The 101,803-nt window shown below is 42.3% G+C and overlaps 3 protein-coding genes across 4 annotated transcripts; 1 reads left to right on the forward strand and 2 right to left on the reverse strand.

Annotated features, from left to right (window-relative positions):
* Positions 1-763: 763 nt before the first annotated feature.
* On the reverse strand, positions 764-31,749 carry tspan33b (tetraspanin 33b). Its single transcript, XM_055639274.1, has 8 exons — positions 31,366-31,749; positions 17,342-17,399; positions 13,271-13,398; positions 10,717-10,791; positions 8,049-8,144; positions 7,584-7,712; positions 5,778-5,939; positions 764-2,860 (listed from the first exon to the last, which is right to left on the reverse strand). The coding sequence occupies exons 1-8, from the start codon at positions 31,459-31,461 to the stop codon at positions 2,795-2,797; spliced, it is 810 nt and encodes a 269-aa protein (XP_055495249.1). The 5' UTR covers positions 31,462-31,749; the 3' UTR covers positions 764-2,794.
* A 16,304-nt stretch (positions 31,750-48,053) lies between these two features.
* LOC129699461 (cytochrome c oxidase assembly protein COX20, mitochondrial) lies at positions 48,054-53,962 on the forward strand. Of its 2 annotated transcripts, none has more exons than XM_055639275.1 (4): positions 48,054-48,265; positions 51,220-51,334; positions 52,128-52,191; positions 53,295-53,962. In XM_055639275.1, exons 1-4 carry the CDS (start codon positions 48,233-48,235, stop codon positions 53,467-53,469), a joined length of 387 nt encoding a protein of 128 aa, XP_055495250.1. In that variant the 5' UTR covers positions 48,054-48,232; the 3' UTR covers positions 53,470-53,962. The 2 variants fall into 2 exon arrangements, with proteins under 2 accessions (XP_055495250.1, XP_055495251.1); XM_055639276.1 differs by lacking the exon at positions 48,054-48,265 and adding an exon at positions 48,603-48,622.
* Positions 53,963-74,971: 21,009 nt separating this feature from the next.
* hnrnpua (heterogeneous nuclear ribonucleoprotein Ua) lies at positions 74,972-100,292 on the reverse strand. The gene is given in 14 exon segments (XM_055639277.1): positions 74,972-75,318; positions 76,634-76,738; positions 77,753-77,958; positions 79,508-79,777; positions 80,652-80,933; positions 83,986-84,127; positions 85,355-85,618; positions 85,970-86,082; positions 90,408-90,507; positions 90,809-90,948; positions 93,809-93,882; positions 93,972-94,098; positions 99,454-99,958; positions 99,960-100,292. Coding segments are annotated over 14 exon segments (2,622 nt in total). The 5' UTR covers positions 100,197-100,292; the 3' UTR covers positions 74,972-75,261.
* Between the last annotated feature and the right edge of the window lie 1,511 nt (positions 100,293-101,803).

The following is a 101,803-nucleotide window of genomic DNA, read 5'->3' on the forward strand; positions in this document are numbered from 1 at the left end:
TGCTTCTGATCATCCCTGGAATATTTCCACCATCAATCTTCAAGAAAAAGTTCTTAGAGGATAACCAATTATTTTGAAAGCTACAATGCAGCTTTTGTAATTCAAAAGTTTAAAAAAAAATATTGCAATAAGATATTTGAAGGTTAGAGTTTATTCAGGTGTCCAATCTACTGTCATCAGCTCAGTAACAGATAACGTGTTCTGATTAAGTGATTTCCAAAAGAGATTGGCACTGATATCAGCCTGAACTCTCTAGGTTTCACTAGAACAGTGGAGATGGTAAGTGTGGGTCAGCCCCGGTTGTTTATGAAGAGCCATGTTCTATCATTGAGGGAAGATGGAGCTGTGGTACAGCAAGAGAGATGAGTCGGGTTGACTATGACTCTGGATCACTGATGGAATGGGTGACCTTGCGGTGTTGCAGAAGACCTCAGCTTCCTTGCCTAGGGTGACACAGTGGTGGCGCAGCTGCATGGCTCCACGGCCCGGGTTCAATCTTGAACTACACTGGTGTCTGTGTGGCATTTACATGCTCCCCCTGGGACTGTGTGGGTCTCCCCCTGGCGCTCAGACCCCTGGTTGATAGGTTAAATGGGTACTGTAAATCATTCCTAATGTGGTGGGTGGCAGAAGAGTTTAGGAGTAGGTGGGCCTATGAGAGAATGAGTTACAGGGGGAATGGGACTAATGGCGATGCTCTGAGAGCTGGCTTATGTGCAAGAGGGTGATTGGTCTCCTGTGTTGGCCTACTCCTGCAGTTTCTATGAAACATGAGAACCCATTATTTTAAAAGCCCTGCCAATCAACACTGCTTCTGGATCTGGGGACCTACGTGAGGTTATGATGCTTTCCTGCCCTGGAGATTGCTGAATGTCATATACAGACCATCCCCTAGTTATGAATGCCTGACATAAACACTCCTACATATGAGCGAGCTCCCATAATAATAAATACAGGTCAGATATACATACTTACATTTACTCCTAGTTTTCTCTCTCTCTCTCTCTACTTTTAGCAATTGTTCTTTCTACCAGTTTAATATGCTTGTTTTACCAGCCATTAGGGTAATGTGGTGGCATGGTTATCATATCGGTGATTTTTTTTTTTTTGCCTTTTCCGACTTATGGACAAAATCAACCTATGGACGTCTGTAATGATGGATCCCGTTTGTTTCTGGGGATGGCCTGTGTATGGTTACTAGTATCATTTCATTCTGCTGAGCCCTCTTGGGTCAGATATGTGTGCAAACAGCTTAATGGTTGATCTCTCTCTCCCACTTCCCTGCCCCACAACACTAGCCAACCTCTCTTCTTCAGATCTGACCTACATGATACGTTTGCAGGATTTTCTGCGGATAATGAGATGCTGACTTCCCTGCTGGGTATCTGCACACCTCACTGACTGGAGTGGAAGGACTGGCATTTCAATGGAACCTTCCCCTTTCCTTTCATAGATGCTGAACTCTTCTTGGAGGGTGCTTGCTGTTAAATAACATGGGAGATGTGAGTGGCAACTTGTTCACTGCAAGCTCCCATGCACGGCCATGGCATTATTACAGTGCGGAAACAAAGTGCTGGAGGAATGCAGTGTGTCAGTCAGCATCTGTGGAGGGAAGTCGACAGATGATGTTTAAGGTCGGGATCCTTCTTCAGACTGATGGAGTGGACAGGAGAAAAAAAGGGATGTGAGAGGAAGGGTTGGGGGGAAAAACTGGTAAATGATAGGTAGATTTGGGTGAGGATGGGGTTGATTTGTAGATGGGTGGAGATAGTAATGAAGGCTGGAGGTGGAATGGAGACAAAAGAGTAGAGGTGTGAAATCATGTAAAAAAGAGGAAGAGCGAAATGTTAAAGTAAAGGGAGGGATGGGTGGAAGGGAATGGGTGGAATGAATGGGACTGTGCAAGGGAGAAGGAGAGGTGATAAAGAGAAAGGAGTGGACAAATCAGACATAATTAAAGGAAAGGGGTGGATATTTTCCTCCTCTGGCCCCTCATCACTCCCTGATCCTAATGGCTCCAGCTGCCACAGCCTAATGGTCCCTAACCTTCTCCCAGTCTCTATTTTCCTCCTTTGAACCCTCCCTCTTTGACCAACCTGTGGATGATTTGTCCTGATATTTCATTGGATGACTGCAACAAACTCTATTTGGAAATGTTTTAGCGTATCATTGTGGCACATTCTTCTACAGTAAAGGCGCTATGGAAAGACAGGTTCTGTCAGGCTGCCTCCCACCAAGTGTTGCAGAGGTGCTAACATCGTTGCTGAATACTAACACCGTGCACCCAAGGTCAATTTTGTCTTCTCTGTTCTTTCTGATCTGCAGCAGATGAGTTGCCCTGTAAGTTGTACAGAAATACCGCAGCAAATCTATTTGCTGTCTCCCAGTCTTGCGTAGTGCAATCATATCAGGAATATTGAAAGAGTTCTCGTATTTCTGTGGCTCAATGTAGATGCATGGAATTTTGTGAGGGTCGATTTTGGCCAATTGTGTGATTCTAGGCAATTTAATGAATCAAGGGAAGGGAATGGGGCACTGAGTATGAGATGCAACCCTCATGATTCCTGGCCTCTCTGAGAATGATGGGTGAGGAGAGAGACTAGGATTTTCAATCTTGGATTCCACCACCTCAGTCAATTGCAACACTTAAAAACGGAACTGTATTTGGAATTTTGGCAAAGTGGTTTTCTTCACACAAAAGATACTTTCGCCTGGTTATGCTTCTTTGCTTCTTACCCAAGGTGCGATGAATCCGCTGCCTTCGGCTTGTTCCCTGTTGCCAAGGCTCTCCTTGTTATATTGACTTAATTTCCTCTCTGATCTGTCCAATCAGCATGCGAGAGAGAACAATTCCTCCAATCTGCAAAGATGATAAAAGATAATTATTTCATTATCTGTCAAAGCAGCATAAAGAGTTGTGTAGGAAGAAACTACAGATGCTGGTGTCTATCTTCAGCATTAACAGTTGTTCAGCTCCATCCATTAACTTCATTATGCTTCTATAATTTCTTAAGTGCTCAGAGAGCCTTAGGCTTGTGAATGAAATTCTCCTCACTGAAATGCACAAAACATCCATTTGCAGCAGCTTGCAGCCATCGCTTTTATTTTTGCTAACCTTGTTCCGTCATTAAACCCTGTCCAAGACTTGGAGTGGCATCCTGGGGAGTATCCTGTTTTAAGTGCACAGTCAACCCAGTATCAACACTGCCTCTTAGACAGCCAGGGGAGTCAGCGAGGGAGATGCCTTTGTGTTAAATATAAAAATAGCCCAAGGTTTAGACAGGAGGATTGAATGAGCAAGGACATCCAGCAACATACTGAAGCTCAATTCTGTAAGCAGACAAATGTTATGGATGAGTGGCTTTATCAAGTTCTCTGCACGGAACATTTAGAACACAGGATACCATTCAGTTTATTGTCCACCTGCAGGCCAAGAAAGAGTAAATTAGACTGTTGATATTAGTATTGGATTATTATTGTCACGTATCAGGATGGCACCAGGTGCAGCGGTAGAGCTACTGCATTACAATGCCAGAGACCCGGGTTCAATCCTTACTACAGGTGATGTCTGTACGTAGTTTTACGTTCTCCCTTTGTCGATGTGCGTTTTCTCTGGGTGCTACAGTTTCCTCCCGCACTCCAAAGATGTTTGGAGGTTAATTGATAAAATGTGTAATTGGCCCTAGCATGTATGATAGTGTTAGTGTACAGAGTGATCGCTGGTCGGCACGGACCCGGTGGGGCCTGTTTCGCACTATTTCTCTAAAGTCTAAACTCAAAAGTAAAGTCTAAATTATACCAAGATATAGTAAAAAGTCTGAAGAAGGGTCCTGACCCAAAATGTCACTTACCTATGTTCACCAGAGATGCTGCCTGACCCACTGAATTACTCCAGCACTTTGTCTATTTTGCAAACTAGCGTTTACAGTTCCTTATGTTTACAATGAAAAACTTTATTTTACGTGCACTCCAGGCAAATCTTATTATACACGAGTGCATTAGGTAGTGCATAAATAAATTAAACAGAGAGTGTAGAATATTGTGTTACAGAGAAAGTCCAGGTGAACAAATGCCACTATCTTACTTCCCAACTCTGGGCCTGCAGGCGATGGCTCAAAACGTGCACATCCAAGTACCTTTTAAATATACCTATACTCCCATTGTTCCCATCAATTCACCTGAACTTCTACCCATTATGCCCATTAGTGGCAATTAACAGCAGCCAATTAGCTTATCGACTGCAGATGTATGGGATGTGGGAGAAAATTGGAGCACATTGTCAAAGGAAAACATGCAAATTCCACACGGACAGTACTGGAGGTCAGGATTAAATCCGGGTTGCTGCAGCTGTGAGGCAGGGGCTCTACTAACTGCGCCACTCATTCATCAGTTTTGAAAGAGAAATTCCACAACGTTCCCCTAATTATTACCAAGTTATTGTACCCTCTGCTAAGATAAGTATATCCTTACTGATCACCCTGTCTGGACCTCATGACATTTTATACACCAATTAAATCTCCTTCCAGCCTCATTCTTTTCAAAGAAGCCAACTCCAGCCTAGACAATCTCTCCTTGTAAAAAACTTCTTCAAAAACCTCCCCCGACTCTAGAACATGAAACATAGAAAATACACGACATGAACATGCCCTTTGACACACAGTGCCTGTGCTCAACACGATGCCTAGACAATCTCTTATTAACCTGCACATAATCCATATCCTTACATATCCATGTGCCTATCCAAAAGTCTCTTAAATGCCACTATCGTATCTTCCTCCACTAGCACTTCCAGCAGCATGTTCCAGGCACTCACCACCCTATGTATATAAAACCTTCCCTGCACATCTGCTTTGAACTTTGTCCCTCTCATCTGATATTTGATTTTTCCAATCTGCAGGAAAGGAGTCTGACTGTCTACCTGATCTATGTTTCTCATAATTTCATTTGCTTCTATCAGATTTCCTCTCAACCTCCAGCTTTCCAGTGAAAAATCTGTCTGTCCATCCTCTCCCTATAACTAATACCCCAAATTCAGCCTGATCTGCTGAGTTACTCCAGCTTTTTGTGTCCCTCTAATAGTATACCCCAGAGCCCTAATATTCATTGTGTATGTTCTATCTTTATTAATCCTCCAAATCACCTCACACTTATGAGGATTAAGTTCCATCGGCCATTGATTTACCCATTTTAGCTGCACTCTTCAGGAAGCTTGTTGCAGGTGAGGTGCAAAATTGCAGCAAGAACAGTTGAACAAAGTACTGGGGCAATGTTGCAGCCTTGTTGACCACCATCTTCACTAAGGTTGTCTCCGCTCATTAGGTTTACAGCTGAAGGCCAATATGAATGTATCAGATTAGGATTGTGTGAGTGGAAAATTTGTAAGTGATGAATCTTTCAAAGTATCTGTTGACCTTGTCTTAGAGTCATTCAGATAGGCCTTGCAATCCAACTCATCTATGCCAACCAAGTGGAGTTAGCAAATTTGGCAAATATATATAATACGGAGAGTTGCATACAGTCTGACAGAGATAGATAGGCAGGTACAGACAGATTGGTAAATAAAACCTGAGACGGACAGATAGTATGGACAAGGGCAACCAGAAATCTGAAAACACCTGTGGAAAACATGTTCAGATTTCAACTGACACATACATCTTGGTGCAGGCATATAGACACAGGCAGCCAAAGGAAGACATATATATACTGGTGCAAGAAATGGACACACAGAGACAGAGACATGCACTGGCATATCTATATGAAGGTGGATGATTCCATACCTGAGGCAGAGCCATTCCGAGCACAGCACTCCCCACCAGCAGCAGATGACTCTCTATCCAGATTGCTGCTTTGTCAGCACAGCCCACTGGGTGGAGGAATTTTGAGGCTTCCAGTTGGTTTAGTGATTGCTTTCCAAAACCACACATTGTGTTGATCACGGACTAGAGTAGAGGGAGAAGAAGGAATGGATAAAACTGCAGGTAATTACTGAGGAAGCTGCATCTGAGCTGGAAAATGTTTAATTTAGTTTAAGAGAGATGTAAAATGCTGGAGTATTTCAGTGGGTCAGGCAGCATCACTGGAAAACATAGTTAGGTGACGTTTCGGGTCGGGACCCTTCTTCAAACTGAGTGTAGGAGGCGGGGACAGTTATAGGAAGCAAGAAAAAAACAGGACAAATTAGGGGCGGGAACAGATGACATCAGGCAAGGAGGTTCACTGTTAGGCCGACTGTTGGCTTGCGACGGGTGTGGACCTGAGTGGGAAACATAGTTGTGAACTGTGAAACTGCTTCATGGACTTTGAGTGTTTTAGTAGAGGGAGGGTGGGGGTGTTTGTAGAAGATGGCTCTCTATCCAGTTTAGTTTAGATTATTATTATTGTCACATGTACTGAGGTACAGTGAAAAGCTTTTGTCACGTGCTATCCAGTCAAAGATAAGACTATACATGATTACAATCATAATGTCCTCAGTGTACAGATAAAGGATAAAGAGTACAACATTTAGTGCAAGATAGAGTCCTATGAACGATAGTCGAAGGTCTGTATGGTACACGCCTAAATAGATTATCTTTTCTTTATTCAGTTACAGGATCTGGGTGTCACTGGCAAGTCCAGCATTTATGGCCAAAGGTGTCCAAAGATGAGGTGTCCAGAGATTACTAATTGCCTTTGATGGGATGAATAACTGTCTTATTACATCTCAGTCTGTGTGGAGAGTGTACTCCCTCTGACCCATGTTGCAGAGTGGTTTAGTGCAAGTGAATGCCCCGTTACACCACCAAGAAGACAGTTGAGGGTTCTGCCCCTCTACATCGGGGACCTAGGGTGGAGGGTACTGCACCGAGGAGTCCCTTGCAACCTGTTTCTCTTGCAGTTCAGACTCACCAGCCGCCTGCCACTTTTACCGGCTGGAAGAGTCTGTGTTCCACGTGTATATGGAGTGTGTGAGGTTCCATCCCTGTTCCAATAGCTAAAGGGGCTGCTCCTTGCCTTCTGGCTGAACTTCATACCCACCATCCTCATCTTTGGACACCCTGTGCATAGAGGTGATGGTAGGGCTGAAGATGTCCTGGTTGGGTTGCTCCTAGGCCTGGCCAAGCTGGTCATCCGCAAGTCACAGCGCCAGGCGGAAGAGGGCCCTGCCCGAGCTGGCTGCCTGCCCCTTTTGCGTGCCCGGGTGGAACTTGAGAGGGACTACGCGCTGTCCACGGGCACCCTGGGGGATTTCCAGAACTGTTGGGGTCCATGTGGGGTGGATGTCATCCTCAATAGGGATTGTAATATAATAGTATAATAGTTTATTTAATATGTTTGTCTTGTATTGTGGTGGTGGGTTATGTTTTGTTTAATTTTGTACTGTATTGTAAATAATTGATTACATATTTTTTGGTTAAAAAAAAAAGAGGGCAGTTGCGAGTCAACACATTGCAGTGTCGCTGGAGTTACATCAGCGCCAGACTGGGTAGGAGCGGCAGATTATCAGTTAAATTGTTGTAATCATGTGGTTATCATTGCTAATACTAGCTCTAAGTTCCAGTTCCAGTGAATAAAACTGAACCCTGAGGTCTTTTCAAGGAGCTTACTTCACCAGGTACAGGTGTACAGCAGGAGTAAGGCACACCACACCGTTCTGGGCTGCGATTGTGTGGTGTACAATTGAAATACATATTCTTCGACCAGTCCTTGTAGTTAGTCCAGCCACAGCAATGAAACTAAATGAAGAAGAAATAAGAAGGGCTTTATTACAATGCAGGAGCATCAATAAAACGATTAGAACTATTATTCTATGACTATAGTTAGTCTTATTTTTGTTCTCTCTGAATATAATTAGTGATACTACTGCTCTCTACTCTCTCTTTTTCATCCTGAATATGGCTAATCCCACTCTTTCTCTCCGAATATTAATCCTCTCTCCCTCTGAATATAGTTAGTACCATTATCTTTTCCTGAATATAGTTTATGTGATCGTCTCTATCTGAATGTGCATTCTTTCCCTCTGAATAAAGTAGTTCCAACTACCTTCCTCGCAGAATAGTTTGTGCCCTTACCTCTCTCTGAATATAATCAATCAGGTTCTGCAGGTCAATATCATCCCTATAATGTACAATGGCTTTCTTGATGAATTTACTCACTGTATCTTCTGCCTAAGGGAAGAAAAAATAAGTGATTTAATTTAGAAAATATAATTTAAGTAACATACCCAGCATTTCTGTAAATATTTTTGTATTAAAAATGAAATTAGTGAAGGAAAGTTGGTTTTGGATATTATACCACTGAATGCAACAGATACTATGACAATGTTTGAAAAAAGAATATTTAATGCTTCACAATGCAGCAGCTAATAGAACAGCCACATTGATGTGGGTTCGATCCTGACTTCTGCCGGTGTCCGTGTTGAGTTTGCACAATCTTCCTGTGACTCTGTGAGTTTCTTCAGGGTGCTCTGGTTTCTCTCCACATCACAAAAATATTCTGGTTGGTCAGTTAATTGGTAACTTGTCTCTGGTGTAGGTAGGTGATGGGAATGCAGGGAGAATAGGTGCAGGGAAAGTTTGTGGGGGATGTGATTGCTCTGTGAGGTGGCATAGAATCGATCGATTGAAATGGCTTCCATCTGTATTGCATGGAAATATGAAATTCGCCTGTTTACAGTTCAATACTTTTGATCAACATACATTTTTATAAGTTGATAAATTCATGTCATAGGAGCAGAATTAGACAATTCGGCCCATGAGTTTACTCTGCCATTCAATCATGGCTGATTGCTCTCTCCTTCTCAACCCCATTCTCATACCTTCTCCCTATAACCTTTGACACCCGTACTAATCAAGAATCTGTCAATCTCCACTTTAAAAATACCCAATGAAGGCCTGCATAGCCATCTGTGGCAATTAATTCCACAGATCCACTATTTTCTGTGGACAATCGGGAAGACACAATAATCTTCTTTGAATATTGGAATTTGAACTGTACCCATTTCATCCACAGATACTGCCTGACCCACTGAGTTACTCCAGCACTTTGTGTTCTACTAAAAAATTCCATCATCTACAGTTCCTCACAAGATTAAAAAATGATTAAATATTTCATATGAAAAGTGGCATATCCAGCTACTGTACATAGCACCACTTTATTATTGTACTGTGATTATTTGCCTATGTGTCTATTGAATGGCCAGTCTCAATGTGCTCAGCCTTGGTGAATAATAGATCTCATTAAAATCTAAGCTTTCTTTCCCTGCTCCTTGGACTAAACCCCGGCAGTTTTAATCTTTATACACACTGAATTAGACAGTGTAGTACAGAAAACATGCCCTTTGTCCAATTTTTTCCAGTGTTTACACTCCATTCTGATCTTCCTCACAGACTTATTTTTCTTTCTCTTTGTGCTGGGATCGATTTTCCCCTTAAATGAATCCACATAATTTGCCTTATATTCCTCGTGTTGTAAAAACGTTCCAGTACTGTCACATGATGAATGAAAGTCCAATGTGGCAGTCCTATCTCATGTGTTCGTAAGTTCCCTCCCTAACCCTATCTAACCCCATCAGATCCTTTCAATATATTTAATTAGGTCACTTCCTCAGCTTTCTCTTTTCTCGTGGAATGTGTCTCACTTTGTTTTCAACACCCAACAAGGATATAAAAGCAGAAAATGTTGGTATTACTCAGGTCAGGAAACATCTGTGGAAGAGAAACAGGGTTAAAGTTTCAGGTTTGAAAACTGATAAAGGGTTTTGGATCCAAAAACCTGTTTTCCTCTCCACTGAAGCTGCCTGGCCTGCTGAGAGTTTCAAATATGTTCTCAAATATATTTCAGATTTACAGAATTTACATATTTTTTTGATTTCCACCTAACAGGTCCTTCCCGGGTTACACAAGCTCAACCTATGAACACTCTGAACATACAAGTGTGTGTTTCTGATACCGGCTGGATCATTGCAGCTGTAAGACAGCAGTTCAACTACCTGCACCTCAGTGAAGGATAAATATGCTATTTCCCAAGCCACCTTTTCTCAGGATAATAATTATATTATTTTAAAAGATTTTATTGCAGATTGCATTTTAAATATCGGTAGTTTTATAAAAGATAATGCTATTGGCGCAGATGCTGCGTCTGTAGATAGGAATTGCAAAATGGATATCAATGTGTTAGCTTGTATATATTCTTGTTGTGGCAAAATTCCAACCAATGTCAAGAAGAGTTGTCTGATCCTTACAGCTCCCAGTATATTCACTCAGCCAGTCTCCCAAATGCTAGTTTGTATGCACAGGCTGTACATAAGTTGAGAGTTGGTAAAATGGGGACAAGCTGCAATCTTTTTTAAAGTACAATGGGGTATGTACCTGCCAGAGGTTGGACTCCAGGACCAAGAGCACCATAATGATTTTGCACTCTGCAAGGTAGAGCTAAGTGGGTCCAATTGTAGAGCCATAAGGGGGCCCGCACACAATTCTTGTTAAAGACTCAGTGTAGGATGGAAACAAGAATACTCTCTACTGCATGAGGGCACAGACCAAATTATTATTTTGATTACTCGCAGGATTCTTTGGAAATCTGACTGGTAAAAGGAGGCTGTATGATACAACACACGCTGTGCCAGTTTTGTGGAGATTTAATGCTTTCCTGTGTGGCTATCCAGTACTGGGTTTGGGTAGGGATGAGCACTTTCAGAATCAGCCAGGGCATTGTCATCCCACAGTGCGTCCAGTTTACCTTATCAGAGTAAACGAATCCCAGGACTCCTATTGCCAGCTGCACCAGGAAGAGAGCCGTCAGGCTTATCGAAAACTGTGGAGAGAAATTCACAAAGCCATCTCGTAACAACTGTGACAGAGCTGTGCTGAATATTATTACAGCAAATAAATTATTATTGCTCTTCTATGCTCCTACACTAGTATTTTCATAGCTACTGTAAATTCTTACGCAGAGTAATAAACTGGACCAGGGAGTCACAGCATGTGAAATAAATGAACCGGCTGGTGAGATAGGGGAGGACAGTGTTCATCATATACAATAAGACTGTTCTAAAATCCCATTTCTGTGCTTAGTAAGGAGTGGCTAGCACTGTAAGGAAGGAGAGGGACAAGGTCGGTCACTGGTCTATAAAGTATGCTTGATGTGTGTAATTACAAAATTAAAGTTTCACTATTTTAAGCAAAAATAACGTGTGTGTCATAAAGTGTAATGGTTCATTGTCCTGGCAAAAATATAATCTCTACACTCCCACTGCAGTCCATTTTGTAAAAGAAAATTACTTATCAGCCGTGGGTCATTGGTCTTGAGTAGGTGATCAGTCATCTTCTTGAACTACTGCAGTGATGGGATTTATCTCACTGTTAGGACTAGCTGTAGGACTTTGACCCAGTGGTGAAGTCAAAGTGGGAATATATTTCTGTGTGTCTCAGGGAGGGAAAACACTACCTTCCACTTCCCACTCTTGTCCTTCTGCACGATAGAAGTCAAGGGAGGTATGTCAAAAAAAACAAATCTAAGAAATACTGGACTCTGTGAAGAAGTCCAACTAAAATGATATTTCACCTGAATGTTTGAGGCCCCTAATGATGAGGATAGGGGAGATAAGAGAGTAGCTGTTGTTTTTCATTCTGTTATTTATGAATGTGTATTGTTAAAGAGAGGGTTATTTGGTGTAGATTCAATAGTCAAGAATCATAGATCCATACAGCATGGAAACAGATCACTTGGCCCAGCTTGCCTATGCTAAGCAAGGTGCCCCATCTACGTTAGTCCCACCTGCCCACATTTGGCCCATATCCATTTCAACCTTTCCTAACATGTACCTGTCCATATGTCTTTTAAATGTTGCTTTGGTTTCTGCCTTAACCACCTCCTCCGGCAGTTCATTCCATGTACCCACCACCATCATCCTCTGTGTGAAAATGTTGTCCCTCAGGTTACTATTTAATCTTTCCCCACTCACCTTATACCTATGTCTTCTGGTTCTTGATTCCCTTACTCTGGGTAAAAAACTTTGTGCATCTACCCTATCTAATCCACTCATAATCTTATACAGCTCTATAAAATACCCTCTCATCCTCCTAAGCTGCAAGAAATACAGTCCTCGCCTGCCCAACCTCTCCCGATAGCCCAAGCTCGTAAGTCCTGGCAACTGGCAACATCTTCATACATCTTCTCAGCCCTCTTTCTAGTTTAACAACTTCTTTCCTATAGCAGGGTGACCAAAACTAAGCACAGCACTCCAACTGTGGTCTCACCAGCACCTTGCACAGTTGTAATATAACATCCTTAATTCTATACTTGATACTCTGACTGATAAAGGCCAGTGTGTCGAAAGCCTCTTGACCACCTTACCTACCGTTAACTCCACTTTCATGGAACTATGCATCTGTAGTCCTAGCTCCCTCTGCTCTACAACACTCCCTGGACCCGGCCATTTACTGTGACGGTCCTGCTCTGTTAGACTTCCAAGAATGCAACACCTCACATTTATCTACATTAAACTCCATTAACCATTCCACTGCCCATTTGTCCAACTGATCAAGACCCTGCTGTAACCTTTGATAACCAACTTTGCTATTTGCAATACCACCCACTTTAATGTCCTCTGCAAAATTACTAAACATGCCTTGTACACTATCAGGAATGGGCTATGGCGCAATATACAGTAAAGTTGGGTCTTTTAAGAATGCTGAATGGGGAGAGGTAACAGGGCCACCAAAAAAAACATAGTATGTAAATATTAATATTTAATAACCTTATTCATATTTAATAACCTTGGCCAAAATATAGTCACTGTTAAATACAGGAATATCAGAGCAGGATCACCATAGAAAATGAATTTGAAGAGCTTGGAATATGACTTTGAAAACAAATTAGCCAGAAGGATTCTGCTTTGATTAGCGGTGATTTCCAGAAAAAAAAAGTAAACAGATTATTAGCAGAGTGGGCTGCTGCTCCGGATTTGTAAATTCATAGGTAAAATAAAAGCAGAAAGTACAAAAAGGGATAGAGAGATTTAGGATGACTAAAGTTGCTGATACTGAGTTTACTTAGATTTGCTAACCTTGCTACAGCTAATTCTGTGATTCTGTACTTTAAACGGGTCTCTCCAAGATGGCGATCATAAATGTAACGTTGCCCTGCTAATGAAGTGTGCAACTCAGTGCAATAAGGATGATCCCGTGAATGAAAAGAAGAATAACACATTCTGTGAAAAGACTACACTCCCCCATCATTACGTGCGGATGTTTTGTTCAGAGCCAAATGTCAAACATGAGTGTTTACTTACCACTTGCAGTAGCATAATATTTTCACGCAAGGCCCCAATGCAGCCACAGAAGGTGATTAAAAACATAATGGCTCCAACCACGATCATTATTATTGCAGGGTCGATGATGAAAGTGTCACGCACAGCATCTGAAAGAAAACCAGACATAGAAAAATAGGTGCAGGAATCGGCCAATTGGCCCTTTGAGCAGATCATCTAAAATCAGTACCCTGTTCCTGCTTTTTCCCCATATCCCTTGATATGGGGAAACCATACAATCCTGTACAGGCTCAATCATATAAAATGGACTGTGATAAAAGGGTGGAACATCTTACATCCGTCCTGATTTCAATTTCCATTGGCTAGTATCAACACTGGGCTGGAGAAAGAAAATAGCAGACATGGTTCAATCCAGAGGTAGGAGGTGCTACATTTTGGAAGTCAAATGCAAGAGGAACGTTTACTGTGTATTAGGTCTTTTTAATGTCAGTCATTTAATAGTCAATAGTAATAGTCTTACCATAGCAAACATACTCCTCTTATCTTGTTTAAGAAAGAACTGCAGATGCTGGAAAATCGAAGGTAGACATAAATGCTGGAGAAACTCAGCGGGTGAGGTAGCATCTATGGAGCGAAGGAAATAGGCTAGGGAGATATGGAGCAAAGGCCTATTTCCTTCGCTCCATCGATGCTGCCTCACCCGCTGAGTTTCTCCAGCATTTTTATCTACTTCTTATCTTGTGGTTTGTTTGTTTACATTTAAGACTCGGATTTTGAATTGAACTAAATCGCTTTGTATCTTTATCAAATATTTGGTCATATTATAATTCCTCTCTCTATATTTCCCTTAACTATCAGATTATCAATTAATATTATTCACGAACATTTTCTCACTGCACAATCCTAGATCTAAAATAACCTGTTATGCATTGGTTCCACAGTATAGTGGTCCAAAACCTATGTCTTTATATTTAACATTATTACTACTAATTTGGTATGTCCAGACTATGTGTAGCTTAATGTCCACTGTGATTGTGTAACTATTATATTTTCCTCTAATTTCCTAATTTATGCTCTGTCCTATATTATCTTCTGAACCTTCTGAATTTTGTAGTCGTCAGGGCAGTACTCCGCATATCGCCAACTTGGACAATTTTACATTTTTATCAAGCCAATTAATTAAGCCAATTTACCTACAAACCTGTACGTCTGTGGAGTTTGGGAGGAAACGAAGATCTCGGAGAAAACCCACGCAGCTCACGGGGAGAACGTACAAACTCCATACAGACAGCACCCGTAGTCGGGATCGAACCCGGTTCTCTGGCACTGCATTTTGCTGTAAGGCAGCAACTCTACCACTGTGCCACCGTGACTGCCCATTACCCATTATCATTACCAATGGAACTTCCAGGGATACCTGCACCTAATGCCTTGCTGTTTATTTGCTCTACCTAATCAGGTTCTACATCATTTTCTGGGCTAAAACAGGTTTCCTTTATTGCCTTTATTCCATTCTTTATTAACAGAATCGCCCTTCCTCCTTTGGACAAAGGCCATCTCCTGCCTCACCTCGCTTCCAGCTTTCTCCCTCCCACGACAATCAGTTTAAAGAAGGGTCCAAATTAAACGTCAGCTATCCATGTTCTCCGGAGATGCTGTCTGACCCACTTAGTTACCCCAGCACTTTATGTCCTTTTTTGTAAACCAGTATCTACAGTACATTTTCCCTACCCACGTTGTTGTTTGCTTATTTTAGCCCTGGTATCTTGATTCATTAAGACAATGAATTCCCTCTTTTCCTAGCACTAGTATCTGAGCATAAGATATTTAAACTTATTTCTTCACCTCCAGTCTTCCAGATTACAGTACTACCAAGGGCAACATCAGGGGAAAACATCTGTACATGGTTCTGCAGTTGTCAAACAAAGTATCACATGGGATGGATATCCTTATCACACTGAGGATATACAAGCTTCTTCACGATGCCACTCAACCCGTGAGGCAGAATGGACTGAAGAAGCTGTTGACATCCTTGTCGGGCACCCACAATCCATTACCCATAGGTGGCAGGAACGTCTCAGTGAAGAAGCTGGTGGACCAGTCTCCAGTGACCTACACCTAGCCCCTGGCATGTTAGTGAGAGGTAGATCTGGGGAGGAGTTGATTGGAATGTAGGTGGAATAAAATGGGTTAGGGTAGCAATAGTGGGCCGAGGGGCTTGTTTCTCTTCTGTATGACTCCGTGCTCTCCAAAAGTCCCCTGCTCAGCCCCATTGACCCATTCCAAGGCAGATTTGCATGTGTTCCTAAAGAATACTGAGAATCTCCAAGCCAACGCAAGTAAAAAATGGTAGGAAGGCTGAGCAATGCCAACAGTTCTGCTCCCACTCCTGGGCCAGGTGCCGATGATCACTGGTGCTTAGCGGGAGTGCCCGAATTCATCCAGATATATGTAGTGGTTCTGAGGCAGAGCAGGATGCAGGTGGACGGTGCTAGACACTGAGGTATAGCTCACAATCACCATGAAGAGGCTGTTGCTACGGTTTCTCAGTTCTCTGTTAACTATAATTAAGCATTTTCCATGGAAACTCTCCCCTCATCACCTAGGATAATTGAAAGTCAAATGTGCCGTGATTGTAAATCCCTGACCTCCCTTTCCATTTTATCTCTCTGACCTTTCTAAAGGTCTTTCATACTGGAACATGAAACTCCCAGTGATGCTCAAGCTGTAACCAGCCGTCTGTAATTGCTGTTACTTAATACCCTTGTAGCTGAAAACTGCTTTATTTCTTTGTGCATCTGGATGCAGTTCTCTTTTACGTGGCTCTCCCCACATTGCCTTAAAGTCCATCTGATCTTTTAATTACAATTTTAGTAGTAGGAGCATTAAAACATTTGGAATTACATGAAAAATCATGAAATAGCATGACAATGGCATTTCAATTAGAAACAGTAGTGGTAGATTTAAGTCAATTGGTAGAAAGATTAGAGAGTAATGAAGAAATATGTCTATGCAAAGGATAGAGGGCGTCTGGAACTCACTAGGTAAAATAATGGTGGAGGCAGAAAACATAATAACATTTCTAAAGCACATGAATAAACACATTCAGATAAATACAGTATTTATTACAGAATTACAGAAACCCATATGGTCGAAGGGCCGAATGGCCTACTCCTGCACCTATTTTCTATGTTTCTATTGAAACAGATGATTCAGCCCACCGAGTCTGCACTGATCATCAGTCAACCATTTAACTAATCCTATGTTAATCCTCTGTTTTAATGCTCACCACATTCTCATCAATTTTCCTTTTCTACCACTCACCTACACACTTGGGCAATTTATTGTGGCCCATTAATCTACCACATCTTGCACATCTTTGTCCCATATGGTCCATATGGTCATAGGGAGTATGTACAAACTCTAGAGAAACAGCAGTGGAGATCAAGATAGAACCTGGGTCTCTCGCACTGTGAGACTGAGCTTCTACTAACTATGTCACTGTACTGTATTTGAAGAAACCTATCTTAAAGTGCTGGGAAATAGGAGCAAGCTAAATAACTCAATGTTTAGCCGACATGTTCACAATTCGTTAAATAGCCTCCTTCTGTAATGCAAATACGAGGAAGTCCCAATTCAAACTTCAGATGCCAAATCTATCCCCTAAATTTGCATCCAATATACAAATATATTGTAAAATACCTGGGCTTTTCTCTCCAATTAGAATTAAATGGTAGGATGAGGGTGGCTTCTTAAATTTAGGGCCCTTGAAGTGTGGATCTTTTGACTTCAATTTCTTGGAGGACAAGAATTCCAGAAACGTAGGAGAAACGTATAATCTGAAGTTCATAGGGAGACAAACTGCTAAATAAGGAACTGCTACACCTCATCACTAAGAGTATTGCGCAGGTCCAGGGACATCTGACATTGATCAAAGAAATGTTCCATATTTATTTAGTGTGTCACAGATGTTGGGTGTGTAATAAACTGGAATTACTGCAAAGATTGGGAGTTACAGTTTGAAAATCTCAAGTGGAGTTACGCAGTGTAGATCTTTGAAAATTCTCGGGGCCTGTTGCCAACACCACCTACCTGTAGCTTTCTGAATCTTTGCATAGACTCCTATAGCAACAATCACCAGTGAAATGATCTGCAAGGGATAAAAACAAAGCACACTAAGGTTACATATTAATGACCATTGCTACCTCAATCAGACACATAACAGATACTTATAAAAGTATTTTACACCAATATTCAAAACATATTAATGAAAGACAGGAGTAAAAAATCTATATTATGATTATAACACGAAGTACATATGCTACACAAAATGCCATTTTACACAAATAACATTGGACAGAGAGATCCACTTGTGTAGAAATACCTTCTATATCCACAGAAATTTAACTAAGTTTTCCAGCTCGCTGTCAAAATACTTCTTTGAAATTTCTCAAATTCCAATACCTCTTTTTTGCCCCACCACATCCCTCCCCTTCAGGTGATAATACAATTGCATTCTTAAAGTTACTATTCTTCTTATCGAGTCCACATCACAAGATTATAAATTGTTCAGCCAGAGCTGAACAAACTTCTGGGCATCTGCATAGAATGGCATCTTGCGCTTCTTGCGTAGTGGTGGAAACAGGGCCATGGTGTGAAAGCTCTTTCCTTGAACCCAAGTTACTATTGTCACTGCTTCTATGTTTCTTCAGTGAGTAGTCTGAAGTTCATAATATTTTTTTAAAAATCTTCTCTGGTTTTGCCAATTTCTATCTTGTGCTCTCTGGCTATTGGCAGTTCTGCCATTGGAAACAGTTTCTCCCTGTTTATTTTATCAATGCGCTTTAAGATTTTGAACATCTTTTAAATGGTCCTCTGCTGCTCCAATAAGAACAGCTGCTTTATATGTGTTGATAACTCAGTGCCCTTTGAAGAAATCTCCTCCAAATCTTTTTGTAAGCCTTGGCTTCCTTCCTAAAGTATGGCGACTGGAATCACACATAATCCAGGTAGTTTAGCTATAATCCGTATTTCCATATCTCAAATTGGATGTAACATAAGTGATGAGTTAGGGAAAACATTATTTGCATTATACAGGTCTAATTAGTTATAACCCAATTTTGAGTGGAAACTGGAGAACCGCTTAAAAGTTACTTTGGAAATTGACAGAAAGGCAGAAATATAATTATCTTGGATTCAATGTAATCTCCCCACAGTAATCAAACATAATTCTCTCTTAAGAACATAATTGTTACTTTACTTGCACACTTGTGCAACAATACTCCATTAAACAATGCAATAAATAGTCTTTAGTATCTTCAGCTTACTGTAAAAAGGATAAACCTTTTGTATTGATAATACCATTACTATTGAAAATTCTGCTGGAAATATAATGTTGTTATTTCGAGTCTGAGAACCTCAAGCCCCTAACCCCCTTTGGTCCATTGACATAGTTGTCTTGATACCATGCTTTTCCACACAACGAGGTTTATATGGAACACAACTATCTTGTAATAGTAGAACTACAGTATCTGTCATCCATATGTATCTTAATCAGAGATTTACAAAGGGGTCATAACTTCTTCACTTGCATTCCATGCTTCTGGTTAACAAGCTAAGGATCCTATATGCATTGTAAACAATTTATCTTTCAAGTATTTCGTAAAAGCTCATCCTTTCAAATTTGGGATCAATCTTGTATTTGGTTTGGATTGAAGGGATTCAAAGTAACATTAGCAAATTTGCAGATGACACAAAGCTGGGTGGCAGTGTGAACTGTGAGGAGGATGCTGTGAGAATGCAGGGTGACTTGGACAGGTTGGGGGAGTGGGCAGATGCATGGCAGATAAAGTTTAATGCGGATAAATGTGAGGTTATCCACTTTGGTATCAAAAACACGAAGGCAGATTACTATCTAAATGGCGTCAAGTTGGGAAAAGGGGAAGTACAACGGGATCTGGGGGTCCTTGTACATCAGTCTATGAAAGTAAGCATGCAGGTACAGCAGGCAGTGAAGAAAGTGAATGGCATGTTGGCCTTTATAACAAGAGGAATCGAATATAGAAGCAAAGAGGTCATTCTGCGGCTGTACGGCGCCCTTGTGAGACCACACCTGGAGTATTGTGTGCAGTTTTGTTCCCCTAATTTGAGGAAGTACATTCTTGCTATTGAGGGAGTGCAGCATAGGTTTACAAGGTTAATTCCCGGGATGGCGGGACTGTCATATGCGGAGAGAATGGAGCAGCTGGGCTTGTACACTCTGGAGTTTAGAAGGATGAGAGGAGATCTCATTGAAACATATAAGATTGTAAAGGGTTTGGACACGCTAGAGGCAGGAAACATGTTCCCGATGTTGAGGGAGTCCAGAACCAGGGGCCACAGTTTAAGAATAAGGAGTAAGCCATTTAGAACGGAGACGAGGAAACACTTTTTCTCACAGAGAGTGGTAAGTCTGTGGAATTCTCTGCCTCATAGGGCGGTGGAGGCAGTTTCTCTGGATGCTTTAAAGAGAGAGCTATATAGGGCTCTTAAAAATAGCAGTCAGGGGATATGGGGAGAAGGCAGGAACGGGGTACTGATTGGGGATGATCAGCCGTGATCACATTGAATGGCGGTGCTGGCACGAATGGCGAATGGCCCACTCCTGCACTTATTGTCTATTGAATGGGGTACTGATTGTGAATGATCAGCCATGATCACAGTGAATGGCAGTGCTGGCTCGAAGGGCTAAATGACTTACTCCTGCACCTATTGTCTAATGGAATGAAGTGTCAGTCTAATGGATACACACAAAATGCTGGAGTAACTCAGCGGGACAGGCAGTATCTCTGGAGAGAAGGAATGGGTGACATCCTTCATTCGAGACCTTTCTTCAGACAGTCTAGTGGGCTGCTTTGTCCCAAATGGTATCGCTCTTCTTGAGCATGGTTGGAGAAATTCCATCATATTCCTTACTCATGCCTTGTAAATGGCAGAAAGGCTTTGGGGTGTCCTAGCTACTGAACTGCTCTTATCATCATGATAGTTATGTGGCCGGTCCAACTGAATTCCTCATCAATGCTGACTCACAGGATGTTGTGGAGAATATGCTGATGCAATGTCACTGAATGACAAGGGAGGGGGTAGAGAGGGAGGGGGGTAGAGAGGGAGGGTGAGGGGGATAGAGAGGGAGGGGTGGTAGAGAGGGAGGGTGAGAGGGTAGAGTGGGAGGTTGAGGGGAGTAGAGAGGGAGGGAGAGGTTAGAGTGGAGGGTGAGGGGGAGGGAGAGGTAGGGGTGAGGGGAGTAGAGAGGGAGGGTGGTGAGGGGTGTTGAGAGAGGGGGGTGAGGGGAGAGGGTGAGGTAGAGAGGGAGGGGGTGGTAGAGAGGGAGGGTGAGGGGGTAGAGTGGGAGGGTGAGGGGGGAGAGAGGGAGTAGAGAGGGAGGGTGATGGGGGTAGAGAGGGGGAGGGAGGGGGTGAGGGGGGAGTCGAGGGAGGGGGAGGTGGGGGGGGAGAGAGAGGTAGAGGGAGGGGAATAGAGAGGGGAGGGGAGGGGAGGGAGGGAGGGGGGTGGGGAGACAGGGAGGGGTGGTAGGGTGGTAGAGTGGTAGATGAAAAGGGTGCAGAGGGGCAGAGAGGGGGAGGGTAGAAAGGGAGGGAGGTAGAGAGGGGGGAGGGGACGGGTGTAGAGAGGGAGAGGGCTAGAGAGGAGGGGGGGTTCAGAGGAAGGGGCGTAGAGAGGGGGGGTAGAGTGGGATGGGGTTAGATAGGGAGCTGGGGTAGAGTGGGAGGGGGAGGACAACTTGTTCTATTTTATCTTATTTGATTGTGCACACCAGGTTGATTGCATTTGTGGAAACACGTGAATGTTGCAATCTCCCACCACTGTCCCATTGTGATGTCATTTGTAAATGAGATCCATTGTGATTGGATGTCTGTGAGATGGCACTGTGACATCATCAATGGAAGGTGCTGCAAGATTCCCACTGCAAAGCTGTTAATTTTTTGAAATAATAATAAATGTATTTGTATCGCACATTTAAAAATAACTCACATTGACCAAAGTGCTTCACATCAGTGCAGGTACTAATTTGGTACATACAACGGTAGGCAGACCCAACAATAGATACATACATAAACTGTTTACAGCGCCCCCTCAGAGGGGCTCAAAAGCACTAGGGAGTAGAAATGGGTTTTGAGTCGTGACTTAAGACAAGGCAAGGCAAGGCAAGGCAAGGCAAGGCAAGGCAAGGCAAGGCAAGGCAAGGCAAGGCAAGGCAAGTTTATTTGTATAGCACCTTTCAACAACAAAGTAATTCAAAGTGCTTTACATAAAACATTAAAAGCATTGGAAAGAAACACATATAAAATGACATTTAGATGTAAAACGGTTATTTGATTATTCAGATAAAATAATTACAAAATTAAAAGCAATCAAATAAAATATTTAAAATAGAATAAAACCAGGAATAGAAGTGCAGTATACAGTGCAGTATAGGTAATTAATGAATTGTATTGTTTACTGAACGGCAGCGGCAAACAGAAAAGTCTTCAGTCTAGATTTAAAAGAGCTGAGAGTTGCAGCAGACCTGCAATTTTCTGGGAGTTTGTTCCAGATATGTGGTGCATAAAAACTAAATGCTGCCTCTCCATGTTTAGTTCTGACTCTGGGGACACAGAGCAGACCTGTCCCAGACGATCTGAGAGGTCTGGGTGGTTCGTAGCTAAGCAGAAGATCAGAAATGTATTTTGTCGCTAAACTATTCAGTGCTTTGTAAACCAACAGTAGTATTTTGAAATCAAAGGAGTCGATGGTGGGGGCAGTTCTGATGAGGAGCGGGATGCTATTCCACAGTCTAGGTGCTGCAACCGCAAAAGTGCAGTCACCCCTGAGCTTAAACCTCGACCGTGGGATAGTCAGTAACCCCAAGTCGGCCGACCTGAGGGACCTGGAGGTAGAATGGTGGGTTAGAAGGTTTTTGATATATGGGGGGGGGGGGGGGGGGGGGGGGCAAGCCCATTAAGGGCTTTGTATACGTATAAGAGGAGCTTGAAGTTGATTCTGTTCCGTACTGGGAGTCAGTGGAGAGAGGCCAGGATTGGTGTGATGTGGTCCCTTTTACGGGTACCCGTCAGGTCTTGCTGCGGCGTTTTGGACCAATTGCAGGCGGGACATGGCTGATGCCAGTGTATAGGGAGTTGCAGTAGTCAAGGCGGGAGAAAATGAATGCTTGGATGATTTTTTCAAGGTCATCAAATTTGAGGAATGATTTAACTTTAGCTATTGTACGAAGCTGGAAGAAACCAGCTTTTACCACAGAGTTGACTTGCTTGTCAAATTTAATGCGGAGTCAAATATCACGCAAGGTTTTTGACGTGCGGTTTGACTAAGGAGGTTAGGCGTCCAAGGCTGCCTGTTATCGTTTTGATGGAGTCGGAGGGGCTGAGTAGGACGACCTCAGACTTGCTCTCTTTAAGTTGGAGGAAGTTCTGAGCCATCCAACATTTTAAGTCATCGAGGCAGTGCATGAGGCTGTTTAAATTAGACCGGTTGTTGGATTTCAGGGAGAGATAGAGCTGTGTATCATCTGCATAGCAGTGGAAAGAAATGCCATGCCTTTGAATGACTTGGCCGAGGGGGAGCATATACAGAGAGAAAAGAGAATGGGGCCTTCTTCTTCTTGCATATGGCGTGCACAGCCTAAAGTTGTAGGACAACATGTTCTATTTGATCTTATTTGATTGTGCACACCAGGTTGATTGCATTCGTCGAAACAGGGCAGACCACGTGAAGGTTGCAATCTCCCATCCCAGAATGGGGCCTAGGATGGAGCCTTGTGGAACCGTGCAGAAAAGGCTAGCTGGGGAAGAGAAAAAATTGCCTATGTTAGTAGAGAAACTCCTATTTTTTAGGTTGGAAATGAACCAGCTCAGGGCAGTGCCATCTACACCAACCCCGTACTGGAGACGGTGAATTAGGCTGGTACTGTATCAAACGCTGTGCTGAGGTCAAGAAGGAGCAGGATTGCACAGTCGCCGGAGTCGATGGCAAGAAGGAGATCGTTGTGTCCCTTCAACTAGGCAGACTCTGTGCTGTGGTCAGCCCTGATTAACGATTAAATGTTTAAAACTTTAAAAACCTCCGAAATAAAGGTTGGAATGCGATGGGAAGATGTTTAACCTGTCGAGGGAAAAATGTGGTCAGGATGTGTGAAAATGGGAAGGCTGTGGCCTAGCGTTTGGAAAAAAATATGAATTAATCAGATTGTGGCCAGATGACACACATATACACATACATACGAGAAGAGTTTTAGTAATATACTAGACTAAGTGGGACCCCGTGGGTCCCAGTCACACGGGAGGCCTGGTCCCCCAACGCAACCCATTCCCCAAAGCAATATTCCACCCCTCATGCATTCCCCCAATGTAACCTGTTCCCCCAACGCAATATTCCACCACTCACCCATAGCTGCGCAGGCACGGCTCATTTCCCCCTCATCCCCAAGCACTCCCTCCCCCTCCTCTTCATGTGTGGGAGGGTAGGAGGGAAGTGGGGTGTGTGTGGGGGGGGGGGGGGGGGGGGGGGGGGGGGGGTGGGAGGGGAGGGGAGGTGTGTGTTGACGGGGAGATGTAGGAAGGGGGAGAGAGGGTGGTGTGGGGGGAGGGGGGATGTGCATAGTTTTAAGATGAGAGGGGAAAGATTTAATAGGAACCTGACGGGCAACTTTTTTCATATAGAGGTTAGTGGGTATATGGAATGAGCTTGAGGCAGTAGTAGAGGCAGGTACAGTAGCACATTTAAAATACATTTGGACAGGTACTTGGACAGGGAAGGTTTAAAGGGATGTGGGCCAAATGCAGGCAAATGGTTGGACCATCTTCTTCTGTGTGAGGTATGATTCAAAGTACTAAAGTATTTTTCCCTTGATCTGAACCACAGATTTCAGATTGTCTCAGGGCTCCTTGATGCCTTACTTGAACGAATATGCTTTGATATCATGGAAAGTCACTGTCTCATTTAACTCCACATCTGAATTTCACAGTTCACGTTTGGACCTAGACTGTGATGAAGCCTGAAACCTTGGTAAAACCAACTGGGCATCACTGCGTATCTTATTGGTGTGTGTTGGTGAAGGAACAGTGAATCAGATAGCCAATTAACTGTCACTGACAGTTAAAAATTAAAGTCAGAATATTTTAATTTATGGGCTGCTTAATTAAATTACTTGTGGTTATTTCAAAATAGAAGTGAAGAGGAAAAACTGCATGTTTGTCATTACAGAACCTGCCTGCTGTCTTTACTAGTGGCTTGGAGGTTATATAAATGATGTATGAACTGCAGCGTAAACAGTAATGAGCACTGTAAGGGCAGTGTTTGCAAAATCAGCAGTCAGTCTTAGTCATTCAGCGCAGAATGCTAAGTAGCAGCCATTGGGATAAAAAGAATGAGATTAACTCAGATGAAGCATTTTTACAGTCCAACTGACACGACAAAAAAGCAAAAACAACACACAGGAACAATAGTAAGCAGTTGAACATTATTTCCAGTGTCCAGCCAGTTTCTCTTCCAGAGCTTCTGCCCCACTCAATCTGACATTCTACAGTACAATACAATACAATACAATTTATTTGTCACTTGAACCTCATAGAGGATCAAGTGAAATGTTGTTTCTGCAGTCATACATACAAGAAAAAAAAGACCCAAGACACAACACAATTTACACAGACATCCATCACAGCGCATCTCCACCTCGCTGTGATGGAAGGCAAAAAAAACGTATCTCTCCCCTGCACTTCCCTCTCCCCCCGATGTCAGAGTCAAAGTCAGAGCCCCCGGCGGGCGATAACAATTGTCCCTCGGCCATCAACGCTGCGCCGGGTGATGCAAGGCCGCGCTCCGGGTCCCGTTGTTGGAGCCCCGGCGGGCGCCAACAAAGTCCCGCAGCCGTTGAAGCCACGCCGGGCGATGATGTAAGGCCCCGCTCCAGGTCATCCTCGACCCCGCTACTCGGGCGGGAGAAGTCGCCGTTGCGGAAGCCCAGAAAAGCGGTCTCCCAGCAGGGACCCGCGGGCTCCCGATATCACTGTCCACCAGACCTGCGGTAAGCCTCCGAATCTCCGAGGGTCGGGTCGCAGCAGCGCGCCACCACCGCTCCTCCCGCTCCAGACTCGGCCAGCTCCATGATGGTGAGTAGCTCCGCAGCTCCGTAACTGGAGCCCCAGGACGTTCCTGCTGGAGGCCGCTTCACGGTGCAGCCCCAACGACAACGGAGACCCGACAGGGAAAGGTCGGGTTCTCCGTGCAGGGGAAAATTTTTTAAAGTTTCCCCCCCCACCCCCCGCCCCCCCCCACACACACACACACACACACACAAACCCCATCAAAAAAATAAAAACTACATTAAAACGGGACAAAAAATAACAAAAAAACAGACGGACTGCAGAGGCCACTGCGACGTGAGTCAGGCTACTCAAAATGAAGGGTATCGCAGCAGAGACAATCCTGTCTGACACCCATTAAATGCAAGCATGTACATTTCATGGGTCACTGGATATATTCAGGAGCAGCTATCCTAAATGATTTCTTACACAATGCCCTCACTATCATCCCAAGGATATGTAAAGAAATTATCACCAAGACAATGGGTGGCTGCTGTACAGTTATATTTGAAGGAAAGTTTAATGGAGGCATTTCATCTTGAGGTGGATACTATTGGAAAAGAAGCAGTGTACGGCATGTTATGAGGCAGTGACTGGTTGAGAAATCCTTATGCATGCTCATTCTTTATGCTCAAATGAAATGACAAATTGTGCATGATGTGAGGAATATCTTAGAATTCATTAATAATGAATCTGGACTGGGAGTGTGAAGTCCAAAGGAAATCCAAATACTGACAATTTGCAATAATGATAGATAATGCCGCAAACACAAGGAAGTTTGCATCAATGTAAAAAATGGAAAACATTTCAGATACAGACTCCAACCATTTAAGGTAGACATATAAATGCTGGAGTTACTCAGCGGAACAGGCAGCATCTCTGGAGAGAAGGAATGGGTGACGTTTCAGGTGGTGACCCTTCTTCAAGCATTTAAATTGTTTTCTCTGAACGATTGCTATGTATTTCTACTTCTGACTGCTTTATGATAAAATACAAAGAAAATCAATTTTATTCGAAAAAGAAATTAGAAGGAAAGAGCATCCAAAGATGCTTTATTTTAGTCACAATGGCTTGTTTTAGATTGGAATTGTTCTGTAAAGAATGCAGGTACAACATTATATATTTAGGATTTGACATTTAATTTGGATGGTTCAGCATCTAGGGATCCAAGAGACATATCTGAATTCACCCTGAGGTGTTACAGCTGTTCAAATGTTTCTCTGGCCAGCCTCCCATCTTCAATTTGAACTCATCAAAGCTCTGCTGGGTATATCCTGAGTTATAGCATCCAGTGCATCCTTCAAAGCCTCAGATACCAAATCATCTGCAGTTTTTGAGATCCTACCTCCACCTATCTTGAATAAGTGATCCTCCATCAGCCTTCAAACACTTGTGATCTCTCCAATCATCTAATTATAGCCTGCTGTGCATCCATGGCTGTGGTTTCTTCGCCACTGATGAGCATGCCTTCAACTAATTGGGTCCTAAACTGTAATTCCCAATCCAAACATTTCTCCCTCTCTAAACGTACTATACTTATTGTAGACATAAGAGACTGCAAATGCTGAAAACTGGAGCAACAAACAAACTGCTGGAGGAACTCAGCGGGATGAGCAGCATTTGTGGAGGGAAATCGACAACCCTTCATTTGGGGCCACTGGCCTGAAACAATGACTATGCATTTAGTTCATCCTCTTACATGCCACGGAACTGACAAATATACACAGCAAGGAAAGACACAAAATGCTGTAATAACTGAGCGGTTCAAGCAGCATCCCTGTATAACGTGGATAGGTGATGTTTCAGGCCCTGGCCCACTGAGTTACTCTGGGATTTTGTATCTTTCCTAGGTAAACCAACATCGGCAGTTCCTTGTTTCCAGCATCTGCCAGAGAATCTAAGGCTGTTTCGCTGGTTTTTACAATTATGTTTTTACCTTCCAGTACCTGCTGTGCACCAGATATTTTCAGTCTTATGGTAAACTCTCAAAGGCAGTCCGTATCCTGCTCGGATTCTACCACTGGGGGATATGTTATGCTGAGCCAATAAGTACAATCAATGCTGAAACAGATATGTTTCTTTCTGGGCCACAGGAAAATATTAAATTGTGGGGATTAGAAAGTGCTGAGTGAGATGATTAGATCAACAATGATCTAATTAAATGGCAGTGCTGACTCCAGAAGCTGACTGGACCTCATCTGCTCTCACTACTTGATCTATCTTAGATGGGGAACAATGCTGTGTTTTCAGGTTGTTTACAAGATAACACTGTTATGTAATGGAAATAATACAAAGATGACCCTCTAATAAAACAATAATTTTGTTTACATGGCACATTTTGTATACTAGAATGCTTTACAATGTGCTCTCTAAGCAGCAGTGTCAGTAGTCTGAACAAACCAGGTAGCCATTCTGACAGCAAAGTAACGCAGTAGCAATTAATCTCTCTGGGAGGATTGCACACTATAACTGCCTACGCTTTGTCAGGTTATGCCACAGAATCCTTACCCTCATTTGAACAGATGTTCAAGGATTATATTTCCAAGTGTCAGCTGTAAAGATTTACAGACTGCCCTGAACAGATTCCCCTAAATAGAGAAAGCAGTAGGAAGAACAGAACAGCAAACAGCAATCTTCACAGAATATCGACCATTCTGAAAGATGAATACTACCCACATATGTCCTTGCTTCCTTTTACCTATCTTTTGCTGCACTAGTTGAATTGTGATATGGTTTTCTAAGCGGAGATTTATCTTACTTCTTGCAGTGCTAGATTGTGTGTCTTGTCATTAATGAATGCTTGGCCATAATGTTTTGGAGTGGAATTCACAACGCATGTGTGAAATAATCATTGGGAGCAAAGGAGGAAACTGAAATCAGCGTGGCTCTAATCCCACACGAAGGAGAGCTGTCAACTCCATTTACACGTTTCAGTACACAGCAAGAATCAAATGGAATTGTCTGTTGCTGGAGGATCTGTCAGTCATTTTGGGATTTGAGCTTCAAACATACAGTTCATGCAATACTGGAGTGGAAATTCTGTGTATCAATCACTCACCCATCTGCCATGACCATCCACCCCGACAGCACACACCCAAATTACATTAACAGCGCACGCGCCACACACACACACACACACACACACACACACACACACACACACACACACACACACACACAACACAACACACACACACACACACACACACACACACACACACACACACACACACACACACACACACACACACACACAACACACACACACACACACAACACACACACACACACACAATGCACACACACACACAGGGTAATGCATGGAGGGTATTTTTATCTACTGGGACAATTGTTGACCTGAAAGAGCATAGTTCAGATTGATCTCTGACATAAAGGTCTTAAATTGTGCTGAGCATAGGGACTGAACATACCAGCCAGGATTCAGAAGATTGGATACAATGGGACCATCCTTTCTAACATGTATCTGAGATTTAGAACATATCTTGTGAATATAAACTTAGTTCTTGGTCAGCATTGATCTATGGCATAGAACTGTCCCCTATTTTGGCTTAAAGTTTGATGGCAACGGTTGTCCAAAGTGAAAAAAACACCAACATCCTGCATTTGTAAAATATTTTTAATTGGATAAAATTGCCCAAGCCACCAAACAGCAAAATAAGACAACATTTTCATCCTCTGCATAAAATATTGTCAATACATGGAGCAAATCTAAACCAGTGATTAATAATTAATTGTTAAATAATTCATCTTGGAGCTACTCCTGTTAATTACACTGGCACAATTACATTGCTTCCCAACTCACTACTTGTATTTAATTTCCTTACATTAGTGAAAGTCTTCCTTACAAATCTAATGTTCAAACAAAAAATTGATTCCCTCTGCAATCCCTCTCCTTATTTTGATGGTGCAAATAGTTAATAATTATTGGCAGATTGTGCTATTTCTGTGATCTACAATTTTCTCTCAGCGGCTGTTATCAAAAATAAGTCTTTTACTTCACAATTATTTATAGGATCTTGCAATGCATAAAATAACTTGCATTTGCCAAAATGTAACACTAGTCTGAGTTAAATTCCCTCTACCATTCCTTGGACAACTTCCCTAATTCATCTTGATCATGTTGTAACCGTAGGCAACCTTCTTTACTGTCCACCACACCTCCACGTTTAGTGTCAAAATTACTATTTACGTCACCAATATTCTCATCAAAATCATTAATATAATAACCAAACAACAGGGGACCGAGCACTGATCCCTACAGTACACCACCAAGGTCTTCCCTTGTTTCCCACAACATCTTAGGTTGTTTACTGGTCACTCCCCGGGATTTATCCACCTTTATGTGTCTCAAGACCGCCAACAACTTTTTTATAATATCAATATTTTACAGGGCATCATTGTTCCTTTCCCTGATTTCCATGGCCAACACACGTCTAAGGTATTCAAACTCACGTGTCTGGATCAATGGACGGAATTCTGGTAGCTAGTCCAGTGATTAAACCACTTCATTATCACACTTTATACTAATTCCTTTCTTAGATATGGCTCAATCAGACTTCCCAAGTGGTTGATTTCTTAGTGTGAATCTAGATGATTAATTCCAGGAGGCACCTCAGTCAATTCACAAAATGCTCTTGTACACATACTCCTGCTGGGGTTCAGTGGATCAGGAGATGGATCATAGCCAATTTTCTCTTCCTATATGATTAAGTCTTAAATCGAGTTTTGCCATGGTAAAGGAGAGCAGGCTAAATGCCACTTAAAGTAAAAATTAAATATTGAGGTTTCCCCTTCCAAATTGGGTGGAAGCCAGATTAAGAGAACAATGTGATGGGAACAATATGTGGACATTATGTGGACATTCCACAACCCTATGCTTAAGCCAAACTGTGTTTGGTGATTAAATGTTCGTACCTAAACTTGTTTCTATCATGTCTCACTGCTTGGAACATCGCAGTATGTGGATAGAGTTGGTCATATTCAGCTAGTTTTGGTGACCTTGTTCACTCGGCCACTCTCGAAGGACAAGAACCAAGCAGCTGTCAATTATCCTCTAATTGATCTCTAAATCCGCAAATTTAGATCACTCCCCTCAGGGAGTATCCATGCTGTGGTCAGAGGCAAACTGGATTAACCATCCTCAAACTGTCTTGGTCATGCTTCATGTGATCAATGCCACAGAAGATAGCCAGGTTAATAATCATAACTCGTTTTAGAACACTGACACTATATCTCGAGTTTATCTTTGAAAGACTCTTTCCAAAGGTAATTAAATACAATATTAACAAGTAATGTCAGAGCAACTTTGCTCCCTTGATTACTCAGTTGTCCATTGTGGAACTGAGCCAGAAAAGACAGGATACTCCCAGCCTGCACTGAATTAACTGATATATCAGCACTTTTAAAACTGCACACTGGTACAATTGGTAAAATAATCCTGAGAAGAGCTCTGCATTAGATGATGCAATAATCGATAAGAATCTCAAGGACACAACTCATTCTCATACCTCTGAAAATGGAGGGAGATATAAAGACATCTCCTCCACTTTGTATCAGTTCTGTTCCTTGACGGACAGAACAGTCAATCTGTTAGACCCTAACCCTAAAGCCTATTAGATCCTAATCTTCCAATACTTGCAACTAATCTGACAAGCTCATTGTAGCAATTCACACTGCAAATTCCTCAAAGCAAACGCACACTACATCAATATATAAAATAGTGGAGGAATCATTCTTAAAAAAATAACAGCAAATGATTGTGAAACAGTCAAGTAATAATTTAAAGAACATTTGAAACAATACTCAACATTTCAGTAAGAGTTTTAATTATTTCTAATCAATATTGCCACGGGGTGAAATCGCAGAAGGTCTTGCCAAGTGTTAACCATTACACAAAATTACACCATAAATCATCTGCATGCATTTTTGGCTGTAAATGCCAGATCAGCAATCACTTACCCAGAAGAGAAAGCTGAAGAAAAATAGGTAGTACTTAATCCAGGGGTTAATAAATGTAATATTTTCACCTCTGTTCAGCCTTCTTCCAATGTCCATCGTGGAAATTCAACAGCTGCAAAAACAAATGTTTATCAGAAGAGGAAAACCAGCAGAGAGCCTGCCAAATGATAAACGATAAAGAAAATGTCAGCAGACTTCTGGCTTAATGTTCCTGTGCAGTGTGTGTGTGTGCAAGTGACTATGTGCGTGCTGGTGTGAATGAGCCTGTCTGCCACTAAACACTATGACTCGCCCTGTGCCTGTAGTTGGTTCTGTACCATAAATAGATGCGTTTTCTTATCACCTAAACCTATGCAGCTCAGACACAACATGAGCTGGAATACTGATTCATCATCAGATGGGGCATACTTGGCACCGTGCACAAAGCACGGGCTTCAGAGACTGCAATTGAATTTGTTAATTACTGAACTCAATAATGTTGAAAAACAGAATTTGCAATTGTGCCTTTGACTTCCTCTTTTGTTATGACCTTCAGAGTAAATATTTAGCAAGTTTTTTTTTGCATCACCTACACATTTAGAATATTTAAGCCATATTTGAAATAATCACTACACATTAGGATATTTGGTTATTCACGTAATTTTTTTTAAATTGCACTTTTCAGCCACTTTGTCCCAATTCTCAGCTAATATGAATTGACTGCAAATTGCAGCATTGATATCTGGACCTTTGTGAACTATTGCATTGTAAAGTACAAGATGAGGGAAATCGATGCTAATTAATATTCCCAGACTATTGCCTGCAATAAAATGTGTCTTTGTGTGTCTTGTGTGGGGGGTAGTGTGGGTGGGTAAAGGGGAAACAGTTTTGGTCGCCTCCTCCACGGAGAGGCGACGTTTTCCATGTCGCCTCCCCCGTGGCCTAACATCTAGGATCGGTGCGGCCTACGTGCCCGGGGCTTCAGCAGCGGGCGCAGCGTGGCCACTCGTCACGGAGCGGGCAAGCCCCCGCCGGAGGGGAGCGCTCCGTTCGCTGGCCCGCGGTAGCCTGAAGCCGCGGTCTGCAGAGCTCCAGCTGGCGCAGCGTCCGCAGCCTGGGATCCCTCGTTGGGGACCCAGGAGGAGAAGAAGCTCCCACCGCTGGCCCGCGGCCTTCTTCTACTGCGGGCCCGGCGTGGACTTACCATCAGGAGCAAGGTCCCTCGCTGGGGACCCCTGGAGGGGAGCTTCGACCGCCGGCCCTGCGGTCTGTGGTGCTTCTGGCTGCGGCGCGGCGGGAACTTTAAATCTTCGACCGCTGGCCTACACCAACTTGAGGCCGTGGTCTCTGATGGGGAGGCACCGATTCTGGACTTACCTGGACTTTTACCTGTCTGCACATCTGGACGCCCGCAGCGGCTGCTGCGGAGGGTTGAGGTCCCGACCACGGGGGAAAATGGAGGAGGGCTGGCCAATTTTTGTGCTGTGGTGGATGTTTGTGTTAAATTTTTATTGTGTTTTTGTCATTGTACCGCTGCTGGCAAATTCATTTCACTTGCACTTTATGTGCAAGTGAAATGAACCTCAAAGTGGAAGTGGAAGGAACCTCAACCCTCCGCAGCAGCCGCTGCGGGCGTCCAGATGTGCAGACAGGTAAAAGTCCAGGTAAGTCCAGAATCGGCGCCTCCCCATCGGAGACCACGGCCTCAAGTTGGTGTAGGCCGGCGGTCGAAGATTTAAAGTTTATGTGCAAGTGACGAATAAAACTGATATTGATATATTGATATTGAAATCAGAAGTTGTTGGAAATACTCAGCAGGCCAGGCAGCATCTGTGGAGCCAGACAGTTAACATTTAAGATCCAGGACCCTTCACCAGAACAAATGAGGAAGCCAGTGTGCAAAGGCAGCAGAGTGCCACTGCTGGGTAAGCTGCATTAGCTGTTATAAATGACGCCTAGTGGGCAGGCAGTTTCTGGATGTGGAGGGAATTGATGTGAATATGGGGAGCATAAATGGGATGTGTAGGATTGGTGTAAATGGGTTTTGATGGTAGATACAGACTCATTGAGCCAATGGGCCTCTTTCAAGTTCAAGTTCAAGTGAGTTCGTGAGTTTATTGTCATGTATCCCTGATAGGACAATTAAATTCTTGCTTTGCTTCAGCACACAGAACACAGTAGGCATTTACTACAATACAGATCAGTGTGTCCATATACTATAATATAAATATATACACACATGAATAAATAAAATGATAAAGTGCAAATAACAGATGATTGATTATTAATAATCAAAGTTTTGTCCGAGCCAGGTTTAATAGCCTGATGGCTGTGGGGTAGTAACTAGTCCTGAAGCTGGGTGTTGCAGTCTTCAGGCTCCTGTACCTTCTACCTGAAGGTAGCAGGGAGATGAGTGTGTGGCCAGGATGGTGTGTGTCTTTGATGATACTTCCAGCCTTTTTGAGGCAGCAACTGCGATAAATCCCCTCGATGGAAGGGAGGTCAGAGCCGATGATGGACTGGGCAGTGTTTACTACTTTTTGTAGTCTTTTCCTCTCCAGGGCGCTCAAGTTGCCGTGCCAAGCCACGATGCAACCGGTCAGCATGCTCTCTACTGTGCACCTGTAGAAGTTAAAGAGAGTCTTCCTTGACAAACCGACTCTCCGTAGTCTTCTCAGGAAGTAGAGGCGCTGATGAGCTTTCTTGATGATTGCATTAGTGTTCTTGGACCAGGAAAGATCTTCAGAGATGTGCACGCCCAGGAATTTGATGCTCTTGACCCTTTCAACCATTGACCCTTTGATATAAATGGGGCTGTGGGTCCCCTAATACATAACTGTCTCTACCTGTGCTTTAAGTTGCAAAGAGGTGGAAGGGTGAAATGTTCAAAGGAAATAATTGCAGGAGGTTGGAGACCAATGTTGTTCAGGTGACAACAGCATTTTCAATGTGAATAATTCAGAAATAAATAATGGCAGTTAGAGAGAGAGAAAAAACCCTAAAAAAACAAAATAGCATTTTGGAATTGTAAGTCACAGGACACAATAAATGCTGAAAAACCGAAATAGAGAAGCTGCTGTAAATGCTCCGTAGATCAAACATCACCTGTGGACGTCGAAAAGCTGAATTAATATTAGGAGTGACTGTTTTTTTTATTAGAACCAGTCAGTTCTGACACAAACAGGAAAGGCTGATGTGTAGGAAGGAATTGAAGATGCTGGTTTACACCGTAGACACAAAATGCTGGAGTAACTCAGCGGGACAGGCAGCATCTCTGGAGAGAAGGAATGGGTAACATTTTGGGTCGAGACCTTTCTTCAGACAAGGAGATAAGGAAATGTAAGGTGTGAAAACAAGACATCAAAGGGGATGTAGGTCAAGAAACATGTAGAATAGATCAATGTTAGCTAGGAGAAGGTGACAACGAAGCATACAGAGATAAACATACAGCCAAACTGGTCGGAAAAATTGGAAGGGGAAGGAATGAACTTACTTACTACCTATTATACCTCCTGGCATGTAGGGCAGCAACGAAGGTCCTCCACTTAGTGTTGATTCCTTCAGTTGCTGTTTCCGTAACATATTTGTTTTACGAGACAGGGTTGTTAGCCCTGTGCTCATCCTCCAACCTGGAGGACCAGTGGATCGCTCTTCGTCTCACCTCTACCCTTCGACCTGTCCAGCATGGGAGACCCTAACAGGAGGCGAATCTCCCGCTGGCATAGCTCTAGGGGCCACTGAGACACACAAGCTCCCCGACCACAACTAGGTTGCAATCCAACGGGGAGGGGCAGGGATGGAGAGAAAGTCAACATTCATACTGCTGGGGTGTAAGCTGCCCATGTAAAATATGAAGTCACACAAAAATGCTGGAGAAACTCAGCGGGTGCAGCAGCATGGTATGGCAACTGCTCTGTCTCCGACCGGAAGGCATTGCAGAGGGTGGTGAAAATTGCCCAACAATCATGCATTGAGTCTGTCCAAAGCAAGCGCTCTGCGGAGGGCGCTCAGCATCGCCAAGAGACTGCTCTCAACCCTCCTACCATCCGGGAGGCGCTACAGGTGCTCTCCGTTGCCGAACCAGCAGAGAGGAACAGCTTCTTTCAGGCCGCTGTCATTCTACTAAACAAGTACCTTGGTGACTGCCAATCACCCCCCCCCCCCGGACCCTTATTATTTTTTTTTATTTCAAATCGTTTGCTATGTCGCTCTTCAAGGGAGATGCTAAATGCATTTCGTTGTCTCTGTACTGTACACTGACAATGACAATTAAAATTGAATCTTGAATCTTGAATCTTGAAGCATCTATGGAGCGAAGGAAATAGGCAACGTGCCATTAAAAAGAGAATTGCAGACATTATTTTCAAGTATGTGAGAATAATTTGCAGGATTATTTGGAAGGAGATGGGAAATAGGTCTGATGGGATTGTTTTGTCAAAGATAACATAGACTTGATGGGCCAAATAGCCAATTTCTGCATCATAACAATTCAATGATTTTTTGCAGGATTGGATTTCAGATGAGGAGGGTATTGAGCTCTTGCGTCATGTTATATATTTTAGCTTTAGTTTTTAGTTTAAGTAGAAACAGGCCCCTCAGGCCACTAGTTCTATGTTATCTCACCTTCACATCCTCAACACTAGGGGCAATTTACAGAAGCTAATTAACCTGCAAACCCACATGTTTTTGGGACATGGGAGGAAACCGGAGCTCTCCACAAAAAACCACGTGGTCACTGGGAGAGCGTACAAATTCCACACAGATAGCACCCTTGGTCAAGATCGAACCCGGGTCTCTGGCACTGTGAGCCAGCAACTCTACTGCTGCACCACTGTGTCATCCGTATTGTTAAATAGTACACTGACATTGAGGAACTGTTGCAACATAGTGATAATGGCAAGATTAATATGATGAACATATTCTCAAACACATTCCAAAATAAGTGGCTCAATCTCATCAACTGGATGGCAGGTGACTGTTACAGGGCCTGAATACTATTATGGACTACAAGCCATAATCAGGGATGATCTCCGGCAATGACGCATCTCTACCAGACGAGCTCAGTGTCTTTCATGACTATTTTGAGCATGCAACAAAGTTTGCGTTCTGAACAGGTATAAAAGGAGCATCCCACCATCCCCTATAGTTCTGTCTCATACATCTCGGTGGCAGAATTCAGATCTGCTTTCATGAGAATAAACTCTCGGAAAGCGGCGGCCCCGATAGAGTTGTTGGACAGGTTCTGAAATCTATCAACTGGCTGCAGTATCCCCCGGCATCATTAACCTCTTGCTTAAAGCCTACTGTTACCATATGCTTCAAAGAGACCTCCATCATTCCAGTCCCCAAGAAAAATAATGTGACCTGTCTCAATGACAACTGACCAGTAGCTCCTATAAAGACCATAATGAGGTGCTTTGAAACATTGCCAATCACCAACATCAGTACCCAGTCTCCGGACTATGGAGTACACCAGGTCTCTTGCACTGCATTCAGCTCTGAAGCAGCTTGACAATAAGAACACCTGTGTCAGGATGCTTTTTATTGACTACAGCTCAACCTTCAACACCATAATACTGGATAAGCTCATCTCTAAACTCCTATACCTTGGCCTTGTGGGCCTCCATCTGCAATTAGCTTCTGGATTTCTTGACCAGTAGACCTCAAGGTCAGAGTGAGATCCAGATTTGTGAATAGTCAGAAAAGGACCATGGAGAAGGATGGATTCACCATGACTGTGACTGAGGATATCAGCTACAAACTCTTGAATATTTAAATGGAGGAAAACTCCGTACATTCTGCACTGCACATCACCTTATACCATCCGTGTGGCGCCCATTTTTTTTCACTTCTTCTTAAAAAAAAGATAATCATGCAGGACTTTAATGTACTTTTCAAAGACAGAAATCCTGGATGCAACCTATTATTTTACAGCACTATCGTACTGCATTAACATTCAGACTGTCTTTGTAAAATAATACAGATTTTTTAACATTTGTACTTAAAATGCACCAGCAGCATACATTAAAATGTATGTGTTAAATATTTTAAGCCCCTTGAGTCAAAATACAAACATTACTTAAAATCATAGTGAACTAAACAGAATTTTTTTAAGGTAAATATGGTAATAGCTAGTCTCAGGACAGAAATATGAAGGAGAATGGGACAAGTAAAGTAAATTATTAATCAATAAAATATATTGTTAGTATTTCAGTAACACTGGCCTTTGAAATTTTGGTTACACTTCTGATCCGTTGTAGTTTCTTGGGCTCCTTATTATGTACTGGTCACACACATGAACTCTACTTCATAAAAGGAATTCTTAAACCTATTACTGAATTGGACTGCCAAAGAATTGACAAACTGAATGTAGAATGAGCTTTAGTGCGAGGTGAAATGCTGCCATGACAAATTTTGAACATGGATTTAATCTGTTTAAGAAGGTCAATATAGATACTCCAGGAAATTATAGCCTGGTGAGCCTCACATAAGCGCTCAGGAAGCAACTGGAGATGATTCTTAGTTTAGTTTAGTTTACTGTACTTTACTTTACTTTAGTTTAGAGATACAACATGGAAACAGGACCTTTAGCCCACCAAGTCCACACCAACTATCAATCACCCGTTCACTCTAATTCTATGGTATCACATTTTCACATCTACCTCCCACACATTAGGGATACATTTTACAGAGCTGCCAGCGCAGGTAGCTGAGGAAGGTACTATCACAATGTTTAAGAAACATTTAGACAGGTAATGGATAGGACAAATTTAGAGGAATATGGCCCAAGCACAGGTAGATGGGACCAATGTAGATGGGACATGTTGGCCGATGTGGGTAAGATGGGCAGAATGGCATGTTTCAATGCTGTAAGACTCAATGCCTCCAAGATTATGTCTTATTTTGATCTAATTTTGACCTCGGTATCACTTTCCCACATTCTCCCCATACATTTTGGCATATCAGGTTTCTTTCAATCTCAGCGTTGAATATATTCAATGATTTGGTTTCTAATTAGAGGGCCATTGCTACAATGACTCTTTCACTGAGGTAATTTTGTCTCAGTTCTGGAATTCTCTCCTAAAACTTCTCTGCCTCCTTTAATCGCTCTTCGGTTGAAGTCACACCCCTTTGACCGAGCTTTTGCTCACCTATTCTAGTGTGGCTTCATATCAAATTTTGCTTGATAATGTTGCAGGTTTTAAGGCATGTGTTTAATAACAATTATTATTGATGCGCCAGTCATGATGTAATTATAACATCCTGTCATAGATAGTGCTACCCTACCTCCCACCTCCCACCCACCCTACCCTCCTTCCATAGCAAGCACAATGGAAAGCTTCCAAAGTCTACCACCAATTCTCTACTTTTTCGACTACAAAATTGACACATTTTATTACTTAATAATTAGTATTATTAAACAAAATTATGAATAAATTAAAAGTAAAATGGTAAGGGACTGTATTATATTGTGTGCACTAGTTTATCCACCATTTTACCAACCTTCGTCTGAGTCATACACGTCCTCACTTCCATTGAGAATTAGCTTACATTTTGATGACTTGGTTTAAATTAAGCCACCACAGATGTCATTTGGCCATTGTTGTGGCACGAGGAATAGCTTTTTTAATTCTGTTGAATGGAGATGTTGTCTTCACATCAGCTGAGAATGCGGACATCACAGAGGAAGGATGTCCTGAAGAGAAGTTGACTTTTCTTCAGCAATTGTTTTAACAACTGCTATCTGTGATTTTACAGTCATTATGAATAAATCTCATGGGAAACACCGTCCGTAAACATGACGCTGCAGGTGCTGCTGACAGCTTTCTTCCCCTGAAAAACTCGGTTTCCATGATGGCCATTTTTCTGGTATTAATTATGACAGAATAAAAGTAGAGTACAGCATAGGAGCAGGCCCTTCGGCTGTGCTGACCACAATGTTCAATCAAACTAACTCCAGCTGCCAGCACATGATCCAGATTCCTCCACTCCCTGGATGTTCATGTGCCTGTCTAAATGCCTCTTAAATGCCGCTATTGTGTCTGCTTCCACCACATCCAACAGCGTGTTCCAGACACCACTTGCCTCACACATTTTAAACTTTCTGACTAAAGATTCTATCTACCCTTTATATGCCTTTCTTAATTTGATCAGGTTGCCCCTCAGCCTCTGACACTCCACTTAAAATAATCCAATTTTGTCCAACCTCTCTTTATAGCTAATACACTCACATTCAAGTAATGCCCTGGTTGCTGCCTGACCTGCTGAGTTACTCCAGCATTTTGTGACTTTCCTTGGTAAACCAGCATCTGCAGTTCCTTGTTTCTATTGTTTCAACATCCAAGTTAACTTCTTCCAAACTTTCTCCAAAGCTTCCACATCATTCCTGTAAGAGTGACCAGAACGGTACAGAATATTCCAAATATGACCTTGTGGCGGCACCTGGTGGCTAGCCATGGGCATAGCGAACCCTTGGCTCAGGAGGGAGGGGTTGAGCGTCTCGTAGTGGGAGGCGTAGGGTCACGGGGTGTGGCCCTGGGTATTTACGGTTGGGTAACGCCCGTGCATGTGGTTGGAGTAGGGAGCAGCACGGTAGTAATAATAAAATACATTTTGTTCTCACAACTTTGTGTTCGACTAATTCTTGTCTGGACTCCTGTGAGTACCCGCTACACTGGTGATCCCAACGATCAGGATTGTAATCCTGGCATAATTTCTGAGAAAGATGCACCCCGCTCAACCCGCCGCTGCCGCCTACGAAGCTGAACTCAACGCGGTCGCCCTGAAGCTTCCTATCTTTTGGACCTGGTTCCGTCAGGTTGAGTCGCAGTTTCACGTCCGTGGCGTAATGGTCGACGAGACCCATTACCATTAAGTGGTAACCGAACTCAACCAGGAAACGGCTGGTCGAATCGTGCCGTACCTGGATAATCCCCCGGCGGTGGGGAAGTACGCAGGCCTCAAGGAGCTGCTGCTCTGGATCTTCTGGCCGAGCTGCATGGAACGAGCGGTGCGGGTTCCCAACATGGGCGGGCTTGGCAACCGGAAGCCCTCGGCCCTCATGAGCAAGATACACGCGGTCATGGGCGACCTCTGGCCCTGCCTCCTGATCGAGTACACTGAGCTTGAACCGGCCCGTTCGCGGAGCTCGGTTGAGCCGCGGGACTGACTACCATCGCCCGGTGAGGTAACAACATATCGCCTCAGCGCAGAGGGAGAATGAGGAGGGAAGAGACAGTAACTTTAAGACTTTTGCCTCCATCACAGTGAGGAGGTGCCTGGTGAACTCACTGCGGTGGATGTTAATGAATGACAAATAAAGGATCTAATCTAATCTAATAAATCTAATAATCTACATGCAGCGGTTGCCACGTGACATCCACAGGCAGCTCTCCGGGGAGAGCTTCGAAGATCCTCTGAGGCTAGCAGCGCATGCCGACTAGCTGTGGCTGGCCGACCAGCAGGAAGTGGGTGTACTGGAAGCCCTGGAACGGATCGATTCAGTGCCCTGGAAGGCACAGCGGCCTAGGACCACGCCGACAAGAGGCTCCACGGAGCTGCAGACCAGGCATGTGGCACAGGAGACAGGGAAAAAGATGCGGTGCTCTTACCACCTACGCTGGGGGGCAGCGGCCCGCCGATGTCGCCAGCCGTGTGCGTTCCCAGAAAACTCCGGAGCCGGCTGCCGGTAGTCACCGTGGTGGTTGGCGAAATTCATCGTTTGTATGCCTGGACAGGCGCTCGGGGAGTAGGTTCCTGGTGGACACTGAAGCGGAGGTTAGTGTTTTGCCTCCTTCCGGAGCAGACGCACAGGCCGGTAAGCGGGGCCCCCTCTTAACCGAGGCGAACGGGAGTCCCATCCGCACCTACGGCGTCCGTACCATCCCCATTATATTGGGCTTGTACCATTTCACCTGGCCCTTTTGTTGTCGTAGACGTGGCCCAGTCGCTGCTGGGCACAAATTTCTTGCGGGCGCAAGAGCTCCTTGTGGACATGAAGGGCCAGCGCCTCGTCCATGCGTCATCGTTGGAGGCGATTTCCTTGCGCCCTACTGCGCCCACCCCGTCGAACAGCAACCCGGTGGCAGCGGTGGACAACGTCTACACCCAGATTCTGGTCGAGTTTCCGGACATTGGCTCGGCCAGTCCAAAACACGGGGTCCAGCACCACATCCGCACCTCTGGCCTACCGCTCCACACCCGCACCTGCAGGCTTGCCCCCGACAAGCTTCAGATTGCCAAGGTGGTTTCGCAACTTGGAGGCCATGGGCATCGTCCGGCAGTCCAACAGCCCATGGGCCTCCCCGCTTCACATAGTGCCAAAGGCTTCTGGGGGCTGGCGGCCTTGTGGGGACTATTGCCCGCCTTAATGAGGCTCCGGCTGCCGACTCCCCGATTCCCCACATTCAGGACTTCACAGCCAGGGCTAAGATTTTCTCGATGATCGACTTGGTCCGCGGGTACCACCAAATTTCCATGCGATTGGAGGATGTCCCTACAACTGCGATCATCACCCTGTTTGGGTTGTTTGAATTCATGCGGCTGCCCTTCGGCCTCAAGAACGCCGCACAGGCTTTCCAGTGCCTCATGAACACCATGGGATTTCATCTTTATTTACTTGGATGACATCCTGGTGGCGAGTTGCACGCGGCAGTAGCACTACGCCCACCTTCGTTGTTGTGCCAGCGCCTTAGCGAGCATGGCCTGGTGGTCAACCCCAGCAAGTGCCAGTTCGGCATCCGGGCCATTGACTTTCGAGGGTGACGGGTCACAGAGCAGTGCCTCTGCCGGACAGGGTCGAGGCCATCAGCCAGTTTCTGCGGCCTTCCACGGTACGAGGGCTTCAGGAGTTTGTGGGCCTTGTGACTTTCTATCACTGGTTCGTTCCGGCGGCAGCTAAGATCATGCGGCCGCTGTTCCAACTGCTGTGTGGCAAGCGGCGGGAGGTCCATTGGGACACGGTCGCTGACGGTAAATGCAACCTGGTGGCGGACGATTTTCCTCTCCCGGCGATCACAGCCATGCTCAGCCCGGCCGTCGGGATAGACTACACTGCCTTGGCGGCAGCGCAGCTGACGGACGAGGAATTGCCAGCTTACCGCACGAAGATCTCCGGACTGGTGCTGGAGGATGTGCCGTTGGGTCCCTCAGGTGCTTTCATATTATTCGATGTGTCCACGGGCGGCCTGGCGCCATCGTGTTTTCGAGGTGATCCACGGTCTGGCCCATCCGTCAATCCGAGCCACGGTTGTCATGGTGGCGGCAAGATTCATCTGGCACGGTCGGCGGAAGCAGGTCGGTTGCTGGGCACGGGCGTGCATCACCTGCCAGTCGTCCAAGATACGCTGGCACCGATACAATATTTCTCGGTGCCACACCGGCGGTTCGACCACGTGCACGTGGACATCGTGTGGCCGTTGCTGCCGTTCCGGGGTGTGTCGCATCTTCTGACGGTGGTAGATCGTTTTACGCGGAGGCCATTCCGCTCATGGACACTTCCGCCCAGTCGTGCGCTCGGACCCCTGTAGCAAATTGGATTGTCCACATCGGGGATTCCCCTGGATATCACTTCGGACAGGGTCGCCCAGTTCACATCCGAGCTGTGGTCTACGATGGCCCGCCTGCTGGAGACGCAGCTCCACCATTCGACAGCATACCATCCCCAGTTGAATGGGTTGGTGGAGCGGTTCCACCGCCGTCTCAAGGCTACCCTGAAAGCTCGCCTTACGGACCCGGAGTGGATGGATGAGCTGTCATGGGTGTTGTTGGGGATTCATACTGCCCCTAAAGAGGATTTGGCATCATCCTTGGCGGAGTTGGTGTATGGTGCTCCGCTGACCATCCAGGGAGAATTTGTCCCGGCCACTGATGGGTCCGGGGAACCGCCGTCCTCTGTGCTGCTGTGCTTGCGGAAGAGGGTCGGCTCCCTGTCTCCCGTCCCAACTTCTCCGCATGGCATGGGCCCTTTCCATGTGCCACCAGCGGTGGCGGACTACCCTTTCGTCTTTATGCGGCGCGACGCCTACCGGTCGCTCTTGCAACGGCCCTATGAAGGACCCTTTCGGGTGCTGCGGTACGGGACAGCGACTTTTGTATTGGATATGGGGAGTCGGCAAGAGACTGTGTTCGTGGCGCTTCTTAAGCCGCCCCATTTGGAACTGAGCGAGCTGGTTCGAGGAGCCCAGCCTCCTCGTCTTGGTCGCCCGCCGTTGCGGGTTCCTGTATTTTCTTCCAGGCGGGTCAAGGACTCTGTCTGGGTGGACGTGTTTAAACGGTTGGGCCGCCTCGTTCGGCGTCCTGTCCGTTTTGGTGCCTCCAGTTCTGGATGGGTGGGTGATCATGTGGCGGCACCTGCTGGCTAGCCATGGGCATAGCGTACTCTCGGCTCAGGAGGGAGGGGTTGAGCATCTTGGAGTGGGAGGCGTAGGGTCACGGGGTGTGGCCCTGGGTATTTACGGTCGGGTATCGCCCGTGCACATGGTTGGAGTAGGGAGCAGCACGGTAGTAGTAATAAAATGCATTTCGTTCTCACAACTTTGTGTACGACTAATTCTTGGCTGGACTCCTGTGAGTCCCCACTACAATCTAACAATATTATTTTACAGCCGCAACGTGGCTTCTTATTTTTTGTACTCAATATCCTGACCAATGAAGGCAAACATTCCCTTGCCTTCTTTACCACTCTATCTACTTGTGTTTCCCATTTCAGGAACTATGGATTGGCACCCCAAAATCCCCGACACATCAATATTCTTCAGAGTCCTGCCATTATCTGTATACTTGCTCCTTATATTTGATCTCCGGTGCAACATCTCACACTTGCCTGTATTATGGAGGGAAGGTTGCAGCCAATAACCTCGTCCGATCAGCTGAGAAGGTTATTGGCTGCAACCTTCCCTCCATTGACGACTGTACATTGAAAGGGCCAGGAAGCGAACGGGTAAGATCATCTCTGATTCCTCTCATCCTGGCCACAAACTCTTTGAAGCACTTCCCTCTGGAAGGCGACTCCAGACTGTCAAAGTTGCCACAGACAGACATAAAAACAACTTTTTACACGAGTAGTAGCTCTACTCAATAACCAAAAATCTGTAGCTTCCTTTCGCTCTGATATTTTATTTAATTCACATGTTTAATCGATAATGTTTTATTATTAATGTTTAATGTTTTATGTGTTATTCCTAATTGTCACTGTCTGTCATGTTGTTACTTGCGGGCGGAGCACCAAGGCAAATTCCTTGTATGTGAATACTTGGCCAATAAACTTATTAATTAATAAATTCATTCATTCAGTAAACTCCATCTGTCATTTCTTCGCTCATATCTGTAACTATGCTGTATCCTTTGGCAGCCTTCTTCACTGTTTGCAACACCAACAATTTATGTCATCTGCGTACTTATCAACCAATCCATCACCATTTCTGTCCAATATATATATGAACCTCCAGCTGGAATGGCACCCGCTACGAGTAAGCCAGTTCTGAATCTAAACTACCATGCCTCTGAATTTAAATCAAAACTACCATGCAATGGTACTTTGCCACTTTGGTGGCAAAAACAGGAAGGCAGATTATTATCTAAATGGTGTCAAGTTGGGAAAAGGGGAAGCACAACAGGATCTGGGGGTCCTTGTTCATCAGTCACTGAAAGTAAGCATGCAGGTACAGCAGGCAGTGAAGAAAGCGAATGACATGTTCGCCTTCATAACAAGAGGAGTTGAGTATAGGAGCAGAGAGGTCCTTCTGCAGTTGTACAGGGCCCTAGTGAGACCACACCTGGAATATTGTGTGCAGTTTTGTTCAATTTCAAGTTCACATTATTGCCCCATTCACCTATTAAGGTACAGTGGAATTTGATTTACCATGCAGCCACACAATCAAAAAGAGCACAATATACAATAGAATACAACATGAACATCCACCACAGTGGAATCAACATTCTTCACTATGGTGGATGACAATAACGTTCAGTCAGTCCTCCTTTTTTCATCCGTGGTCGGGGCCATGAACCCTCCGCAGTCGCCGTTACGGACGGCCCGATGTACCGGACCTCTTGTCGGGATGCTCGAAACTCCGACATCGGGAAGGACACTCCGCGGCTTGCAGTATCGAATCTGCCGCTTCATACCGGTGACCGCGGCTTCACGATGTTATAGGCCGCAGGCCGGCGATAGGAGCTCTTCTCCGGCGATGGATCCCAAACTCCGCAATGGAAAGTCCACGCCGCACCCGCGTCTAGAAGTTCAGCAGATGTTTCAGGACGTTGTAGTCCGCGGGCCAGCGATTGGAGCACTTCTTCTTGCGCTCCCCGGCAAGGGATCGCCCGGCTCCGCGATGGAAAGTCCGCGCTGCGCCCGCTGCTGAAGCTCTGGGCCTGACTTTGGGAGAGGCCACTCCAATCCAAGCTGTTAAGCCGTGAGGGAGGGTGAAAATGCAACTAGGAGAAAAGTCACATTCCACCGAGATAAGTGACTGAAAAAGTTTCCCCCTATTTCCCGTCCCCCCCCCCCCCCCACAACAAAGCACACTAAAACACACTTTTGGACATACAGGTACTAAAAACAAAAAAAAAGTCGAAAGGGCGAACAGCTGCTGGCGAGACTGCCGACTCACAGCGCCACCCGATTTGGTCTCCAAATTTGAGGAAGGATATTCTTGCTATTGAGGGAGTGTATTGATAGGTTCACCAGGTTAATTCCCGGGATGGCAGGACCGTCATATGTTTGGAGAAGCTGGGCTTGTATACTCTGGAATTTAGAAGGATGAGAGGTGATCTTATTGAAATATATAAGATTATTAAGGGTTTGAACACGGTAGCGGCAGGAAACATGTTCCCGCTGTTGGGGGAGTCCAGAACCAGGGGTCACATTTTAAGAATAAGGGGTAAGCCATTTGGAACGGAGATGAGGAAAAACTTTTTCACACAGAGAGTTGTGAGTCTGTGGAATTCTCTGCCTCAGAAGGCAGTGGAGGCCGGTTCTCTGGATGTATTCAAGAGAGAGTTAGATAGAGCTCTTAAAGATAGTGTAGTCAGGGGATATGGGGAGAAGGCAAGAACGGGGTACTGATTGTGGATGATCAGCCATGATCACATTGAATGGTGGTGCTGGTCCGAAGGGCCGAATGGCCTACTCCTGCACCTGTTGTCTATTGTCTAATGGAGACAGAAGACGCTGCAGATACTGGAATTGTGAGTAAAAACCAAACTATCAGGGCAATTCAGTGGGTCAAGAACATCTGTGGAGGGAATGAACAGATGGCGTTTCATGTTGGGACCCTTCTTCAGACTCGAAACGTCATTTGTCCATTCCCTCCAGAGATTATGCCTGTCTTTTTAACGCACCTTAATCTTCTGGATGTGTAAGATTGAAGGGGCCAAATGGCCTGCTGCTGTTCTTGTTTCTTACATTCTTACGTTTTTATGTTTAGAAAAAACAGAATAATGTATGAGAAGACTATCATGGGGTGAATTCTGCTCAAAGTGAATGCTTCAAGGAATTTCAGAGGGCTGTAAATCTGGAGAATTATAGAGTGAGTGCAGAAGGATTTCAAACATAAGAATGAGAATTTTAAATCTGAAGCATTTTTAGATGAAGCTACGAGTAATAAGTGAGCATACAGCCATTGGGTGAATAGATCAGTGTGAGTTATGATACAGGGAGCAGAGGACTGGCTGATCGAATGTTTGGGAAGAGTGGAAGATGGAAGGCCAGCTAGGCGTTTGGGCTCAGACTATATTGGGCATTCCTGGTAAAGGTGCTGCCTCACAGCAGCAGTGATGAGGATTCAATCCTGACCTCGGGTGCTGTCTGTATGGAGTTTGCACATTCTCCTTGTGACCGTGTGGGTTCCTCCTGGATGTTTTGGTTTTCGGTGTATGTTTTCCCACATACCAAATGCAGCTTTGTAGGTTAATTGGCTCGTGTAAAAAAAAATGCTTCTAATGAGGAAGTGGGATAACACAAAACTGGTGTGAACAGGCAATGGTCAGTCGGGAGTTGTTGGGCCATAGGGCCTGTTTCTACACTGTATCTCTAAACTAGTGAAGTGGGCATGGAGCATTGAGACAGAACAGCTACAATCAGATTAAATGGTGGACCAGTGTAGGAAGGAACTGCAGATACTGAAGATAGACACAAAAAGCTGTTTTGGGTAGAAACATCCGCAGGCCCAATCTGAAGAAGGGTCTCGACCCGAAACGTCACCTATTCCTTTTCTCCAGAGGTGCTGTTGGACCCGCTGAGTTACAACAGCTTTTTGTGTCTCGGAATAGTGGAGCAGGTCAGTAGACTGAATAATTTATTTCTGGTCCTATTTCCACTAAGATCCTATCCTTTTGATAAAGATCAGTGCCATACCCTGCAAATGTATTGGCTAACACATGGTGCATTTTTTTGCTAACACTCTTGTGAACCTACATAACATTTACCTATATTACGACTGCTCTGTAAATGTGTCTATGGCGTTTTCAAGTATTTACAGTGGCAAACACTTTCACATTTTAACCACTATTCTGAAATGCCTCTCTCCAAAATGTATTTGTGGATGCATGTCCTTTTTCTTTAAATGGCTGCGAGCAGTTTGTTGGAATATTAGTGTCACTTTGAATAGAAAAAATGCACCATGGAAAAATGAAAAGAAAAAATGCACCAATTGCTAACAGAAGTCTTTGTTGGCAATTGTGAACATTGTACAGTAAACACCCCAACGCCACACGGGCGCGCATGCGCACGGCTACCTGACCGGCGCTTCCGCTCATGGCGTCGGGCTGCCGGCGTCTCCAGGCGGTGACGGGAAAATAATGTCTCGCTGAACACGGGTCATCCGAGGAGCGGATAATGATTTGAGGGAGATTTTTCAAGTAGGCATCGAGAGCGAGAAACGCCGCCATGTCGACCGAGGGCGAGACGGAGAAGCCGAAGGTGAGCGCGTCATTAACAGCGGGTGAAAAGGTCAGGAGCACGCGCAGTGGGCGCCCTCCAATGTCAACCCAAGGTCGCAGCTCCTTTATACTGAGGTTTAGAGCGGAACAAGCTACAATACTCAGCAGCTCGGGCAGCAACATCGCCAGCTGAGTAATTGCAACATTTTACCCTTTTACATTACAAGCGTCTAGCTTTTTGTGCGGTGGTATTGATGAAATGGCCCTTCAAAGTTGGGCTCAAAATGGCGCTTTCTAAAGATGCCCAGCAGTCTCGGGGAAATAAGCGCAGCCCCATTTTGTTCAAGAGCTCGGACATCAAGTGCCGACAGTTTTAACCATAAATCTCCTAATCATGGTGACCATCGGTTTGTTTTTCAAGCTAGTTTCAAAGGGGTCAGCAATAATGATAAATACAAACGGACAGGCATTTAAGAATACAAATATTGTAAAATGTCCGAACCTTCAAGGAATTACTGATTCTAATGTAAAGATATATATTTGATACCTAGTCATTAAGTCATATCGTCTTGATCTGGAATGTAAACTTACAATTGTTGTGTCCACATATGCTGATTGATACATAGATTATAACATCTGCAGTCTATTTTGCTGTCAGGACCATGTAACATGGAAAATGTAGAAAGGAACTGCAGACACTGGTTTACACCGAAGATAGACACAAAATGCTGGAGTAACTTAGTGGGACAGACAGCCTCTGTAGAGGTGGAATGGGTGACGTTTTGGTTCAAGAACTTTTTTCAGATTTTTTAGGGCCCACCAAGTCAACACTGAATCATAAACATAGAAATTAGGTGCAGGAGTAGGCCATTCGGCCCTTCGAGCCTGCACTGCCATTCAATATGATCATGGCTGAACATCCAACTCAGTACCCCGTACCTGCCTTCTCTCCATACCCTCTGATCCCCTTAGCCACAAGGGCCACATCTAACCCTCTTAAATATAGCCAATGAACTGGCCTCGACTACCCTCTGTGGCAGAGAATTCCAGAGATTCACCACTCTCTGTGGGAAAAAAGTTCTTCTCATCTCGGTTTTAAAGGATTTCCCCCTTATCCTTAAGCTGTGACCCCTTGTCCTGGACTTCCGCAACATCGGGAGCAATCTTCCTGCATCTAGCCAGTCCAACCCCCTAAGAATTTTGTAAGTTTCTATAAGATCCCCTCTCAATCTCCTAAATTCTAGAGAGTATAAACCAAGTCTATCCAGTCTTTCTTCATAAGACAGTCCTGACATCCCAGGAATCAGTCTGGTGAACCTTCTCTGCACTCCCTCCATGGCAATAATGTCCTTCCTCAGATTTGGAGACCAAAACTGTACGCAGTACTCCAGGTGTGGTCTCACCAAGACCCTGTACAACTGCAGTAGAACCTCCCTGCTCCTATACTCAAATCCTTTTGCTATGAAAGCTAACATACCATTCGCTTTCTTCACTGCAAAGTACCCATGAAGATATGAGGAAGTGCAGATATTGGTTTACCAAAAAAAAAGTGCTAGAGTATTGAAGCAGATCAGGCAACATCTCTGGAGGATGAGGATACACCACAATTTGGGTCAGGACCCCTGTTCTGAGTAACTCCAGCACTTTGTATGTCCCCCCCCCCATCTGTTACCCAATTACACAAATCCCATTTAATTCTCCCCACAATCTCAGCAACCACCACTCACTGATTCAGAATCAAACTGCAAAACCTTAAAGGTACACAAAAAAGCTGGAGAAACTCAGTGGGTGCAGCAGCATCTATGGAGCGAAGGAAATAGGCAACGTTTCGGGACGAAACCCTTCTTCAGACTGATCTTAATCCTACTTTGACAAAGGAACACTGGTCTGCCTCTTGCACCACCATGGATTTGTTTTTCAAATGACCTTGCCACTAATGAATGTCTTGTATTTTTGTACAGTTCTTTTAGGAATTTTACATGTAATTGATGTATACATTATATTTTCTGTGTTGTCGATGTCTATGTACCTGTAATGCTGCTGCAAACTAGATTTTCATTGTACCCTGTAACTTACCATACTTGTGCATATGATAATAAAGCTGACTTGACTTTGCCTACACATTTGGGAACAATTTACACTGGCAAGTAACTTATCAACTTGCACTTCTTTGGATTGTGGAAAGAAACCAGAGCACCTGGAGGAAACCTAGCAATAAAGAGCAAACTCCACGTAGTCAATACCAGAGGTCAGAGTTGAACTTGGTTTACTGTAGTTATGAGATCACAACTCTTCCAGCCACCCCGTGATCTACTGCCCAATAACAACATAGGAGTAACAGTTGTTTATGAAGGTGATGGGAGCAATTAGGGTTGAGGAGTGAATTCTGGCCTTGCCAGTGACGCTGGCATCCTGAAAAATAAATACAGAGGAGGAACATCTGCAGTTGTGAAATTTAATATCATTGGTTAAGAAGCGGGATTTGGCCAAGGTTTACAACCCTGATCACTACATCTGCACGTATTACAAGCTTTTGTTAAGTAAGCACATGATCAAATGCCATTCTCATTTCCCTCATTTTCCAGTCAAGATTTCTACCAACATTCACAATTAAAGAATGTACAACTGTAACCTTCTAGCATCACTATTAATCTGAAGGATTTTTAAGATTATTGTCTTTTAGTTGAGGTGTTAAAGTGATTTTTGTTTGTTCTTACATTTCTGGCAGATGTAAACTATGCCATGGTGCAATAGACTAAAGGCTAGTGAATTAGTTTTGTAACCATTGTACCTTCAATCACCATAAAATAGATTGACTCCTTATTTGTTCATTCCCTTTGATATTGAATTTACTTTTGCAATGACTTCGCAGAAATCATGGTGTGAGCTGTGTGTATTAATTTTCTAAAAACATTAATATACATCATAGATTTCCAACCTATTGTTACTAGTAAGAAATGATAGTTATTAAAACCTTTTATTTTGTGTTTTTAGTCATTTAATCTCCTGGGTATCTTGGATGTACAGAACATTCCGTGTGCCCGAGACTCTGTACTGTACGGCTCTGCTGGTGCTCTGGTGGCTGGGTTTGGACACTTCTTGGCAACAAGTAAGTATATTTGTCGAAGGGAGATCCCTCAGAACAAGGGTCCTGACCCGAATGTGGCCTATTCTTGTCCTCCAGAGATGCTGCCTGATCAGTTGCATTACTCCATCTCAGGGAGTTACAAAGGGAATGATCCAAGTACATCCACTGCGGGGTTGGTGGGTGTTGGTAGGACCAAGACTTTTTTATCTGTCCAAGATTAGAAGTGATGAGAGTGGGGTGCGGGAATTAAATAAGATGCGGCTAAAGGTTCTTTCCACATTGGTAGAGGGGAAGTAATTGAACAGGATTTCAGATGTCTGGAATGTTTCATCATCAGAACAAATGAGACAGAACTGAGTGAATGGAAAGGAGTCCTTGAGGGTGGCAAGGTGGAAGGAGGTATGATTAAGGCAGCAGTGGGAATTTATGGGCTTGTAGTGGATGTTTCTGGATACCCTATCGAGAGATGACGAAATCTGGAAGGAGAAAGGAAGAGTCGAAGATGGTCATGTGAAGATGAGGGCAGAGTGGAAAGTGGCTGCAAAAGTTATGACATTTTGGAATTCTCTATTAGTGCTGGAAGCAGGGCCAATACAGTATTCAATGTACTCAAAACAGAACTGGGTGAGTGGCCCCGAGTAGAACTGAAGCAATGTGTATTCCGTGTACGCAACAAAAAGATTGGCATAGCTCTGGACCCATGTGGGTGTCCTGTGCAATATCTTTTGATCTGGGACAAGTTGACGGTGAAACCAAATGTCTTTGAATTAGGTATTATTATTTTGCAGTAATCCTGCCTTCCCTCTTGCTGCAGGCAGAGTAAAGAGATCTTTTGACTTTGGTGTGGGGAGTTTCCTGCTTACAACTTTGGGAACTTGGTGAGTTTGGTTATCTTTTCATTCTGAGAATGTAATTTTGCTTCCTGGTTGCAAGATTCGCTTTTGTTTCATGTTCTCTTTACTTTTTTTTGTAAAGATGTGGAATTCTTTTTTTTCATGTAAGTAATCTTTCACTACTTTTTGCTTTGGAATTATGCTGCTGTTGTCTGCACCTTCCAGTGCTGTTCTTTCACCACTATTTGTAGGAATGTGGTAGTGTGATTGGCTTTAAGTCAAAACTGAGGGGGATATCATTACCCAGTTCTCACCCACTGGTTAACCAGAGATCAGTTTACAACGCTCAGCCTTACTGAATTAATGACCTTGCCTACTTCCTTGCATAACTTCTCTCCATTTCCCTAAGTAATCGTACCCTTTCCTAACCCTTTAGTATTCTCCTTATGCCTACTTGTCAGGGACATTTTCATGGCCTCTTTAAGCCCTCCTAATTTATTTAGTTCTTTCCTGCTTCCACTCTATTTAGTTTAGAGATACAGCGCGGAAACAGGCCTCTCGGCCCACTAAGTCCGACCCCATGGACCAGCGATCCCTGCACACTAACACTATCTTACACACAATAGGGACAGTTTATATCTATACCAAGCCAATTAGCCAACAAACCTTTGGACTGTGGGAGGAAGCTGGAGCTTCCTGGAGAAAAACCCACACAGGTCACGGGGAGAATGTACAAACTCCAAACAGCCAGCGCCATAGTCAGGATCAAACCCTGGTGACTCAGTGCTGTAAGGTAGCAACTCTGCCGCTGCGCCACGGTGCCGCCCATATCTTCCTATTTCTGGCTTTGCTAGTACGTGTTGCTGAATGGTGTTGCACTTCATCAGTATTGTTGGAGGTGCATTTTCTAGAGAGGGTTCCATCATGCTCTAGACTTGTGGTTTGTCAATGGTTGAAGGGCTCTAATCGATGCCAAATACCCAGTCTCCAACCTGCTATTTATTTATGTGGCTGTTCCAGTTGAGTTCTGATGAGTGGTGATCCAAGGATGGTGATTGTGCAAGACTAGGTAATGGCATTGTCTTTGAATTTCAAGGATGGGGTTTTGAGGAATTAAAACATTTTCAAAATGTTTAAATCTTTTCCAGGATGTTCTGCAGGTACCAGAATGCAAAGCTGAGAATCCAGCATCGAATGGTGCACGAGGGTATGAAAAACAAAGTAATGTACGAAGGAACCAAAATGGATCCAACAAAAAAAGCAGCTGGAAGCAGCAGAGATAATCAGATAGACAATCCAGAGTCCACTGTACGTGAGAGATAAACGATTTACAGACAGGAAGATTCTTTGCAGGCAATTTCATTTTGTATGAGAAACTCTCACTGCAAGGAGCAAAATAGGACAACGTCTACCTGTGTGCTTCGTAAGCAGTTCAACCTCTGCTTTATTTTGGCAACTTCCAGAGTGAGAAACAGAAGAGGTTGATACTCCACCAGCCAGGGAGCATCTCTAGAGAGAGAAAACAATTGAAAAGATGAATGAATTGCAATGTTTCTTCCTCCTTGTGCTGCCTGACCTGCTGAGTATTCAGTGTTTTCCATTTTTATCTCGGGTTTCCAGCAATTGCAGTTTTTCTGTTTTGTTTTATGCTTCGAGTGGGAACTGATAATGGCAATTTGCGTGCATACGTTTTTTAAAATATCTTGACTTCATTTCAACAGAAAAATGTATGTAGAAACATTGAAATCCAAAATCCTTGTTGGTTAAAAGGGACTGAGAAATGCAACAACTTAAATTAAAGATCTTAAATATTGGATTCCTGTAATTTTCTCATTAAATAATATCTTGGTTCTCCCATGCTCTGCTCCTTCACCAGGGTTCTTTCTGCCTCCTGTAATCCTCCCAAACTGCTCTGCTGAATGTTATCTCAAACATAGCAGGTAAGCGTGTTTAAAACCACCTTTGAGGTTTATATTCATCTAATTAGCAAAGCATTTGCAAGTTCTGTGAGATTTATTGCACTGAATGTAGGCAGAATAATGCGATGCAATGTAGGAACATGGTAAGCCATTTAATTTATTGGATCTGTTCCACCATTTATGACCCATCTGTCCAACTACATTCTCCCAGCACCATTTTCTTTCATATCTTGGTTCAGCAAATGATCGCTCTTAAATTTTTAATTATTTGTGCACACATCTGCTGCTGATTGTGGAAGAGAGTTCCCCATCTTTCTGCTCAATGACTTTGACATTAAGACTCTCTTTTCCTGGTCTCTCCACATGCAGCCAAACATACCTATCAATTCTGGTAAAAGAAAAATTAAGTCCTATCAAATTTTATATTGAATACAACCATACTTTGCCTTAGGGTTGGAATTTAAAATTGTGATTATATGTGAAGGGCATTAGAAAGCCAGAAGTTTGTTTAATTTACTCTTTCTGTTCCTGTGTTCTTGCTTCACTTATTACTTTCCAAATTTGAAGCTGCCCTATGTTCAGTTATATTTACTGATTCTGATTGAATTCTGTGGAATTCTCTGCCTCAGGTGGAGGCCAGTTCTCTGGATACTTTCAAGAGAGAGCTAGATAGGGCTCTTAAAGATAGCGGAGTCAGGGGATATGGGGAGAAGGCAGGAACGGGGTACTGATTGGGGATGATCACCAATGATCACATTGAATGGTGGTGCTGGCTCAAAGGGCCGAATGGCCTCAGTCCGCACCTATTTGCCTATTGTCTATTGTATTTTGTTCAGGAATATTTGTATCAGTTCAACCAAGACAGGAAAAATCTTCAAGTGTAATTCAAACTCTGTGGATAGTATATCTAGCTGGTGAATAATCACATGTGAGAATACTTTGCGACCAACACCTGCTCAGCCAACTTTGGGGAGTGGAGCAACTCTCAGCTTGAAGTGCAGCTGAATTTGAACACCTGGTTAGTATGGTTCCCCCACATTTCCGGGAGGTCCTCCAGTGGGCTCATTTAAAATGGCTGATGTGAAAGAAAGGATTCAACAAGCTCAGTGATGTGAAAGAAAGTATTCAACAAGCTCAGTGATGTGAAAGAAAGGATTCAACAAGCTTCAGTGGCTTTAAAGGATCTCCATGGCTTCCAGTCTTGGACCCTTCATGAACTTGTCTGAAGACCCCCTCTGTCAGGATTTCAATTGCCCATGAGGAATTAAAAGAAAAAATAATAATTTTACAATGTTGTTGCCGTAGTGAAGCTAGCAAGCGTGCCTTAATGATTACCATCCAGTGCCTCTGCCATCCAAGCGGCTGGTCATGACCTACATTAACACCAGCCTTGCAGAGAGCCTTGAACCACTACAGATTGCCTGCCCTCACAGCAGGCCCAAGGTAGACACCATACCCCTGGCCCTACATTCATCGTCAGAACATCTGGATAACACAGACACTAACGTCAGACACTATTTATTAACCATAGCTCCGCCTTCAACACAATAACCGATACCAAATTCATCTCCATACTGTGTAGGAAAGATGCTGGTTTAATTTGAAGGTAGACACAAAATGCTGGAGTAACTCAGCGGGACAGGCAGCCTCGAGACAAGGATAATTCATCTCCATACTCTTGGACCAAGGAATCCACAGTTCACTCTGCATTTGGATCCTCTCTATCCTAACCCATAGACCACCGTCAGTGAGGATAGGCAAGAAAACATCCTCCACGATAATTCTCAACACTGGTGCCCCGCAAGGGTGCATTGTCAGCTCCTTATTATACCAACTATACACTCTTGACAGTGCAGTCAAATTCTGTTGTAATGCCATTTGCAAGTTTTCAAGTAACACACTAGTGGGGCATTGACTTGAACAATGATGAAATGGAGTTCAGAAAAGAGATGGAGAATTTGATAACATGGTGTCAAGATACCAACCTCTCCCTCAATGTCAGGAAGACGGAGGAGCGAGTTATTGACTTCAGGAAACAAGGTAATGTAAATGCCCCTGTCAGCATCAATGGTGTTGAAGTGGAGATGGTTGAGAATTTCAAGTTGTTAGGTGCAAATATCACCAGCAATTTGCCGTGGACCAACCACATTGAAGCTACAGCCAAAAAAGCTCGCCAACCCCTCTATTTCCTCAGAAGACTAAGGAAAATCGGTATGTCTCCAATGACTTGCTAACTTCTGCAGATGCACTGTAGAACGCATCCGATCGGGATGCATCACAACTGGGTTTGGCAACTGCTCTGCCCAAGATTCAGAAAATGCAAAGTTGTGAATGCTACTCGGACGTGCACCCTCCATCGACTTTATCTACATGCTGCCTTGGGAATGTAGCTAACATAATTCAGGACCACTTACACCCTCTTCTCAATCTCAGCTTCTTCCCAACTGTTATTAAACTACTGAAACTACATTAAAGTACACATTGTCAGATTTTAATAGAGGCCATTTTTATTCATTTTGGTTTCACCATGTAGAAGTTACAGCAGTGTTTATACATCGTCCCCCCATTTCAAGTATAATTTGACTGAACAGCACACAACCAAATCTACACTATACTGTATCTCGGTACACGTGACAATAATAAACCAATACTAGATTATTGATGATGCAGAAGGTGATGATGGTAATGACTTTGAGGGTCAAGAGCTAGTTGGCGACTGGCACTTTGTGATATGAATGTTCCATGTCTGCTCATGCCTGAATGTTGATTCTTGTGATGACCTAGAGATAGGATTTTAACTTTCAGCAACCAAAAGGATCCCCTTTTATGTGAGGTATAACACCAACCACTGGAGTATTTCCCCTTGATGCCCATTGACCGGTGTAGTAATTGTTATGCAGGAACTAAGGCAGCAAGTTTCAGCACAGTGCATTCGCTTTAACAGTAATGTCACATTGCCCAGGCTGCTTTGATGATGTTGACCGAGAGAAGCCTGATGTCCTGGCCAATTAAAATAGCGTCATTGGTTCCTTATGTGCAGCTTCTTCTTCTTGCGTATGGTGTGCACAGCCTAATGTTGTAGGACAACTTGTTCTATTTGATCTTATTTGATTGTGCACTCCAGGTTGATTGCATTCGTCGAAACAGGGTGGACCACGTGAAGGTTGCAAACTCCCACCCCATGTGCAGCTTAATAAATGGATAGGGTCTCGGTTTAATGTTGCATCTGATATATATCACCTCCAGTGAGAGAACAAACAATTTGCTGGAAGAACTCAGCGAGTCGAGCAGCATCTGTGGGTGAAAAGGAATGGTTGTTTCGGGTTAAAACCCTGCATCAGTCCTGACCTGAAACATTGCCCATTCCTTTTCACTCACAAATGCTACTCAAATCCTCCAGCAGATTTTCTGTTGCTTCACATTCCAGCATTTACAGTTTCTTGTGTATTTAGTAAGAGTGCCTGATGTTTTTTTTTTCGTGTTCATGTATGAATATTCAACTTTATCATCTGTCAGTTTTACCTTCTGATTCATCTGCTGCAGTGACATTGCACATTTCAAATGTTCTAATTACCTGTTAACATCAGTCAAGCCTAAGTAATGTTGGTTGTTACATTAAATTAGTCTTCACTAATCTGGTTTTATTTTCAGCATGCAGTCCTTTGCAATCTCAGCGTTTACAAGAGTTTACAACTGCACACATATTAGCAGCATTAATGTAAAAAAGTCCCAGGATATTTGAAAAGTAAGTATGTTCCTTTCCCAGGATTCAATGTACTTGGACTAATGGTTCTGTTGTTGTTTTCTATGCGTGATCCTGCAATTCCAGTGGGAGTAGTGCCATTCCCAAAGCCTGCTCTTCGTTGTCGTGGCATCAGGCAACCTCGGCATTTAACAACAACAATTTTGAGGCCTTTGTCATTTAAAAAAAATCTCAGCTTCTGGAACTCTCTCACTTTAGAATGTAGCAGATGATCAGTTGCTGAAGGATTGAACGGAGATGCTCGACAAACCTTCAAATTCAATGTATTTGATTGGTCTAGTGCAAAGAGCTGTGAACTGTGAATGCAATAGATTGGTATTAAAGCTTGATAAATTGCTGTTTGATCCAGAAAGGGTGTTTGGGGCCTTCAGAGTGACGTGGGAAATGATGAATAGCTGGTGACGATGATGGGAGAGTAACCCAGGGTACAAGTAATGGATTAGTGACTTCAGAATGCAAATAGGAGAGGGCTAAATGTATTTGGCAGGGGATTCGCATAAAAAAGATAGCTGAATTGTCAGAGACAAGGATGTGCAGGCTGGAAAATTAAGGGAGAGTTATGTTAAGATTCTGGAGCTTGTCTATATTAAGAAGGAGGAGGTGCTACAAATATTGGAGCACATTAGGGTGGATAAATCCCCAGGATAGCAAGGGAGGAGATTGTTAGGACTTGATGGAGATTTCTTTCTTTCTTAACCACAGGTGAGGTACCAAAAGACTCTTCAAAAAGTAAAGTGGCAATAAGCTTGAATAGTAGACCAGTAACCCTTACCTCAGTGGTAGAGCTGGAGAAGAATTTGAGCGACAGGGTTTATGCACACTTGGAAAGGCGAGGACTGATTAGAAAGCATTGTTTTGTGCTGGGGAGTTCATGTCTCATAAATCTGATGGGGGTTTGTGAGACGGTAACTAAGAAGATAGATGAAGGCAAAGCAGTTGATGTAGCCTGGGTTTATTCTCACTGGAATGTAGAAGGTTGAGGGGTGATTTTATGGATCTGTATAAATTTATGTGGGGCACAAATACACAGATGGAATATTTTTCCCAGGATAAGGGAGTCTAGAACTAGAAGGTAGACATAAAATGCTGGAGTAACTCAGTGGGTCAGGCAGCTGGAGAAATGAAATAGGTGATGTTTCGGGTCAAGACCCCTTTTTTAGACTGCGAGTCGGGAGAAGGAAACAGGAGGTGTGAGGAGGAGAACTAGTAGGCACTGGTTCAAAGTAAGAGATAAAAAAATGTAAATTAGATCTGAGGAGCAACTTATTTGGTGGTGAACGTCTGGAATGAGTGCCAGGAGGATGTGGTGGAGGCGATATAATTGCATTTAATAGGCTTTCAAACTTAAATGGGAACGTAGAGGGATGCAGGTAAATGGGATTGGTGTAAATAGGCATGATGGTTTGTATGGGTGTGGTGGGCTGAAATAAATAAGGCCCTCACACGTGTCTCCTTGGTACTCTACAGCCCTGCTCTTGCTCCTCCCAGTCCCCCTTGTCCTCACCTTTCATCCCATCACACGTCGCATACAGCATAACCATCTGACATTTTTGTCGCCTCCAATGGGATCTCACCACTAGTCACATCTTCCCGTCTCCACCACTTTCTGCTTTTCGCAGAGATCATTCCGTTTGCAACTCCCTGGTTAACTCATCCCTTGCCACACAAACCCCAGGTACTTTCCCCTGCAACTTCAGGAGATGTAACACCTGTCCCTATACTCTGTCCAGGAACCCTGACAGTCCTTTCAGGTGAGGCACTTGCACCTCCACCAACCTCATCTACTGCTCTAGGTGTGAACTATATATCGGTGAGACCAAGTGCAGACTGGGTGATCATTTAGCTGAATATCTTTGCTCTGTCCGCCTTGGCCTATGCAATCTCCGGGTGCCAAACACTTTAACTCCCCTTCCCATTCTCATACTGACCTTTCTGTTCTGGACCTCCTCCACTAAGGCCAAACGCAAATTGGAGAAACAGCACCTCATATTTCGCTTGGGCAGCTTACAACCCAACGGTATGTACGGCATTCCATTCATTTATTTGTTCTTTTGTTCTTTGTACCTTTTCATATCTCATGTTTCCCATTGCCCTGACTCCTCAGTCTGAGGAAGGATCCCTACCCAAAACATCACCCAAGGTTCAACTGTTGGGTATAAATGCAGGAATAGCAAGATGGATTCAACAGTGGCTGAATGGGAGAAGCCAGAGAGTAATGGTGGATGGCTGTTTATCGGGTTGGAGGCAGGTGACTAGTGGGGTGCCTCAGGGATCTGTGTTGGGTCCTTTGTTGTTTGTCATGTACATCAATGATCTGGATGAAGGTGTGGTAAATTGGATTAGTAAGTATGCAGATGATCCCAAGATAGGGGGTGTTGTGGATAATGAAGAGGATTTCCAAAGTCTACAGAGTGATTTAGGCCATTTGGAAAAATGGGCTGAAAGATGGCAGATGGAGTTTAATGCTGATAAATGTGAGGTGCTACACCTTGGCAGGACAAATCAAAATAGGACGTACATGGTAAATGGTAGGGAATTGAAGAATACAGTTGAACAGAGGGATCTGGGTATAACCGTGCATAGTTCCTTGAAGGTGGAATCTCATATAGATAGGGTGGTAAAGAAAGCTTTTGGTATGCTAGCCTTTATAAATCAGTGCATTGAGTATAGAAGCTGGGATGTAATGTTAAAATTGTACAAGGCATTGGTGAGACCAAATCTGGAGTATGGTGTACAATTTTGGTCGCCCAATTATAGGAAGGATGTCAACAAAATAGAGAGAGTACAGAGGAGATTTACTAGAATGTTGCCTGGGTTTCAACAACTAAGTTACAGAGATAGATTGAATAAGTTAGGTCTTTATTCTCTGGAGCGCAGAAGTTTAAGGGGGGACTTGATAGAGGTCTTTAAAATGATGAGAGGGATAGACAGAGTTGATGTGGACAAGCTTTTCCCTTTGAGAATAGGGAAGATTCAAACAAGAGGACATGACTTCAGAATTAATGGACAGAAGTTTAGGGGTAATATGAGGGGGAACTTCTTTACGCAGAGAGTGGTGGCGGTGTGGAATGAGCTCCCAGTGGAAGTGGTGGAGGCAGGTTCATTGGTATCATTTAAAAATAAATTGGATAGGCATATGGATGAGAAGGGAATGGAGGGTTATGGTACGAGTGCAGGCAGGTGGGACTAAGGGGAAAAAAATTGTTCGGCATGGACTTGTAGGGCCGAGATTGCCTGTTTCCGTGCTGTAATTGTTATATGGTTATATGGTTTAATAGACAATAGGTGCCATTCGGCCCTTCGAGCCAGCACCGCCTGTAAAAGTGGCTTTATTTATCATGCCCATTTTCTAGTTGTGTCACAGTTAAGAGGCAATCAGCAACATTTCTCAACTACTGTTCATAAATGTGGTATTTGGGAGAGAACCTAAAGCATAACAAAGTAAAAAGAACAAGAGAAAGCCACACAGTCAATGAGTTTCCAGCCTAGGATTCAGTTACCACTTGACCACCCCCTAACCATCTGTTAAACTATTACAAATATTCATCATCAGTGTTTGAGCAAGGGAAGTAAATATTGAAAGGCCTGGATAAAGTGGATGTGGAGAGGATATTTCCACTAGTGGGAGAGTCTAGGACCTGAGGTCATAGCTTCAGAATTAAAGGATGTTCCTTTATGAAGGAGATGAGGAGGTATTTCTTTAGTCGGAGGGTGGTGACTCTGTAATTCATTGCCACAGAAGGCTATGGAGGCCAGGTCAATGGATATTTTTAGGAAGACATAGATAGATTCTTGATTAGTACGGGGGACAGGGGATATGGGGAGAAAACAGGAGAATGGGGTTAAGAGGTAAAGATAAACCATGAATTGCAGAGTAGACTTGATGGGAAAACGGCCTAATTCTGCTCATATCACTTATGAATTTTTATTCACCAATTTATAATGTTTTATAAACAGCTTCCTGCTGTTTCAAATCCTTGTGTCTAAACTCTAATTTATTTCCTGTCAGACGATCCTAACTCCTGGCCTGTTAAATGAGCAATGCTGTTTGTGTATGTGTACATGAAGATGCAACACCGTTACAAAAAAGAATGGCGTCTCCCTGGAGCAATGACGATTAAATGAGAAATTTAACTGTTCAAAATAAACTTGGGTTTTGATAATAAGGGTAAATAATCTGTTCAAAGTGGAAAGATAGTTGGTAACTCAAGGATGGAGACCATAGGAACTTGGCAGATATTCTATGTCGCTTTCATATTCTATGTCGCTCTTCATATTCTATGTCGCTCTTCTAGGGAGATGCTAACTGCATTTCGTTGTCTCTGTACTGTACACTGCACAATGACAATAAAGTTTGAATCTGAAACTGAATCTGAAAATAATACAAGGCATAATAAAAGGTAATTCTTTAAAGTGGCTGTTGTGGTCAGGAAAATACTGCATGAATGAATAGTGGAAGCCTATTAGATGATAACAGAAAACGCAGGAAACACTTGCAAGGCTATCAAGACAAGGAACCTTGATTCAATCGTCTAGTTTCTTGTTTCCGTTGTCTAATTATTGCTTTCATAATGTACATTATTGCTTTCATAATATACAGATTTGTCTTTATTATTATACAATGTTATATCTTTTTATAAATGTTTTGTTTCTAGTGTGTAGAACACAAATTTATATTCCTCTCTCCTAGGGATCATTTTTGTTGTTATACTCTGCACTGTTGTGGTTTCAAAGTTGTTATGATTTTAAACTCTCATTCCCAAATCCAACCTGGACTTATTTTCATTTCTTCCTTCTATAACACTTGCATGTTTTCTTCTGCAAATCTATGGAATACGTGCACAAACCATTTAAATCTCTCGGCAAAATTTTGGAGGCATGCTCGATCTTTCTGTTTTAGTGATGTCAGAAGATTAGCAGTTAAATTTACAATTGGGTTATTTATGTGGATATAAAACAAGAATGCAGCAACTGTGGCCAATCTGATTTGAAGAGGTAGAATAAAGCTTTTAATGTCATTTTCCAGACAAATTAAAACCGTAAAAAATTGAAAAATGGCAGCGAAGGAGGCAGTTTGGCCATTGTCTGCGCTGGCTAAAATTTGGCTACTTATGTCAGCAGAGTGCAAGCCTAATAACAGGAAGAGCTATTATTTTCCAAATATAGTAAAAGCCATTTATTGTTTAGTGCTTCAATGCATCCAAACATTTTTCTTGATGGACAGCTTTTTCCATAACATCATAATTAGTCAGAGATCACGTATTTTGCAGAATTGATGCAAAATCAGGCAATATTTGTGGCGAGGACCATTTTAGAACGTTTAATCACAATCACAATACGGTCTCTACAGTCACAAAACAGTCTATACAATCACAATACAGTCTGAAGAAGGGTTTCAACCTGAAATGTTGCCTATATCCTTCGCCTTCGACTTTCCAGCATCTGCAGTTCCTTCTTGAACACAATACAGTCTCTGTTTTTTTGTCTTTTATTTTTATTTTTAGTGCGTTTTAGAAGTTTGTGTAAATGTTCTCTGTTATGTGGGGGGAGGGGGAGCTGGAGGCCTCCACGGACTGACTTTGAGCCCCACCGAGGGGCGTGGACTTAACATCGGAGCCGATCCCTTGCCTGGGCCAGCGGACTTTACATTGAGAGCTCGCAGTCTCAGAGAGGCCGAGTCGGGAGCTCCAACGACGCAGAGGTTCGACCAGCCCTGACGCGGGGTTCAATCGCCGGCACGGGGGAGCTGACATCCCCCCAATGCGGGAGCTGATCATCCCAATGCAAAGGGCCCAAACGCCGCCGGCTACGGGAGTCAAGATCTTCCCATCAACGGAGGGCTCGAGGCCCCTGACCGCGGGAGAACAAAGAAGGGAAGAGATTTGAACTTTAAATAATATATTTTTTTATTTGAAGCATATACATATAATAGCAAAACACGATTTGCTTACCAATTACATATATACAAAGCTTCTATTTTATATTTAAAAAATTTTGAAAGATAGAGCTATAGAGAGAAAAATCAATAAGAGAAAAAAAAAGAAACTATAAACTAATAGAGAGGGGAGGGGAAAAACAAAGGAAATTACCAATAACACAATTTTGGAGATAGGTCTGTAGATTATACGGTGTAATTATTCATCCAGTCCTGGACTCAAGTTCCAGTCCAGCTTCCGTGTTGAACCAATTTACCTTTTTAGAAAATCAATAAATGGAGACCATATTCTAGCAAATAGTTCTGATTTGTCAATTAAGACAAGTCTAATTTTTTCCAAGTGTAAGGTCTCAGACATTTCCGTAATCCACATTTTAATTGTGGGGGTTGTTGGAATTTTCCAAAATTTTAGTATTAATTTTTTCCCAATTATTAAACTATAATCAAGAACATTTCTTTGATTTATTGTTTTATACTTTGTTCTGATATTCCTAATATTATTCGTTTTGGATCAGGATCCAATTGAATATTAACTTCAGAAATAATTAAAAAAATATCCATCCAAAATGTATTTTTTTTAATACAGTTTACAAAGGTATGAGTTAGATTAGTTTCTAAGCATTGACATTTATCACAGATAGGAGAGATATTTGGAAAAATTCTGTTTAATTTTGTTTTAGAGTAATGCAATCTATGTAGTGCTTTGAATTGTATTAAAGAGTGTCTGGCATTTAACGAGCATTGATGTATATGTTGTAAACTTTCATCACATATATCTTTTGTTATGGGTTGAGCCAATTCATTTTCCCATGCTTGTCTGTGCAATTCCGTCGACAGAACCTCAATATCTAAAAGGATATTATAGACGTAGGATATTAATTTATCTGTATTAGGATGTTTATTCAAACATTCATCAAGGAATTCTGGATCCCTAATTCTATATTCTTATGTATGTGATTTTACATAATCTCTAAGTTGCAAATATCTAAAAAAAATATTTGGGTGTAGTCCATAATTCTGTTGTAGCTCCTGAAATGAAAGAAAAATACCCTTTTGGTAAAGGTGTCCCACCTTTTTAATTCCATGGGTTTTCCATTGTGCAAAACCTTTATCTAACACGGAAGGTTTAAATGAAGTGTTATTTACAATAGGGAGAAGGAGTGATAAATTATCCAATTTTAAAGCCTTTTTTCATTGTTTCCAAGTTCTTATACCACTATATATTATCAGATTTCCACTATAAGTTTTTTTAATTCAATTTTGTAGGGGTTAACAAAATCAAGCCAATTTCAAAAGGTAAACAATCTTCCTTTTCCATCTTTAACCAATCTGGTTGTTGATCCATATCCTCCAACCAGAAGGTCATGTTATTAATATTAACTGCCCAGAAATAAAATAAAAAATTTGGTAAGACTAATCCTCCATTCATCTTGGATTTACACAAATGTTTTTTACTTATTCTGTGCTTCTTGTAGTCCCAAATAAAGCTTGTAACAATAGAATCAATTTTTTAAAAACATTTTTGGAATATATATCGGAATTGATTGAAATAAGTACAGTAGTTGTGGAAGGAAAATCATTTTTATGGCATTAATTCTACCAAGCATTGAAATGGGGAGTGTTTTCCAATACTGAATATCCTTATGTAGTTTATTAAGTAAAGGAGGAAAGTTTAATTTAAATAAAGAAGTAATTTCTTAGTCACATAAATTCCAAGATATTTTAATTTTTCATAGACAATTTTAAAAGGAGATTGTTGCAATATATGTGGGTTTAGTTCCATTATTGGCATAATTTCACTTTTATTCCAATTAATTCTATATCCTGAGAATAAACCAAATTGAGTTATAAGATTTAATAAATTTGGAATACTAGTTTCTGAATTTGTGATGTATAATAATATACTAGTTTCTGAATACATTTCTGGGTGGGCTCTGACACTTTCTGCAAGTGATATAAATAGCTAGGGCAAATAATAACAGAGATAATGGGCATCCTTGTCTACAACCGCTAGATAGATTGAATTTGGGTGATAACATTTGATTTGTCAATATTCTAGCTGTTGGATTAGTATATAGGATTTTAACCCATGCACAAAACTTCTCACCCAGTTGAAATTTTTCCATCACAGAAAAAAGATAAGGCCATTCCACCTGATCAAATGCTTTTTCAGCATCTAACGAGATGACTGCTAAGCCTACATTAGCTATTCTATTTGAGTATATAATATTAAATAATCGTCTCAAATTATAAAATGAATAACGTTTTGGGATAAAACCTGTTTGATCGGGGCGTATTAATTTATGAATCACTAAACTTAATCTATGGACTAAAATGTTAGTTAATATCTTCTGATCAGTGTTTAAAAACTATTGCTCTATATGAACCAGGGTCCTCGAGATCCTTATCCGTTTTTGGTATATCGTTGATTCGTTTAAAGTTTCTGTCAGTTTCTGCTGTGTGAAGGCATAGTTATATAATGTCTGTAGCCATGGAGAGATCAAATCATTACATTTTTTTAAATAAAATTCAGAATTTAAACCATCTGCGTTTAAACTGCGGCCTTTCTGTTTTTCAAAGATCTAATGGACTCTTCAATATCTTTTACTGATATTTCAGCACCTAATAATTCTCTCTCAGATCTAAACCTGAGAGATTACATTTCTGTAAGAATGTTTCCATTCTCACAGAACAGTCTGTCGTTTTGGCTGAATAAAGTGTCTGATATAATTGTAAAAATCTGTCATTGATATCCTTGGGCAATGTTAGCAGTTCTCCCGTATTTGATCTAATTTTATGAATTGTTTTTTCCTCATCTAGTTTGCGAAGCTGACAGGCTAACAGTTTTTGTGGTTTATCACCAAATTCAAATTGTAGTTGTTTAGTATGTTGATAAAGTTTTATAATTTGATCTGAGTATATGTGATTTAACATATTTAAGTGCAGCGATTTTGTTGTGTTTTATCATGGAAGGAGCGGTCGCATTCTCTGTATCTAATTGCCTTTTTCCCATTTCTATTTCATGTTGTTTAGCTCAATTCTTTTTATTATGAAAGGCTTGAGAGGAGATAAGCGCTCCTCGTACAAATGCTTTAAATGTTTCCCAGAGAAGGGAGACAGATGTTTCTGGGAGGTCATTCGTCTGGAAAAACATATTAATCTGTGTTATAAGATATTCGTAGCATGTTTTATTATTTAAAATTTGAGGGTTAAGTCTCCAGTGTGTCTGCTTCTCGGTCATTCCATTTAATTTAACCATCAATGTTAAAGGTGCATGATCCGAGATTATAATATTTCGAGTTATAAGTATATAGGGATAAGTTTAGAGTCCACTAAAAAATAGTCGATTCTTAAATAAGTTTTATGTACTGGTGAATAAAATGAGTATTCTCGTCCAGTAGGATTTTCTATTCTCCAGACATCTTTGATATTGGCAGTATTAATGTATGAGTTTAATAATTCACTTGCCTTGGATTTTTTTTCCTTTGTCTTGATGATCTATCTAAATAAGGGTCTAATGTGCAGTTTAAGTCTCCACCAATTATCAAATTGTATTGTGTAAGTTCCGGAATAGTATTAAATGTTTTCTTGAAAAACAATGGGCTGTCAAAATTTGGACCATAAATGTTGAGGAAAATCACTTTTTTTTAAATATAATTCACCCACCAGTATAATATATCTACCATCAATATCTGCAATAGTTGATACATGTTTAAAAGGTATACCCTGACAGATTAAAATTGCAACCCCTCTAGACTTATGAGAGAATGAGGAATGATACGTTTTGGCAATCCATTTTGCTTTCAATCTATGTTGTGCTTCATTTTTAAGATGAGTTTCTTGAAGGAACATTATATCACTTAAATAATTTTAAGTGTGCTAATACTTTACCTCTCTTGATTGGTTCATTAATACCCTTGACATTCCAACTACAAAATGTAATTCCTTCACCCCCAGTTTTCATATTAGCATCTTGCATCTTATGGATAGAGTGGTCTATAAGAAAGCAAATGTTTCAACACACTGAACCTGATATTCCACCCGAACACAGGATAGATTAATTTAAAGTTTAATAGGTCTTCATCCCGAACATATCGCATTAAAAAAATCTTATGATTAAATTTAATATTTAAGTTATAATTAAAGATAAAGTAGATAGATAGTTAAAAAGGTGCAAAGAAAGTAGAAAATCTACACTACAATAAGTGTAGTTAGTGATAGCCACACTAGCGTGGCTAAACCTCTAAAGACTTCCGTAGCCTTGTAAAAAAAAAAAAATACTAGTTCCGTGTTTTAAAAAAAAAGAAAATCTCAATAAAATAATTTATAAAAGGGAGGGAAGAAAAAAGAAAAAATTAGGTCCAAAGGATTTGTAATCCAATAGTAGGGAATTTTTATTCTCTTAAAAAATATTAGTCAAATATTAAAAAATAAAATACCTCAATCAGGCATTATTTACACTTATTTATAACTAATTCTAAGAATATCCTGTTAGTAATAATTATTAGTAGTTAGTACTAAATAATAATAGTCGTGAATTAATAACAAGATAACTTGCTCAACTATCATTATCAACTATCATTAATCCTTGAGTATAACAACTTAAAGTTCCATTTGTTCTCTGCCAAGTGATGACACCGTTAAGATAATGTTCATTCCTCCGTGGATTTCTCAATGTCCTGGGCGAACTCAAGTGCTTTCTTGTAGTCGGTGAAGAAATGTTCCTTCTGCTTGTTATGCAACTCGCAGTTTTGCAGGATACAACAGTCCAAATCTTAAGCTTGATATCTTCCTGAGAATTTCTCGTGTCTTATTAAAAAGCGTTCTTCTCTTAACAACCTCTGCAGGGTAGTCTCTGGAAATACTAATCTTGTCGCCTTCAAATTATAGATTTCTGTTGCCGGCAATTTTCGTCAAAGATGTCTTCCAAAACGTGGTCATAATGCCCCTTCAGTATCAGTTGTCTTGGGGGGGGTGCTAGCACTAGCACTCGGACGAGGTCTCAATGCTCTGTGTGCACGATCCAGTAGAGGCTATGTATCTAAGTTTAAAACTTTTTGTAAAAGATCAGCAGCAAAATCACAAGGGTTTTTATTTCCCTCTTTGACTCCAAGATATTTTTTGTAGTTTCAGACACAGCACTTGACTCAAATTCAGTTATAACTTCAGTGTGCTGATTTACTGTATCAATAACGGGATCCAACTTGGAGTTAAAATTGGATTCCACCATATTAAATTTAATGTTTGCCTCTTCCATTTGTTGTTTTATCTTTTCACATATTCCGTCCTTCCAGGTAAGCAATTCTTTCTGAATTTGAGCACGGACAGTCAGAACCGAAGCTGATATTTCTTCTTTGAAGTTTGTCAGTTCTTCCTTTATGCTTTCCTTTATGCTTGACATTTCTTCTGAAATAAAAGCACAAAGGTCCTCCATTCCGATTTTTTTAGGGTTTTGAGATTTCCTCTTGGAACGACACTGAAATTGAGGCCGAGGCTTCACTCAGGCCTACTTCTTCCACCGGTGGCTTAACCCTACCGGGTTTCTTTGTCTGTCCTTTCGTGGGTGTTTGTTGCATCGACATTAAACAACCAAAGTCGCGGTATGATATCACTCACCCTCGACAAAAGCCACCGGTAAGTTTTCAGCGGGCCCGTCCTGTTTTTCTCCCTTTTTTTTCGGATTCTTCGCGGAGCTAGCTGGCGCGTGCCTTTACTTCAGCATAGCGCCACCGGAACTTTTTTTCGCTTTCCATCACAGTGAGGAATGTGGAGGAGTCACTGTGGTGGTTGTTTATATTAAAATGTATATTGTGTGTTTCGTTGCTCTTTATTTGTATGACTGACTTGGCAAATGAAATTCCTCATATGTTACAAAACATACTTGGCTCATAAAGTATTATTGTGATTGGGATCGTGGTTGATTTAAAACTAGTGTGCAGGAATTTAGTGTTGTGAATTCCTGGAATTATCCACTGGAAGCTGGAGGCAAGGTCACTGGAATATTTAAAGATAAGTTTTTGAAAAATCTGAGAATTGAATAGAATAGTTTCTTTATTGTCATTGTAACATGGGCCATGTACAACGAAATTTAAACTGAGGATGTGTGACACAAGAATCATTGATGCCTGGGGCAGATCTGCCATTATTATATTGAATGTCGGGATAGGCTTGAGGCACCCATTCCTGCTCATAGGTTATTAACCTGTGCTCCTTGATGCTAATGGCAAATGGCGGAGGTGGAATCTAGTTGTATCTCCTCTGCAGCCACAGCCTCCACTGTACTTTTCCTGGTTCTCACACTTCTGCCTGATACACAAGCCACCTCCTTTCAGAGTGGAGTGTGTCATGTGGGTTTGTGATAACCTTTGCCAAGGATATGTCCAGAGACAGTGTGGTGACCAGAAGATGCAGGCATGGCAAGCACTGGATTGCATGGCACAGGCAGTACATACTGTAAGTAGCAGGCTGCCGACCCTGTATTTAGGTAAACTCCACTTCTCAGCGCTTGCTTACTGTATTAATACTGTTTAGTGTTTCTTCCTTCAGTTCTTTTAAAATAATTTCAAACATCTGCCATTTGCAGAGAATTCACACCTCTCCATCATCTCCCCCTTTTCCTTCTACTAATTATGTCCCAAAGAGCTTTACAAAAGAAAAGAAAATGGTTTGGAATCAAGTTCAGGAATGTCAGCTAACCTGATGATCTAAAAAAGTAGAAATGTTATAAACTCAAAACGAACAGAAAAAAGCTGAAAGGGCTTTTAAATGATTTAGCGAAACACTTTTCAAAGAGGTGATGCCTGAGGTATTACTTGGTTTTCACATGTTATAAGCGTAGAATTAGGCCATTCAACCCATCATGTCCACGCCGCCATTCAATCATGGCTGATCTCTGCCTCCTAATCACATTTTCCTGCCTTCTCTCCATGCACCCTCGACACGCGTTCTAATCAAGAATTTGTCTACCTCGTGCCTTAAAAATATGCATTGACTTGGCCTCCACAGCCCTCTGTGGCAATTGGTTCCACAGATTGAAGGGCCTGTCCCACTTGCCAATTTCTTCGGCGACTGCGGGCGTCATATCAGTGTCGTCGAAAGAATTTGAACGTTTCAAAATCCAGCAGCGACAAAAAAAATGTTGCGACACTTGAAAAAAACATGGCGCGTCATATGCCATCACGCTGCGAATTTTTCAGTGACCTGATACGTCAGTCAATAATGCCGGCAGTCGCCCAAATAAATCGGCAAGTGTGACGGGCCCTTACCTACCCTGACTAAATAAGTCAACATTTCAGTACAACATTTTGAAAGTATGTAAATTCTGAATCAAATGCATACTTTAATGTAAATCAATGCAACACATGGGACTTCTTTCGCGTCCATCTTCTATGTTTCAAATGTTGACATCGCTGTTATTGTCCGTCCTAAAATGGACGCAAGCTTCCGGCGACAATCAGTGGGAGCCATCACTTATTGCAATAGATGATGGTGGTAGCAGAATTAGCTCGGGATACTTCCTGTTTCTAGCCCGCGACATGGACGCTTCTGCTATTATGTCAACACATGGGTAAAGAATAACTTTTCTATCAAGCAAAGCCAAATCAGAGTTCAATTACCTTTTGCAAATGAATCATGGAAGTGTTTGGTGGGGGAGGGGCAGAATAATCACACTTAACTATTGATCAATCTCTCATTGACATACACTATTATGCATTTTCCCATGTGGCATACCCATTAACCAATTGTTCTGCTGTGGACCCTGGGCCAGGCACGTGCCGGGGAGGGAAGCGGCTTGGTTGGCTGCGAGCAGCCTCGGGACCGGACAGCAGAACTGGACGTGCAGTACTGCAAAGGCAGAATTTCAGCTGCCTTCAGTACCCTGGAAATTGACGGCTTGAAGCAGCGTCGACGGCATGTCAGCTGCACAGACCTTTGCGTGTTACATGTACTGCGGTTGAAAGGCATGGAGAATTATGCCTACCTAAGAGATCGATCTACCTTTATGCCTACCTTGCCTACCCTGACGGCACATGCCTGCCCTGGGCACATATCCCTGCAGATCTATAAGTGCTGGAAGAGGGATTTAGCCTGGTTCTAACTTCAACCAGCATCGACATATGGATCAAAGACATCTCCCGTCTTGTTTTAATGCAGCACTCTAGATGAACCCAAGCATTTACCGAGGCCATTTGCCCCCAATGGCCATTGTTAGAACATTGGAAACATGATCCATTTAATTTTCCTTTGTGGATTGCTTAGAAATAACCATTAATATTCAAAATGCAGAGAACAAATGTTCCATTTATGAATAACCTAAGAAAGCTAACAGTATCAGTTGTCCATATGCCAAGCTGACAATAATCTGCTCTGGTTGACATTCTTCTCAAAAAGGCTTATGTTTATATCTTTCAAAATAGACATAATACAGGTGCACAACCTTTTATCCGACAGCCTTGGGACCAGACACTTTTCGTAATTTGGAATTTGTCGGTCTTCGGAATGGAAATTCTTTAGCATAGATTTTAATGGCTGGCTCGGTGGTAGAGTGCCCGGCTCATATCCGCAAGGTCGCGAGTTTGCGTCTTGATCCCCACAGTTCCTCGGTCACGAGTTTGAGTCTTCAATGTAGTTTTTTCTTGCAGAATAAATGTCTGTATGAAATGCAGTGTGTTGAATGAATTCCTGAATTTGTAAATGTGACCGCAGCATTGAATCACCTCCCGCACTCATGTCACCCTAGCGGGGCTACATGCCCTAAGGCGACATTTTCACACTCTTATATCCGTGTGCAGCAGAGGCGCCAAACATGAGCTTTGGTGTGCAGACGACATCCTTGAAAAAATGTCTGGTTTCTGCCAGGTAGGCGATATACCCTCCCGCGCAATATACCCTCCACTTCTCTTTTATGAAGGTGATTTAGTTCCCCTTTCTTCCAGGACCGACCCGAGGTTCCGCTGTCACCTCTGCGGGCCACCCTCGGTGAACGCTCACTCAACTTTGTCTTGGGATTCCTACTCTCCCACGCAATGTACCCTCACCTTCTCTTTTATGAATGGGGATTTAGTTCCCCTTTCGTCGAGGACCGACCGGAGGTTCCGCTGTCACCTCTGCGGGCCGCCCTCGGTGAACGTCCTGTCTCCCTGTCCCTGGGATAGCAGGGGGCGATCAAACAGCACAATACCCCCCTCCCCCTCCCCGCCCAACTCCAGAGGAATCCGCTCCCCGATGGGCCGCTACGGCGACAAGTGGCAGTTCACCCATAGCCCGAGCTGCGCGACCCCAAGAACAAGACGCACCTTGCGCACCATCAGTTTCTGCCCATACGGGGAGCGTGTTCCTCTGGAGTTGGAGCGGGGCTGGGCTAGAGTTGCTGATCTAGGATCTCCGTGCTTGCAGTGGGCTGGGCTGGAGGGGGCACAGCTCGGGCTGTGGGCGAACTGCCACTTGTCGCCGTAGCGGCCCATCGGGGAGCGGCTTCTGGTGGTCCCGATGTCTCCCGCTAGTTTGCAGTTTTCCTCTGGAGTTGGAACGGGGCTGGGCTGCTGCTGGCTGTGGGTCTCTGGGTTCTCCGTGCTTGCAGTGGGCATGGGGGTCGGTGTCCCGTTGGTCCTGACGTCTCCGGTGACTGGCATTGCCGACATGAAGACAGTGCAAAGCCCCCACGCCGGTGCAATGGGCGGGGATCTGGAGAGGGGAGGGAAGGAGTCACACACATGGCCGGGAGTGGGGTGAAACTGAAGGGAGCGACAATCTGCTGCTCCCTGCTCACTGAGTTAAAAAGTTCCCACGCAAGACTCACGATACACTGTGTATCGTGAGTCTACCGTGGGAACTTTTTAACTCAGCGGGCAGACAGCAGCATATTGTCAATTATTAACCCTCCCGCGCAATATACGCTCACCTTATCTTTTATGAATGGGGATTTAGTTCCCCTTTCTTCGAGGACCGACCGGAGGTTCCGCTGTCACCTCTGCGGGCCGCCCTCGGTGAACGTTTTCAAGGACCTTTTTTCAAGGACTGAAAAAATGTCCGCTATTCGGAGGTTTTCGTTATTTGGATCTTCGGATAAAAGGTTGTGCACCTGTAGTTGGGATTTAGCTCGATGGTTACATAAAGAATGATACATAATTCAAAGAAGCCATGCATCATCTGTTGTAGCTTATTCAGGAGCGCAAACAGCCTCCAGAAAAACTATGGGTGGGACAGTGGTAGAGAAGCTGCCTTACAGTACCAGAGAACCAGGTTACAGAAACTGCCTTCCAGTGCCGGAGACCCAGGTTCAAACCCAACTCTTATCTCACCAGGGACTAATTTACTATTGTGTTGTCTTTTAAAAACAAAAATGTCGTAAAATGTAAACACTGGTTCTGTTCTCTTCTGTTCTGTTGTTTTTGCACAATCCACAGGCATTGCCACTTTCATTTCACTGCACATCTTGTATGTGTATGTGACAAATAAACTTGACTTGACTTGAACTACGGGTTCTGTCTGTCCAGAGTTTGTACGTTCTCCCCATGGGTTCTGTCAGAGATCTTCAGTTTCCTCCTACACTCCAAAGATGTAAAGGTTTGTAGGTTAATTGGTCTGGAATAAATGTAAATTGTCCCTGGTCTGTATAGGATAGTGTTGATGTGTGGTGATCACTGGTCAGTGCAGACTATGGGCCGAGAACCTCTTTCTGCACTGTATTTCTAAACTAAATCCAAAACCTAACTACAGGTGCTGTCTGTACAGAGTTTGTATGTTTTCCCTGTGGCCATGTGGGTTTTCTCCAGGTGCTCCAGTGTCCTCCCATACCAAAGGCATACAGGTTTGTTGGTTAATTTACTTCTGTAAATTGTCGCAACTGTGTAGGATAGTGCTAGTGTGGGGTGATCACTGGTCAGAAAACTCAGTGGGCTTAAGGTCTGTTTCCATGCTGTATCTCTAAAGTCTAAATTTAATGTTACCAGGTAAAAAGTTGCTGTTATTTACTATCCAAATTTTGTTCTCAAAGTCAGACACTCAAGACAAATGGACTTAGTCCAGTGGGTCTGTACCAGAAATATATTCCACACCCACAAGCCATCTTCTCTAAGTTCCCTATCCTATCTGTTTATGCAAGCAGTTGGCCATTTCTTGCTGCACCCCACCCTCCCCCTCCCACACCCAGGGAGTATTCAATAAAAGAGAAACAGAATAAACAGGAACAATAGTGACACACAAAGCACAAGTTCAGGGGGGTTTTATTTGATAAAATTTTACAGAAAAAAAATGCAGAAACTGAAAATGTTTTCATCCTCTAGAAATTGGAGGTTCACCACATTCCACCTAAACATTACAATTAAAATGTAAAAAAATAAAAGACACTTAAAAATCAATTAATCGATAAAGCTTCCAAATACGACCTGCAGGCACTTTGTTTTGGAATGTTTAAAAATCAAGATTAAAAAAGTTGACATCTCTTGGTTGAAGTTACAGCTGCAGTGAAACAGTTGTTGGATCACTCTCTGCAGATCCTAGTAGTAGTCTTTGTTATACTGATTGCTGTACTGGCTCCAGAACTGCTGAAGTCGCTGCAAGAAAAAATGAACTACATGAATATCATAAAAATCGCAAGAATTATACTTAAAATAAAAATATTGGAAAGTTCAATGCTATTAAAAACAACTTGGCTGGATCACTTATCCCATCATTGGTCTACGATGAGCAAAAACAATGGAACTTGTATTAAATGTTTTGAGGCACAGGGGAAGATAAGGTTCTTTACAAATAGGCATGCAATGGTATACTGGAAAGAATTTGTTACATTATATGCATACTGTCCTAAGGACTCTCTGTGGCTAGAAGTGGATAACAAATCAAAAACATGACATCTATCCTTTATTCTGTTTAGTAGCATACACTAGAATTGACCTGTATTTACACAAATGCCTCTTAATTTAAGGATGCAACATGTTCTATATTAACTAACAAGATTAAGCACATTATTATAATACAATAAATTTGACAGGCAAATTAGACACCCTGCACCAATAACAATCTGTTTATGTTTGATTGGAGGAATAAATATTGGCCAGAACTCCAAGGAGAACTCACTACTTCTCTTCAAAATTATGCCAAGAAAGCTCTTGCATCTACCTTAATAGAGCAAACACTTTCTGATTTAATGACATGTATGGAGTGGACTTGCTCAGGGCTGCGCTGAATAGTCAGCTGAGAGTTTTGTGTTCCGATTTTCAGCAACAACTAAATATTTTATTCATGTTATTGACAAAATGAGCCCAGTGTGAAACTGTTGGTCTTGTACATTGTCCCCTCCAAGAGATGCTCATCTCATTGAACCAACTGTAAAGACCATACTCTCAAAGCAATAACCCCAAATACTGGGAATCTGCAGAAAACAAAATTAAAAAATGCTGGAAACACTAGTCATCGGCTTGGAATATTAACATTTTTCTCTCGGGGGAAATAGTGGAACCTACGGAGTACTTCCAAAATGTTGTTTCATTTCAAATCCTGCAGCCAGGAAGGTACAACCTCCTTTTACTCACTCAACCTTCCACTCTAAACTGCCTCAAGTTCTTCTGCGTCTTTAATAATTATGCAACTATTATTTTAAATCAACTGTAATACTAGTCATAACTTTCAGTGCTCATTCTCAGCAGTTTAAGAATCACTGCCTTTTTAAAAGTTTAAAAGGAAGTTTGAATAAGCATAAAATGTGCTTTAAATTAACATTTCTGATCAAGAACCAAATCAAGCAAAACTCACACATGCAAAGATTTAATATGACACTACAGGAAGATCCATCAATGGAGTTTTGTCACCAAGACTGAAAGGACTTTCTGGCAAACATCTGGTGTCGCACTCTGGTGCCCAGTTACTTACCGCCTGCTGCTGACGGTTCCAGTTCTGTTTGTAGCCCTGACTTAGGTTGTAGTTTTCATTTCTGTAGCCTTGGTTGTACCCACGATTTCCCCGGCCCCTGAAATTCTGTGGTGAAATAATAGATTTCAGTCAAGAGATAGAGCACTTACTCCCTGGACATGTTTACATTGCTAACTATTTCCAAAAACGTATTGCACCATTTTAAATCCTCATTCTCAACACTTGGCTGCACTGCTTGAAATTTTCCAGCTACCTGCAATAATGAAAACACATTTTGATTCAAAAGAGCAAGCAGCATCAATAGCAGATTTTCCCTGGTACTGTACAAGGAGTCTCCACTCGAAAAACGCATGTATAAATTTGTTACAAAAGCAATAGTGAACAACAATTTCTGTATTCAACTGAAGCATTGACAGTAATTGATAAATCAATTTTATGATAGCAAAGAAGGGTTTTCCAATCTAATCTAATTTTTTTTACATGTCCTCGAGAAATAGAAGTGTCATAAACTTCAATGACACTTCTTCAAATTAGGCAACACAACCCTTCAAGACATCCACCAATTAACAAAATCATGATTGATCTACCTCAAACTGATTTTCACATATCCACTGATTCCTTTAAATAATTCTCTACCATGGAGAGCTCTGCAGGCATAATTATAGGTTTTCTGCATACAAAACTGAGAGCAATAGATCTGGGTATTAAGAGAATAGCTTTATTCCTTTTAAGCATGACAGCATGAGGCATCACTGATTGTGAAGACCAACTACCAAGAATGAAACACAACTGGGATGCCAATAAGTGGGCTGAGCTTTCAATACATTTCCAACAGTAAAAGTTATAATTTCTAGCTTTTGATAATTTACGATAAAAGGGCAAAGAGAAAGACAAATGCTGAAAAGGGGAATTTAAAGAAATTTAAGTGGTTGGTGCGAAAAGTTTTCAGTTTGGCTAAGATTACTTAGTCATCAGATTTTTAAATGTTTCTACCCTATAGGTACATGCATAAAGGCAAGACTTATGGTTTACAAATTAAAATCTTGATTAGAACAAGTTGTAAAGGTAATCTATAACCAGACAGGATTTCTTTAGGGGACAAATGAATTATACACATACCTGTCCATAGCCACCTCGGTTGTTGCCTGAACCCCCGTGGTTGTCTGCTTGAACCCTGTGGTTATAAGAACCACCACTGCCGCTGAAGGAGCCCCTATCAATGAAACCACCCCTGGTGTAGGCTACCATGGGAGTGAAGCGCTGGTTTTGAGGATAAGCATGATTTTGCTGATTTCCTCTTCTATTAAACTGGCCACGGTTTGAACCTGTGAAAAAGCAGAGTATTCAGACTATCAAATGAATGCTTTAAATGAATAGCTGAAAAAGAAAATTATTACATGTTCACCAAGATTTTCAGGCACCCTTGGTTCCAGAGCCTTTCCAGATGATGTTTTGCTGGACCAAAAGAGGCCATGGGATCCAAGAAACATAGAAAATAGGTGCAGGAGTAGGCCATTCGGCCCTTCGAGCCTGCACCGCCATTCAATATGATCATGGCTGATCATCCAACTCAGTATCCTGTTCCTGCCTTCTCTCCATACCCCCTGATCCCATTAGCCGCAAGGGCCACATTTAACTCCCTCTTAAATATAGCCAATGAACTGGCCTCAACTACCTTCTGCGGCAGAGAATTCCAGAGATTCACCACTCTGTGTAAAAAAAGTTTTCCTCATCTCGGTCCTAAAAGATTTCCCCCTTATCCTTAAACTATGACCCTTTGTTCTGGACTTCCCCAACATCGGGAACAATCTTCCTGCATCTAGCCTGTCCAACCCCTTAAGAGGAGTCCAACGGTACCGGAACAGTCCGTCTCAGTTGCCAAGATGCTAGCCTGTCGACACCTCTTAAGTTAGCTATGAGAACGGATCTGCCATCTCCGGAGTTCCAGAGCCCCTGCCGTCTTATCCTGCCTTGGTAACACAGGTGACCTCTGGGAGGATTCAATATTCACACCACTGGGTTGTAGCCGCCCAATTAAAATATGAGATGCTGTTTTCGCTTGGGCAGCTGACAACCCAGTGGTATGAATATTGACTGTGTAAGAAAGAACTGCAGATGCCAGATAACATCGATGGTAGACACAAACTGCTGGAGTAATTCAGCGGGTGAGGCAGCAGCTATGGGGAGAAGGAATGGGTGACGTTTCGGATCGAGACCCTTCTTCAGACTGATGGTCTGAAGAAGGTTCTAGACCTGCTGGATATTGATTTCTAACTTTAAGTAACCCCTGCATTCTCTCTCTCCATCCATCCCCCACCCAAGTCGCACTAGCTTCTTGTTCTCACCTAGCAAACAGCTAAGTTCCTTCATCACCGTTACTTTTTTGCCTATCTTTTCATTTTATATCTCAACACCGTCTACATCTCTCGTTTCCCTTTCTCCCAACTCAGTCTGAAGAAGGGTCTTGAACCGAACTGTCACCCATTCCTTCTCTCCAGACATTGCCCGACCTGCCGAGTTACTCCAGCACTTTGTGTCTATCTTTGGTTTAAACTATCATCTGCAGTTCCTTCCTACACATACCAACTATATTCCTGTTCCATATCCAGCAACTCCTGCACAAATGCATGGGAGCATCAGTTAACAGCAACACTAGTATTGACTGCAATGTACACACGCTTTTTATTTTGTCATCAAGGCTCACGTTAAAATTACAATCACTTATACAACCCACTACAGGATATCAGAGCAAACTAAATACACAAAATAAAACTCTTCCTTATTTTCTTCTGTACAATCTTGTGGTTTGCTGTGAAGGATTTAAATGTACACAGATAAAATTGATGCTTAATGTACAGCATAGAATGTCCATACCTCCTCGGTAATTGCCACCACGGTTCTGATATCCACCACGTCCCCCTCTCTGACCTCCTCTATTGTACTGGTTCATTCCACCTCGTTGACCATTCCGCCCCCGATTCATTGCTCTCTTCCCAGCATTAGTGTTGGGCTTTTTCTCAGGTGGAAGAGCTGCCTTACTTTCTTCCTTGTACGTCTCAAGCAATTTCTGAGCATCTTCCTTCTGCAGTTCAGCGTGGCTCACCTCGTCCAGAAAGTCACCCACTTCAGGTAGTGCAAAGATACCTTGATAAACAGGCCAATAACATTAAGAATCTAAATGTCAATGGAATTATCTCCAATATATATTCTGCCTGCATATCCACAAAGGGTTCAAAAGAACAGAGTATTGCAGCTACAACATGCTTTATAACAAAATCACACATTTCCTGCAATCGGACTCATGCTGGAGAGCAAGTCCATGGCACTAGTTGTCCCTTGCCATTTTTTTATTACTTCCAGTGAGACAGAGTGTAAATAGGCTGCTCAACTATGGGGAAACATCACAGCTGAGCTCTATACTCACCCATTGTCCACATGCATGCTTTCTTCAGCAGAGGCCACTGAACAGCAGCAAGAAATATGGTGCGAGGAGGTGCAAAAGGCACTCCAGCACCATTATTGACCAATGTCAGATGTGGCAAAGTTAAAATAGCCACAATCTATATTCTCCACAGCAACATGGTTATTTGCTGCAACTTGTCTATCTGGAAAGCAGCCTTCCATTTCAATCCTGACTGCACCTCAAGAGCTCAATTACAAAATAACTTTAAAATAAAAATAAATAAATAAAGTGCTTGAATTACACCAAAGATTTAAATAATGGTAGACTAGCTCATAAAATAATTACAAGATCAAAACCATACAGGAAAATCTATTTTGAGAAACTGCATGGCAAGAGAAATTGGTTCTAACTACAGTTCAAACTAAATTTATTTTAAAAAAAGGGCACATATTTTACGTTTATCGAAGTAAAACACGTCAAATCAATCTGAAACCAAATAATTGCTAAGGGCAACTGTTTGTATCACTACAGTGCATTCAACGAACCAGGTGTTCTAGCTCCCAAAGTAAAACTGATCAAGGCATGACCAGAATTGCACTCAAATTGGATCTACACCTTTCATTTTCAGAACAGCATGTTCTGGGACATCCTTTCCCTCTTCCTCTGCTTTCTTCTTTGAACGCTCCTTATATTCTTCATCTGATGGACAAATGACAACCGCTTTACGCTGGAAGCCTGCGAACAGGCACATCTTTCTTCTCTGTGCAGCTGCACACACATTTGTCTACACAAGAAAATTAGAATTGTTTCAAATTGAACCCCGGACTATTCTCAACAAGCTAAGACGGGAAGCCTGCATTCTTCCAACAGCATCACATCTATTTGTCGGCTTCTCATCTGCACTGTGGAGAAGCCACTACCACACCATAAAAGATCCCAAAGAGCGATGGCTACTTAAAGAGAAACGATCTCAATAAACTGTTTTTTTTGCTTCGAGACATAAACAACTCAAGGACCTCTGCCTTGCATCAGGTTTAAGTTTTTCTCAACTACACTATTCTCTAACCATACATTCTGGGGTTCCACATTAGAATCCCTCGATCTTTCGATCTAATGTTTTGGTCCAACCATAGACTGCAGTTAATAAGCTGGTCAGTTTGTTTATTTTTCACTAGATAGAGAATGAATTCAAGAGAATACAAAAATAAAAGAAAGAGAAAATAGACTAGCTTCTTAGCATATAATTGGTAAAAATGGCTATGAAATGTAAATAATTATACTCAGCCGTTTTCTCTTCTCGTGCTTTCTTCCCTGAAGAACGCTGACACATCTAAAACAGGTTTAGATCTTTAGGAGTTTGCCCCCTTACCTGTTCTGTGATACTTTTCTTATCATAACAAAAACTATACTCTAAGAATCTTGATATTACATATGCTGCCATCTAATCCAATCCCCATCCCTCTCAATCATAAACACTATAGGCATCTGTTGTTTAGCACCATCCTAAGAAAGTACAACAATTTTGAGATTTAAATAATAACTACTGCAGTAAATGAGAAAGATAACAAAACCGATACAATTAATTCACATACCTGGAAAATAGAAGAATGGGCCCATTTTCATACTCGGACGCATATTCTATGCGCAGCAGCTAAAATACAATAAACAGTGCTCAGAACAGCCCATGTTGTTAGCTTAAAAAATTGCAGATTCCTAACGTGTTTAATTATCCTAGATCGGTAACTATTACTGAGCCCGCTTAAATAATCCAACCAAAACCTCGAAACAAAGCTAAACACATGCTTTAATCTAGCTAAAGACCATAATACTAGATTTAAAACCATCTCTTATCAATGAAATGATTTTTCTTTTAGCCCAAAGCAAAACTTTAATTGCAAAATCTTTCCCAATAAACACGATGATGGCTAGATAATATTTACTTATTTAAATAAATGGAAAGAATTAGTGTTCGATTATCCTTAGAAAAGTCAAAGTCAATTTAAAAATTTTATACGATTTCATGATTTACTGTGAATAGCCGCACCTTTCGAAACTACACAATGCGCATGTGGATCAAAAGCTTTCAGATCTAAAGTAACATCAAACCCCTGTCGGGATTTTATCCCAAATTTTCATATCGCGCGAAGATCAAACAGAAAACTAAGTTATAAAAAAGAGTTATGATCAAATTTCAAACCCATTTAATGTAAAATAAGGCACATACCCTTAATTGCAATTTTTACCTATCTCTGGGACTGAAATAAAACAACGTTATGAGCCAAAATTTAAAATACTGACGTAATAGATTAGAAGGGGATAAGAAACTAATACCCTAAGATTTCTATAAAAATTAAAAAAAAAGCCGACAGCATAGTCTGTAAATAAGATAGAAATCTAGCCCCATAGGTGTTTCCTGAAACATTAAAACATAACTAGAAATAAAATTAGTTAAGCTTCCTATAAAAGGATATCGATAAACTTTTTACCAGATTCCTGAGTATTTGCACACCTCACTATAGCCGCCGATCGTAATCAATAATAATTATAGCAGTCAGTAGAAAAACCCAAAGTAGCGAGATTAACAAACCCATCAAATATAATAAACATCCCTCACGTCGACCCAAATCAGATAGCACTCAGGATTTGTTAAAGGAGACACCAATTGCATTCCAGATATTATTGGCACAAATGGATCTGGCTCCTTTATACATGCAAATAACAGTAAATAGGAAAGTGTAAATCATTAACATTTTCGTGAGTTGGGCGTTATAAGGACAGGCACCTTCTTGCAAGTCGAATTTGAACGTTCATTTTGCACCGCTGATTTGTGCCCAAAGTGAATCAAGTACAAGAAAAGAAGCCGGGGATTCCGAAGTAAAAAGTTTAGAAGTGAACCACCCAATGAACCTACTTGAACTACATGTCAGATGAAGAACTTGCTATATTCAGTGTGCTGGGTTTAATGTGCCCCGATGCGACCCTGGCGTAAATAATAGTCGACGTACATACCTTAAATGTTGTCTTTTCATTAACAGTCTTTAATAAAGGCCTCGACGAAGGAGAGGTTGCGAGTGGTAATAAGTGGATTTTATACTACAACTACTATAAAATATTAATAACAAGGTGGCATCAAACCCAAAATACCTTTTGCGAACCTCATCTTTCGCCTTGAGCTTGCAGCGTTGCCCAGGTTTTATCGTTAGTATTGAGACCCCCATTTTCTACCCCCCCATCGTAAACCTGTGAGATACAGTATCCTTTTGCGACGTGCCGACCAAGTTAACAGACGAATTTCAGAAGGATCGCACCTGCGGTATTCATCTGCTGCAATTGCCGTAACCACTGCTGGTCCTAGCCAATGAAGTATTTTCCTCGATATTGTCCGGTCCTACAGCCGCCGTAAAAATGATTAATCGAACACGTTGAGTTTCCACTAGCCAGACGTAAGGAAGGAATCTAACCCGCAAAACAGCGCCAAATCCGCGCACAACGAAGGGCAATGCTCAGCCACGAGTCAGGTAGTTTGTGTAACAATACCTAACCCAAAGCATCCAAATTTGCAATAGAATGGTCTATTTCCATTTTTCTCAACTTTATAAAATGCCTTAATGTGTAGACGGTTTTAATAAAAGATTAAATGGAAGAGAAAGCCAGGAAATTTGTTTCACACCACCGTCTGCTTGCCTCAGTGTGTAATTGCATTACTGTTGGAAATGGTTTTAATACGTAATGTCTGAGAGTTGTTTTTGACTTGAGTTTTAATAACAGTGGAATAAACGCACAATTTAAAATCACAACGGAAAATTTGTACACATTTCTATCAGGATGCATCCACACAACAAAAAGCCCAATAAATATTGTCCTTTTGGGGGTGGGGGGGGGGGTCAGAAAAGTTTATATTTATGCCAATTCATCTTGTTTTTTATTTGTATGCCCTACCAAGAAAGACATTTTTTTCACAAATATCTAACCTTCATAATATCCATGATGTTGTTTGTCCCCAAAATATTGTATTTTCCTGGATATTCTGCTGACTGCTTCGAAACCCACACTGATTTTCCACTGCCAGGTAAGCCAACCATCATCAAAACCTGAAACAAACCAAGCAAGAAACATTACTACAGACCAATTCAAATGACCTCTTTTGAACCAGACACTAATCGCTAATTTAAAGAGTTAATATTGATTTGTTTTTGTAATTCAAATATCAAATGGTATGTTAGCATTCATAGCAAAAGGATTTGAGTATAGGAGCAGGGAGGTTCTACTGCAGTTGTACAGGGTATTGGTTGGTGAGACCACACCTGGAGTATTGTGTACAGTTTTGGTCTCCTAATCTGAGTAAGGACATTACTGCCAAGAGGGAGCAAGAAAGCGTGCACCAGATAGGATTCACCAGATGATCCTGGGATGTCAGGACAGCCCTTTATGAAGAAAGACCCTGGCTAACTTGGTTTATACTCTCAAATTTAGGAAATAGAGGGTGCCTTAGCGTAACAAAATCTTAAGTGGTTTGGACCGAGATCAGGAAGAATCCTTTTTTAGAAGAACTGGCAACATCACTCGTCTTAAAGGGGTGGGTTGGACAGTTCTAGATGCAGGAAGGACAGTATAGTCGACCGGCGATGGTTGGGGAAGTCCAGAACAAGGGCCACAGTTTAAGGATAAGGACTGAAAAGCTTTTTACTGACTGATGAGAAAAACATTTTTCACACAGAGAGTGGTGAATCTCTGGAACTCTCTGCCACAGAAGGTAGTTGAGGCCAGTTCATTGGCTATATTTAAGAGGGAGTTAGATGTGGTGGCCCTTGTGGCTAAAGGGATCAGGGGGTATGGAGAGAAGGCAGGTACAGGATACTGAGTTGGATGATCAGCCATGAACATATTGAATGGCGGTGCAGGCTTGAAGGGCCGAATGGCCTATTCCTGCACCTATTTTCTATGTTTCTATCACGTTTTTTATGTCACACAATGTCTTTGTGCAAGCACTAGATCAAAAGAGAAGAAAAATCATACTAAACAGCACTATTCAAAGGACTGGAAGCCCAATTACTTTTCCCCACACTGGGTGGAAGACACATTTGGAGCAAGATAAGAACAGTAAAACAAAATGTAAATGAATTGAAATTGGGAATGAAATCTCAATGACATTTAGATCTTCTACTTCAAATATTAAAAAATAATAAATGTCTTCTTTCTTATGCAAGTAAACTTGGAACAGATGGAACCAAGGTACAGAGAAGGTCCAAATTTTCAGAAGGGGTTCAATGTACCCAAGTCAGATGTTCCTTTTCACGTTTTAAAAATATCACACTTGCCTCACATTCTCCTTTGGTATTCGGGCCCTTTGGCCCTCGTACACGCTCCTCTAATGGGACTTGCTGGATGAAAATGAAGTCTTCAGGTATAGGAAAGTATGGAGTCTCCATCTGTCCAAAATTAAACTCCACTGCACAATTATGGCAGAGAACATGTGGAAATAAAGCTCTGTCAGCGAGACAGTCTTTCCCAATCTTAAATGCAACACCCAGATCCTGTCCATTCTTGGAGTAAGAGACTTCTACTTCATCGGCATCAAAGTTCTGTAACAAAACAAAAGATTGAGGGAGTTTGCAGAATTTCCTGCAAAGAAAAATCCCCATTACAGCCTTAGTTCAGACGTATTTAGTAGCTACTGCGGCAAGAACACTAATACCATTACTTTATACCATTGTGCCATGAGATCATGATGCAAAATTTTGAACTGAAAACTTACTTCAATCACCTGTACAAGGATTGTATTAAAATAGCAGCATGTCGTATCGATCTCAACTGTCATTCCTTTCAGTAAATTCAATGCTATTTCTATGCATTTTAAAATTTGAAAACGCAGAAAGTGGGTGGAATAATGTAAATTAGAATCTATTCCAAGGTTCCCCAAAATATTAACTTACAATAAAACAGCCAATCACATCATTCTCTCCAAACTTTTCACCATATTCTTCAGATTTGCAATTCGAACATTTTGCTCCATTTCCAGAGTACCCAATGGAAAGCTCTTCTTGCCCTGAAGAAAAAGGTGTTTATGATTTAAATCCCATGAGCAATCAATGTTATGTATGTAAAACAGAGGGAAAATGGAAGGGAAAAAATGGCCACAATTGAAATAGTTAACCACTAAGTATTCAAAGATGAAAAGTCAGGTATACATTTTGGTTGTAATCACTAGAATTTACCCAAAATCACATTATAAATGAAACAAGATTAGAAATGCAATGACTAGGTACTATGAGTTCAAGATAAAAGTATACATGGCCCATGTTTCTAGATCCAATAATGATAATCAGATTCTCTATAAATTGAGATTAACAGGATGGTAGTTTGTGAAGTAGACAGGGATATTGTTCTTTGCCGTCTAAACATTCTGTTTTCACTACAGTACATTAGGCCAGAAATACTTGGTTCCAACTGTTGGATAAAGCTACATTATCATGCATACTGAACATGGATGCATTGTGTAAAGAATGGCCAAAGTGCTTATAAAACAGAAATTGACAAGTTCTAATGACAATGAACCCTACAGTAATTATGTAATACTTAAATACTAGCCAGAATTTCTGGAGTACTGAATTTTATAGAGGCGATTCCTCCAGTGTTATGTTTGGAAGAAAAGCAAGCAATGTGCATGAAGGATAATCCAAGAAAGAAAATAAGATTTAAAAAAGCACTGGAAATTGGAATCTATTAGTTCATCAGTATTAATTTCTCAGATGGAATTTAACACAGATAATGTGAGGTGTTGCATTATGGGAAGTCTAACATAGGCATGACCTACATAACGAATGGTAGAGCTCTGGGGAGCGTTGCAGAGCAGAGGTATCTAGGAGTGTAGGTGCATGGTTCTTTGAAGGTGGAGTCGCAGGTAGATGGGGTGGCCAAAAGGGCTTTTGGCACATTGGCCTTTGTCAGAGTATTGAGTATAGAAGTTGGAAGGACATGTTGCAGTTGCACAAGACATTGGTATGGCCACATTTAAAGTATTGTGTTCAGTTCTGGGCACCATGTTATTGAAAAGATGTTGTCAAGCTGGAAAGGTACAGATAAGATTTAAGAGGATGTTGCCAGGACTAGGGGGTCTGAGCTATAGGGAGAGGTTGAGTAGGCTGGGACTATTCTTTGGAGCACAGGAAGATGAGGAATGATCTTAAGAGGTGTATAAAATGATGAGGAATAGATCAGGAAGATGCACAGAAACTCTTGCCCAGATAAGTGAAACAAGGACCAGAGGACATGGGTTTAAGGTGAAAAGATTTAATAGGAATCTGAGGGGTACCTTTTTCACACAAAGGATGGTGGGTGCAGGGAACAAACTGCCAGAGAAAGTAGTTGAGGGTAGGACTATCCCATCATTTAAGAAATAGTTAGGCAAGTACATGGATAGGACAAGTTTGGAGGGATGTGGACCAAACGCAGGAGGTCAGGCTAGTGCAGCTGGAATACGTTTGCCGCTGTGGGAAAGTTGGTCCGAAGGGCCCGTTTCCACACCGTATCACTGACTCTAGTGTGAAATGAGAAGCAGCAGATTTTCTGGATCAAACGCCATTAAAGGTGAAATTACAGGATTTGCTGAGAAAATGAGGAACACAACAGAAAAGAACTCTCAAATGTATGGACAAAGGAATAAAAACAGATTAGAACAGAAAAATCATGGTGCATGGTGTAATGTAGAGACATTTTAATATTCCAAAATATTGCAAACATCTTCCTACCAAGGTTTACTGAAATCTATATAATATTAAAAGTGTGTGTGTGTGTTTCTGCCTGACTTTTGGGTGCCAGCCTTTGATTCGTTGCTACGCCAACACCAGAAGCAGAAACGCCGAGATTTTTTTCCATTACGGTACACTTTTCATTCCAAGTATCCACTCCTGATTAAATTTTGTTGCGTTTTGTACACATTTTTAATTAAATCCCCCCCCCCCCCCCCCCCCCCACCCCGGGCCCCCCCCCATTTTGTCGCCTCCTGCTGGCCAGCGACCATAACGGCTGCTGGCGCCCGCCTCAAAAATGCCATTTAAAAACAGCTGCACTGCTGAGTGCTGGAATCTTATGTTCGGGAACGGCTTTAGTTGGAGGACGTCTCCCGTGGGGGCTACGGTAGGGAACGGCTGCGTTGGGGGAGCAGACCCAACGGGTCTGCGCTTGGTCTAGTTAATATTAAAAATCACACATTGAGGCATATTTTTCTTACGGATGGCATTAATTTAAAAGCTTAGCTGATTTTTGTAGTTCATACAAATCCAATCGCCGACAGAAAATGCCGAGTTCACACAATGTCTTGAATCATGGTATATTTGTGTGATAAATAATGAATTAAATTTAAGCATGGTTTAAAAACCTACTTCCAAACGTCAGTTGGTGAAATTATCTATATTGGTGAGATAATAGAACATTATTTTTCCCCTTCATCGCTCCTTTCTTATATTGGCACAGTAATCAAGTTCTAATTTTCTTTCCCTGTTGATACTTACATTTATCAGGGTATAAAATGAAAAGCTCAAAGTAATCCATAACAAAAAGCACACAATCATCTCGACCCAAGTATTAATTTTCTAGTGGATTCTAGACTCAAACCTCAAAGAAAACTCAAACTTAATGTCACTTGTTTCCCCACCACTAAGTGAACAATGATCAAGTAGCAGCTATTAACATTCGATACCCGAGTGCCGACCAAAAATCAATCCTTCTCATCTGATTACTGCTTGTAAACAAAATAAATACACTGATGATACATTACCTGCAATACTCTACTCTAAAATTAGCACAACTCCAAAAAAATAATTTTATTTTCTTCAGCCAAGAGATGCCAGTGTGGAGAATTATGTGTTATTTATGTCAGTTTCAATGGAAACTAGCATGAGAACTCATAAACAAGTATCCTGCCTCATATTCTTCAAATTTGAGACTCTGGCTTTGCCCTATTTTATAAGCAGCTGAGAATGTTAGATATTTGGCAAGAGAACCTTATACTTTTCAGTACAATCAGGATACCCACTGAACTGCAAACATCATTCTCAGCAGTATCAATAACGTACAGATTTCAAGAACAATAATACCCTTCTCAACACCAGGACATTTTGCACTTTGTCCATCATTGTAGCTTTTGCAACACTACCTTCATATTCAACTAGAACTATTTCTGTGCTGTAATTCAACATTGAAATAGATTTAAACTGCCCGGGTTTACACAGCTTTTATACTTTCTTAAATGGCCTTTGTTTATGACCTGTTGATTTCCAGCATTATTTTATTTTATGTGAGATACATCTAACAGATCATACAGCTCATCCTTAATATTGGAGTTTAAAAATAAAACCCTGAAAAATCCTATAATCAATGTTAAGTTTAAGAGACAGGATGGAACAGGCTCTTCAGTCTACAAGTCCATGTACCATCGATCACATCGATGCATACAAGTCCTTGATGACCATGTTTCTTATCAGTTCTGTTTCACGCATTCACATTTGCCCTCTACACACCAAGGACAATTTAAAGAGGTCGATTAATCGACAAACCCACTCGTCTTTGGGATGTGGGAGGAACCCAGAGCACCCATAAGAAACTCAGTCATAGGGTGAACATGCAAACCCCACACAGATGGCACCAGAGGTCTGGATCTAAACTGGGTGCCTGGCTCCTTGAAGATGCAGCACTACCAGCTGTGCTACTGTACTGCTAAATGTATAATAAGGTTCTGTAATTCCCTTTTAGTGGACTGCCCAGCGATTCTACCTTAAAAAAAAATAATTCATAAACCACTAAATTATTCAAAGTCCAAATGACTATCAAATCAGTTGGTACAAATTCTTCACAATGTCTTTCTTTCTAATATACCGCCATTAAATGAGTTATGCATAATCAACTCAAGATTACAACACATGCCAAGTCTAAAGCATGTAACCCAGTGGGCGACAATGCCCAGCCGGCCTAGGAAAATAAGATTTTCATAGGACACTCCAAAAGCAAAATATACTAGTGCTTGAAATCGGAAGAGATTATCCTAACAAAAAAGTCAATAACCCAAAAAATGTTTCTCCATCTACCGATTCTTGCTGACAACAGAGCATTTCCAGACATAAATTGTTGGTTATTTCACATTGGGAAAGTCAAGTCACATTTATTTATATAGCACATTTAAAAAACAATTCTCGTTGGCCAAAGTGCTTTACATTTGTTACAAGAATAGTATAAACAAACAACCTATATACATATAGCCCTCGTTCAGAGGACGTCAAGAAAGACTTGGGAGTCCAGATAACTTTTTAGTCTTGGGGAAAGGGGATGGAAAAAGATCTGGACTGTAGAGAAGTAAAAGTCTGACAATAAACTCACCAAGTAACATGCTGTAGGAATCCAGTGACCAGCCAACCCTCACCTCGTGTGGGTCAGTCTGATCTGCTGGCAGATGTTTAACTGGTATCTTCTCAGAAACCTGTTGAGACAAGATAATATCACTGTTGTTTTGCATGTTTAAAAAAATAATAATGGTGTAGTGCGTGGGTCTCAAAATGAGGCAAGTAGTCCGAAGTTTGAGAAGCACTTTACTTTAATTCCTCCCGGTTCATGGGGAAGACGAAACCAGGAAAAGATGGCACCCAAACCCTGCCTTTTAAACCCTCCGGCTAAGGACCGCCTCCGGACTGCACCACTCCTGTGCCGAGGGGTTCGGCAGTATAATGGCACGACCCTTAGGAGCCGCCACAATGGCACAGAATTATGCCAAAAATGTTTACCTTCATCTCAAAGCAGACTTTGCCTTTATTAATTCCATAAGAAGCTCTTCCACCAGCCCATAGGTAGGCAAAACCTTCCATAGTCAGTGGCATCGCGCCAAAACGATCTCTATTGATCTTAAAGTGCAAATCACAATTATCTAGAAAAAATACAATACCCATTAGTGTTTTAATCCGTCACCCAACATGGCAGTAACCCTATACATTGTTAGTACACATCGGCAGACATGCACATACTTAACATGAACATTTTTCAAAGTAACTGAGGAAGCATTACATTAATTAAGACAACCAATCGCAGTAGAGAATCATCAAAAAGATGCTGTAAAGCAACTAAAAGCACAAACAAACATAAAATTGAATTGTACCAAAGAATGTTATGCTACTTATTTTATAACAGAATCAACAGACCATATAGATGAGTAACCAGCTAGGATCTTGGCAACAGCTAACATTCAGCAACTAAATAGCTCAGACAGAATATTTACAAAACTCAGTCTCCACCAGTTATTTGCACTCGTACAGCAGGATGGTTGTCATTAATTTACTCCTCCATCCAAGGTTACACACATTGACATTATAATATTAAAACATTGATAAATATTAACTTTCAGCCAGTAGCCACGTCACAAGAACAAGCACCCCCACCAAACAGAAAATAATTTACTTAGCTGCAATAAATCTTTTTAATTAATGCAAAACAAATGAGATAAGAATGGAAACTGACTACACCAAGTCACCAGTTCAAGGGTGGACATGTTAGAATACAAAATGCATAATTTCAATGCACTGCCTCGCAACCCAACTCTATTTTGTCTTTTTTTAATAATCCAACTCCTACCATTTAGGGAAAACACACGTAAAATACCAGCAATCTTTATTTTGTCACCTCCTTCCTTTCCCTCAACCAGAATAATCGACAGGCTGAATTATTTTTATTTTCCCAGCCTGTGGTGTTCTCCAAAATCTGAACAATTTACATGGTATCTATGAATTCTTGACTGTGTATATTCTACATCAGAGTTTGAAAACAAACTTTAAAAAAAATTACAATGCTTGAGGAATGCTGGCAGGTGACGCTTGGGGTCGGACCCTTCTCACATAATATTGACATTTTAAAAAGCAAATGCTAAACTCCAAACAAGAAATGCCTTCCAGATTGCTGCAATTATAGATAATTCTGGGACAACTGTAGCTGTGACAAGTGCGTTTTTTCCTGAATTTGCCGGGTCATAAAGGCAAAACATTGTAGGCCAGTGAATAAGTTTTAGAACTTTGTTTGACATGTTAGAAATTGAGAAATTACCAAAGAGCAAATGTCCATTAAAGATTAGGTTTGAGAACTACGAATACGCCAGTAATGTAATTAAACACCTAGCATTCATTCACTTATGATAATATTTTTTTATTCTAAAGAGATTTACTGAACTTAGAGATAGACACAAAAAGCTGGAGTAACTCGGCAGGACAGGCAGCATCTCTGGAGAAAAGGAATGGGTGATGTTTAAGGGTCGAGACCCTTCTTCAGACTAGGATCTATGCCAGTGGAAAAAAGCTATCCATTATAATCCCACTTTCCAGATATCAGTCCATTATACATTACTATGAAATGCAAATTAACCATGACTTTCTACATGTAATTAGAGTTTATTACTACTACCCTTGAAAACATTGTGTTCCAGCCCACCATTAGCATCTGGGTTAAATAGCTCCCCCCCCCCCCCCCCCAGACCTCTAGCTAACAAGGGTTATAAAATGAGTCAGAGCCTCAATCATTCCAAAAACATAAGATAGTTCTGCCACAAAGTATATTTCCATAATTCTAATTGGATATGCTGCAAGCAATGAATTAGGAAATATTATTTGGGGGGCCGAATTGTTTATTAATGATATTGATCGAGAACTGCTCAGGTTTTTCTTGGAATTGACATGCAGGTAATAGTAAAAGCTCTTGGAAAAAAATTCTGGGGGAAATCGGTTTCCATGTGACCTCCCCGCAAAAATCAAGCACCATAACACATCTGCTACTTTAACTGCAGGTGGCCAATGAAATTGACAAATGGCTTCTACAGACACTTTTGCAACAATTTTCTGTTAAACAACGTAATACACTGCCTTTAGTATTTTTTATCTTGCAGAAATAAAAACAAACTTCTTTCTATTGATAAGGCTATTATTTTTTAAAACCCTTGGGGGGGGGGGGGGGGGGGGAAATAAATTTGTTATTGCAAGTCCGAATCTAGCCCGAACACCAAGTTTGCTGGGAATGCAACTGTCATGTTATAGCAGAACTACCTGCACATTATTTTAAAATTAGATAAGCAGGAATTGCACATGTTAATCGCAGGCAGATTCATTGCTGATATTTGCAAGAAATGGGTAGCTAGTCATGAAATCTGGGTGAAAAAATGTTCAAGTTTTGGGAAATTTTGTAAAATGGAGGGGAATAGGACAATTATTAACTTGAAACAATGCAACCCCCAAAGTAAAATTTCACAACACTTGTAGAACAGTTCACTTGGTGAATCAGTCACTTTGGGTAACATGGCGATGGTACGGCAATATAATTGTGGGAAGCGCTGTTGATAGTGGGACTGGGAGCAATTTCTTTGGAAAAAAACAATTGTTCACAATTATTGGTAACTCAGTTCCAGCTGCCTCTATTAATATGTTGTCGTCAAATTGACTCGGTTTAGAAGTGAAAGGTGAATTTACAGGAAAAACCAAAAAAAACCCATACTGGGTTTGACAGAATAAATGCTGGATAGATGATGTGTGCCTGGCTGGAATATACAGAAGCAGCGGCCAGTCAAAACAAGGGGTTGACCATTCAGAACAGAGCCCAAGAAGGCTATGCACTAAATTGCTGAGCAAATTCAAAACTGAGTCAATGGATTGTTGTACATAAAGGGAAATGAAGAATATGAGATTAGTGCAGTGAAGTGGCAGAGCTAAATGGCCTACTCCCGTGTCTAATTCCTATGTTCTTAGAACACTCACATGTATCCAGAGCAACTACAGTATCATCAAACTCCTCCTCATCTTCTTCCACAGGGGGCAGAGGAGATTTAGACCTGGGAAAAGCCATAGTTAATGATTAATACATTTGTATTTAACAGAACAGAAGAAAATGATTAAAAATTGTAAACATGATTAAATATACCGCCGATATTTGTTTTCTTCAATGTACTCATAGTAACCGCGTCCGTGATCTTCATGGGGTCTCTTTATTCCTTTGCGATTTTGCTCTTTACTCTTATCAGCTGTCTGTTCAACCAGGCTTTCTCTGCCTACAAAAAGGGAGTTACAAATTGCAACATCATGAAAACCTGAATTCTGTGGTCAGTGGTAAAACAAGACACCCACCGCAGACTTTCCCCCTCTCAAATCTAGGTGACTTTTGTAGGACCCCTGGCATTTAGTCAATCATTGCGTTAGCAGTCTCAATTGCCAATTCGATTGAAGAATTCTTCCAGGCAACAAACTTGTAAGTAAAAGCTGAATAAAATTGGAAATTTAGAAGAGTGGAACTGGAAAGCAAATGTTTTTTCATCGTTTAGAAACTAGTTCTTAGAGGACTCGACGGGGTAGGTTTTCACAGGGGGTTCCCTTGGCTGATGAGTCTAGAACCAGAGGTCAGTATCAAAACACGCAGCTTGTATTCTGGACTGAAATGACAACTAATTTCTTCACTCAAAGGTTTTTTTGTAATTCTCAACCCAAGATGGTTGAGGCTGCCATAAAAATCATTCCAAACAGAGATCAATAGCTTTCTAGATATTAAGGGAATCAGGGGATAAAGTGCATGAAAATGAAAGCCAGGTAGCACATTAGCCATGATCTTTATGAAAGTGAGAAGAGAAAGCAATCCTAGGACCAATTTCTTCAAATAAAAGGGAGTGCGTATATGGAATGAATTATCAGAGCGTAGCTGTTGAGGTGGGTACAATGGTGACATACAAAAGACATTGAGATACATGGATAGGAAAGTTTGAGGGATATGGCCCAAGAACCGGCCAATGGGAGTAGCCCAGTTATAAAACCTGGCCAACATGAATTGGGCCAAAGGGCCTGTTTCTATATCGTATGACTCAATGAATGGCAGAGCAGGCTTAAAGAACCAGCATGCCTACTCCCAATTCTCGCCACATCCTTACATAGAATATTATATAGAACAGTACATTGCGAGAACAGGCCTTTGGTCCACAATGTTCATGCCAAACAGGATGCCAAGTTAAAGTAATCGCTCTCTGCATGTCACCTCGAACAGTAAATGCCACCACCCCTCCCAAACTTTTACAATGGGAAGGTTTCATAAACAACTGAGGTTTTGTCTATTTACCAACTTCTAGTAGGTTTGTTGAAGAAAAATGAAAAGCAGTGCTCTATTTGAAGGAGGGAAATCGCTGATGATAACTACTGGCTATCTCAAACATGCAGCGGAAATTGAGTGTCATTGAACAACAACAATATTAGTGAAGAAGTCTGGATTACAAATGAGCATTGTTCAGAAATGTATTGATGTCGTACAATTAATCTAATTTGTAATACTTGAGTATTAACTTTATAATCAATGTAATCATTTATTTATTCGATATTTCATTGTATTTTCATGAACTAAATTATTACACAGGTAGGGAAAAAAAGCTTTTTTGTTTTAGTTTCACAAGCTAAATATCTACAAAGAGCACCAAATTACATTAGAATTGGATCACTGTTATCACATTACTTTTCTACAATTGATGAGCATTTTGAACCATATTCTACATATAAAATAAACTTTGCCGCCAGTACATTACATTGTAACCACAAATGAACTCAAACAACTAACAATAAGCTAAACATCCAGTACAGCCCATTGAAACAACTTTCAAACCACTTATTTTTAAAAATGTTGTAATGAATATATTTTTTGTGATTAGCTCATTCTAAATAGCATTTTTGAAATGTTACCATCATCCAATCGCTTCACAGATTTATCCACAGTAAAAATCCTGATAGGTTTATCACTTCCATTCTGCTGATGTAGATGTCAAATAGTTCAAATAGCTAAGATCACCCAAGCTAAAATTACGAAGCTCATTTCGACCATAAGGATGCCCATGCTCCTCACTAATTTCTGGCACAAGAACTCCATCATTTAATTAGATGCCAAATTTAATACAGGTTTTACATATTGCTAAATCTGCAAACATTTGAAAGTGGGCAAATTAATTTGACAAATAATTTGAATTCACTGTAATCTTCAATACAGTGTTACTAATGGGAAGAATATTATTGCTATAATTTACAGTGTCTTTCTGTGACGGGTTCAGCATTATTAAACCAACTCTTCCAGGCCTCAATTCCAGCAACATGTACATTATTAACGCAGCCATGCAAAATAAGAGTTTTCCATAAAAGCATACTGAATGGATCTAAAAGCAAAATGAGTGGATCCAACACCACCTCCACTTTTCTATGTATTCTTTGGTGGACCAGTGATAAGCTCTACAGTACATAAAGAACAGTTATAGGATTGGGAGATTAAAATAGGAAGCCATCTCTGAAAATAGTCTTTGGATATTAATATGCAAGGCTTTTCCAAACTTGGAAGGAACTGCCTGTTCAGTATTAGTCAGGCACTAAAGCAGTTATAAATATTTTGCAGAAGGTGTACAGCACATATCACAACACTATTTAAATGCAAGTTAAAAATGCCAAACATAAACCTAATTGAAACCACTGCAAAGAGAGAATGTGGACAATTAATTCGATTTTAACAGATCATTTATTAGCCACCAACTAAAAATTGAAGTTCAGCATCCGTCCCAAATTAAATGGCACTCATAAACTTGTCAATGTATGGAATACATCTGGATCACCCATATATATCAAACAAGATTTTTTTTTCTCAATTTAAAATATCGCAAACACAGAAAATAGACCAGATTGAACAAGGCTTTGTGCATTAGCAGAATGCTCTGCAACAGTTATCTTTGTTTCACAGAATGTGATTTGAATCCTGGCAACATAAAGGAGGTACAACAGGCTGCAAATCACTATTGCAATAAGTGTGAGATTTACTATGACATAGTCTTAAATAAGTATTTAAATAGTTCATTCAGGTGTTACTTGAAGCTGGTAGGAATTTGCTGAGTGGCAAATTCATAAATCCCTACAAATAAATCAAATCTTGTTGTAAGAAGCCTGAGCTGGTAGCAGAGGGTTGCTTTTTAGACTGGAGACCTGTGACTAGTGAGGTACCACAGGGATTAGTGCTGTGTTCTCTATTTTTCAGAAGGAATATTAATAATTTGAATGTGGGTAGCATGACTGCAAACTTGTTAGAAGTCACCAAAATTGGTTGTAGACGACAGTGAAGAGCTCTGTCCAAATAAACTGGGAAAGTGGGCAAAGGAATGATTGACAGAATTTAATGAGGGCAAAGTCATATATTTTGGGATGTATTCCAGCCAGGGCATGCACAGTGAATGGAAGTGCCATTGATTAGCAAGACCTTGATGTACAAGTACAGAGTTCCCAGGGAGTGAAAACAAAAGTAGACATGGTGATTTGTCTTCATCAGCTGAGACACTCAGTATAGGATGGATGTTATTAGTTAGGACGCAGAAAAGATTCAGACAGAATGCCTTAAGTTATAAGCAGCAATTGGATAGCCTGGGACTGTTTATTTTCCCTGGAGCAAAGAAAGCTTGGGGTGACTTTATTAGGTTTATCATAGACCAAGTGTAGACTTGGCAACCATATCGCTAAACACTTACACTTGTCCCACCAAGGCTTGCTGGATTTCCTGCTAACCATTTTATTCCTCATTCCATTACTATACTGGCCTTTCTGTCCTGGAAGCCCTCCATTTCCAGAGCGAGGCCACACTCAAACTGGAGAAACACTTCGTATTCCACTTGGGAATGAACATAGGATTCTCCAATTTTAGGAAACTACACAACTCTCTCCCTTCTTCCCCCCTCCCCACCCCCATTGAGTCCTACACAAGATTCCACCTGGCTCGCACCCAAATCTCATTCCCTTCCAACTACATTCCTTCATCCAGCTACACAATTCACAACCCCTCAACTCACACCTTCTGGTTCATGCATCTGCCTATAAAAGGCTTTTGTCACCTGTATCGACCTATTACCACCCAGGTTTAATGTGTATGAAGGAATTACAGGCGATGGTTTGAGCCGTAGACACAAAATGCCCAAGTAACTCAGCGGGACAGGAAGCATCTCTGGAGAAGGAATAGGTGACGTTTCGAGACCCTTCTTCAGACTGATGTCAGGGGAGGGAGTACATAGATAAGGAAGTGCAAGGTGTGAAATCAGGACAAAGGAGATTGAGACCAAGGAAAATGTAGAATAGATCATTGTTAGCTGGGAAAAGGTAACAACAAAGCAAATGCCAATAACATTACCCATGATACCACCGCAAACAGAAACAGATTTACACCCTCAATGTTATTTAACATAAGGCGAGGTCTGGACAAAATACACACATCCTCCACGTCCATTAATGCCACATCTGCCACTGAAATGCTCATTCATGCCATAACTCCAATTGACTAGCCTTCCTGCTCTTGGCAAGTCTAACATTATATTCACTCATCACCCCTTTACTTGTGGTTCCACAATAACTGCTAGTTAAGAAACTATACTTGAAAATTCTAACCCATGTTTGAATCTTCCTTACTCTCATAGCTTATCCCTTTATATTTCCAAAATCACTGCTGCTTTCTCACTCTTTTTTGAACAAATTCATCAGAAAGTACTAAGATCACAAACTTGGGAATTCCTTTCATAAAAATCATGCCTCAATTCCTCTTATTTTTGTAGTACGAAGTTCCTTAAAACAAAATTACTGAGACTTAAGTCACCTACTCGTTTTCTTATGCTGTTCGTTATTTGTTTAACAGCGCTAGTGAAGTGCCTTTGTGCGTTTTTAATCAAGCTAAAGGGAAGATGCTAGCTAGCGTTGAACAAATCTTTACAAAGGAGTTGCTATTGACGCGCTTAAAGACATGCTTCCAGTATACGACATAAACCACTTTTGCTCATCCTCGCATGGGAACACAAGGCTCGTTTGACTTAATAGGCATTCATATTTCAGTGTATTGAAACTGTTTATTTGTTAAAAAGCAGTCGCAGATCCTAAACTATTGAAGTTCACACGTGCCGCTTTTCCTCCTTCCCACCCACATCTCGTTTGTTTCCATTCTCCTCTACGTTACTCCATTTTGCTTTCTGTTTTGCCCACCCTCTCCTCCATTTTCTCTCGTCTTCACGACCCTCCTCCGTGCCCGTCATAATCGTAGCGCTTCTTTCGCAAAGGCACTATCGACACCCACGCCATAACCGAACCTTGACTTTGATGGTGCGAGCAGCCTCCCGCCAGATCTCACACGCTCTCGGCTGCGTGGTCCCGATGGAGGCGCCCGCAGGAAATGACGGCCGGAGCTACCGTTTAAACAGGGTGCATCTCACCCCCCCCCCCCCCCCCCCCATCTTTCTTCATCCCCCCCCCCTCCCTTCCCCCCCCCCCCCCCCATCTCTTCTCTCTTCCCCCCCCCCCCCCCCCTCTCTCTCGTCTCACGGGGATGGGAACGATTAAATGCGAGGCCTCGCTCCAGCCTTTGCCGGACCCACCTTTGCCGCTTTGCTGGATGGCCGGCTGCGGCTCGGGGGCCGGCGCCGGCACCTCTGGCTCTCTCCGCTCTGGCTCGGCCTCCGCGCTCTGACCGAGCTCCATTGTTTCGTTTCCCGCCTGCTGCTGGGGCCCGGCGGGCGCCGCGTGGGCCGGGGCCTCGGCCATCCCGTTCTCCTCCTCTTCCTCCTCCTCGCCTAGGCCACTTTCGCTTTCCACCGTCTTGGGCTCGGCTTCCGAGTCCGCGCTCTCTGCCTCCTCCACTCCATCCTCCTCTTCGAACTGGTCGTCGATAGTCTCCCCTCCCCCACGGGCGGGCTCAGCCGCCGCCGCCTGTTGCTGCTGTGGGCCGGACTCTCCGAGGCCCTGGACTTCGACCAGAGGCCGAGAGGCTTCCAAGTGCCCTGGAGGGGCGCCGTTCAAGCCCAGCGCCTCGTCCTCATCTCGGGCTCCCAGCGCCTCCTTGCACAGCGGTTCTTGTTCCTCGTCCTCATCGGGCAGCTCCTCCCGGGCAGGCGGAGCTCTGGGCCGCCTCCTCCTTACCGTTTTCCCCGGTCTCCAGCGGCCCGGGCCCATCGTCTCCCGGCCCCGCCGTCTCCATCTCGGTCTCCTCGGTCTCGTTGTCAAGGGCAGCTTGCAGCCTCTCCTGCAGCTCAGCCTTCAGGCCCTGCACGCTCAGGCCCCGCTGCTTCAGCTCATCTTTGAGCTCGGATACTTTGAGTTTCTTCACGTTGATGTCGCTCATGGCTGCTCCGGCCTCCGTGCGCTGGCGGTTCCGATCCCACCCGACCCGCTCGCTCCCACCTCGAGGCGCCGCGCACGCTCAGTAGCGTGTTACCGTAAATCTCAGGGTGTGCGCGCAGCGGGCTGCTGCTGCTACCGCTAGTCGGTCACTAAATGGGAGCTGGTGAAGTGATGGATTTATGTAGCTGCTGCTGGTTCACAGCGGAGGCAAATAGTTGTTGGATTTCCGAGTGACTCGTGTTGGTGGCGGATAGGAATTACTGCTGGCGGGTCTGTTGGTGATGGCGTGATCACCATATGGCGGCTTGTGCAGGTTACTAAATGGCTGATAGTGGTGCATTATTACTGGCCATTGTTACTGCTGGAAATGGATTACTGTTGAGTTGTTACTATTAGTACTGGGTCACGATGGTTGCTAACCAATGTATTGTCTTTCTGCTGACGAGTTAGCACGCAACAAAAGCTTTTCATCGTACCTCGGTACACGTGACAATTTACCTTATCCCTAACTAGTCTGAAGAAGGGTCTCGACCCCGAAACGTCACCCATTCCCTTTCTCCAGAGATGTTGCCTGTCCCGCTGAGTTACTTCAGCTTTTTGTGCCTATCTTCACAATAAACTGAACTGATGGGTTACTGAGCAGATGCTATGTTGATATTAATTGTTGTTGATATTAATTGGCTTCTACTGGTGGATTAGGTGAGTGGGTATAGGGAGGTTGCACGGCAGTCGAGGTCATGACCCATGACCCGTACTGTTGCCACGCATCGCCTTCTGGAGTACATGTGGTGAACTTAAGGGGCTGTCCCACTAGGGCGACCTAATCCGCGAGTTAAGAAGAGTGTCTTTGACCTTGAAGCTCGAAGGCACTCGCCTGGAAAGCCTCGAGCTGGATCGACCTTCGCGTTGAAACCGCGAGCTGGATCGACCGACCACACACACACACATAAATACATCGCAAAGGCGGGCGCCAGGGAAAGCGGGGGAGCTCTGTCTGAAATTCACAAATTCACAGTGCAAAATAAGCCCTTTAGAGAGTGTGTGGGGGGGTAGGGTTGGGGGGGGGGGGGAGATGGAGTGGAGACATTTTTAAGAAGTATATAAGTTTAGCAGGCATTTACCTGCTGGTCGGTTTTCCTTGGTCCTGAAAACTCCAATGAGTCAATCAAAATGCCCGGTCAGTGATGGAGATTGCCCACGGCTGCCCTCGACTGCCTGTAACTAAATAGTGACCCCTTAAGTATGGTGAGGCACAGGTCCAATGAAAATCTTGTTTATAGTGGCATCACAGGCACATAGACTCGGAGAACACCCGAGAGCAGGCAGAGTGGACATTCTCTATGCCCAATGCTAAGTGGAAAAGCTTCTCATTATCTACCTTAGTACAAAAGCAATATTTTGCCTCTGAGAGGCTCCTTATTCTGGGTTTTGCTGCGTGGTTCGTACTCGTGTTTTATGTCTTTTATTCTATTGTTTGGATTTTCGTATGTAATTTATGCGCCTCGTGTTAGCTGTACTGTTCTGCCTGTTTTATGATGTCTTGCTTATTTTCTTTTTCTGTACAGCACTTTGGTCAGCTTTGGGTGTTTTTTAAGGTGCTTAACAAAT

The sequence above is a fragment of the Leucoraja erinacea genome, chromosome 8 (genome assembly GCF_028641065.1).
Source record: "Leucoraja erinacea ecotype New England chromosome 8, Leri_hhj_1, whole genome shotgun sequence".
In the NCBI taxonomy this organism is placed as follows: Eukaryota; Metazoa; Chordata; class Chondrichthyes; order Rajiformes; family Rajidae; genus Leucoraja; species Leucoraja erinaceus.

Bases quoted from the DNA above. Each gene is read 5' to 3' on its own strand.
- tspan33b (XM_055639274.1), bottom strand. From the start codon at position 31,461: ATGGACATTGGAAGAAGGCTGAACAGAGGTGAAAATATTACATTTATT. The intron at 17,400-31,365 runs GTAAGTGATTGC...TATCCCTTGCAG, and splicing joins TCTTCAGCTTTCTCTTCTGG to ATCATTTCACTGGTGATTGT. The intron at 10,792-13,270 runs GTAAGTAAACAC...TTCTCTCCACAG, and splicing joins ATATTATGCTACTGCAAGTG to TTTTCGATAAGCCTGACGGC.
- LOC129699461 (XM_055639275.1), top strand. From the start codon at position 48,233: ATGTCGACCGAGGGCGAGACGGAGAAGCCGAAG. The intron at 51,335-52,127 runs GTAAGTATATTT...CTCTTGCTGCAG, and splicing joins TGGACACTTCTTGGCAACAA to GCAGAGTAAAGAGATCTTTT. The intron at 52,192-53,294 runs GTGAGTTTGGTT...AATCTTTTCCAG, and splicing joins CTTACAACTTTGGGAACTTG to GATGTTCTGCAGGTACCAGA.